Source organism: Oncorhynchus keta, chromosome 10 (assembly GCF_023373465.1).
Source record: "Oncorhynchus keta strain PuntledgeMale-10-30-2019 chromosome 10, Oket_V2, whole genome shotgun sequence".
NCBI classification, from domain to species: Eukaryota; Metazoa; Chordata; class Actinopteri; order Salmoniformes; family Salmonidae; genus Oncorhynchus; species Oncorhynchus keta.
The window spans coordinates 59,363,430-59,500,828 of record NC_068430.1 but is presented as its reverse complement, the minus strand read 5'-3'; the positions used below and the strand labels follow the sequence as shown (position 1 = coordinate 59,500,828).

The following is a 137,399-nucleotide window of genomic DNA, read 5'->3' as shown; positions in this document are numbered from 1 at the left end:
CACGCTATATCAAATAAAAAGTTTCAGATGCACAGGATAAAGGTGTAAACAGTACACTGAAATGGTTTCTTGCATAGTAGCTCAATTCAGGGCATTAATGTTGAGAAAAGTAGCTAAACATTTGTAGTTCTCAATGGCTAACATATTCTTTCAAAAACGGTGTGTTAGGACTATCAACACAACTCCCATTAGACAGAAGCACGCTACATGGCAAACCAATCCAAACTCATCTCCCGGCATGTCTAGCCCATCCATTATCATGGCTAGTGGGAAGGTTCCTGACTTTTCCATGGTTAAACAAACTGGGCTCTGATTTAATTATTATATTTATAGATGGAATAAAAGTTTATTAAAGCACATGAAAGTTCAAATGTTTCAGAACGCATTTTACATTCAAATCCCTCTCCTGTGAAGTAGTGATGTGTAACATACGCCTAGTTTCCTGAAACGAGTCACATACTGTAGACAGGTGTACCTTTCCAAATCATGTCCATTCAATTGAATTTACCATAGCTGGACTCCAATAAAGGTTGTAGAAACTTGATTATTTATGTCATGTCCTGACCTTAGTTCCTTTTTATGTCTCTATTTTAGTTTGGTCAGGGCGTGAGTTGGGCTGGGCATTCCGTTTTGTTCTGTGTGTTATATGTCTAGCTGTTTGGCCTGGTATGGTCCCCAATCAGAGGCAGCTGTCATTCATTGTCTCTGATTGAGAACCATACTTAGGCAGCCTGTTTTCCCACTATGGGTTGTGGGTAGTTATTTTCGGTTTAATGTTTTTGTTGCATCTTGCAGAACTGTTCATTTGTCGGTTTGTTGTTTTTGTTTGAGTATTCATCTTTATTAAAAATATTATGAATAAGTACCACGCTGCACTTTGGTTCTCTTCTCCTTCTGCCGATGACAATCATTACAATTTACATAAGTATGTGGACCCAAAGTATCAGTTTTTTAAAAATAAATGTTTCTAAAAAATGTTTTTGCTTTGTCATTATGGGGTATAGTGCGTAGATTGATGAGGGGGGGAAACAGTTAAGGTGTCTGACTTCGAATCAGTAGATTGAGGGTTCGTGTCCCTTCGTGTTTGATCGCTTCTCGGCCTTTTGGCTCAGATCAAGCTTGGTACCCAGGTGCCTCAAAGCCCGCTGAGTCAAAAGGTCGAAGTAGAAGGGCGGTAAAAAGGATTGTGATTTTCTAAATCAAGTCTCTCCTGTTTTTTGTGGTTTTCCCCTCCTTTTTTTGGTTTGTCTGTTTTTTCTGGAGGGAAGCGTCGATCTCCTTGCGGGGATGGCGTATTCTTCCTCAAATGGGTCAGTCCCTGGGATAGGGTTAGCGAATACCCTACGTTTTTCGTGGAATGTGAAGGATATGGATCCATTTGGACGGGAGGCATTTGGAAGAAACATCTTGATTGGGCTGCTGAAATTATCAGCGAAGGAAGTTTTCTGCCTTCAAGGAAACTCAATGGATGTTGCTTTTTTCTCAGAGGCCAAGCATGATGAGATACTGAAGAAAGTAAAGGCATTGGGAGATACGAGGCCAATGTGCCACTATGTGGTGAAGAGTTTAGCCAGGAATAACTTCCGGATTGTGACGGTAAACATGTATAACCCCTACGTCAGGGATGAAGATGTGAGGGACTTTCTGGGGGGATATATGGATAATGTCTCCTCAGGAGGGCCCCTCAAGGACTCATTAGGATTTTGGACGGGGAGGAGGGGGTTTCAGGCCCTCCTAAGAGAAGACCCCAATGGGCTAGGTGGGTACCTTCATCCCCCGGCAATGTTCTCCCTGGGGGCTGACAGGGGGACATTATACTATGCACGTCAGCCCCCGTTCTGCAGGCGCTGTATGGCCTATGGACACATCCTGGCCTCGTGCAGCAGTAGAAAGTGTAGATTCTGTGGATCTGGCGAGCACGAGGCCAAGGACTGTGACGAGCCGAAGGCCTGCCACGGGTGTGGCTCCACTCGGCACCTGTGGCGGGATTGCCCGGCTCGTCAGCGGTCATACGCGTCTGCAGCTGGAGGGGGAGCAGGAGCGGGGGATGGGGGAAGAAGAGGGGGGGAAGGAAGGTCCTTTCAGGATGGTAAAAAGAAAGAAGAGGAGAAAGGAAGGAAAGCAGGAAGAGAAGAAAAGGAAAATGAAGACAAGGAAGAACGAGAGAAAACAACGGTGGAGGGTATGGTGGGGGAGGGGGTGCCTGTGAAAGGACCTGTGGAGGGGGAGGGGGTGCCTGTGGCAGGACCTGTGGGAGGGGAGGGGGTGCTTGCGGCAGGACCTGTGGGGGGAGGGGATGCCTGTGGCAGGACCTATGGGGGGAGGGGTGCCTGTGGCAGGAGTTGTGGGGGGGGAGGGGGTGCCTGTGGCAGGACCGGTGGGGGGGGGGGTGACTGGGGCAGGACCTGGGGAGGGGGAGGAGGGGGGGAGGGAGTGGGGAGATAGTAGCTTAATGGTAGAAGAGTTGAGGGAGATGGTGGAGGGGCTAGCGGAGAAGAAGGGTGGTGTCTCCCCGCTACCTCCTACACCGAAAAAGGATAAGGAGAAAAAGAAAAGGAAGAAGGACCCGGTAGGCAGGGAGCAGGGGGGGGATGGGGAGGGAGGAGCCAAAAGGATGGGGTTGAGGAGAGTTAATTTGGCTTCACTTGGCTTTTTCTCCTCAGCCTCGGATCTGGTGATGGGGGGTGAGAGCCAGGTTTTGGATCCGGGCTGTTTGTCTGAGGGGGGATCCCAGCTCCTGTTTGAGGAGATGGGATCCCCTGTTCTCAGTCAGGCAGCCTACAGGGAGGGTGTTGGTGGAGAGCCCGGGATGCAGAGCACTCCAATACCTAACACCATGCCTGCATCCTGGGTTCAAGGGATTGGAGAGGACGGGGGGGCGTCAGGAGGAGAGGGGACGTCCCTGCCGGTGGAGATGGAACAGGGGAGCATCGGGTGAGTCTCCTGTTTTTTCTTTGGGTTTTGGGTTGAATTGTTATTATAATTAAATTAATATTTCTGTTTCTTTTTTTAGTTTAAATGTTAGAGGGTTAAGGGATTTTGTTAAAAGGAGGGCGGTATTTAGTTATTTAGAGGGGATGGGTTTTGATTTCTGTTTTTTACAGGAGGTTCACCTGAGGGATGGTGGGGATGTACGTAGATTTAGAAGGGAGTGGGATAAGGGGGAATCCTTTTGGGGCATAGGAGGGGTGCACTCAACAGGAGTAGGGATTGTGTGTGGGCATAGAGAGGTTAAAGTTGAAAACACTTTAGTTATAATGCAGGGTAGAGTATTGGGGATAGATGTAGTGTATAGAGAAGCTAGGTATAGGTTAATTGGGGTGTATGGGCCACAGGTGGCGGCAGACAGGAGGGAGATGGTGGACTGTCTGGCGCCCCTGTGTGTCACAAATAGGCACTTGGTGATAGGATGTGATTTTAATATAGATTTAGGGATAGGTGGTGATAGTAGTGCAGGTGCCATCACCGGGCTAATGGCTTGCCATGGTCTGGTTGATGGTGGCCTGCACACTACTCCGGCAATGGTCAGTCCTACATGGCGCAACTCCAGGGGGGTTGCGCGGAGGCTCGACTACGTTTTTCTATCCAGGTCTTTGGGTCAGTTGTCTGGGCGACTGGTGCCTGTTTTCTTCTCGGATCATGACGGGGTGTTCCTGCAGGTGGGGTCGCCAGTCTCCCTCTTCGGTAGGGGGTACTGGAAGTTAGATCGGGTTATACTGGAGGAGCAGGCTTTCGTTGACGCATTTTTTGGTTTCTTTCGAAGGCTTGACGGCCTCCGGTCTATGTGCGAGGGGGTGTTAGAGTGGTGGGATTTAGTTAAGGTGAGGATTAGGGCTTTTATAATAGGGTATTGTAAAAGGAAAAAGAGGGAGGAAAGGAGGGAGGTTGATCATCTCCAAAGGTTGATTGAACTTGAGTACGAGGCAGGCAACCTCGGCGGGTCGATTGACTGGGAGAGATCAGCGGCCCTAAAGGCGCAACTCAGGGAGCTTTCCTGGAGCGTGCGCATAGTGGCTTCCTAGAACATAATGAGACTTGTTCCGCTATGTTCTTTAAGTCGGTTAGGGCCAGGCAGAGTAGAAAGGTAATGCATGGCGTTAGAGAAGAAGATGGTAGTGTAGTAAGTAAACCAGAGGAGATGGTCAGGGTGACAACTGATCATTTCCGAGGTTTATTTAAGGAAAGGGAGATAGATGTAGAGCAGGGAAATGTGTTTTTAGAACACTTGTCCCGGCGGTTGCCGGAGGACATTAGAGACGTGATGGAGGCCCAGATCTCACTAGAAGAGGTTGAGAGTGCTCTTAGGAGGATGGGAAAAGGGAAGGTGCCAGGAATGGATGGGCTGCCGGCTGAGTTTTATCTCAAGTTTTGGGGTACACTTGGACCAGTGGTCCTCGAAGTCTTGAAGGCCATCCTTGAGACGGGGGTTCCGGGGGGATCAATGGCTGTCGGTGTGCTGTCACTTCTTTATAATAAGGGGGAAGTAACTGACCTTAGCAACTGGCGACCTTTGACCATGCTGTGCGTAGATTACAAGCTACTTGCAAAGGTCTTAGCAGATCGGTTGCGCACAGCCCTTCCCTACGTCGTTCATGAGGATCAGACGTGTGGGGTTGAGGGCCGCTCTATTAGATGGAACCTACAGTTGATCAGGGACTCCATCGCCTGGGTTGAAGATAGAGGGCTGCCTTTAATGGTAGCAGCGCTAGATCAGGCGAAAGCCCTTGATCGCGTGAATAGATCTTTTCTATTCAGGGTATTAGGTAGATTAGGTTTTGGGGAGAAGTACATAGGATGGATCCGTACTTTGTATGTCGGAGCGGGGTGCCGAGTAAGTGTAAATAGTCACTTAGGTGACGTTTTTGACCTCTCGTCTGGGGTCAGGCAGGGATGCCCACTCTCGGCTCTCCTTTTCGTTCTGTACATGGAGCCTCTGGGGGCTGCCATTAGGGCAGACACAGGGGTGGAGGGTTTGTTGATCCCTGGAAGCGGTGGGCTGCATGTTAAGATGACGCAGTACGCCGACGACACTTCCTTGCTGCTATGCAAGGACTCGTGCTTGACAAGGTCCCTTGCCATCATTGGGGATTTCACCCGAGCGTCGGGGGCAGTTCTGAATCACGCAAAGTCTTCCGTTAAGTTTTTCGGAAGATGGCGCGGTAGGACGGATGTGCCCGGGGGGTTCTCTCTGTGAGGGGGCCCTGAGGATTCTCGGGGTCCATTTTGAGACCTCCGGCTCAGCGACGCTGAACTGGAACATGAGTATCGCAGTGGTTCAGAGGAAGCTAGCAATGTGGAAGGCTAGGTCTTTGTCTTTTATAGGTAAGGTCCTGGTCCTAAAGGTGGATGTATTGCCATCTCTGTTGTACTTGGCGTACATCTACCCATTGCCGGCTTGTCTGAGAAGGTCTCTAGTGAGGCTCGTGTTTCAGTTTATGTGGGGTGGCAGGTACGAGTGGGTCGCCAGGGCGCGCATGCTCTGTCCCATCGGGGAGGGAGGTAGGGGGTACCACATCTCCCCTCAAGCTAGACGCCATTTTTGTTTCTTTCCTGTTGACGGAGCTTGCTCGTCCGGTTATACACCCGTCCGGTTACCTCCTGCGGGTGTTCTTCTCGTATCAGGCGAGAAGCGTAATGGTGTGGTCTAACGCGGGTCCTCGGGCGGAACAGCTGCCGTGGCACTTTGGCCATGCGGCCAAGTGGCTGCGTGCACACCCCGAGGTTGAAGTTGCCCGAGTAGGTTTAGATCACAGGCACCTGTACGAAGAGGTCAGGCAGGCAGGGAGTCCTGCGCCTGTAGCGGGCATCTCGGCAGGGGTCTGGGAGGGAGTGCAGGCGCGGGGCCTGGACAACAGTCTCAAGGACCTGAATTGGTTGGGCCTCCATAAGTGCTTGCCGGTACGTGCCATTATGTACCGGCATAGTTTGTCGCGATCCCCCACCTGTCCAAGATCCGCTTGTGGCAGGGAGGAGACTGTGCGCCATGCCTTCTGGGACTGTGCCTTTGCCGGACTAGTCTGGGCTAGGGCACGGGTGCTGCTAGGTTTGGTTAGGAGCGATTTTGTGTTGACGTGGGCTAGGTTAGAAAGAGGCGTAGGGAGAGCGAGGGGAACAAATAGGGACAGGTTTCTGCTCTGGCTTCTCATGAGCCTCTTTAAACGGGGGCTGTGGGAAGCCAGGCAGGAATTGGTAAAGACAGGGAAAGATTGGGGGGTGGAAGTGATAGTGAGGAGGGTGGAAGGGGATGTGAGGGGGAGGATGAAGAGGGAGGAGAGGAAGTGGGGGCAGCATGCGACACGGGAGAGGTGGAAGGGGGGTTTAGGGCTGGGAGTGTTAGAGGGAGATTTATAAGGGGATAGATTAGGGAAGGGAAGATAGGGAAGGGTTAGGTATTGGTTAGGTATGACGGGGAGGGACGATGCTCCCCTGAGGTTTGTTTTTGTTGGGTTTTTGTAAATATAATTATATAAGAATGAATGGAATTATGATTTTAGTAAAATAATGAATGGTATTGATGGTAAATAAATTATTTTTTGTTAAAAAAAATAATAAAAAAAATCTTTATGGGTGGGGATGGCCATGCGGTAAACACACGCTATATCAAATAAAAAAGTTTCAGATGCACAGGATAAAGGTGTAAACAGTACACTGAAATGGTTTCTTGCATAGTAGCTCAATTCAGGGCATTAATGTTGAGAAAAGTAGCTAAACATTTGTAGTTCTCAATGGCTAACATATTCTTTCAAAAACGGTGTGTTAGGACTATCAACACAACTCCCATTAGACAGAAGCACGCTACATGGCAAACCAATCCAAACTCATCTCCCGGCATGTCTAGCCCATCCATTATCATGGCTAGTGGGAAGGTTCCTGACTTTTCCATGGTTAAACAAACTGGGCTCTGATTTAATTATTATATTTATAGATGGAATAAAAGTTTATTAAAGCACATGAAAGTTCAAATGTTTCAGAACGCATTTTACATTCAAATCCCTCTCCTGTGAAGTAGTGATGTGTAACATACGCCTAGTTTCCTGAAACGAGTCACATACTGTAGACAGGTGTACCTTTCCAAATCATGTCCATTCAATTGAATTTACCATAGCTGGACTCCAATAAAGGTTGTAGAAACTTGATTATTTATGTCATGTCCTGACCTTAGTTCCTTTTTTATGTCTCTATTTTAGTTTGGTCAGGGCGTGAGTTGGGCTGGGCATTCCGTTTTGTTCTGTGTGTTATATGTCTAGCTGTTTGGCCTGGTATGGTCCCCAATCAGAGGCAGCTGTCATTCATTGTCTCTGATTGAGAACCATACTTAGGCAGCCTGTTTTCCCACTATGGGTTGTGGGTAGTTATTTTCGGTTTAATGTTTTTGTTGCATCTTGCAGAACTGTTCATTTGTCGGTTTGTTGTTTTTGTTTGAGTATTCATCTTTATTAAAAATATTATGAATAAGTACCACGCTGCACTTTGGTTCTCTTCTCCTTCTGCCGATGACAATCATTACAATTTACATAAGTATGTGGACCCAAAGTATCAGTTTTTTAAAAATAAATGTTTCTAAAAAATGTTTTTGCTTTGTCATTATGGGGTATAGTGCGTAGATTGATGAGGGGGGGAAACAGTTAAGGTGTCTGACTTCGAATCAGTAGATTGAGGGTTCGTGTCCCTTCGTGTTTGATCGCTTCTCGGCCTTTTGGCTCAGATCAAGCTTGGTACTGAGGTGCCCCAGAGCCTGCTGAGTCAAAAGGTCGAAGTAGAAGGGCGGTAAAAGGTTAGTAAATTCTAAAATGTTCTCTCAAGTTCTCTTTTTGTGGTTTTTCCCTCCTTTTTTTGGTTTGTCTTTTTCAGGAGGAGAGCGTCCATCTCCTTGCGGAGATGGCGCAAAAATCCACATATAGGCCGATCCCTGGGATTGGGCTTGCAAACACCTTAAGGTTCTCATGGAAAGAGAAGACGCAAGAGCCTTTTGGGCGGGAGATTTTTGGCAGGACCATACTGATTGGAATCCTGAAGCTAACAGTCAAGGACGTTTTTTGTCTGCAAGGGAACTCCTTGGAGGGAGTGTTTGATGTCACGTTGTACACGGAGAGTAAACACGATGAAATACTAAAGAAAGTAAAAGAAGTTGGAGTCTCGGGGCCGATGGCCCATTATGAAGTTAAAAGTCTGGCGAAGAACAATTTTAGGATCGTGACCGTCAACATATATAATCCCTATGTAAAGGATGATGAGGTGAGGGCCTTTCTGGGGAGATATATGGATAATGTCTCCTCAGGAAGGCTCATCAAGGACTCTCTGGGTTTTTGGACGGGGAGGAGGTGGTATCAGGCCCTCCTCAGAGAAGAGCCAAATGGATTGGGAGGGTACCTCCATCCCCCGGCAATGTTCACCCTGGGGGCTGACAGGGAGTGTGACGAGCCCAAGGCTTGCCACGGGTGTGGCTCAAGAGAACACCTGTGGCGTGATTGCCCGGCTCGTCACGGCTCTTACGCGTCTGCAGCTGGGGGGGAGCGGGGGATGGGGGAGGAAAGAAAGGACGAGTGCGGATTGTACGGATGGCACAAGGGAAAAGAAGAAGCAGGAAGAGGATGGGAAGAAGCAAGAGGCGAGAGGAAAGAGGCGGGAAGAAGAAAAGGGAAAAGAAGAGAAGAAAAAGAAGATGGAAAAACGTGAAGGAGGGGAGAAGGGGACTTTGGTGCGAGAAGGTGTGGAAGAGGGAACGGTGACGGAGACGGAGGGAGGGGAGGGGTTGGGAGGGGGAGATGGAGGGAGGGAGTGGGGGGACAGCCTGCCGGGCTTCCTCGAGGACGAGACGAGGGATTTGGTGAAGGAGTTAGCGGGGAAGGGACGTTGTGTCTCCCCGCTACCTCCTTCACCAAAGAAGAAAGGGATGAGGAGGGGGAGCTTGGCAGGAGGTGAGAGGGAGGGGGGGCTAAGAGAGTGGCGGGGGAGGTAAATTGGCCTCCCTGTTTGCCTCATCCTCTTATATTTTGGTGGATGAATCCAGTGAGGGGTCGGTGGGCTGTTCGCTAGAGGGATCCCAGCTCCTGTTGGAGGAGTTGGGGTCCCCTGCGTGCAGCTCCGAGGCAAACAGGGAGGGGGGGGTGGAGGGTGGGGGGACCAAATACACTTCCTGGGTCATGGGTTGGGGTGATGGAGGAGGACGGAGGGGCGTCAGGAGTGGAGAGGACGTCCCCGCCGGTGGAGATGGACCAGGGGAGCATCGGGTGTGTCTCCTGTCTTTTCTTTGGTTTTGGGTTTATTTGTTGAGGTTTTGTTGTAAATTTTTAAAAAATATTTCTGTAAAATTGTTTAGTTTAAATGTAAGGGGGTTGAGGGATTGTGTTAAAAGGAGGGCGGTGTTTCGTTTTTTAGAGGGTGTGGGGTTTGATTTTAGTTTTTTACAGGAGGTTCACCAGAGGGATGGTGGGGATGTACGTAGATTTAGAAGGGAGTGGGATAAGGGGGAATCCTTTTGGGGCATAGGAGGGGTGCACTCAACAGGAGTATGGATTTTGTGTGGGCATAGAGAGGTTAAAGTAGAGAACACTTTTGTTATAATGCAGAGTAGAGTATTGGGGATAGATGTTAAGTATAGAGAAGCTAGATATAGGTTAATTGGGGTGTATGGGCCACAGGTGGCGGCAGACAGGAGGGAGATGGTGGACTGTCTGGCGCCCCTGTGTGTTACAAACAGGCACTTGGTGATAGGAGGGGATTTTAATATAGATTTAGGGGTAGGTGGTGATAGCAGTGCGGGTGCCATCTCTGGGCTAATGGCTTGCCATGGTCTGGTTGATGGTGGCCTGCACACTACTCCGGTAATGGTCGGTCCTACATGGCGCAACTCCAGGGGGGTTGCGCGGAGGCTCGACTACATTTTTGTATCCAGGTCTTTGGGTCAGTTGTCTGGGCGGCTGTTGCCTGTTTTTTTCACGGATCACGACGGGGTGTTCCTGCAGGTAGGGTCGCCAGTTTGCCTCTTCGGTAGGGGGTACTGGAAGTTAGATCGGGATATACTGGAGGAGCAGGCTTTCGTTGACTAATTTTTTTGTTTCTTTCGGAGGCTTGACGGCCTCCGGTCCATGTGCGAGGGGGTGTTAGAGTGGTGGGATTTAGTTAAGTTGAGGATAAGGGCTTTTATAATAGGATATTGTAGAAGGAAAAAAAGGGAGGAAAGGAGGGAGGTGGATCGTATCCAAAGGTTAATCGAACTCGAGTACGAGGCAGGCAACCTCGGCGAATCAGTAGATTGAGGGTTCGTGTCCCTTCGTGTTTGATCGCTTCTCGGCCTCTTGGCTCAGATCAAGCTTGGTACCGAGGTGCCCCAGAGCTCGCTGAGTCAAAAGGTCGAAGTAGAAGGGCGGTAAAGGTTGTTTTGTTTTTCCCGTTTTTTTTTTTTGTGTTATTTTGTATTTCATTTCTTTTTTTTTGCTAAAATTGGATTCCTCTTTTTCCTGTTTTGGAGGATTTTCAAGAGCCAGGTGCGCTATCCTCCTTGCGGAGATGGCGCAGGAAAAGATGCCTCGGTCGGTTCCTGGGATTGGTTTAGCCAACACGATACGCTTCTCTTTGGAGGGAAAAAGGAAACATGCCCTGGGGGAGAGAAACATTCGGGAGGACCATACTAATGGGGTGCCTTAAACTAAAGGTATACGATGTTCTCTGCCTCCAGGGGAACCCGGTGGAGAAGGGATATGATGTGACTTTGCATGATGAAGAAAAACATAACGAGATAATGAAGAAGGTAAAGGAAGAGAAAGAAGAAGGTCCTCTGTGCCATTACACGGTGACCAGCCTGGCAAGAAACAACTTAAGGGTGGTCACCGTGAACATGTATAATCTGCACGTGAAGGATGAAGATGTGAGGGCCTTTCTGGGGAGATATATGGACAATGTCTCCTCAGCGAGGTACCTCAGGGACTCCCTGGGTTTTTGGAACGGGAAAAGAGGTTTCCAGGCGTTACTCAGGGAGTCCCCGAAGAGTGTGGATGGCTACCTCCATCCTCCGGCGATGTTCTCCCTGGGGGCTGACAGGGGAACCCTATACTATGCCCGTCAGCCTCCATTTTGCAGGCGTTGTATGGCCTATGGTCATATCCTGGCCTCGTGCTCTCCCGATTCACAGAAACGACACTTCATGGTGTTGCAGTTAAGGTGTCTGACTTCGAATCAGTAGATTGAGGGTTCGTGTCCCTTCGTGTTTGATCGCTTCTCGGCCTTCCGACTAAGATCAAGCTTGACACCGAGGTGTCCTAGAGCCCCTGAGCCAAGAGGTCGTCCCAGGAGAGCGGTACAACATTTTGGATTTTTCACTACTTTTTCTGGTTTTGGAAAAGTGTGGGAAACACGTGCGTCATCCTCCTTGCGGAGATGGCGCAAAACACATCATATAGGTCGGTCCCGGTGACCGGACTTGCAGACACGGTTAGGTTTTCGTGGAAAGAGAAGACAAAGGAGCCTTTTGGACGCGAGACGTTTGGTAGGACCATTTTGATGGGGATACTGAAGCTAAAGGTGAATGAAGTTTTTTGTCTACAAGGGAACTCTTTGGAGGGAGTTTCGACGTCGCTTTCTACACAGAGAGCAAACATGACGAGATTCTCAAGAAGGTAAAAGAAGCTGGAGCCACGGGGCCGATGGGCCTTTACGAAGTCAAGAGTTTGGCGAAAAACAATTTTATAATTGTGACGGTGAACATTTACAACCCATATGTAAAAGATGAAGAGGTGAGGGCCTTCCTGGGGAGATATATGGATAATGTCTCCTCAGGAAGGCACATCACGGACTCGTTGGGATTTTGGACGGGGAGGAGGGGGTTTCAGGCCCTCCTCAGAGAAGATCCAAAGGGGTTGGGAGGGTACCTCCATCCCCCGGCTATGTTCTCCCTGGGGGCTGACAGGGGACATTATATTATGCACGTCAGCCCCCGTTCTGCAGGCGCTGTATGGCCTATGGACACATCCTGGCCTCGTGCAGCAACAAGAAGTGTCGCTTTTGTGGGTCGGAAGAGCATGAGGCCAGGGAGTGTGACGAGCCCAAGGCTTGCCACGGGTGTGGCTCCCGAGAACACCTGTGGCGTGATTGCCTGGCTCGTCACAGGTCATACGCGTCTGCAGCTGGGGGAGCGGGGATGGGGGAGAAAAGAAAGGACGCGTGCGGATTGTACGGATGGCACAGGGGAAAGGACGGAGAAGGACGAAGAAGGAAGAAGGAAGAGGCGAAAAGAAAGAGGAGTGAAGATGGAAAGAAGGAAAAAGAAGGAGAGAAGAAAAAGAAGGCGGAAGAACAGGAAGGAGCAGAGAAGAGGGAGAGTGGGACAGTGGTGCGAGAAGGAGTGGAAGAGGGAGTGGTGACAGTGACGGGGACGGACGGAGGTGAGGGGGTGGGAGGGGAGATGGGGGAAAGGAGTGGGGGACAGCCTGCCAGGCTTCCTCGAGGTCGAAATTAGGGATTTGGTGGAGGATTTAGCGGGGATGGGACGTTGTGTCTCCCGCTACCTCCTTCACCAAAGAAGAAAGGATGAAGAGGGGAGCTTGGCAGGTTGTGAGAGGGAGGGGGTGTGGAGGGGGCTAAGAGAGTGGCGGGGGGGTAATTTGTCCTCCCGGTTTGCCTCAGCCCCTTGCATTTTAGTGGATGACTCCAGTGAGGGGTCGGTGGGCTGTTTGCTAGAGGGATCCCAACTCCTGTTTGAGGAGATGGGGTCCCCTACATGCAGCCCCGAGGCAAACAGGGAGGGGTGGGTGGGGAGGGAGGACCCAACACACTGCCTGGGTCATGGGTTGGGATGGAGGACGGGGGGGCGTCAGGAGATGAGAGGACGTCCCCGCCGGTGGAGATGGACCAGGGGAGCATCGGGTGAGTCTCCTGTTTTTTCTTTGGTTTTTGGGGTTTTATTTGTTGTTAATAATTAAATGAATAGTTTGGTTTCTTTTTTTAGTCTAAATGTTAGGGGGTTAAGGAATAATGTTAAAAGGAGGGCGTTTTTTTGTTATTTAGAGGGTGTGGGGTTTGATTTCTGTTTTTTACAGGAGGTTCACCTGAGGGATGGTGGGGATGTGTGTAGATTTAAGAGGGAGTGGGATAAGGGGGAATCTTTTTGGGGCATAGGAGGGGTGCACTCAACAGGAGTAGGGATTTTGTGTGGGCATAGAGAGGTTAAAATAGAGAACACTTTTGTAATAATGCAGGGTAGAGTTTTGGGGATAGATGTTAAGTTTAGAGAAGCTAGATATAGGTTAATTGGGGTGTATGGGCCACAGGTGGCGGCAGACAGGAGGAGATGGTGGACTGTCTGGCGCCCCTGTGTGTTACAAACAGGCACTTGGTGATAGGAGGAGACTTTAATATAGATTTAGGGGTAGGCGGTGATAGCAGTGCAGGTGCCATCTCTGGGCTAATGGCTTGCCATGGTCTGGTTGATGGTGGCCTGCACACTACTCCGGCAATGGTCGGTCCAAATGGCGCAACTCCAGGGGGGTTGCGCGGAGGCTCGACTACATTTTTGTATCCAGGTCTTTGGGTCAGTTGTCTGGGCGGCTGTTGCCTGTTTTCTTCACGGATCACGACGTGGGGTTGCCAGTCTGCCTCTTCGGTAGGGGGTACTGGAAGTTAGATCGGGATATACTGGAGGAGCAAGCTTTCGTTGAGGCATTTTTTTGTTTCTTTCGGAGGCTTGACGGCCTCCGGTCCATGTGCGAGGGGGTGTTAGAGTGGTGGGATTTAGTTAAGTTGAGGATAAGGGCTTTTATAAAAGGATATTGTAGAAGGAAAAAAAGGGAGGAAAGGAGGGAGGTGGATCGTATCCAAAGGTTAATCGAACTCGAGTACGAGGCAGGCAACCTCGGCGAATCAGTAGATTGAGGGTTCGTGTCCCTTCGTGTTTGATCGCTTCTCGGCCTCTTGGCTCAGATCAAGCTTGGTACCGAGGTGCCCCAGAGCTCGCTGAGTCAAAAGGTCGAAGTAGAAGGGCGGTAAAGGTTGTTTTGTTTTTCCCGTTTTTTTTTTGTGTTATTTTGTATTTCATTTCTTTTTTTGCTAAAATTGGATTCCTCTTTTTCCTGTTTTGGAGGATTTTCAAGAGCCAGGTGCGCTATCCTCCTTGCGGAGATGGCGCAGGAAAAGATGCCTCGGTCGGTTCCTGGGATTGGTTTAGCCAACACGATACGCTTCTCTTGGAGGGAAAAAGGAAACGTGCCCTGCGGAGAGAAACATTCGGGAGGACCATACTAATGGGGTGCCTTAAACTAAAGGTATACGATGTTCTCTGCCTCCAGGGGAACCCGTGGAGAAGGGATATGATGTGACTTTGCATGATGAAGAAAAACATAACGAGATAATGAAGAAGGTAAAGGAAGAGAAAGAAGAAGGTCCTCTGTGCCATTACACGGTGACCAGCCTGGCAAGAAACAACTTAAGGGTGGTCACCGTGAACATGTATAATCTGCACGTGAAGGATGAAGATGTGAGGGCCTTTCTGGGGAGATATATGGACAATGTCTCCTCAGCGAGGTACCTCAGGGACTCCCTGGGTTTTTGGAACGGGAAAAGAGGTTTCCAGGCGTTACTCAGGAGTCCCCCGAAGAGTGTGGATGGCTACCTCCATCCTCCGGCGATGTTCTCCTGGGGCTGACAGGGGAACCCTATACTATGCCCGTCAGCCTCCATTTTGCAGGCGTTGTATGGCCTATGGTCATATCCTGGCCTCGTGCTCTCCCGATTCACAGAAACGACACTTCATGGTGTTGCAGTTAAGGTGTCTGACTTCGAATCAGTAGATTGAGGGTTCGTGTCCCTTCGTGTTTGATCGCTTCTCGGCCTTCCGACTAAGATCAAGCTTGACACCGAGGTGTCCTAGAGCCCCTGAGCCAAGAGGTCGTCCCAGGAGAGCGGTACAACTTTGGATTTTTCACTACTTTTTTTTCTGGTTTTGGAAAAGTTTGGGAAACGCGTGCGTCATCCTCCTTGCGGAGATGGCGCAAAACAAATCCTATAGGTCGGTCCCAGTGACTGGACTTACAAATACGGTAAGGTTTACGTGGAAGGAGAAGATAAAGGAGCCCTATGGACGTGAGATGTTCGGTAGAACCATTTTGATGGGGATTCTAAAGCTGAAGGTAAATGAAGTGTTCTGCCTACAAGGGAACTCTTTGGAGGGAGCTTTCGAAGTGGCGTTCTATACAGAGAGCAAGCACGACGAAATTATCAAGAAGGTGAAAGAAGCGGGAGACACAGGGCCGATGGGACTGTATGAAGTCAAGAGTCTGGCGAGAAATAATTTTAGAATGGTGACAGTGAACATTTACAACCCATATGTAAAAGATGAAGAGGTGAGGGCCTTCCTGGGGAGATATATGGATAATGTCTCCTCAGGAAGGCACATCACGGACTCGTTGGGATTTTGGACGGGGAGGAGGGGGTTTCAGGCCCTCCTCAGAGAAGATCCAAAGGGGTTGGGAGGGTACCTCCATCCCCCGGCTATGTTCTCCGTGGGGGCTGACAGGGGGACATTATATTATGCACGTCAGCCCCCGTTCTGCAGGCGCTGTATGGCCTATGGACACATCCTGGCCTCGTGCAGCAACAAGAAGTGTCGCTTTTGTGGGTCGGAAGAGCATGAGGCCAGGGAGTGTGACGAGCCCAAGGCTTGCCACGGGTGTGGCTCCCGAGAACACCTGTGGCGTGATTGCCTGGCTCGTCACAGGTCATACGCGTCTGCAGCTGGGGGGGGGAGCGGGGGATGGGGGGAGAAAAGAAAGGACGCGTGCGGATTGTACGGATGGCACAGGGGAAAGGACGGAGAAGGACGAAGAAGGGAAGAAGGAAGAGGCGAAAAGAAAGAGGAGTGAAGATGGAAAGAAGGAAAAAGAAGGAGAGAAGAAAAAGAAGGCGGAAGAACAGGAAGGAGCAGAGAAGAGGGAGAGTGGGACAGTGGTGCGAGAAGGAGTGGAAGAGGGAGTGGTGACAGTGACGGGGACGGACGGAGGTGAGGGGTGGGAGGGGAGATGGGGGAAAGGAGTGGGGGACAGCCTGCCAGGCTTCCTCGAGGTCGAAATTAGGGATTTGGTGGAGGATTTAGCGGGGATGGGACGTTGTGTCTCCCCGCTACCTCCTTCACCAAAGAAGAAAGGGATGAAGAGGGGAGCTTGGCAGGTTGTGAGAGGGAGGGGGTGTGGAGGGGGGCTAAGAGAGTGGCGGGGGTAATTTGTCCTCCCGGTTTGCCTCAGCCCCTTGCATTTTAGTGGATGACTCCAGTGAGGGGTCGGTGGGCTGTTTGCTAGAGGGATCCCAACTCCTGTTTGAGGAGATGGGGTCCCCTACATGCAGCCCCGAGGCAAACAGGGAGGGGTGGGTGGGGAGGGAGGACCCAACACACTGCCTGGGTCATGGGTTGGGATGGAGGACGGGGGGGCGTCAGGAGATGAGAGGACGTCCCCGCCGGTGGAGATGGACCAGGGGAGCATCGGGTGAGTCTCCTGTTTTTTCTTTGGTTTTTGGGGTTTTATTTGTTGTTAATAATTAAATGAATAGTTTGGTTTCTTTTTTAGTCTAAATGTTAGGGGTTAAGGAATAATGTTAAAAGGAGGGCGTTTTTGTTATTTAGAGGGTGTGGGGTTTGATTTCTGTTTTTACAGGAGGTTCACCTGAGGGATGGTGGGGATGTGTGTAGATTTAAGAGGGAGTGGGATAAGGGGGAATCTTTTTGGGGCATAGGAGGGGTGCACTCAACAGGAGTAGGGATTTTGTGTGGGCATAGAGAGGTTAAAATAGAGAACACTTTTGTAATAATGCAGGGTAGAGTTTTGGGGATAGATGTTAAGTTTAGAGAAGCTAGATATAGGTTAATTGGGGTGTATGGGCCACAGGTGGCGGCAGACAGGAGGGAGATGGTGGACTGTCTGGCGCCCCTGTGTGTTACAAACAGGCACTTGGTGATAGGAGGAGACTTTAATATAGATTTAGGGGTAGGCGGTGATAGCAGTGCAGGTGCCATCTCTGGGCTAATGGCTTGCCATGGTCTGGTTGATGGTGGCCTGCACACTACTCCGGCAATGGTCGGTCCAAATGGCGCAACTCCAGGGGGGTTGCGCGGAGGCTCGACTACATTTTTGTATCCAGGTCTTTGGGTCAGTTGTCTGGGCGGCTGTTGCCTGTTTTCTTCACGGATCACGACGTGGGGTTGCCAGTCTGCCTCTTCGGTAGGGGGTACTGGAAGTTAGATCGGGATATACTGGAGGAGCAAGCTTTCGTTGAGGCATTTTTTTGTTTCTTTCGGAGGCTTGACGGCCTCCGGTCCATGTGCGAGGGGGTGTTAGAGTGGTGGGATTTAGTTAAGTTGAGGATAAGGGCTTTTATAATAGGATATTGTAGAAGGAAAAAAAGGGAGGAAAGGAGGGAGGTGGATCGTATCCAAAGGTTAATCGAACTCGAGTACGAGGCAGGCAACCTCGGCGAATCAGTAGATTGAGGGTTCGTGTCCCTTCGTGTTTGATCGCTTCTCGGCCTCTTGGCTCAGATCAAGCTTGGTACCGAGGTGCCCCAGAGCTCGCTGAGTCAAAAGGTCGAAGTAGAAGGGCGGTAAAGGTTGTTTTGTTTTTCCCGTTTTTTTTTTTGTGTTATTTTGTATTTCATTTCTTTTTTTGCTAAAATTGGATTCCTCTTTTTCCTGTTTTGGAGGATTTTCAAGAGCCAGGTGCGCTATCCTCCTTGCGGAGATGGCGCAGGAAAAGATGCCTCGGTCGGTTCCTGGGATTGGTTTAGCCAACACGATACGCTTCTCTTGGAGGGAAAAAGGAAACGTGCCCTGCGGGAGAGAAACATTCGGGAGGACCATACTAATGGGGTGCCTTAAACTAAAGGTATACGATGTTCTCTGCCTCCAGGGGAACCCGGTGGAGAAGGGATATGATGTGACTTTGCATGATGAAGAAAAACATAACGAGATAATGAAGAAGGTAAAGGAAGAGAAAGAAGAAGGTCCTCTGTGCCATTACACGGTGACCAGCCTGGCAAGAAACAACTTAAGGGTGGTCACCGTGAACATGTATAATCTGCACGTGAAGGATGAAGATGTGAGGGCCTTTCTGGGGAGATATATGGACAATGTCTCCTCAGCGAGGTACCTCAGGGACTCCCTGGGTTTTGGAACGGGAAAAGAGGTTTCCAGGCGTTACTCAGGAGTCCCCGAAGAGTGTGGATGGCTACCTCCATCCTCCGGCGATGTTCTCCTGGGGGCTGACAGGGGAACCCTATACTATGCCCGTCAGCCTCCATTTTGCAGGCGTTGTATGGCCTATGGTCATATCCTGGCCTCGTGCTCTCCCGATTCACAGAAACGACACTTCATGGTGTTGCAGTTAAGGTGTCTGACTTCGAATCAGTAGATTGAGGGTTCGTGTCCCTTCGTGTTTGATCGCTTCTCGGCCTTCCGACTAAGATCAAGCTTGACACCGAGGTGTCCTAGAGCCCCTGAGCCAAGAGGTCGTCCCAGGAGAGCGGTACAACATTTTGGATTTTTCACTACTTTTTCTGGTTTTGGAAAAGTGTGGGAAACACGTGCGTCATCCTCCTTGCGGAGATGGCGCAAAACACATCATATAGGTCGGTCCCGGTGACCGGACTTGCAGACATGGTTAGGTTTTCGTGGAAAGAGAAGACAAAGGAGCCTTTTGGACGCGAGACGTTTGGTAGGACCATTTTGATGGGGATTCTAAAGCTGAAGGTAAATGAAGTGTTCTGCCTACAAGGGAACTCTTTGGAGGGAGCTTTCGAAGTCGCGTTCTATACAGAGAGCAAGCACGACGAAATTATCAAGAAGGTGAAAGAAGCGGGAGACACAGGGCCGATGGGACTGTATGAAGTCAAGAGTCTGGCGAGAAATAATTTTAGAATGGTGACAGTGAACATGTACAACCCCTTTGTAAAGGATGAAGAGGTGAGGGCCTTCCTGGGGAGATACATGGATAATGTCTCCTCAGGAAGGCACCTCACGGACTCGTTGGGATTTTGGACGGGGAGGAGGGGGTTTCAGGCCCTCCTCAGAGAAGATCCAAAGGGATTGGGAGGGTACCTCCATCCCCCGGCTATGTTCTCCCTGGGGGCTGACAGGGGGACATTATATTATGCACGTCAGCCCCCGTTCTGCAGGCGCTGTATGGCCTATGGACACATCCTGGCCTCGTGCAGCAACAAGAAGTGTCGCTTTTGTGGGTCGGAAGAGCATGAGGCCAGGGAGTGTGACGAGCCCAAGGCTTGCCACGGGTGTGGCTCCCGAGAACACCTGTGGCGTGATTGCCTGGCTCGTCACAGGTCATACGCGTCTGCAGCTGGGGGGGGGAGCGGGGGATGGGGGGAGAAAAGAAAGGACGCGTGCGGATTGTACGGATGGCACAGGGGAAAGGACGGAGAAGGACGAAGAAGGGAAGAAGGAAGAGGCGAAAAGAAAGGAGTGAAGATGGAAAGAAGGAAAAAGAAGGAGAGAAGAAAAAGAAGGCGGAAGAACAGGAAGGAGCAGAGAAGAGGGAGAGTGGGACAGTGGTGCGAGAAGGAGTGGAAGAGGGAGTGGTGACAGTGACGGGGACGGACGGAGGTGAGGGGGTGGGAGGGGGAGATGGGGGAAAGGAGTGGGGGGACAGCCTGCCAGGCTTCCTCGAGGTCGAAATTAGGGATTTGGTGGAGGATTTAGCGGGGATGGGACGTTGTGTCTCCCCGCTACCTCCTTCACCAAAGAAGAAAGGGATGAAGAGGGGGAGCTTGGCAGGTTGTGAGAGGGAGGGGGGTGTGGAGGGGGGGGCTAAGAGAGTGGCGGGGGGTAATTTGTCCTCCCGGTTTGCCTCAGCCCCTTGCATTTTAGTGGATGACTCCAGTGAGGGGTCGGTGGGCTGTTTGCTAGAGGGATCCCAACTCCTGTTTGAGGAGATGGGGTCCCCTACATGCAGCCCCGAGGCAAACAGGGAGGGGTGGGTGGGGAGGGAGGACCCAACACACTGCCTGGGTCATGGGTTGGGATGGAGGACGGGGGGGCGTCAGGAGATGAGAGGACGTCCCCGCCGGTGGAGATGGACCAGGGGAGCATCGGGTGAGTCTCCTGTTTTTCTTTGGTTTTTGGGGTTTTTATTTGTTGTTAATAATTAAATGAATAGTTTGGTTTCTTTTTTTTAGTCTAAATGTTAGGGGTTAAGGAATAATGTTAAAAGGAGGGCGTTTTTTGTTATTTAGAGGGTGTGGGGTTTGATTTCTGTTTTTTACAGGAGGTTCACCTGAGGGATGGTGGGGATGTGTGTAGATTTAAGAGGGAGTGGGATAAGGGGGAATCTTTTTGGGGCATAGGAGGGGTGCACTCAACAGGAGTAGGGATTTTGTGTGGGCATAGAGAGGTTAAAATAGAGAACACTTTTGTAATAATGCAGGGTAGAGTTTTGGGGATAGATGTTAAGTTTAGAGAAGCTAGATATAGGTTAATTGGGGTGTATGGGCCACAGGTGGCGGCAGACAGGAGGGAGATGGTGGACTGTCTGGCGCCCCTGTGTGTTACAAACAGGCACTTGGTGATAGGAGGAGACTTTAATATAGATTTAGGGGTAGGCGGTGATAGCAGTGCAGGTGCCATCTCTGGGCTAATGGCTTGCCATGGTCTGGTTGATGGTGGCCTGCACACTACTCCGGCAATGGTCGGTCAAATGGCGCAACTCCAGGGGGTTGCGCGGAGGCTCGACTACATTTTTGTATCCAGGTCTTTGGGTCAGTTGTCTGGGCGGCTGTTGCCTGTTTTCTTCACGGATCACGACGTGGGGTTGCCAGTCTGCCTCTTCGGTAGGGGGTACTGGAAGTTAGATCGGGATATACTGGAGGAGCAAGCTTTCGTTGAGGCATTTTTTTGTTTCTTTCGGAGGCTTGACGGCCTCCGGTCCATGTGCGAGGGGGTGTTAGAGTTGTGGGATTTAGTTAAGGGGAGGATAAGGGCTTTTATAATAGGATATTGTAGAAGGAAAAAAAGGGAGGAAAGGAGGGAGGTGGATCGTATCCAAAGGTTAATTGAACTCGAGTACGAGGCAGGCAACCTCGGCGGGTCGATTGACTGGGAGAGATTCGCAGCCCTAAAGGCGCAGCTCAGGGAGCTGCAGGAGCAGACGGCTCGAGCTTTCCTGGAGCGTGCGCATAGTGGCTTTCTAGAACATAATGAGACTTGTTCCGCTATGTTCTTTAAGTCGGTTAGGGCCAGGCAGAGTAGGAAGGTAATGCATGGAGTTAGGGAAGAAAATGGTAGTATAGTAAGTAAACCAGAGGAAATGGTCAGGGTGACAACTGATCATTTCCAAGGTTTATTTAAGGAAAGGGAAATAGATGTAGAGCAGGGAAACGTGTTTTTAGAACACTTGTCCCGGCGGTTGCAAGAGGACATTAGAGACGTGATGGAGGCCCAGATCTCACTAGAAGAGGTTGAGAGCGCTCTTAGGAGGATGGGCAAAGGGAAGGTGCCTGGGATGGATGGGCTGCCGGCTGAGTTTTACCTCAAGTTTTGGGGTATACTTGGACCAGTGGTTCTCGAAGGCTTGAAGGCCATCCTTGAGACGGCGGTCCCGGGGGGATCAATGGCTGTTGGTGTGCTGTCACTTCTTTATAAGAAGGGGGAAGCAACTGACCTTGGCAACTGGCGGCCATTGACCATGCTGTGCGTAGATTACAAGATTCTTGCAAAGGTTTTAGCAGACCGGTTGCGCACAGCCCTTCCCTACGTCGTCCACGAGGATCAGACGTGCGGGGTAGAGGGCCGCTCTATAAGATGGAACCTACAGTTGATCAGGGATTCCATCGCTTGGGTTGAAGATAGAGGGCTGCCTTTAATGGTAGCAGCGCTAGATCAGGCGAAAGCTTTTGATCGCGTGAATAGATCTTTTCTATTCAGGGTGTTAGGTAGATTAGGATTTGGGGAGAAGTTTATAGGATGGATCCGTACTTTATATGTCGGAGCGGGGTGTCGAGTTAGTGTAAATAGTCACTTAGGTGACGTTTTTGACCTCTCGTCTGGGGTCAGGTAGGGATGCCCACTCTCGCCTCTCCTCTTCGTTCTGTACATGGAGTCTCTGGGGGCTGCCATTAGGGCAGACACAGGGGTGGAAGGCTTGTTGATCCCTGGAAGTGGTGGGCTGCGTGTTAAGATGACGCAGTACGCCGACGACACTTCCTTGCTGTTGTGCAAGGACTCGTGCCTGACAAGGTCCCTTGCCATCTTTGGGGATTTCACCCGAGCGTCGGGAGCAGTTCTGAACCATGCAAAGTCTTCCGTCAAGTTTTTTGGAAGATGGCGCGGTAGAACGGATGTGCCTGGGGGGTTATCTCTCTGTGAAGGGGCCCTGAGGATTCTCGGGGTTCATTTTGAGACCTCCGGCTCAGCGACGCTAAACTGGAACATGCGTATCGCAGTGGTACAGAGGAAGCTAGCAATGTGGAAGGCTAGGTATTTGTCTTTTATGGGCAAAGTCCTGGTCCTAAAGGTGGATGTGTTGCCGTCTCTTTTGTATTTGGCGTACATCTACCCATTGCCGGCTTGTCTGAGGAGGCCTCTAGTGAGGCTTGTGTTTCAGTTTATGTGGAGTGGCAGGTGCGAGTGGGTCGCCAGGGCACGCATGATCTGTCCCATCGGGAGGGAGGTAGGGGGGTACCACATCTCCCCCTCAAGCTGGACGCCATTTTTGTTTCTTTTTTGTTGACGGAGCTTGCTCGTCTGGTTATACACCCGTCCGGTTACCTCCTGCGGGTGTTCGTCTCGTATCAGGCGAGAAGCGTAATGGTGTGGTCTAACGTGGGTCCTCGGGCGAAACAGCTGCCGTGGCACTTTGGCCATGCGCGCACCCCGAGGTTGAAGTTGCCCGAGTAGGTTTAGACCACAGGCACCTGTACGAAGAGGTCAGGCAGGCAGGGAGTCCTGCGCCTGTAGCGGGCATCTCGTCAGTGGTCTGGGAGGGAGTGCAGGCGCGGGGCCTGGACAACAGGCTCAAGGACCTGAATTGGTTGCGCCTCCACAAGTGCTTGCCGGTACGTTCCATCTTGTACCGGCATAGTTTGTGCAATCCCCCACCTGTCCAAGATCCTCTTGTGGCAGGGAGGAGACTGTGCGCCATGCCTTCTGGGACTGTGCCTTTGCCGGACTAGTCTGGGCTAGGGCACGGGTGATGCTAGGTGTGGTTAGGAGTGATTTTGTTTTGTCATGGGCTAGGCTAGAGAGAGGCGTAGGGAGAGCAAAGGGAATGGATAGGGACAGGTTTCTGCTCTGGCTTCTCATGAGTCTCTTTAAAAAGGGACTGTGGGAAGCCAGGAAGAATTTAGTCAAGACAGGGAGAGATTGGGGGGTGGAAGGGATAGTGAGAAGGGTGGAAGGTGATTTGAGGGGGAGGATGAAGAGGGAGGAGAGGAAGTGGGGGAAGCATGCGGCACGGGAGAGGTGGAAAGGGGGTTTAGGGCTGGGAGTGTTAGTGAGTTTGGTAAGGGGATAGATTAGGGAAGGGGAGATAGGGAAAGGGTTAGGTATTGGTTAGGTATGACGGGGAGGGACGATGCTCCCCTGAGGTTTGTTTTTGTTTGATATTTTTGTAAATAGAATTAATTAAGAATGAATGAGAGATATGATTTTGTAAAGTGTGAATGGTATTGATTGTAAATAAATTATTTTATTTTTAACCTTGCAGAACTGTTCATTTGTCAGTTTGTTGTTTTTGTTCGAGTATTCATCTTTATTAAAAGTATTATGAATAAGTACCACGCTGCACTTTGGTTCTCTTCTCCTGCCGATGACAATCGTTACAATTTACATAAGTATGTGAACCCAAAGTATCAGTTTTTAAAAAATAAATGTTTCTAAAAAATGTTTTTGCTTTGTCATTATGGGGTATAGTGCGTAGATTGATGAGGGGGGGAAACAGTTAAGGTGTCTGACTTCGAATCAGTAGATTGAGGGTTCGTGTCCCTTTATGTTTGATCGCTTCTCTGCCTTCCGGCTAAGATCAGACTTGGTACTGCGGTGCCTTAGAGTTCGCCTAGCCGGAAGCCGAGGATCGGAGGGCGTACGGAGAATTTTTGCTTGTTTGGGTTATTTTTCCCTCACTTTTTGCAAAACAAAACTTATACAACGGTTTCTTTTCGAAGAGAGCCGGTTTTTTGTGTTTTTGGTTTTTCAAGATTAAGCCATTTACAAGAAGGAAATGGCAAGAATCCAGAACAGGACGATCCCCGGGATTGGGCAAGCAAATTCCATAAGGTTTACTTGCAAGGAGAAGGGCATGGAGCCAATTGGAAGGGAGAGCTTCGGGAGGACTGTCATGATGGGTATCTTGAAGCTCACGGTTAAGGACGTGCTTTGTCTCCAAGGGAACCAGATGGAGGGAGCATTTGATGTGACCCTCTACAAAGAGGAGAAACATGAGGAGATAATGAAAAAGGTTAAAGAAGTGGGAGGTGAAAAGCCACTGGTCCATTATACAGTCACCAGCCTGGCTAAGAACAATTTCAGGGTGGTGACTGTAAATATGTATAACCCGCATGTAAAGGACGAAGATGTGAGGGCCTTCCTGGGGAGGTATATGGAAAATATCTCCTCGGCAAGGCCCCTCAGGGACTCGCTCGGCTTTTGGAACGGGAGGAGGAGTTTCCAGGCTCTTCTCAAATAAGACCCCAAGGGCCTGGGGGGTTACCTCCATCCCCCCGCAATGTTCTCCCTGGGGGCTGACAGGGGGACGTTATATTATGCCCGTCAGCCTCCGTTCTGCAGGCGTTGTATGGCCTACGGGCATACCATGGTCTCGTGCGAAGACATCAGAAAGTGCAGGATCTGCGGGTCGGGTGAGCACGAGGCCAGGGGATGTGGCGAGCCAAAGGTGTGCCACGGGTGTGGCTCTTCAGCACACCTGTGGCGGGATTGCCCAGCTCGCCAGGGGTCATACGCGTCTGCAGCTGGAGGGGGAGCAGGTGCGGGGGATGGGGGAAGAAGACGGTCGGCTCAGGAGCAGAAGGATGGTCCAGACGGCAAAGGAAAAGAAGAGAAAGCGGAACAGAGAAAGAAGAAGGAAGAGGGAAAAAGATCAACAGGGGAAGGGGTGGTGGGGGAGGGGGTGCCTGTGGCAGGACCTGTGGGGGTGGAGGGGGTGCCTGCGGCAGGACCTGTGGGGGGGGGGTGCCTGTGGCAGGACCTGTGGGGGGGAGGAGGGGGTGCCTGCAGCAGGACCTGGGGAGGGGGAGGAGGGGAGGCGGGAGTGGGGGGACTGCACGTCAGATTTATTAGTGGAAGAGATGAGGGAATTGGCGGAGGAGCTGGGGGGTGTTGTCTCCCCGCTACATTTTTCACCTCTTACACCTCTTCCACCTCCTAGACAGGAAAATAAAAATAATTAAGGGAAGAGGGGGGCAGACGTGACAGACAAGGAGAGGGAGGGGGGTGTGGAGGGGGGGGTAAGAGAGTGATGGGGTTAAGAAGGATGTCCTTGTCCTCGCTGTTTGCGGAAGCCCCTCAGCACGGGGGGAGGGAGGATCCCTGGGAGTGGATCGGGGCGTTTTGGCTGGGGGCTCCCAAATCCTCTTTGAGGAGATGGGGTCCCCTAGCCTCAGTTTGGAGGATTATAGGGAGGAAGCTGGTGGGGAGCCCAGGGTGCAGGGTACTCTTAACCCTAACACCAATCCTGCATCCTGGGCTGGAGGAATGGATGAGGACGGGGGGACGTCGGACGAGGGGAAGGCGTCCCTGTCGGGTGTGACGGACCAGGGGAGCATCAGGGGCCTGTTGCACAAAAGTAGAATTAAGACATCCGGGATAAATGACTCAGCTGAGCTCAATGAAGCCAAAACATGTGCGTCCAGGCTTAATTGGTTGCACAAAGACCAAGCCAGGATGAGCAGACACGGATTCATTAAGCCAGGTGAAACCAATCCTGGATAGGTGCGCGCTCACGGCTCACTCAAATAGACCCCGCCACAGATCACAGATTAACTGATTTACCATGGCAACTAGAGCCGCGTACTTTTCCCCGTCGGAAGCACAAATCCTCATGGAGGCATACGAGGAGGTAAAAGATATAATTAAGAAGAAAGGCAACACCGCCACAGTGATAAAGCAAAGAGAAAAAGCGTGGCAAAGTATTGCAGACCGCCTGAATGCGTAAGTAGTGCACAATTACACACTCACCGCTCCGCTGAAACATCACAATTACAATTCAAATATTTAATTCACATCTCCAAAAACGCAGTTGTACTGTAATTATGAAACGGTTCAATTTTTAATTGAAATGCACTGCAGATATGAGTGAAATTGTGTAAAGTAAGTCCATCACACTGTATAAAGCTAAAATTATTATTAAAGCACATTATTATTTAACGTTACTACGCTCAGTACGGTTTAATCTTAGCCGTTGTACTCTGCTTCTTATGTTGTCCACCGTTTTTTTGTGTTTCTCCTGCTTTCATTAATGTAAAGCTGCTTTGACAGAATGAAACAATTGTGAAAAGTGCTATATAAATAAAATTTAATTGAATAAATAGATGAGCTATAATAATCACTTTAATTTATATAGCGCCTTTCAAAGGACCCAAGGTCGGTTGCTCACTGCACTGCAAAAATGTCTTTCTTACTTAGTATTTTTGTCTTGTTTTCAGTAAAAAAAAAATATCTAAAAAACATCTTGAATATTTTCTTGAGCAAAATTACCTAGGAAAATAAGCAAAAAAATCTGCCAGTGAAACGAGAACTTTTCTAAAATTAAGTGTTTATGGAAAAAGTAAACTTATTTCAAGAGAATTTTTATTATATTGACAGGTTTTTTATTTGCTTGTTTTAAGCACACATTTACTTAAAGTTTATATTTTTTGTCTAAACTATACTTATTTTGCTAGGTCATTTAGCAAATCAAGAAAATACATCTTTATTTAATTTTTTTTTTGTTGATATTTTTACTGAAAACAAGACAAAAATACCAAGTAATTTTTTGCAGTGTGACTCCATTAAACGTGTGTGTGTGTGTGTGTGTGTGTGTGTGTGTGTGTGTGTGTGTGTGTAGATTAAACATGAACGGGCCAAAACGGACATGGCAGCAGGTCAAAATCAAATACAAGAACATTCTGCAGAATGGTATGGTCCCTGACTAATATTTAACAAAGCACAAGCATATATTGTACCCAGAAGGTGCCTGCTCACACATTGTCTGTACTGTTTTAGCAGTGAAAAAGAATACCCACAGACAAGGCACGGGTGGGGTCTCACCAAAGGCTGACCTTACCCCAGCAGAGGACATGGCCTTGGAGCTAAATAAAGGCAGGCCCGTCTTAGAGGGGATCCCTGGGGGGAAAGAGACGAGCATAGGTTCCTCCCAAGATGCCACCCGCTTCATTCAAGGTATGTCCTTCCATCTCTACATGGGATACAACCACATTCATATTGAATCAATTTGGACTGTCTGACTTTGGTTTACCTATTGCCTTGCAGTGTCTGGCAGCACTGTGTTCCTGTTAGAGCCACCAGCACAAGCACCAGACGATGCTGATCCAGTGAGTACTCCATCAAAGGCATACTGTAGGCCTGGCATGTCTTGTCTACTAGCTTCAATATGAATCCGATTAAATGTGATAGGGTGAAGGCCCCAGTGCAGCAGCAACAGCACATGATGGAGACGATGATGATGAGGAGACCATCTCTCTGGATTCCAGAAGGCATGAGGTATCATGTTAAGACTGTGAAAGTACTATTTACTCTACAATGGTGAGGAGTCCTCATCAAAATCAAAAAATCTAATTTCTTTTACAGGACCCAGATGCTATACAGTGGGAAAACCAGCCTGGCAACATAGTGCGTATTAATAAAAGGACACCACATCCTGCCAAATTCCAGCTGCGCTAATTGTATTGTGTTCACAGAGCTCACAAGCTATCAGAAAGTTGTATGGCAACCACCTCCGGCGCCAAATAGAACTGGCAGACATAGACATTCATTACAAGAAGAAAAAGATGGAAAATCTTGCACTGGAGTCCGAAATAATAAAGAGGACAATTAGGAAACTGGACCTTGAAATAAAAAAACTTGAGGGAGGTGAGATATGCCTTCAATGTACACTGTATGCTAACTGTAACACAAATGTATTAATCATTATTTGTATTTCCTCCCCCAGCTCCAAGAAGATGACACAGCTCAAAATAAAAATTAGGTATATTCTCGTAAAGTCAAGTGAGCCATGACATATGAGCTCTTATTGTGAGCACACAGGACGGTGGCATCTATCTAAGGTTTTTTTTATTTTCCCAGCAATCAGTACAACCAAGTCATCGTTATAAGGCATCGCCCTCTTTTGCCCACCCCCCCCAGCACCAGGTGTGGCCACTAGCCTATATGAAGGCCCAAAATTGTGTGTTCCTTTCTGCTCTGACAATGGCATGCCCATTCGTGCGAGATGTGGTGGATGAAGAAGCACTTGTGCTGAGGAGAGCCTTCAGGCGAGAAAGGGTCTTCAGGGACCGGTTGGACCCACTGGCCTTCCCTGACGACCATCTATATGAAAGATACAGGTTTTCTGCAGATGGCATCAGGTATCTATGCAGACTACTGGGTCCCAGGATTAAGCACCGCACTGCACGGAGCCATGCACTGAGTGTGGAGCAAATGGTTTGTGTGGCCTTGCGCTTTTTGCTAGTGGAGCCTTCCTGTACTCAGTGGGGGATGCAGAACAGCTGAACAAGGCCACAATTTGCCGCACAATAAGGAGTGTGTGTCTGGCTATCAAAGCATTAGCAGATGTCTTCATCTCCTTCCTGGCCACAGAAGACTCTGTGACATCAAAGAGGAGTTCTATAGGATTGCAGGTAAGAGGATCTACAAATTACAGGACAACTGTTAACACATAGTAGGATACTCATTACTTTGTGTGACAGGTTTCCCCAATGTCATTGGTGCAGTGGACTGCACACACATAAGGATAAAAGCCCCCTCAGGTGCCCATGAGGCCGATTTTGTGAATAGGAAATCCTTTCACAGCATTAATGTTCAGGTGAACATAACTTTTTGATATTGTCCATTGACGAACACTCTGCATTGCCAGTGATGTGCATTGATTGGTGTAATATTCCTCATCTTATGATTTCAGATGGTCTGCAATGCTGACTGTGTGATCAGCAATGTTGTGGCAAAATGGCCTGGCTCAGTCCATGACTCCAGAATCTTTCGGGCCTCTGAAATCTATCAGTGCCTATCACAAGGTAAGCCACACAACCCCTATTTATAACCATCATGGCTGTGTCAAGAATATCACTGTGTTTATGAGGTAGTAATAATGAGATTTTGTGTTGACAGGTGAATTCTCTGGTGTGTTGCTGGGAGACAGGGGGTATGGCTGCCAGCCTTTTCTCCTGACACCTTTCACAGACCCCCAGGAAGCACAGCAGGCCTACAACCATGCCCATGCCAGGACCAGGGCCAGAGTTGAAATGACCTTTGGCCTCCTGAAGGCACGCTTTCACTGCCTTCACAAATTAAGGGTCAGCCCTGTTAGGGCATGTGATATTACTGTGGCTTGTGCTGTCCTCCACAATGTGGCCTGCCTGAGGAAGGAGAGGGCCCCCAGAGTGCCACCAGCCATGGACTGGGACAATCCGGCAATCTTCCCTGATGACGACAGTGGTCGGCTGCTGAGGGACCAATATGTGTTGAATTATTTTAGTTAGTATGTGTGCTTTCAATTTTGGTTAAATATGTCCTGCGGTGGCAGAGGAATTTGGGTTTTTTGGGTTCGTTTTTTTACGAATTTGGCCTCTTATGATGTTTGTGCGGTATACTGTGTGTAATACAAGGCTGCAGGGAGGCTACTGCATCCATTCATTTGTCTGTTCAGTTGATGTGTATGGATTTGTCCTGCATTTATTTTAGTGTGCAGACATGCAGGGTGTGTTATATACAGACCTTTGAATGTGTATGTATCATTTTGTATAATATGCTTGGATTCTGTGCTTTCCATCTTGTAGAGTCACTGTGACTTCAGTTTCGAAAGGAGCTGATGGTTTACCTGCTTTGTTTTGTCCTTATTCAATAAAGGAACATAATGTTACACATTGTGTTTTTATATTCATATGGAATGTGTATTTGTTTATATGACAGAGTACTAGGGCCACACTGAAGAAAAAGGATAAAGTCATACATTTATGAGGCTGGTTCTTTCTGCAGAAAAGCTACATATTGTTTTTACAGTTTTGATACTTATGACAATGTGATACTTAATATTCTGGCACATCAGCATGTCTTTGTTTATGAAACCATACTGAAGTACAATTTCACGAAATGCCCCGCATCTGTCATTTTAACAACTGTCCTCCTTTAAAACAACTGGTTACAATATTATGACTTGTCTTTTTTTTCCCTCTGTGGCCCTAATATTCTATCATTTTATATATAGTCTATGGGAAACTGTAAATTATCTAATGATAGCAACATCTAAAAATCATTTTTTTATCCAAAATCATTGAAATTAATGATCACAAACGTTTAAATAATGACAGTGGGTCTAGTTATATGTGATAATGTATAGTGAGCAGTGAAATAACTATTGGTTTCCATTTGTGGTGACTGCTGACTGACATTAGGGATGAGATTAAATAGATCCTGGAATTTAGCCTGGTCTGGAGCAGGCTAGCTCCACAGAATAAATCTCCATGGGAATTTATACCATAACATATCCTCCTGCCCCCTATCCATCTTTAGTGCAACCAGATTACGGATCAATTGAGCCAGGATCACCAAGATATCCTGGCTTAATCCCTTATCCTAGTTTTGTGCAACAGGCCCCAGGTGAGCCTCCTGTTGTTTGTGGTTGTTTTTTGTTTTATTTTTGAAAAAGGGAGATTTTTAGTTTTTTATTTTATAATAGAACATTGTTAATTTTGTTTAGTTTAAATGTAAGGGGTTTAGGGGACTTTGTTAAGAGGAGGGCGGTTTTTAGTTTTTTAGAAGGGGTGGGTTTTGACGTTTGTTTTTTGCAGGAGGTTCACCTGAGGGATGGAGGGGATGTCAAAAGGTTTAGGAGAGAGTGGGATAAGGGTTATTCGTTGTGGGGCATAGGAGGGGTGCACTCAACGGGGGTAGGGATATTGTTTGGAAATAGAGAGGTTGTTGTAGAGAGCACTTTTGTTGTAGTACAGGGGAGAGTTTTGGGTGTAGATATCACATATAGGGATATTAGATATAGGTTATTTGGGGTGTATGGGCCACAGGTGGCGGCAGACAGGAGGGAGATGGTGGACTGTCTGGCGCCCCTGTGTGTCACAAATAGGCACTTAGTGATAGGAGGTGATTTTAATATAGATTTGGGGATAGGGGGAGACAGTAGTGCAGGCGCCATCACCGGGCTAATGGCTTGCCATGGCCTGGTTGATGGTGGCCTGCACACTACTCCGGCAATGGTCGGTCCCACATGGCGCAACTCCAGGGGGGTTGCGCGGAGGCTCGACTATATTTTTGTATCTAGGTCTTTGGGTCGGTTGTCTGGGCGGCTGTTGCCTGTCTTCTTTTCGGACCATGACGGGGTGCTCCTGCAGGTGGGGTCGCCAGTCTGCCTCTTCGGTAGGGGGTACTGGAAACTAGATCGGGATTTACTGGATGAGCAGGTGTTTGTTAATGCTGTCACAGGGGTGTTTCGGAGGCTTGAAGGCCTCCGGCCCATGTGTGGGGGGGTGTTAGAGTGGTGGGATATAGTAAAGGTAAGGATTAGGGCCTTTATTATAGGATATGGTAAGAGGAAGAAAAGGGAGGAAAGGAGGGAGGTAGATCATATCCAAAGGTTGCTCGAACTTGAGTACGAGGCAGGCAACCTCGGCGGTTCGATTGACTGGGAGAGATCCACAGCCCTGAAGGCGCAGCTCAGGGAGCTGCAGGAGCTGAAGGCTCGAGCTTTCCTGGAGCGTGCACATAGTGGCTTTTTAGAACATAATGAGACTTGTTCCGCTATGTTCTTTAAGTCGGTTTGGGCAAGGCAGAGTAGGAAGGTAATGCATGGAGTTAGAAAAGAAGATGGTAGTGTAGTAAGTAAACCAGAGGAGATGGTCAGGGTGACAACTGATCATTTCCGAGGTTTATTTAAGGAAAGGGAAATAGATGTAGAGCAGGGAAATGTGTTTTTAGAACACTTGTCCTGGCGGCTGCCGGAGGACATTAGAGACGTGATGGAGGCCCAGATCTCACTAGAAGAGGTTGAGAGCGCTCTTAGGAGGATCGGAAAAGGGAAGGTGCCTGGGATGGATGGGCTGGGCTGCCGGCTGATTTTTACCTCAAGTTTTGGGGTATACTTGGACCAGTGGTTCTCGAAGTCTTGAAGGCCATCCTTGAGACGGGGGTCCCAGGGGGATCAATGGCTGTTGGTGTGCTGTCACTTCTGTATAAGAAGGGGGAAGCAACAGACCTTGGCAACTGGCGGCCATTGACCATGCTGTGTGTTGATTACAAGTTGCTTGCAAAGGTCCTGGCGGACCGGTTGCGCACAGCCCTTCCCTACGTCGTCCATGAGGACCAGACGTGCGGGGTAGAGGGCCGCTCTATTAGATGGAACCTTCAGTTGATCAGGGATTCCATCGCTTGGGTTGAAGATAGAGGTCTGCCTTTAATGGTGGCAGCGCTTGATCAGGCGAAAGCATTTGATCGCGTGAATAGATCGTTTCTATTCAGGGTGTTAGGTAGATTAGGATTGGGGGAGAAGTATATAGGATGGATCCGTACTTTATATGTCGGAGCGGGGTGTCGAGTTAGCGTAAACGGTCACTTGGGTGACGTTTTTGACCTCTCGTCTGGGGTCAGGCAGGGGTGTCCGCTCTCGGCACTCCTCTTTGTTCTGTACATGGAGCCTCTGGGGGCTGCTATTAGGGCAGACACAGGGGTGGAGGGCTTGTTGATCCCTGGAAGCGGTGGGCTGCGTGTTAAGATGACGCAGTACGCCGACGACACTTCCTTGCTGCTATGCAAGGACTCGTGCCTGACAAGGACCCTTGCCATCATTGGGGATTTCACCCGAGTGTCGGGGGCAGTTCTGAATCACGCAAAGTCTTCCGTTAAGTTTTTCGGGAGATGGCGCGGTAGGACGGATGTGCCCGGGGGTTTATCTCTCTGTGAAGGGGCCCTGAGGATTCTCGGGGTCCATTTTGAGACCTCCGGCTCAGCGACGCTGAACTGGAACATGGATATCGCAGTGGTACAGAAGAAGCTAGCAATGTGGAAGGCTAGGTCTTTGTCTTTTATAGGTAAGGTCCTGGTCCTAAAGGTGGATGTATTGCCATCTCTTTTGTATTTGGCATACATCTATCCATTGCCGGCTTGTCTGAGGAGGCCTCTGGTGAGGCTCGTGTTTTAGTTCATGTGGGGTGGCAGGTACGAGTGGGTCGTACCTGCCACGCATGCTCTGTCCCATCGGGGAGGGAGGTAGGGGGGTACCTAACATCCCCCTCAAGCTGGACACAATTTTTGTGTCCTTTGTGTTGACAGAACTGGCTCATCCGGTGATACACCTGTCCGGTTACCTCCTGGGGGTGTTCTTCTCGTACCAAGCGTAATGGTGTGGTCTAACACGGGTCCTCGGGCGCGGCCAAGTGGCTGCGTGCGCACCCCGAGGTTGAAGTTGCCCGAGTAGGTTTAGACCACAGGCACCTGTACGAAGAGGTCAGGCAGGCAGGGAGTCCTGCGCCTGTAGCGGGCATCTCGGAAGTGGTCTGGGAGGGAGTGCAGGCGCGGGGCCTGGACAACAGGCTCAGGGACCTGAATTGGTTGAGCCTCCACAAGTGTTTGCCGTTATGGTCCACCATGTACCGGCATAGCTTGGCGCGATCCCCCACCTGCCCAAGGTCTGCTTGAGGCGTGGAGGAGACTGTGCTCCATGTTTTTTGGGACTGTGCCTTTGCCGGAGTGGTATGGGCGAGGGCACGGGTGTTGTTAGTTTTGGTAAGGGGCGATTTTGTGGTAACATGGGCTAGGTTAGAGAGAGGTGTAGGGAGAGTGAGGGGAACAGATAGGGATAGATTTCTGCTCTGGCTTCTCATGAGCCTATTTAAACAGGGGCTGTGGGAAGCCAGGCAGAATTTGGTAAAGACAGGGAGAGATTGGGGGGTGGAAGGGATAGTTAGGAGGGTGGAAGGAGATTTAAGAGGTAGGATGAAGAGAGAGGAGAAGAAGTGGGGGAAACATGCGGCACGGGAGAGGGGGAAAGGGGGTTTAGGGCTAGGGGTGTTAGATTGAGATGTATAAGGGGATAGATTAGGAGCGGAGAGATAGGGAAAGGTAATGGTTAGGAATGACGAGTTTTTATTTTACCGTTCCTTTTGATTGTTAAGTTCAAGTACCATGGTTTAATTATTTGACTGAAAATTCTGAGTTTTGTATTATAAGTATGGTTTTTGAACGTAATAAATTATTTTTCTAAAAAAATATATATATATATTTATGGGTGGGGATGGCCATGTGGTAAACACACGCTATATCAAATAAAAAAGTTTCAGATGCACAGGATAAAGGTGTAAACAGTACACTGAAATGGTTTCTTGCATAGTAGCTCAATTCAGGGCATTAATGTTGAGAAAAGTAGCTAAACATTTGTAGTTCTCAATGGCTAACATATTCTTTCAAAAACGGTGTGTTAGGACTATCAACACAACTCCCATTAGACAGAAGCACGCTACATGGCAAACCAATCCAAACTCATCTCCCGGCATGTCTAGCCCATCCATTATCATGGCTAGTGGGAAGGTTCCTGACTTTTCCATGGTTAAACAAACTGGGCTCTGATTTAATTATTATATTTATAGATGGAATAAAAGTTTATTAAAGCACATGAAAGTTCAAATGTTTCAGAACGCATTTTACATTCAAATCCCTCTCCTGTGAAGTAGTGATGTGTAACATACGCCTAGTTTCCTGAAACGAGTCACATACTGTAGACAGGTGTACCTTTCCAAATCATGTCCATTCAATTGAATTTACCATAGCTGGACTCCAATAAAGGTTGTAGAAACTTGATTATTTATGTCATGTCCTGACCTTAGTTCCTTTTTTATGTCTCTATTTTAGTTTGGTCAGGGCGTGAGTTGGGGTGGGCATTCTGTTTTGTTCTGTGTGTTATATGTCTAGCTATTTGGCCTGGTATGGTCCCCAATCAGAGGCAGCTGTCATTCATTGTCTCTGATTGAGAACCATACTTAGGCAGCCTGTTTTCCCACTATGGGTTGTGGGTAGTTATTTTCGGTTTAATGTTTTTGTTGCACCTTGCAGAACTGTTCATTTGTCGGTTTGTTGTTTTTGTTTGAGTATTCATCTTTATTAAAAGTATTATGAATAAGTACCACGCTGCACTTTGGTTCTCTTCTCCTTCTGCCGATGACAATCGTTACAATTTACATAAGTATGTGGACCCAAAGTATCAGTTTTTAAAAAATAAATGTTTCTAAAAAATGTTTTTGCTTTGTCATTATGGGGTATAGTGCGTAGATTGATGAGGGGGGGAAACAGTTAAGGTGTCTGACTTCGAATCAGTAGATTGAGGGTTCGTGTCCCTTCGTGTTTGATCGCTTCTCGGCCTTTTGGCTAAGATCAAGCTTGACATCGAGGTGTCTTAGAGCTCGCTTAGCCAGAAGGTCGTCCCAGGAGAGCGGTAAAAACGGGTTTGTTGACATTGATCAAGAAGTTTGTGGTTTAGTCATCAATTTTTTTTTTCTTAGGCTTCCTTGGTGGAGAGCTTTTTGGTTGGAAAATGGAGCAGAGGAGGAATATACCATCGATTGGACTGGCAAATACCATTAGGTTTTCCTGGAACAACAAGGAGAAGGAACCGTGGGGACGAGATACCTTCGGAAGGAATATATTGATGGGCTACCTGAATTTGGCGGTAAAAGACGTGCTATGTCTTCAAGGGAATCCTATGTAGAAGGGTTTTGACGTTACGTTTCATTTGGAGGGAAAGCATGATGATGTGATGAAGAAGGTGAGAGCGGAGAAAGGAGAAGGACCCCTGTGCCATTACACGGTGGCCAGCCTGGCAAGAAACAACTTCAGGGTGGTCACCGTAAACATGTACAATCCGCATGTAAAGGATGAAGAGGTGAGGGCCTTTCTGGGGAGATATGTTGACAATGTCTCCTCAGCGAGGCACCTCAGGGACTCCCTGGGATTCTGGAACGGGAGGAGAGGTTTCCAGGTGCTTCTCAGGGAGTCCCCGAAGAGTGAGGATGGCTACCTCCATCCTCCAGCGATGTTCTCCCTGGGGGCTGACCGGGGGACATTGTATTATGCCCATCAGCCTCCGTTCTGCAGGCGTTGTATGGCCTACGGTCATATCCTGGCCCCGTGCAGCATGAGAAAATGCAGATACTGTGGGTCGGAAGAGCACGAGGCCAAGGAGTGTGACAAGCCCAAGGCTTGCCACGGGTGTGGCTCGAGAGCACAGCTGTGGCGTGATTGCCAGGCTCGTCACAGGTCATACGCGTCTGCAGCTGGGGGGGGGAGCGGGGGATGGGGGAGGGAAGAAAGGCTGCGTGTGGATTGTACGGATGGCACAGGGGAAAAGAAGGCACGGGAAGAGGATGGGAAGAAGGAAGAGACAAGAAGAAAAAGGCGGGAAGAAGGAAAGAGTGGAAAAGAAGAGGAGAAGAAGGCGGAAGAACGGGAAGGAGCGGAGAAGAGGGAGAGTGAGACAGTATTGAGAAAAGGAGGGAAAGAGGGAATGGTGACAGTGACGGGGACGGGGGGAGGGGTGGAAGTGGGAGGGGGGGGTGGGAGAGGGAGGGAGGGAGTGGGGGGACAGCCTGCCGGACTTCCTGGGGGATGAAACGAGGGGTTTGGTGGAGGAGGTAGCGGGGAAGGGACGTTGTGTCTCCCCGCTACCTCCTTCACCAAAGAAGAAAGGGATGAAGAGGTGGAGTTTGGCAGGAAGTGAGAGGGAGGGGTGTGTGGAGGGGGAGGGGGGGCTAAGAGAGTGGCGGGGGCGAGGGGAGGGTAAATTGTCCTCCCTGTTTGCCTCAGCCCCTTACATTTTAGTGGATGACTCCAGTGAGGGGTCGGTGGGCTGTTCGCTAGAGGGATCCCAGCTCCTGTTGGAGGAGATGGGATCCCCTGCATGCAGCCCCGAGGCAAACAGGGAGGGGGGGATGGAGGGTGGGGACCAAATACACTTCCTGGGTCATGGGTTGGGGTGATGGAGGAGGACGGGGGGGCGTCAGGAGTGGAGAGGACGTCCCCGCCGGTGGAGATGGACCAGGGGAGCATCGGGTGAGTCTCCTGTCTTTTCTTTGGTTTTGGGTTTATTTGTTGAGGGTTTGTTATAAATTGTTAAAATGAATATTTCAGTAAAATTGTTTAGTTTAAATGTAAGGGGTTTGAGGGATTGTGTTAAAAGGAGGGCGGTGTTTAGGTTTTTAGAGGGTGTGGGGTTTGATTTTTGTTTTTTACAGGAGGTTCACCTGAGGGATGGTGGGGATGTACGTAGATTTAGAGGGGAGTGGGATAAGGGGGAGTCTTTTTGGGGCATAGGAGGGGTGCACTCAACAGGAGTATGGATTTTGTGTGGGCATAGAGAGGTTAAAGTTGAGAACACTTGTTATAATGCAGGGTAGAGTATTGGGGATAGATGTAGTGTATAGAGAAGCTAGGTATAGGTTAATTGGGGTGTAAGGGCCACAGGTGGCGGCAGACAGGGGGGAGATGGTGGACTGTCTGGCGCCCCTGTGTGTTACAAACAGGCACTTGGTGATAGGAGGGGATTTTAATATTGATTTAGGTATAGGTGTTGATAGTAGTGCAGGTGCCATCACCGGGCTAATGGCTTGCCATGGTCTGGTTGATGGTGGCCTGCACACTAGTCCGGCAATGGTCAGTCCTACATGGCGCAACTCCAGGGGGGTTGCGCGGAGGCTCGACTACGTTTTTCTATCCAGGTCTTTGGGTCAGTTGTCTGGGCGACTGGTGCCTGTTTTCTTCTTGGATCACGACGGGGTGTTCCTGCAGGTAGGGTCGCCAGTCTGCCTCTTCGGTATTGGGTACTGGAAGTTAGATCGGGATATACTGGAGGAGCAGGCTTTCGTTGACTCATTTTTTTGTTTCTTTCGGAGGCTTGACGGCCTCCGGTCCATGTGCGAGGGGGTGTTAGAGTGGTGGGATTTAGTTAAGGTGAGGATAAGGGCTTTTATAATAGGATATTGTAGAAGGAAAAAAAGGGAGGAAAGGAGGGAGGTGGATCGTATCCAAAGGTTAATCGAACTCGAGTACGAGGCAGGCAAGCTTGGCGGGTCGATTTACTGGGAGAGATTCTCAGCCCTAAAGGCTCAGCTCAGGGAGCTGCAGGAGCAGAAGGCTCGAGCTTTCCTGGAGCGTGCGCATAGTGGCTTTCTAGAACATAATGAGACTTGTTCCGCTATGTTCTTTAAGTCGGTTAGGGCCAGGCAGAGTAGAAAGGTAATGCATGGCGTTAGAGAAGAAGATGGTAGTGTAGTAAGTAAACCAGAGGAGATGGTCAGGGTGACAACTGATCATTTCCGAGGTTTATTTAAGGAAAGGGAAATAGATGTAGAGCAGGGAAATTTGTTTTTAGAACACTTGTCCCGGCGGTTGCCAGAGGATATTAGAGACGTGATGGAGGCCCAGATCTCACTAGAAGAGGTTGAGAGCGCTCTTAGGAGGATGGGTAAAGGGAAGGTGCTTGGGATGGATGGGCTGCCGGCTGAGTTTTACCTCAAGTTTTGGGGTGGGGTATACTTGGTCCAGTGGTCCTCGAAGTCTTGAAGGCCATCCTTGAGACGGGGGTCCCGGGGGGATCAATGGCTGTTGGTGTGCTGTCACTTCTTTATAAGAAGGGGGAAGCAACTGACCTTGGCAACTGGCGGCCCTTGACCATGCTGTGTGTAGACTACAAGATTCTTGCAAAGGTTTTAGCAGACCGGTTGCGCACAGCCCTTCCCTACGTCGTCCATGAGGATCAGACGTGCGGGGTAGAGGGCCGCTCAATAAGATGGAACCTACAGTTGATCAGGGACTCCATCGCCTGGGTTGAAGATAGAGGGCTGCCTTTAATGGTAGCAGCGCTAGATCAGGCGAAAGCCTTTGACCTCGTGAATAGATCCTTTCTATTCAGGGTCTTAGGTAGATTAGGATTTGGGGAGAAGTTTATAGGATGGATCCGTACATTATATGTCGGAGCGGGGTGTCGAGTTAGTGTAAATAGTCACTTAGGTGATGTTTTTGACCTCTCGTCTGGGGTCAGGCAGGGATGCCCACTCTCGGCCCTCTTCGTACTGTACATGGAGCCTCTGGGGGCTGCCATTAGGGCAGACACAGGGGTGGAGGGCTTGTTGATCCCTGGAAGCGGTGGGCTGCGTGTTAAGATGACGCAGTACGCCTACGACACTTCCTTGCTTTTATGTAAGGACTCGTGCCTGACAAGGTCCCTTGCCATCATTGGGGATTTCACCCAAGCGTCGGGGGTTGTTCTGAACCATGCAAAGTCTTCCGTTAAGTTTTTCGGAAGATGGCGCGGTAGGAAGGATGTGCCCGGGGGGCTATCTCTCTGTGAGGGGGCCCTGAGAATTCTCGGGGTCCATTGGCTCAGCGACGCTGAACTGGAACATGGGTATTGCAGTGGTACAGAAGAAGCTAGCAATGTGGAAGGCTAGGTCTTTGTCCTTTATAGGTAAGGTCCTGGTCCTAAAGGTGGATGTATTGCCATCTCTTTTGTATTTGGCGTACATCTACCCATTGCCGGCTTGTCTGAGAGTCTCTAGTGAGGCTTGTGTTTCAGTTCATGTGGGGTGGCAGGTACGAGTGGGTCGCCAGGGCGCGCATGCTCTGTCCCATCGGGGAGGGTGGTAGGGGGGTACCACATCTCCCCCTCAAGCTGGACGCCATTTTTGTTTCTTTTTTGTTGACGGAGCTTGCTCGTCTGGTTATACACCCGTCCGGTTACCTCCTGCGGGTGTTCGTCTCGTATCAGGCGAGAAGCGTAATGGTGTGGTCTAACGTGGGTCCTCGGGCGAAACAGCTGCCGTGGCACTTTGGCCATGCGCGCACCCCGAGGTTGAAGTTGCCCGAGTAGGTTTAGACCACAGGCACCTGTACGAAGAGGTCAGGCAGGCAGGGAGTCCTGCGCCTGTAGCGGGCATCTCGTCAGTGGTCTGGGAGGGAGTGCAGGCGCGGGGCCTGGACAACAGGCTCAAGGACCTGAATTGGTTGCGCCTCCACAAGTGCTTGCCGGTACGTGCCATTATGTACCGGCATAGTTTGTCGCGATCCCCCACCTGTCCAAGATCCTCTTGTGGCAGGGAGGAGACTGTGCGCCATGCCTTCTGGGACTGTGCCTTTGCCGGACTAGTCTGGGCTAGGGCACGGGTGATGCTAGGTGTGGTTAGGAGTGATTTTGTTTTGTCATGGGCTAGGCTAGAGAGAGGCGTAGGGAGAGCAAAGGGAATGGATAGGGACAGGTTTCTGCTCTGGCTTCTCATGAGTCTCTTTAAAAAGGGACTGTGGGAAGCCAGGAAGAATTTAGTCAAGACAGGGAGAGATTGGGGGGTGGAAGGGATAGTGAGAAGGGTGGAAGGTGATTTGAGGGGGAGGATGAAGAGGGAGGAGAGGAAGTGGGGGAAGCATGCGGCACGGGAGAGGTGGAAAGGGGGTTTAGGGCTGGGAGTGTTAGAGTGAGTTTGGTAAGGGGATAGAGTAGGGAAGGGGAGATAGGGAAAGGGTTAGGTATTGGTTAGGTATGACGGGGAGGGACGATGCTCCCCTGAGGTTTGTTTTTGTTTGGTGTTTGGTGATTTGGTTTTGTAAATATAAGTAATTAAGAATGAATGAGAGATATGATTTTGTAAAGTGTGAATGGTATTGATTGTAAATAAATTATTTTAACCACGACTGTTTTCACATTTATTGTTTCGTATATTTGTAGTGTTCTCGGTATTAGTCTTTATTAAAGATGTTTAACCCTAACCACGCTGCGTTTTGGTCCGCCTCTCCTTCCCAGGAAGAAAGCCTTTACAAGCTGAAATAAATCACTATTATTATTCTGACGTTTCACATTCTTAAAATAGTGGTGATCCCAACTGGGAATTTTTACTAGGATTAAATGTCAGGAACTGAAAAACTGAGTTTAAATGTATTTGGCTAAGTATATGTAAACTTCTGACTTCAACTGTATATGGAGTACAGCGCCGCTGGGTTGTCATCTTTCGCAGACGGAGTGGCTCCCACCTTTGTTCACTTGTCTACCACATTTCTGCCTTTGCCCATATAAGGCACCGTAACTCTCAAACCCTCAGTCTCAGATACTCGCTCACCCGCTGGCCTAGTTTAATCTTTCCCCAGATAAGAAAAGACCTTGAGCAAGTACTTAGTTTCGACATTGGTGGATAACCAAAAACTGAAGTCACATGCACCATTATCAGTTTCTAGCGGCCATTTATCCATTAACAGAATAGCATATTTTTATTTCATTACTAGTTCTACATCGTGGAGCTACACCCCGTAGGGGAGCTCTGCTCCAAGTGGGTTACCCAGCTGCCTAGGCAGCGAATAGCCTGAGAGACAATTATACACACATCTGCTCTTTAAAAGATCAGTGTGGCTGCTCCGCTATGGTGGCTTTGGACCCGCAAAAACTGTTGTGTGTTTAGGTTTAAAGCACGCTAGGGGCTGCCTCACAGATCCTCTGGAAACAGCGATGGGCATTTCAGTGAGGTTTTCCTTCTAGAGGACGTCGTGTCTATGATAGCCTCCGGTTGAGGCGTCATATGACGACGGCGCTTCTGGTGAGGATGAGGATGTTGAGAAGTGTCTGGGTTTTTTGACGAAAGAATCCAGTCTACTGACCAAGACTGAAAAGACCCCCCTCCCTAGGGAGAATCTAATAGGCATGTGCACATTTGTCTTGTTCTAGTCTGGCTGCATGCTCATCTGGTCTTTCGCTGTGCTCGGGCTTTCATTTGTTGTGCCAACAATGCCTTTAGTTCTAACTCCATCAGTTCCACGTCTACGGGACTAACCTCACTAGCCGTAGCACCCTTTATCAGCCTCTGAGAATACTTCCTCCAACAAAACAGTACCGATCAACTCTGTTTACTGCTTTTGGATCGCTAGTTACCGCTGATGCTTTGCAATGAGCAGATTCACCTTTGTACATTTATCTAGCATATCCCAACTAGGGTTATCCACAAATTCTTCCAACTTTGTTAACTGTTTTTATTAGCCTGTGTGTTTCTGCACCTTTCAAGAATAATTTCACTGATTTTATAACCCCTCAAGGTGGATGTAGTGACAAACTACCAGAAAATTGTCTTCTGAAAATACAATTCTGGTCACAGTGGAATTTGAGTAGGTGACTAAGCAACTACCATACTCAAGGGACACAGTATCCCAGGTGAGTCCCCATTTCGTTACATTCTCCAGCAAAAGAAAACGTGTGAGACAGTTTGAGTGACGACAACCTAAAATAAACAGGTGGGACTTTAGGAGGTATTCTAAAATATACTCATGGGAGTGTCCACTGAAAGTTGTTAAGCAGCAACTGAGACCAAAGACACCCACCATGAGTGGCCAGTAAATTTGCCCAAGAGGCAAACAAAATTAAAACTCACACCATACTTAGATAGGAAACAAACTTAAAAGTTGGGCAAGACAAAATAAATGTTTTTCTAGAAATCAAATAGGGAGTGCCAACTAAAGGTGTTGACACACCATATCTCTCAAGACAACCAGAGCACTGGACCAGCCACTCTTAAATAGCACCCAGGCCAGCACAGGTGAAACACATTCCACCTAACGAGACAGCAACCAGCACAGGTGTAACACATACGGACTAACGAGGTGACACCAATCGGTGCACCATACATGCTAATGAGCTGTATGTGCTGAAGTACAACCTCAAAACATAAATGGAGAAACAAAAACCTCTAACAACTCCTATTTCTGATATAACTGACAAATATTATACTGTTTAAAAAATAAAAAATGAATACAATTTGTTTGGGGGGGGGTCAATTAGTATATCTGAGTTTAACCATAATATTTGTTCTGTCTTTTCTGGTGGATTAAACTATACCACACTTATGTAAATTATTTTTGGTAGCATTTCAATGTTGAAGATTAAAGAATACTTTGGTGCATTTTTCCCAGTTTTGATAATATATTACACTTAATCTTTCAGTTTTTATTTCAACTTTATTTAACCAGGTAGGCCAGTTGAGAACAAGCTCTCATTTACAACTGTGACCTGGCCAAGATAAAGCAAAGCAGTGCGACACAAACAACCAAACAGAGTTAGACATGGGATAAACAAACGTAGTCAATAACACAATAGAAAAATCGAGGTAGTGTGTGCAAATGTAGTAAGATTAGGGAGATAAGTTCATAAATAGGACATAGAGGCAAAATAATTACAATTTAGCATTAACACTGGAGTGATAGATGTGCAGATGATGTGCAAGTAGAGATACTGGGGTGCAAAAGAGCAAAAAGATAAATAACACTATGGGGATGAGATAGTTGGCTGTGCTATGAAGGAGGCTTTGTTGTGAAATAGGAAGCCGATTCTATATTCAATTTTGGATTGGAGATGCTTAATGTGAGTTTGGAAGGTAGAGTTTACAGTCTAACCAGACATCTGGGTATTTGTAGTTGTCCACATATTCAGAACCTTCCAGAGTAGTGATGCTAGTCGGGCGGGCGGGTGCGGTCAACATTCGGTTGAAGAGCATGCTTTTAGTTTTACTAGCATCTAAAAGCAGTTGGAGGCCATGGAAGGAGTGTTGTATGTCATTGAAGCTTGTTTGGAGCTTTGTTAACACAGTGTCAAAAGAAGGGCCAGATGTATACAGAATGGTGTCGTCTGCATAGGTGGATCAGAGAATCACCAGTTGCAAGAGCAACATCATTGATATATACAGAGAAAAGAGTCGGCCCTAGAATTGAACCCTGTGGCACCCCCATAGAGACTGCCAGAGGTCCGGACAACAGGCCCTCAGATTTGACATACTGAACTCTATCTGAGAGGTAGTAGGTGTACCAGGCAAGGCAGTGATTTGAGAAACCAAGGCTGTTAGAGTCTGCCGATAAGAATGCAGTGATTGACAGAGTCGAAAGTCTTGGCCAGGTTGATGAAGACGGCTGCACAGTACTGCCTTTTATCGATGGAGGTTATGAAATCATTTAGGACCTTGAGCGTGGCTGAGGTGCACCCATGACCAGCTCGGAAACCAGATTGCATAGTGTAAAAGGTACGGTGGGATTCAAAATGGTAGGTGATGTGTTTTTTTTAACTTGGCTTTCAAAGATTTTAGAAAGGCAGGATGGATATAGGTCTATATCATTTTGAGTCTAGAGAGTCTACACCTTTGAAGAGGGGGATGACCGCGGCAGCTTTCCAATCTTTGGGGATCTCAGTCGATAAGAATAGGCTAGTAAGAGGAGTTGCAACAATTTTGGCGGATCATTTTAGAAAGAGAGGGTCCAGATTGTCTAGCCCAGCTGATTTGTAGGGATACAGATTTTGCAGCTCTTTCAGAAGATCAGCTGTCTGGATTTGGGTGAAGGAGAAGTGGGGTTGGGAAAGTTGCTGCAGGGGGTGCAGAGCTATTGGCTGGGGTAGGGGTAGCCAGGTGGAAAGCATGGCCAGCCGTAGAAAAATGCTGATTGAAATTATCGATTATCGTAGATTTATCGGTGGTGACAGTGTTTCCTAGCCTCAGTGCAGTGGGCAGCTGGGAGGAGGTGCTCTTATTCTCCACGGACTTTACAGTGTCCCAAAGCTTTTTGGAATTAGTGCTACTGGATGCACATTTCTGTTTGAAAAAGCTAGCCTTAGCTTTCCTAACTGACTGTGTATATTGGTTCTTATTAACATCCCTGAAAAGTTGCATATTGTGGGGCTATTCAATGCTAATGCAGAACGCCACAGGATGTTTTTGTGCTGGTCAAGGGCAGTCAAGTCTGGGGTGAACCAAGGGCTATATCTATTCTTAGTTCCAAAACTGTTGAATGGGGCATGCTTATTTAAGATGGTGAGGAAAGCACTTTTAAAGAGCAACCAGGCATCCTCTACTGACGGGATGAGGTCATTATCCTTCCAGGATACCCGTGCCAGGTCTATTAGAAAGGCCTGTTCGTTGAAGTGTTTCAGGGAGCGTTTGACAGTGATGAGGGGTGGTTGTTTGACCGCGGACCCATTACGGACACAGGCAACGAGGCAGTGATCACTGAGATCCTGGTTGAAGACAGCAGAGGTGTATTTAGAGGGCAAGTTGGTCAGTGTGCCCATGGTTACGGATTTAGGGTTGTACCTGGTAGGTTCCTTAATAATCTGTGTGAGATTGAGGTTATCATCTGCACACCTATCACTCCAGTGTTTAATTGCTAAATTGTAACTATTTTGCCACTATGACCTATTTATTGCCTTACCTCATTTGCACACACTGTATATAGACTTTTTCTCTATTGTGTTATTGACTGTGTCAAGACGTTGGCCTGGGGAATAGTTTTATGACAGTCATAAATACCTCTTCCCCCCTTTTTCCTCTCTCTACCCTACTGAGGTTACGTTAACATAGAGATTCTGGGAACATCAGAATGTGGGGGGAAATGAACTATAGTCTGGTAATCCGAACAATTGAACATATGTGGTGGTACTTAACTTCTTGGATATAGGGGGCGCTATTTTAATTTTTGGATGAAAAACGTTCCCATTTTAAACAAGATATTTTGTCACGAAAAGATGCTCAACTATGCATATAATTGACAGCTTTGGAAAGAAAACACTCTGACGTTTCCAAAACTGCAAAGATATTGTCTGTGAGTGCCACAGAACTGATGTTACAGGCGAAACCCAGATAAAAATCCAATCAGGAAGTGCCGCATTTTTTGAAACCTCCTCATGCCAATGACTCCTTATATGGCTGTGAATGGGCCACGAATGAGCTTAGGCTTTCTGTCGCTTCCACAAGGTGTCAACAGCATTGTGACGTTTTTGTAGGCATATCATTGGAAGATTGACCATAAGAGACTACATCTACCAGGTGGTCGCTTGGTGACCTCCGTTGCAATTATTGCGTAATCTCCAGCTGCAGTATTTTTCCGTTCGCTTCTGATGAGAAACCAACTGTCACGACTGATATAATATCGAATAGATATGTGAAAAACACCTTGAGGATTGATTCTAAACAATGTTTGCCATGTTTCTGTCGATATTATGGAGCTAATTTGGAAAAATGTTTGGCGTTGTAGTGACTACATTTTCCGGTATTTTTCTTAGCCAAACGTGATGAACAAAACGGAGCTATTTCGCCAACACAAATAATATTTTTGGAAAAAATGAACATTTGCTATCTAACTGAGAGTCTTGTCATTGAAATCATCTGAAGTTCTTCAAATGTAAATTATTCTATTTGAATGCTTTTCTTGATTTTGTGAAAATGTTGCCTGCTGAATGCTAGGCTTAATGTTATGCTAGGCTATCAATACTCTTACACAAATGCTTGTGTAGCTTTGGTTGAATAGCATATTTTGAAAATCTGAGATGACAGTGTTGTTAACAAAAGGCTAAGTTTGTGTTTCAATATATTTATTTCATTTCATTTGTGATTTTCATGAATAGGAAACGTTGCGTTATGGTAATGTGCTTGAGGCTATGATTACGCTCCCGGATACGGGATTGCTCGTCGCTAGAGGTTAATGAATATGATGTCAGTTCGGTTGTCATCTGAGACATTCTCATCAATGATAAGATGACATAAAATCTACAGTGGAAAGTCTACACATCAGAGTTATCGGATTCACATGGAATTGTTGTTCCATTTAAATGTTTGAATATGAAATTATTTGTGATGGGATGAAATGTGATTTTAGCTTCTAAAATGTGAGATGTGGGTTTTCATAAGATATTGCTGCTCACTCAGTGGCCCGCCCACGTGAAGAGACAGAGGTTGTAAACTATGACACACACCCCTTTTCTCCCTTCCTATATAAAGCCTTGACGACAACATAACTTCCTGTTCCGAGGATATGAGGGAGATGGTCCTATGTCAGAATGGTTCAGATAATAACTACAGAATGAAGCCAACATCAGCGTGAGCTTTAGTTGCGAATGGTATGAATTTTTGAACTCCTATTCACTACAGAAGTGATACCTCCTAGCTGTTGAGTTAGCGACCACAGCTGCAAATGCAGGTTAGGAAGGAACAGACAGAGTATCCCGTCTATCACACAACAACGTTACTGCAACTTATCCAAGTGACCACCAGAGACATTCTTCAAAGGACAGAGGACTCGGTTTGGCAACACGGTCTTCCATCTACCAACCTACAAGCGCAGCTCAGAGTAAATATTTATTGCATTTTCCTTTTCCAAATGGGCGGTAATTTAGAATGCATAAGATACTGTATTTACGATAGCACAGCTTTTCCCTTGGTTCCTCAGTCTCCCGCTCTTTCACTCAAACCCAACCCCTTTTCCTTTGTCTAACAAGCTGTCATTTCTGTTCCGCCCGCTAGGGACGTTTTCCGTATTTTGTAATCAAGTTATGATTACTTGTGTGTATGTGAATTCTGTGTGATTAATTAGGTATTTAGTAAATAAATAATTAAACCCAATTTTGTATTGCTGATTCAAATTGTTAGCCAGGGTTCTTTTTTTAATTTTAATTTTAGCCCGTTTTCTCCCCAATTTCGTGGTATCCAATTGTTTAGTAGCTACTATCTTGTCTCATCGCTATAACTCCCGTATGGGCTCGGGAGAGACGAAGTTTGAAAGTCATGCGTCCTCCGATACACAACCCAACCAAGCCGCACTGCTTCTTAACACAGCGCGCATCCAACCCAGAAGCCAGCCGCACCAATGTGTCAGAGGAAACACTGTGCACCTGGCAACCTTGGTTAGCGCGCACTGCGCCCAGCCCGCTACAGGAGTCGCTGGTGCGCGATGAGACAAGGATATCCCTACCGGCCAACCCCTCCCTAACCCGGACAACGCTAGGCCAATTGTACGTCGCCCCGCGGACCTCCCGGTCGCGGCCGGTTACGACAGAGCCTGGGCGCGAATCCAGAGTCTCTGGTGGCACAGCTGGCGCTGCAGTACAGTGCCCTTAACCACTGCGCCACCAGGGAGGCCTAGCCAGGGTTCTTGCAGATAACCAAGAATTTACAACTTTCAGATTATGAGACTGAAGTAAAATGAAGATTAATGTTGACTGCTATTGATGTAAAATATTACTCGGTCTTTAAGAGTTTATTCGGAAGATAACATCTCTATAAATACACTGCTCAAAAAAATTAAGGGAACACGTAGTTCCGGAGTTCTAAATTGAGCAGCTGCTGAAAAATGAGCTCCTGTATATATTGAGATTTAAATGGTTTTTTAGAGTGAAGTACATCGAAAAAAATCAAGAGAAAACTGCAAGACTCAATAGAAGACAAAACAAGGAACAAACCAAAAAAAGACAGGCTTTTGAAAAAGTAACTATTTTTCATAAAATTGTACAGTTATCTTAGCTAGCTGAATTGCTAGCAGAATTGTTTACTTTTTGCTAAGCAGTTGCTAGGGACTCTCCTGGAAGAAGCTAGCTAGCTTACAAAGAATAACAACAAAAAATATCTAGTTAACAGAAGAAAGGAAGACAAAATAAGGACAAAAGAAGGACAGAAGAAAAAGGAAAAGAAAGAGGACAACAAAGTGAAACAGTCAGCACTTCTATTGCAACTTCGTATTTCGTCGTCCTAACGTAGTCTACACTGCTATCTGCCCAGCAGCTAGCCAGCTAGCAAACGTCCACCGTCTACCGAATAGCAGCACTGTAGAAACTATTACACTCAACTGAACGACTTGATTAGTGTAGTGTTAGCTAGCTACATAGTTGTCTTTGCTGTCTTCGTATCCAAGATAATTGTGTAGTTTAGAGCGTGTAGTCTTAGAGTGATTATCTTAATTTACCGAGGTTAGCTAGCCAGCTATTTGTCATCCTTAACGTAGGAGACACTGCTAGCTAGCCAACAGCTAGCCAAAGTCTACTGAATAGAACTTCCGCATTCAACAACCCGGTCGCATTCCGCTTCGCTCCACAGGTAGTATCACATTTTCATTTAATTTCATTACAGCACAACGGTTTGATTTGTTTGATCGTAGCTAGCTACATAGCTAGCTACATAGCCGTCTGTGTATCAAAGATAATTGTGTAGTCTAGAGCGATTTTCTAGGTTAGCTAGCCAGCTATTGTCGTTCTTTTAACGCAACGTAACGTAATCAACACTGCTAGCTAGCCAGCTAGCCCCGAATAGCAGCACTGTAGAAACTATTACACTCAACGGAACGACTTGATTAGTGTAGTGTCAACAACGCAGCCACTGCCAGCTAGCCTACAAAGTCAACAACGCAGCCACTGCCAGCTAGCCTACTTCAGCAGTACTGTATCATTTTAATCATTTTAGTCAATAAGATTCTTGCTACGTAAGCTTAACTTTCTGAACATTCGAGACGTGTAGTCCACTTGTCATTCCAATCTCCTTGCATTAGCGTAGCCTCTTCTGTAGCCTGTCAACTATGTGTCTGTCTATCCCTGTTCTCTCCTCTCTGCACAGACCATACAAACGCTCCACACCGCGTGCCCGCGGCCACCCTAATCTGGTGGTCCCAGCGCGCACGACCCACGTGGAGTTCCAGGTCTCCGGTAGCCTCTGGAACTGCCGATCTGCGGTCAACAAGGCAGAGTTCATCTCAGCCTATGCCTCCCTCCAGTCGCTCGACTTCTTGGCACTGACGGAAACATGGATCACTACTACTACTACTCCTACTGCTCTCTCTTCGTCCGCCCACGTGTTCTCGCACACCCCGAGAGCTTCTGGTCAGCGGGGTGGTGGCACCGGGATCCTCATCTCTCCCAAGTGGTCATTCTCTCTTTCTCCCCTTACCCATCTGTCTATCGCCTCCTTTGAATTTCATGCTGTCACAGTTACCAGCCCTTTCAAGCTTAACATCCTTATCATTTATCGCCCTCCAGGTCCCCTCGGAGAGTTCATCAATGAGCTTGATGCCTTGATAAGCTCCTTTCCTGAGGACGGCTCACCTCTCACAGTTCTGGGCGACTTTAACCTCCCCACGTCTACCTTTGACTCATTCCTCTCTGCCTCCTTCTTTCCACTCCTCTCCTCTTTTGACCTCACCCTCTCACCTTCCCCCCCTACTCACAAGGCAGGCAATACGCTCGACCTCATCTTTACTAGATGCTGTTCTTCCACTAACCTCATTACAACTCCCGTCCAAGTCTCCGACCACTACCTTGTATCCTTTTCCCTCTCGCTCTCATCCAACACTTCCCACACTGCCCCTACTCGGATGGTATCGCGCCGTCCCAACCTTCGCTCTCTCTCCCCCGCTACTCTCTCCTCTTCCATCCTATCATCTCTTCCCTCTGCTCAAACCTTCTCCAACCTATCTCCTGATTCTGCCTCCTCAACCCTCCTCTCCTCCCTTTCTGCATCCTTTGACTCTCTATGTCCCCTATCCTCCAGGCCGGCTCGGTCCTCCCCTCCCGCTCCGTGGCTCGACGACTCATTGCGAGCTCACAGAACAGGGCTCCGGGCAGCCGAGCGGAAATTGAGGAAAACTTGCCTCCCTGCGGACCTGGCATCCTTTCACTCCCTCCTCTCTACATTTTCCTCCTTTGTCTCTGCTGCTAAAGCCACTTTCTACCACTCTAAATTCCAAGCATCTGCCTCTAACCCTAGGAAGCTCTTTGCCACCTTCTCCTCCCTCCTGAATCCTCCTCCCCCCCCCCCTCCTCCCTCTCTGCAGATGACTTCGTCAACCATTTTGAAAAGAAGGTCGACGACATCCGATCCTCGTTTGCTAAGTCAAACGACACCGCTGGTTCTGCTCACACTGCCCTACCCTGTGCTCTGACCTCTTTCTCCCCTCTCTCTCCAGATGAAATCTCGCGTCTTGTGACGGCCGGCCGCCCAACAACCTGCCCGCTTGACCCTATCCCCTCCTCTCTTCTCCAGACCATTTCCGGAGACCTTCTCCAGACCATTTCCGGAGACCTTCTCCCTTACCTCACCTCGCTCATCAACTCATCCCTGACCGCTGGCTACGTCCCTTCCGTCTTCAAGAGAGCGAGAGTTGCACCCCTTCTGAAAAAACCTACACTCGATCCCTCCGATGTCAACAACTACAGACCAGTATCCCTTCTTTCTTTTCTCTCCAAAACTCTTGAACGTGCCGTCCTTGGCCAGCTCTCCCGCTATCTCTCTCAGAATGACCTTCTTGATCCAAATCAGTCAGGTTTCAAGACTAGTCATTCAACTGAGACTGCTCTTCTCTGTATCACGGAGGCGCTCCGCACTGCTAAAGCTAACTCTCTCTCCTCTGCTCTCATCCTTCTAGACCTATCGGCTGCCTTCGATACTGTGAACCATCAGATCCTCCTCTCCACCCTCTCCGAGTTGGGCATCTCCGGCGCGGCCCACGCTTGGATTGCGTCCTACCTGACAGGTCGCTCCTACCAGGTGGCGTGGCGAGAATCTGTCTCCTCACCACGCGCTCTCACCACTGGTGTCCCCCAGGGCTCTGTTCTAGGCCCTCTCCTATTCTCGCTATACACCAAGTCACTTGGCTCTGTCATAACCTCACATGGTCTCTCCTATCATTGCTATGCAGATGACACACAATTAATCTTCTCCTTTCCCCCTTCTGATGACCAGGTGGCGAATCGCATCTCTGCATGTCTGGCAGACATATCAGTGTGGATGACGGATCACCACCTCAAGCTGAATCTCGGCAAGACGGAGCTGCTCTTCCTCCTGGGGAAGGACTGCCCGTTCCATGATCTCGCCATCACGGTTGACAACTCCATTGTGTCCTCCTCCCAGAGCGCTAAGAACCTTGGCGTGATCCTGGACAACACCCTGTCGTTCTCAACTAACATCAAGGCGGTGGCCCGTTCCTGTAGGTTCATGCTCTACATTGTAGAGTCTACAACATCCGCAGAGTACGACCCTGCCTCACACAGGAAGCGGCGCAGGTCCTAATCCAGGCACTTGTCATCTCCCGTCTGGATTACTGCAACTCGCTGTTGGCTGGGCTCCCTGCCTGTGCCATTAAACCCCTACAACTCATCCAAAACGCCGCAGCCCGTCTGGTGTTCAACCTTCCCAAGTTCTCTCACGTCACCCCGCTCCTCCGCTCTCTCCACTGGCTTCCAGTTGAAGCTCGCATCCGCTACAAGACCATGGTGCTTGCCTACGGAGCTGTGAGGGGAACGGCACCTCAGTACCTCCAGGCTCTGATCAGGCCCTACACCCAAACAAGGGCACTGCGTTCATCCACCTCTGGCCTGCTCGCCTCCCTACCACTGAGGAAGTACAGTTCCCGCTCAGCCCAGTCAAAACTGTTCGCTGCTCTGGCCCCCCAATGGTGGAACAAACGCCCTCACGACGCCAGGGCAGCGGAGTCAATCACCACCTTCCGGAGACACCTGAAACCCCACCTCTTTAAGGAATACCTAGGATAGGATAGAGTAATCCTTCTCACCCCCCTTAAAAGATTTAGATGCACTATTGTAAAGTGGCTGTTCCACTGGATGTCATAAGGTGAATGCACCAATTTGTAAGTCGCTCTGGATAAGAGCGTCTGCTAAATGACTTAAATGTAAATGTAATGTAAACAACACAATGTAATTCCATGTCAATCACACTTCTGTGAAATCAAACTGTCCACTTAGGAAGCAACACTGATTGACAATACATTTCACATGCTGTTGTGCAATTGGAATAGACAGCAGGTGGAAATTATAGGCAATTAAGCAAGACACCCCAAATAAAGGAGTGGTTCTGCAGGTGGTGACCACAGATCACTTCTCAGTTCCTATGCTTCCTGGCTGATGTTTTGGTCACTTTTGTATGTTGGCGGTGCTTTCACTCTAGTGGTAGCATGAGACGGAGTCTACAACCCACACAAGTGGCTCAGGTAGTGCAGCTCATCCAGGATGGGTCATCAATGCGAGCTGTGGCAAGAAGGTTTGCTGTGTCTGTCAGCGTAGTGTCCAGAGCATGGAGGCGCTACCAGGAGACAGACCAGTACATCAGGAGATGTGGAGGAGGCCGTAGGAGGTCAACAACCCAGCAGCAAGATGGCTACCTCTGCCTTTGTGCAAGAGGAGCACTGCCAGAGCCCTGCAAAATGACCTCCAGCAGGCCACAAATGTGCATGTGTCTGCTCAAATGGTCAGAAACAGACTCAATGAGGGTGGTAATGAGGGCCTGACGTCCACAGGTGGGGGTTGTCCTTACAGCCCAACACCGTGCAGGATGTTTGGCATTTGCCAGAGAACACCAAGATTGGCAAATTCGCCACTGGCACCATGTGCTCTTCACAGATGAAAGCAGGTTCACACTGAGCACATGTGACAGACGTGACAGAGTCTGGAGACACCGTGGAGAACGTTCTGCTGCCTGCAACATCCTCCAGCATGACCGGTTTGGCGGTGGGTCAGTCATGGTGTGGGGTGGCATTTCTTTGGGGGGCCGCACAGCCCTCCATGTGCTCGCCAGAGGTAGCCTGACTGCCATTAGGTACCATATGCTGGTGCGGTTGGCCTTGGGTTCCTCCTAATGCAAGACAATGCTAGACCTCATGTTGTGACGGCCCTGAATTTTCTGAACCGTCTCAGTGCTTCTCCTTCCAATAGGGCACTTTCCCTTTAATTCCCTATTAAATAGCCAGCACCGGCTGCGCAAAAGTGGGGTTGTGATGGAGACCTGAATGAGGATGTGTTCAACCCTCAGTTCCGAAGCTTCTCTATTCCGTTTGTTTTGTTGCCGTTAAACGTGTGTTTTGTAGCCTAAGAAAGTTTGGCAGATTGGATTGTCTGACTGACCGACTGACTACAACCTTTTTGTATACGGTATTTCATTTGTTTTGATGTGAGGTATACTGTGATGATTTATGTAGTTAGTTGTAGTTGAGGATTTAGTAAGAGTTGATACGCTTTACGTTCTGTGGTAAAATTATTGTTATATTGATTGTATGTTTAATACTGGGTTTAGGCTACACTGAATGAACAGACAAACATTGCGTGACAGAAGTCATTTGAGTTCCCTGAACTCTACCAGGCAGGACTCTTTTTAGGCCCGAGGTACAGGACATTTCTGGAGGAACCAGAACTCATTGTGTTATATTATATGTGTGTGTAATCATTGATGTTGTTAATACAACCCACGCAAAATAATATAGTTGTTTTTTAAGTTCTTTCCAATGTTTTAAGGGTTTATGAAAAGTTTATTTCCATCCTGACTTTTACATAAGTCCTTTGTATTGGTGTAGACTTGATGGACCAGATGGGACTCATTCCCTCCCAAACCAAAATGAGAAACCAATGTTTTCTCTGGTTGGCACAACCTACCTGGAACCCCTATAAATAATAACCTCAAGTCAAAACCGTTACATAAAAAATGGCACCCTAGATGGGACAGCTCAACATTGAGAACTAACCAAAGCAAATCTTTTGTGTGGAATTAAAACAATGGATTCACCCCAAGATAATGTGCTCATCCATGTCAAACCTGTCAATGGGAATATACAGGGACATTCTGACCATCAAGCTGACAATACAAATCATAATGTGAATGAAGATAATGGAGTTGATTTGGGCCAGAGCCCTGGGAATCTGAATGCTCGGTCTGGACCACAGGCCACAGGAGGTCTAACCAGTTACTCACTTATTGACATGGATCTGTGTGGAAGTATTGAGCTAGCCCTCCCTCTGACACCCAACCTTCCTCCATTGTCTGGTTTATCTCCAGAGGTTGTAGTCTTACAACTTCAAGGTGATATCCTTGATATTCGTCGGACTCAACAACATCTCCAAACTCTTATCCACCATAAATTCAAATGTCTGAGGGAAGAGCAACAACAGAGTGCCATGGAATTCAGAAACTCACTGAGCACTCTAACCCACATGCTGACAGAGCTCAGTGAGAGTGGAAGACGGGAAATTACTGGTGCCATGGACAGGCAGTTTGACTACCAACGAAACCAACTCACTGCCACTCTCCAATGGCGCCTGCAACATCACCACACTGAGGTCCTCACGGACGTTAATTCTGTTTTTTCTCCCATGGTTAACACTGTAGGCCACTTGCAGACAGAACTCTCTAATTGTGTTAAAATGTTGGATGACGTGTCTGTGGACATGGCCTCCATTAGGTACAACTCCTTACACAGAGTTTCTCTGGTGTCCACTTCTGTTCAGACCACTGAGGGCCAAGCTGGTACCTCCGAACAGCCAAGAAAAGGACATGCTGCAGCCACCCCTTGCAGGATGCAATCCACCATGCATCCTTGTGTTCATTTTCATGGTCCGATAACTCCCTCCCCCTCTACTTCCTCAATCCCTCCTAGCTCGTTTGTTCATGGTGATATGAGTAGACGTCATGTGGGGGCGATGCCCATTAAATTGCAATTTCCCACCTTTGGGAAAAAAGATGACAGTCCTGACCCGCTAATGTATCTAGAAAGATGTCGTGACTTTCTTGCCCTCAATCCCCTGGCTGACGAAGAACTCCTTGCCACATTGAGGAATGTGTTGCATGGGACAGCTCGAGACTGGTGGGATGTGGCACATCTCACCACTACCTCCTGGGCTGACTTTGAGGCCAAGTTTTCCTCTGCATTTCTGTCTGAGGACTACACAGATGAGCTGGCAGACAGAGTCAGAAATCGAGTGCAAAGCGAGAAAGAGTATCTGTGACTTTGCATACGGTTACCACTCCCTGTGCAGAAGGTGGAAACCTGGCATTGAGGAGGAAGAGGTCATTAAATTGATCTTGAAGAACATCAACCCACTACTAGCCAGTCAACTCCGAGAACGAGTCACCACTGTCGATGGACTGGTTCGCTTGGGACAGCAGTTTGAAAAGGACAGAGAATGCCAACAGCAATATGACCAGAGAAAGAAACAGACACCCAAACAGTTACCCAAGACAGACCATCAACAACAGCCAGAGTCTCCAGCCAAGACCCCTCTCATGTTTTGTTGGAGATGTAGCCAAAAGGGACATTCTTCAGCTACATGTCCAAGACCGTATCAAATCAAGTAAACCCTTCCAGAAACCACAAATCACAACAGGCCAACACACCTAACTCTCTTCGCAGGAATGACCATCCTCCTCTGGGTGCTTTAACCAGAGCGGAAACCCCAAGAGTCACTGCCTACGCCCCCCCCCCATCGACATCCCCTTCCTTTCAGTTAATACCGCACCAACTGGTGTTACCCCTGTCCATAGGCCCATGGACAGGAAGAGCCATCTTGGATACCGGGTCATCCTACACACTGCTCAATGAGAAACTGTGGAAGGAGGTTAACGGTCCACAATACAACTTGAAGCCGTGGACAGAAGGTCCACTACATCTGGCTGATGGTGAGGCTAGACGACCAGTTGGATGGAGTGAGGTAGAGTTCCGCCTGTGTAACCGCTCCTATATGATTCCTTCTGTTATCCTACAAACCAGGAACCTTGCTTTTCCTGTAGTGTTGGGAATTGATTTCATGTACTTCAGTGGTGTCCAGATTGATATCGCACACAATTGCTACTGGTTTCCATACAATCCGAGCAAGAAGCATTTCTTCCAATCAGAAGCTACGAAGTTACATGATTGGGGATCAAATGGGGCAGTCTTCTCTGCCATTGCTCCGGTACCACTAACCCTTGATAATCCTTCTGACGATCTCCTTTTACAGGCTGTGCGAAGAGCTCAGCTGGAACAGCCAGAGGAGTTAAGGCTGTTGGAACAGCTGCAGAATAATGCTGATGTATGTACTTCAAAGCTAGGACGCACCGGGCTCCTGAAGCACAAAATATTCCTTACACAGGAAATGCCGATCAAGCAAAAGCCATATCGTTTGTCCCCAGCGACGCTAATCATCCAAAAGGGACTCATTAATGATATGTTAACACAAGATATAATAGAACGTTCCTCCTCTCCCTGGGCTGCTCCTATTGTCCTCATCCCAAAAAAGACTGGTGGTCTTAGATTTTGTGTGGACTATAGGAAGACCAACAATGTTTCCCAGACTGATGCCTATCCTCTTCCCACCATCCATGAGATCCTGGAGTCATTGTCTGGCGCTGTTGTGTTCACTACCCTTGACCTCAATAGTGGTTATTGGAAGTTTGAGATGGACCAGGAAAGCAAGGACAAGACTGCTTTTGTCTGTGCTGGGGGCTTGTTTTCCTTTAAGGTGATGCCCTTTGGATTAAAGAATAACCCTGCCACTTTCCAAAGACTCATGGAGATTGCGTTAGGTGAGCTCAAAGGGAAGATCTCTTTCGTCTACCTGGACGATATAATTATCTACTCTCAGAACAGAGAAAGACACTTTCAAGATCTTCAAGCAGTGTTGGACAAGCTAAGAGAAGCTGGTCTGACCTTGAATATGAAGAAGAGCAACTTCTGCCAAACCTCCCTGAAATTCCTTGGCCATATTGTGTCTTTCGACGGCATTCATGTGGATCCTGAAAAGACAACGGCTGTACAAGACTTCCCTGTGCCAACCACACTCAAGGCCCTTCAACGGTTCCTTGGTATGGCTGGATGGTACCATCGGTTTGTGTCAAACTTCTCCCAGGTGGCAGAACCCCTCAACGCGTTGAAGCGAAAAGGAGCGAAATTCCAATGGACGGCAGAGTGCCAGACCTCCTTTGAAACCCTGAAACGACATCTCGTCACACCTCCCATTTTAGGTCATCCCAACTTTGATTGCCCTTTTGTTGTTTACACTGATGCAAGTGATGTTGGACTTGGTGCTGTCCTAGTCCAACAGACTGGACTTGGCACTGAAGAAGTGCTAGCGTTCGCCAGTCGGACATTGAATGGAGCAGAACGGAACTACTCCACAACTGAGCAAGAGTGCCTTGCAGTTGTCTGGGCTTTGGAAAAGTGGAGGTACTACCTGGAGGGTAGACACTTCACTGTGGTCACTGACCATTCCTCCCTTGTGTGGGTGTTCAAGACCAACAAACCAACTACCAGACTCATAAGATGGGCTCTACGGTTGCAAGAGTTCACCTTTGCAGTGGAATACAGGAAAGGAAAATACAACACTGTTCCAGTGTCGGCCAACAGCTCCGCCCCCCGTAGCTCCTCACCCAAGCCTCTCCAGGTTCTCCTTTACCCAAATCCAGATAGCGGATGTTCTGAAAGAGCTGCAAAACCTGGACCCGTACAAATCAGCTGGGCTTGACAATCTGGACCCGTTATTTCTGAAACTATCTGCCGCCATTGTCGCAACCCCTATTACCAGCCTGTTCAACCTCTCTTTCATATCGTCTGAGATCCCCAAGGATTGGAAAGCTGCCGCAGTCATCCCCAGACACCCTGGACCCAAACTGTTATAGACCTATATCCATCCTGCCCTGCCTATCTAAGGTCTTCGAAAGCCAAGTCAACAAACAGGTCACTGACCATCTCGAATCCCACCGTACCTTCTCCGCTGTGCAATCTGGTTTCCGAGCCGGTCACGGGTGCACCTCAGCCACACTCAAGGTACTAAACAATATCATAACCGCCATCGATAAAAGACAGTACTGTGCAGCCGTCTTCATCGACCTCGCCAAGGCTTTCGACTCTGTCAATCACCATATTCTTATCGGCAGACTCAACAGCCTCGGTTTTTCGGATGACTGCCTTGCCTGGTTCACCAATTACTTTGCAGACAGAGTTCAGTGTGTCAAATCGGAGGGCATGCTGTCCGGTCCTCTGGCAGTCTCTATGGGGGTGCCACATGGTTCAATTCTCGGGCCGACTCTTTTCTCTGTATATATCAATGATGTTGCTCTTGCTGCGGGCGATTCCCTGATCCACCTCTATGCAGACGACACCATTCTATATACTTTCGGCCCGTCATTGGACACTGTGCTATCTAACCTCCAAACGAGCTTCAATGCCATACAGCACTCCTTCCGTGGCCTCCAACTGCTCTTAAACGCGAGTTAAACCAAATGCATGCTTTTCAACCGATCGCTGCCTGCACCCGCATGCCCGACTAGCATCACCACCCTGGATGGTTCCGACCTTGAATATGTGGACATCTATAAGTACCTAGGTGTCTGGCTAGACTGCAAACTCTCCTTCCAGACTCACATCAAACATCTCCAATCAAAAATCAAATCAAGAGTCAGCTTTCTATTCCGCAACAAAGCCTCCTTCACTCACGCTGCCAAGCTTACCCTAGTAAAACTGACTATCCTACCGATCCTCGACTTCGGCGATGTCATCTACAAAATGGCTTCCAACACTACTCAGCAAACTGGATGCAGTCTATCACAGTGCCATCCGTTTTGTCACTAAAGCACCTTATACCACCCACCACTGCGACTTGTATGCTCTAGTCGGCTGGCCCTCACTACATATTCGTCGCCAGACCCACTGGCTCCAGGTCATCTACAAGTCCATGCTAGGTAAAGCTCCGCCTTATCTCAGTTCACTGGTCACGATGGCAACACCCATCCGTAGCACGCGCTCCAGCAGGTGTATCTCACTGATCATCCCTAAAGCCAACACCTCATTTGGCCACCTTTCGTTCCAGTACTCTGCTGCCTGTGACTGGAACGAATTGCAAAAATCGCTGAAGTTGGAGACTTTTATCTCCCTCACCAACTTCAAACATCAGCTATCCGAGCAGCTAACCGATCGCTGCAGCTGTACATAGTCTATAGGTAAATAGCCCACCCATTTTCACCTACCTCATTCCCATACTGTTTTTATACTGTTTTATTTATTTATTTACTTTTCTGCTCTTTTGCACACCAATATCTCTACCTGTACATGACCATCTGATCATTTATCACTCCAGTGTTAATCTGCAAAATTGTATTATTCGCCTACCTCCTCATGCCTTTTGCACACATTGTATATAGACTGCCCATTTTTTCTACTGTGTTATTGACTTGTTAATTGTTTACTCCATGTGTAACTCTGTGTTGTCTGTTCACACTGCTATGCTTTATTTTGGCCAGGTCGCAGTTGCAAATGAGAACTTGTTCTCAACTAGCCTACCTGGTTAAATAAAGGTGAAATAAAAAAATAAAAATAATAATAATAAAAAGATGCCTTGTCCAGAGCTCCTGCTTGTGATAACGGTGGCCCTCATCTTACATGTGCTACTGTCCTGTCAAGCAGTCGAGACTCGCCCAAAACGGACTTTCCCATCTCTGATGAGGCCATATGGAAAGCCCAACAGGATGATCCAGAAGTACAGGCTTTGTACCAGACTATCCTGGAAGATGGAGAAAAGATGGTCAATCCTACCACAAAGCTGACCATCATTGAAGACAAAGTCTACCGAGTTGTACAACTACCTCACAGAACACTCTACCAAATGTACATACCTGAAACTCTACGCCTTCAACTGCTTCAACATTTCCATGAAGACCCATTAGCTGGTCATTTGGGCAGATTCAAAACCTACAAGCGGTTGCAAGCGTTACTGTACTGGCCACATCTGAGCATGGATGTGAAGTCACACATCCGAAACTGTCAGGATTGTCAAATGTACAAACCAGAAGGTAGAAAGCCTGCTGGCAAGTTGCAGCAAACGGTGGTTACCCGACCTTGGGAAATGTTAGGAGTGGATTTGATGGGTCCATTTCCTAGAAGCTCCAATCAGAATGTGTACATGCTTGTTTTTGTTGATTATTATTCAAAGTGGGTGGAACTCTTTTCCCTGCGTCAGGCCACAGCAAGGACCGTCTCTAACATCCTTACGAAAGTGATCCTGACTCGCTGGGGAGTGCCTGATTACATCCTGTCTGATCGAGGTTCCCAATTTGTCTCTGATCTCTTTGAGGAGACCTGCCAAAGATGTAACCTGAGACAGAAGTTGACCACGGCCTATCACCCACAGACCAATCTCACTGAGAGAGTAAATCGAACCTTGAAGACAATGATTGCTTCCTATGTAGGGACCCAGCACAAACACTGGGACAAGCACCTTCACGAGTTTCGATTTGCCCTGAATTCTGCTGTGCAAGAGTCCACTGGAGTCACACCTGCAGAGCTGAACCTAAGTCGTCCTCTCCGAGGACCCTTGGATATGGTGCTACAGCCCCAGCAGTTTACTCCAGACGCTGCTTGCTATGACCAGGTAGTCCATCTCCACATCTCCATGACTTGAGAGCTCTTGTCTCAAAGAACATGATCCAGGCTCGACTCAAGCAGAAGAGAAATTATGATAAGAACAGACGACATGCAGTTCCAGCTTCGTGATCAGGTGTGGCTTCGCTCTCATCCTTACTCGAAAGCTGAACAATTCTTCTCGGCCAAGCTCGCTCCTAAATGGCAAGGACCATATAGGATTGTGGAGCAGATGGGCCCTTTGAACTACCGAGTGGTGAAAGAGGACACAGGTGAAGATATGCGCATTGTCCATGTCTCACGCCTTAAGGCCTGTTACCCCTCGGCTGAGGAATTGGAGGCGATTGAGCGCCGCAAGGTCCTGGATATCTTTGAAGAGGAAAGTGAGGAGACTTTTCTCGGATTCCCAGACCCAGAAGTCTCACACCTTTAAGGCCTGTGACCCCTCAGCTGAGGAGCGTGAGCTCCAAAAAGTCATGAATATTTTTGCAGAGGAAAGCGATGAGGAGACCTTTCTCGGTGTCCCCGACCAAGATGTGCCTTCCAGGGCAATGGTCGGCTTTTTCCAGGGGAGGGGGTGTGTGACGGCCCTGAATTTTCTGAACCGTCTCAGTGCTTCTCCTTCCAATAGGGCGCTTTCCCTTTAATTCCCTATTAAATAGACAGCATCGGCTGCGCAAAAGTGGGGTTGTGATGGAGACGTGAATGAGGATGTGTTCAACCCTCAGTTCCGAATCTTCTCTATATGTGTGTGTAATCATTGATGTTGTTAATACAACCCACGCAAAATAATATAGTTGTTTTTGAAGTTCTTTCCAGTGTTTAAGGGTTTATGAAAAGTTTATTTCCATCCTGACTTTTACACAAGTCCTTTGTATTGGTGTAGACTTGACGGACCAGATGGGACTCATTCCCTCCCAAACCAAAAGGAGAAACCAATGTTTTCTCTGGTAGGCACAACCTACCTGGCACCCCTATAAATAATAACCTCAAGTCAAAACCGTTACAATGTGGCTGGAGTGTGTCAGCAGTTCCTGCAAGAGGAAGGCATTGATGCTATGGACTGGCCCACCCGTTCCCCAGAACTGAATCCAATTGAGCACATCTGGGACATCATGTCTTGCTCCATCCACCAACGCCACGTTGCACCACAGACTGTCCAGGAGTTGGCGGATGCTTTAGTCTAGGTTTGGGAGGAGATCCCTCAGGAGACCATCCGCCACCTCATCAGGAGCATGCCCAGGCATTGTAGGGAGGTCATACAGGCATGTGAAAGCCACACACACTACTGAGCCTAATTTTGACTTGTTTTAAGGACATTACATCAAAGTTGGATCAGCCTGTAGTGTGGTTTTCCACTTTAATTTTGAGTGTGACTCCAAATCCAGACCTCCATGGGTTGATAAATTTGATTTCCATTGATAATTTTTGTGTGATGTTGTTGTCAGCACATTCAACTATGTAAAGATAAAAAGTATTTAATAAGAATATTTAATTCAGATCTAGGATGTGTTATTTTAGTGTTCCCTTTATTATTTTGAGCAGTGTATTATTTCGTGGTGCCCGACTCTCTAGTTAATTACATTTACATGATTAGCTCAATCAGGTGATATTAATTACGGAGAAAGTATTTTATAGAATGGCATGTTTTATCAATTAATCCGGCATAGCCAAAGACACAACATTATTGGAGCCCCCCACGTAGAATCTAAAACAGAATTAGGCTTTCATTTTGATTCAGCCTGTTTAAAATTGAAAAACAGATGACATAATATACCAAGTTATTGTACACATTATTGGAGTGGTAGACAAGCATTATTGTGTGTGTGGGTGCTGAAGATTCCACCGCCTCCATGTTGTTCGCTGACGTTGCCAATGGGTAACGTAAGCGAATACATTTCTGGTGGAGGGCCGAGAAGCTACTTAAAGAAATCTGAGAAATAGAGCATTTGACCAAACGCAGGGCTATTTCTGCCTGGCGCGTTTCAGATGCGGGTAGGCCCGGTCATTATTAATTTCTTGAGTGAGAACAAAGGACCAGCCGATTGAAATTCAGGAGATAAGCTTGACCAGCGATATATATCTGTCTCTCTCACGAGTAGACCACGGCGCATTTCGTTGTTTGCCGCACGTTCCGGTTAAAACATTGTCAAAAAACGCCGAAAAGGGTTTGAACATAATTACGTTATAAGTAAAACCTTTCCCTTGCCAAGGGAATCATATGTGCTGCATTTTCAGGCACAAATAAGGGTTTAGCTTGCATGCTAAAGCTAACAAGGGAAAACACCCGTGGGTTCCTTGTGCCACGTTGAAATTGTTCCGCCCTGGGTAGTTGTTTGATTTCAGCGTGTGAAATCATTGACCACTGACATGTGCCCAGGATATTCGTTCATGAAGAATTATTCAGGTCACACTCAAGTTATTACTTATGATATCCAGACGGATATCAATGTCTTATCCAATTGAACTAATAAGTGTAAATCTGGCAATTTACATTCTGAAGTAGATATTTTAAATAATATCCAAATTGATGAGTTTTCTAAATAAGACATTGTAAACTTTTTCCAAACTAACCTAGAAGCAACTTCTCAGGTTAATTAAAGTTTAATTCCCAAATAGCCTATACAGGTCTGATTTATCCTTAAATTGATAAATCAGTAAAATTTGGTTTTAGCAAAACCATTCAGTAATCCAGTACTGACAGAGGCCCTGCTCCAGTGGGAATCCCATGTGGTTTCGGCCTTAGGGAGAAGTGCCACAGTATTGAATGTTCCCAACATTTGATCTACTGTTTACACTTATGATATCCAATCAATGGAGATTGTATGGATTATCGTCTCATTCAATTTAATAAATTAAATTGTTGAACTTAATGTTCTTCCAATCAAATTAAACACTTTTAAACTTCTCATATTAACCTAGATGAAGGAACTTCTCAGGTTAATTAAAGTTTAATACCCAGATAGTCTACCCAGGTAGGATTAATCATTGGCATTGATTAATTAATTCAATTTGCTTTTGCAAATTCATTCACGTCCAACTTCCACATTACTGGTACAGTACAGATAGTTCGGCAACATCTATAAATAGATTAAACTTGCTTTTGCAGCTTCCAATGAATTCCAAACCCAAACTTTGAAAAAAAAGGAATATTTTTCCTCTAAATGTTTCTAATAATGTGCAAGCTATCTAATGAGGTGGTCACCACTCCTCCGCTAATTAGTGAACCTCCACCCATAAAAGGATTGATCTCTGACCTCAGCAGCGATACCAACCCTAATTATGCCATTAGTGAAAAAACAGTTGAAATTGCGAACGCTCTCCAAAATCAACCATCAAACACAGTGACGGTTCTCCCCACTTTTGCACTGATGTATCGCCATAAAAATGTGGCCTCGGTCCAATACCACAGGGAACAGCTGAAACACGTGCCAGACATGGCTAACATGAGGGGACAGGTGGAGAGAACTGAGCAACTATTGACAAAAGCAGGAAATGAAAACATTCTGTTAGTCGAGGAACTTTGTTTGAAATCTGAACAATTTAAAAGTAATTGAGAATACTTATGACGATGAACGAGCACAAACTCTTCAACAAAATCGTTGTCTCGAGGAACAATTCGATTTAGCCAAAACTAAATATGAGATAGTCCACTGCAAACTAGATAAATCTGTTGAGTTATCTACAAATAGGAGCGCGCAATTTGATAACATGCAGGCAGTTTTGTTGAACGTTACTCAGAGTAACACGGTTCTACTCAAAATTCTGCAGACCAAAGACAATCAATTGATGAACACAATGACTAAGTTGGATGACAAATCAGCAGAACTCATTGAAGTTGCTGACCAAACGAATGATGAGAGAACTCGGGTGATGAAGATGGAAATCTCGATTTCTAAGCAAGCAGAAGAAATCTCATCACTGAATCTCTCGCTCCGTACTCAAGATCTCTATCTGCAAACCATGACAGATACGTTTGAGACTGAAAGGAGCAAGTGCGACACTCACGTGTCCAACATCAGTACTCTAAGCGCTCAAGTGGACTCTGCAATGCATCAGAATACCACCCTTAGGTACCATCTGGAGGAAATCCAGAATGGTCATGCTCCACTGCGTCTATCCATCCAAGCAACCGGAGCCTTGTACTCAAAGGAGGGAAGACGATAGGTTTCAGACATTGCCTCCATTAAGTGTCCCTCAGTCTTCTCCTCTTGGCCATTCGGCACTGAGTAATACGGCGCCTCTTGGCCAACAAAGCCAAAGCTTTGCTTCTCCTCTTGGCCTTTTGACCCCACTTTCCCCACAGGATGAAGCCAACCCTCTCCACCCGCTTGACGCGGAATACCTTGACGAACTCGTCAAGAATTTCCCCACTATTGAGCCCGTTCCAGGTCAGCCAAATGATACTGAGACGTTCCTAGCTGACATAGAGCACGCGTCGGATGGCTACCCGAACATCGAATAGACACGTGACAAGGTTCATTCGCCTACAACAGCAACACGTGCTAAATGACTACGCAAAACTTGCCACAGCTTTGAAATCAGAATTCAGTGGTTCTGCAACTTGCAAACACGATAGCTCACTGGCTAACACGGTCTGACAAGCTCGGAACGAACACCCACAAGCTTACTATTATAGGCTTCGTTCAGCTTACTTTGGCCTACTCACTGAAACAGGCATGGAAGGCCTGTTACCATTTAAACAAATGTTCCTGTCGAACATGTATCCCACCTTCATTACCTACTTGGGCCCTGCAGCCCACGTTGGCTTGCCTATTATACAACTCAGAGAGCTTGCAAGCACAGCTTTTGAGGCATCAAAAGCTTGCAACGCTAAGAGCCCTGACCAATCGGTTTTGAAGTTGGACCAGGAGCACTCATTCCAGTTAGAGGGTGCATTATCAGGTATTGGAGCGTTAAGAGATGACGCACAACAATAGTTTCTACCACGAAACCATGATTCCAATAACCTCCGCGGTCTAAATAACTGTAAAGTACGTCGCCATCAAAACGACTACCGCTACAATCGACCTGTTCACTACGTTCCTGCACTCAACCCACACAAAGTGTCAGAGCACAAGGGTACCAAAGGGTTGAAGGATGATCAAAACGTAGACCAATGTTCTCCAGAAGTTCCACTACATGAACTAAAGCGAGAAACATTTGAGAAAAGGGTCAAAGATAAGTCACAAGGACTAGACGGGGAATTACCGGACACCAGGTCCGCAGGAAGTAAATCTCTCCCGCTCTCACTCGAGACGCTGTCCAGGGCCCGTTTGATCAAGAAACAAGCCCACGGGCTTTGTCTATAGACTCTGATACAAAGGTTGTGAAGAAACAGGTCAAACGCTTCGTTAATTGTGGAAAACCACAATTGTGGAAAAGCACAATTAACGAAATGGAAAACCACACTACAGGCTGATCCAACTTTGATGTAATGTCCTTAAAACAAGTCAAAATGAGGCTCAGTAGTGTGTGTGGCCTCCATGTGCCTGTATGACCTCCCTACAACGCCTGGGCATGCTCCTGATGAGGTGGCGGATGGTCTCCTGAGGGATCTCCTCCCAGACCTGGACTAAAGCATCCGCCAACTCCTGGACAGTCTGTGGTGCAACGTGGCATTGGTGGATGAAGCGAGACATGATGTCCCAGATGTGCTCAATTGGATTCAGGTCTGGGGAACGGGCGGGCCAGTCCATAGCATCAATGCGTTCCTCTTGCAGGAACTGCTGACACACTCCAGCCACATGAGGTCTAGCATTGCCTTGCATTAGGAGGAACCCAGGGCCAACCGCACCAGCATATGGTCTCACAAGGGGTCTGAGGATCTCATCTCGGTACCTAATGGCAGTCAGGCTACCCCTGGCAAGCACATGGAGGGCTGTGCGGCCCCCCAAAGAAATGCCACCCCACACCATGACTGACCCACCGCCAAACCGGTCATGCTGGAGGATGTTGCCTGCAGCAGAACGTTCTCCACGGTGTCTCCAGACTCTACCACGTCTGTCACATGTGCTCAGTGTGAACCTGCTTTCATCTGTGAAGAGCACAGGTCGCCAGTGGCGAATTTGCCAATCTTGGTGTTCTCTTACAAATGCCAAACGTCCTGCACGGTGTTGGGCTGTAAGCACAACCCCCACCTGTGGACGTCGGGCCCTCATACCACCCTCATGGAGTCTGTTTATGACCGTTTGAGCAGACGCATGCACATTTGTGGCCTGCTGGAGGTCATTTTGCAGGGCACTAGCAGTGCTCATCCTGCTCCTGCTCCTGCACTAAGCTGACAGATACAGCAAACCTTCTTGCCACAGCTCGCATTGATGTTCCATCCTGGATGAGCTGCACTACCTGAGCCACTTGTGTGGGTTGTAGACTCCGTCTCATGCTACCACTAGAGTGAAAGCACCGCCAGCATTCAAAAGTGACCAAAACATCAGCCAGGAAGCATAGGAACTGAGAAGTGGTCTGTGGTCACCACCTGCAGAACCACTACTTTATTGGGGTGTCTTGCTAATTGCCTATAATTTCCACCTGTTGTCTATTCCATTTTCACAACAGCATGTGACATTTATTGTCAATCAGTGTTGCTTCCTAATTGGACAGTTTGATTTCACAGAAGTGTGATTGACTTGAAGTTACATTGTGTTGTTTAAGTGTTCCCTTTTATTTTTTTGAGCAGTGTATATTATTTCAGTAGGCCTTATAAGTTTTTGATGTAGTCATATCATTTCTCCTGATAGGGTCCACGTGATGAAGAGGACATTTATGTTAATCGAAAGAACTTCCTCTCTAACAATGTACAAGTAGTCTGAAATGCCACACTAGCCTTTACAAATTGTTGCCAAATGGCCCGGGAGCACACATGACTCCTTCATTGTATCAAATTCAACCCTGGGAATCAAGTTTGAGTTAGGACACATTCCTGATGGATGGCTATTAGGTAAAGAAATCAGAAATCACTAACCCTTTCTTTTCTTTACATGGTACCTGTGTAATTGTTTTGTGGTCCACATCACACTTAAAATAGTGTTGCTTCTTATGATATCAATTTACTACTTTGTATGTTTGGGATTTTAGGTGATAGTGGCTATGCACAAAAAACATGGCTCATGACACCAATCCTACACACTAACAATGATGCAGAAGATAACTACAACCATGCTCAGGTGAAAACGAGGAGTTTAGTAGAGAGATCTATCCAGATTCAGATGCATTGACTGCTCTTGGGGGAGTTATTTTATACAGCCCAGAAAAAAACATGCAAGATCATAACCTCAGCATGTATCTTGCACATCATATGCATACAAAACAAGATGCCACATCCCAATATACCTGACATTCCACCAGCTGCCACTGACCACAATGCCGCTGGTCGACGCAATGCTGGCCTACAAGCAAGACATTACCTCATTTGGAGTAGATTCACATGACAAAAAAGGTTTGTATGATATCGAAACATTTATTTCAGAATATTCCTTTTCAATTCTTCAATTCTTTTCCCATCCTCTCTTTTTGGTCTCTGCAGTGACCCCACAGTTGATGAGTTTCCCCAACAGCAACCTTTTCCTGGTTGTTATTTCCTCCACCATCACTTCAAGCTCTTGTTTACTGAAGTTATTATTGCGCTTTCCTTGGTTATCCATTTTTGGTTTTGATGTACAGTAGCTAACGTTAGTCTGATGGCTATAATGTGTGAAAAATGGTGTTGTTGTGGGTGTGTGTGTAAAGGCTTTGCGAGCCAACTAAAACCATTTTTATTCTCGAGACATTAAGCAAAAAAATAAATGTAATAAAATTTAAATATCAACACTTTATTATAGTGGGCCAAATCCTATCATCCCTGTCTTATAGGCTTATTTATTGGTTTCAAGCACGTCACTAGTGTCAAAGCCACATAAGAAGATATTTACGAAGTTCTTAAGAAAGATATTTATGAATTCCTAAGAACATTTTGAGGAATTGCATCTACGGAGTATCTTATGAACTTCTTATTTTTTTTCTTAAGCAGCTTAAGTTTTTTCGGAAGTAATGTTTCGTGAATTCTGCGCCAGGGCCTGTATTCACAAAGCATTGTACAGTGGGATTGCTGATCTAGGATCAGTTTAGCCTTTAGGTCATAATTAATACAATTATATGGAATGGACAGGTGGGGACCCGATCCTTGATCAACACTCCTACTCAGAGACACTTTGTTAATAGTGGTACATGACCTGCAACACCCAATTGTGTAGGGTTAGGGAAATTTGAGAATTGGGATACAATATATTACAAACAAAATATGTAATGGGTCTGCACTCAAAAAGATATCGCAAAGCTTACGTACATGTTTTCTTATTTTCACTGCATCAGGGATAGCGTACACCTGAACATGTATCCAAAAATTATGTTTGCCCATGTAATGATAACAACAGTTGAGGGGAAATGGTCACAGCAAGTATAATCAATTAAAAAGCGTTATATTATCAGATCATCTATTCAAAAATATTTGTGTGTTCTCAAGTCACATTCATGCCACTAGTATGCAGCGCTGTTAGGGAAGAATCGGGAAGAATTCTCTTCACAAACAGAAAACTCTTCATGCTTATCACATTTCATGGCTAGACATAAAGTAATTGATCACCAGAATCATAGATATATATTTTTAACCACTAACCTTTCAGAAAAAGCTTATGTGAGAAGCTGATCCAGCAAGTCATTGGAATAAGGCATAATGCTATTGTCATATATAATTTTCAAACATTGAAGTCACTTATTGATATCTTGCTAACATAATGAAATAAATATGAAATAGAGGAGACAATGGCCTGTGGTTAAACATGTTTTTTATTCCAGGTCATCAATGTACATTGTGTTACTTTTGTCCCACCCATCTCTGCTGTAACTTCTCCCACGCTAACACCCAATACTAACGAGCATGATACTTTAAAACTATGTTGTCATTTAGACCAGATGGGTTAAGAAAATGGCATATGTTTGGAACCTTAAACAAATAAATACATCTACAACCGGAAAAAACTTCTGGGTCTGTTTCCATTTATATCGCTCAACGACACTTTTTTGTTGATAACTCAGCGAAACATGGTCAGATTGGGATGTTTGTTTTCAGGGAGGTCCTCCTTCACATTAGGAACACGCTGACTTCATTATGTTAGTCTAGCTTCTGTGGTATCTGAGAAAATGGCCATGTTACTTTCGCCCCATCTTACCTTCATCCCGGCTCTCCCCTACTTTGATTTCCGTGTTATAATTTGTTATCAACTGTGTTAGGAAATATGATTTACGCATGTTCAGATGCCAAATTGAATAGAAATGAAAAACAGGCTGGCATGGTTGAGTGCTTTTCGGTCGAAATCAGTCATAACAGCGACCTCTTGTATGATAAAGAAACCACAAAGTCAATTGCACTAAAAAGTCAAAGAAATACTATTCATACACCAGTGCAGTGCAGAACATAATGTTTGAAACAGTGAACATGATCGGTTTAATGTTTCTTGGTTAATGTAACATCTCTTCAGATTTCATAACTCCCTTTTACCAAGGAATCATGAAGTCTTCTCATCCCTAAAATAAACTGTGAGATATGTTTTCGATAGCAATATAGCGATGTGCAATGTAGATGTTATTTTCTACTGAGATTGCAAAACAATTAGTATGTTGATGTAGTGCCCATTGTTTAGTAATATTTCAACCTTAAGTCGTATTTTTACTGTCAGTTGCTGGTTTCAAAAAGCGCCATAAAACAACCTTTATTTGTTCATCTTAAAAAATGAAATATAGGAACAAACAGTACAGATGGATAGCAAAAAAACTACAACATAGAGTCACAGAATAAGTTAAGAGGAAAAACAAAAAGAAATGGAGGAATTTATCCTTTTCTAATCCAAGATGACGTAGCAGTTGGACATGCGTTTTGTCTTGTCTTGTCCGTGTAAATAGTAATTTTCCTTGTAAAAGCCTTTCATGCATGTTAACATCAGAAGCTTCCTCCTAAAAACAATTTATTCACTGCTTTAGCACACTCCGCCAACCCTGGCTTAGGAAGGCAACAAAAAAAATCGGAAATGTACACCCCCAACTGCATTTTCTGACAAACTGCCAAAGGGGGCGTAGTTGCGATCTACTGCAGACAGTCTGCAGAGTTCTGTCATACTATCCAGGTCTATGCCCAAACAATTTGAGCTTCTACTTTTAAATATCCACCTTTCCAGAAACAAGTCTCTCATCGTTGCCACTTGTTATAGACCCCTCCTCAGCCACCAGCTGTGCCCTGGACACCATATGTGAATGAATTATCCCTCATCTATCTTTAGAGTTCCTACTGTTAGGTGACCTAAACTGGGATACGCTTTACACCCAGGCCGTCCTACAATCTAAGCTAGATGCCCTCAATCTAACACAAATGATCAAGGAACCTACCAAGTACAACCCTAAATCCACAACCAGGATCTTAGCGATCAATGCCTCATTGCCTGCATGCGTAATGGGTCCACGGTCAAACATCCACTCCTCATCACTGTCAAACGCTCCCTAAAACACTTCAGCGAGCAGGCCTTTCTAATCGACCTGGCCCGGGTATCCTGGAAGGATATTGACCTCATCCTCTCAGTAGAGGATGCCTGGTTGCTTTAAAAAGGGCTTTCCTAGCCATCTTAAATAAGCATGCCCTGTTCAAAAAATGCAAATCTAAGAACAGATATTGCCCTTGGTTCACCCCAGATTTGACTGTCCTTGACCAGCACAAAAACATTCTGTGGCATCCTGCATTAGCATCGAATAAACCCTGCAATATGCAACTTTTCAGGGAAGTCAGGAACCAATATACACAGTCAGTTAGGAAAGCTAAGGCTAGCGTTTTCAAACAGAAATGTGCATCCTATAGCACTAATTCCAAAAACTTTTGGGACACTGTAAAGTCCATGAAGAATAAGAGCACCTCCTCCCAAATGCCCACTGCACTGAGGCTAGGAAACACTGTCACCACCGATAAATCTACGATAATCAATCATTTTAATAAGCATTTTTCTGGCCATGCATTCCACCTGGCTACCCCTACCCCAGCCAACATTTCATCACCCCCTGCAGCAACTTGCCCAAGCCCCACCCCCCGCTTCTCCTTCACCCAAATCCAGACAGCTAATATTCTGAAAGAGCTGCGAAATCTGTATCCCTACAAATCAGCTGGGCTAGACAATCTGGACCCTCTCTTTCTAAAATTACCAGCCAAAATTGTTGCAACCCCTATTAGTAGCCTGTTCAACCTCTCTTTTGTATCATCTGAGATCCCCAAAGGTTGGAAAGGTGCCGTGGTCATCCCCCTCTTCAAAGGGGGAGACTCTCTAGACCCAAATTGTTATAGACCTATATCCATCCTGCCCTACCTTTCTAAAATCGTTGAAAGCCAAGTTAACAAACAGATTACCGGCCATTTCGAATCCCACCGTACCTTCTCCGCAATGCAATCTTGTTTCCGAGCTGGTCATGGGTGCACCTCAGCCACGCTCAAGGTCCTAAACAATATCATATCCACCATTGATAAAAATACAGTACTGTTGTGGGAGAAAGATAATAATACTTTACCACAAGAGAAAGATACACTTAGAGTGCATTTGCCATTCTGGTAAAATGCATTGTCTATTGTATAGGACAGGAGGCCAGAGTAAGGCCATGAGAGCATAGGACAGCTGGACATACCAAAGTCAGAGAGACATACAAAGGAGGGGGTCAGCCAAATGACCAACTGATGGACTATAGACATAGGACATATATTTTTAGGACATGAAGAGAAGAGACACATAGTCTACTAGTCCTAATAAGGACAGACATACCAAAGACCACACCAAGCTGAACTTAAGGGGCCCATAGGACAAGATGGGCATATATTATTTTTGGGACATGAAGAGGTCCTGTCACCATTATAACTTGACTGAAAGCAGATATGGGTGTTATTGGGCGTGAACAAGCAGGATGCACAGATTGGGATATAATGGTGGCAGATGGACTGAGGGAAGTAACTTCATTTGCATGTGGGATGGACTCATATGTTGTATGTGTATAAATCTGAGCCAGTGCTCTGGAAAAGTGTGTGTTCCGCGGACCATCTAGGCTTCTGATATGTTTCTATTAAAAGCCTAAATTTAATTCACAAGTTCTTGTAAGTGTTCAATTTTGTTACGATTCTCCACGACACTGTGCGGCCGTCTTCATCGACCTGGCCAAGGCTTTCGACTCTGTCAATAACCGCATACTTATCTGCAGACTCAATAGCCTTGGTTTCTCAAATCACTGCCTCGCCTGGTTCACCTCCTCCTTCTCAGATAGAGTTCAGTGTGTCAAATCAGAGGGGCTGTTGTCCGGACCTCTGGCAGTCTTTATGGGGGTGCCACAGGGTTAAATTCTCAGGCCGACTCTTTTGTCTGTATATATCAATGATATCGCTCTTGCTGATCCACCTCTATGCAGATGACACCATTCTGTATACATCTGGCCCTTCTTTGGACACTGTGTTAACAAACCTCCAAACGAGCTTCGATGCCATACAACACTCCTTCCGTGGCCTCCAACTGCTTTTAAATTCTAGTAAAACTAAATGCATGCTCTTCAACCGATTGTTGCCCGCACCCGCCCACCCGTCACTACTCTGGACGGTTCTGACTGAATTCTGAATATGTGGGCAACTACAAATACCTAGGTGTCTGGTTAGACTGTAAACTCTTCTTCCAGACCTATATTAAGCATCTCCAATCCAAAATTAAATCTAGAATCGGCTTCCTTTTTCGCAACAAAGCCTCCTTCACTCATGCTGCCAAACAGCGCTTGTTTTTTGTTGTACTGTATGTGTGTTTATAGTTTTGTTTAATGTTGTGTGAGTGTATGTAAGTTGTTTTGACTGAAACGTTGTTCCCTCTGCTGCTGTTTGATCAGGTTATCTCAATGAGAAAACACCTGTATAAATAAAGGTTAAAAAAAAACACTTTTTTTTTTAAAAGCATACCCTTGTAAAACTGACTATCCTACCGAATCTTGACTTCGGCGGTGTCATTTACAAAATAGCCTCAAACTCTACTCAGCAAACTGAATGTCGTCTATCAAAGTGCCATCTGTTTTGTCACCAAAGCCCCTTAAACTACCCACCACCCCACCTATTACCTCTCGTTGGCTGGCCCTCACTACATATTCGTCACTAAGCCACTGGCTCCAGGTCATCTATAAGTCTTTGTTAAGTAAAGCCCCGCCTTATCTCAGCTCACTGGTCACCATAGCAACACCCACCAGTGGCATGCGCTCCAGCAGGTATATTTCAATCGTCACCCCCATTGCCAACACTTCCTTTGGCCGCCTTTACCTCCAGTTCTCTGCTGCCAATGACGAACAAATTGCAAAAATCACTGAAGCTGGAGTCATATATCTCCCTCTGTAACTGGGTACAGGTACAATCTGTAAATAGCACACCCAACTGCCACATTCCCATATTATTACTTATCCTCTTGCTCTTTTGCACCCCAGTATCTCTACTTGCACATCATCATCTGCATCATCTACATCGTCATCTGCACACTCCAGTGTTAATGCTAAATTGTAATTATTTCGCCTCTATGGTCTATTTATTGCCTTACTCTTGTACATTTGCACACACTGTACATATATTTCTTTTGTGTTATTGACTGTAAGTTTGTTTAGGTGTAACTCTTTGTTGCTGTTTTTGTCCCACTGCTTTTCTTTATCTTGGCCAGGTCGCAGTTGTAAATGAGAACTTGTTTTCAACTGGCCTAACTGGTTAAATAAAGGTGAAATAAATACATTTAAAAAATATATATATAATAAATCAAATTAAATACAGAACGGAAGTTACTGGGATTTCAGATATACAATATCAAGCATTAAAGGTCAGGAGCAGTGAAAATAATGTTTTTCATGAAATTTGATGATATTTGAAAGAAACCAGATGATGACTAAAGTTTGAAAAAGGACTGTTGGCTTCTACATTGATAATGTTTGATCATAAAGTTACTGGTTCCCTCCCCCATGTCAAACACTTTGATTTATTATTAACGAGACAAGGTGACACCACCGTAACATCAATGGTAACATGATATTCTCTTTTTTTTAAAGTACCAACATCGGAGAAGATGTGTTTGCAAAGGGGTGTGGTTTATATAGCTAGATATTAACTCTACTGGTGCCCAAATTTGACTGTAGGGTGTCGGCAAATATAATTGAATGTTTACTTTATTCATCTATGGCAAAGATACATACAACCGCATCATTAGAGGCATGCCAAATTGGAGATATATACAAAAAATGACTTAATTGATGCAATTTTAATGTTGTTTATGTGGCTTTGTGTGTCACCAAATTTGCTTGAGATTATTTTACTGCAACACTGCTCAGAATGATTGTTCAGGACTAAAATAACATTTTGAAGATAAATACACAACACAGAAGACGAGAGGTCAATACAGTACTAGACGATGAGAGAGTACTAACGATCAATAGGGAATTATCAATGCAAGTAGTTCATTTTCAGTTCAACATCTGTTTAGAATCTGTGGAATGTCAGTCATCGGTCTGTACATTGGGTCTGGAGCAGGATACTTGTTATTTGGCCATTGGCCCAGTTGTACTGCAAGGACTTCTGATTGGTCAACCACAGGCTAGGGTGGGGGGGGTTATAAATTACATCCTGTTGCTTTGTTCTGTGGAGAAAAACTGAAGACAGGAAAGACTGAACGTCTACTTCTCAGCATAACATCTATGATTTGTCCTTCTCTCCCTGATTTGCTTTGGGTTCTGTGTTATTTAAGAATAACATCAACTGTTAACAGGACCTTAAAGCAGTCTCATAAAGAATGCCATAGGACTGTTGTAATAACACTAAACAGAGATTGTGTTGTAACGTTTTTTCATTCACCCTAAAAAGGTGAAGTCTTACAAAAGTGTTTCTATGTAGCTGTCTGAAAAATAATATGGGTAGACAATTACAATAATTGGAAGACAAAGACAAATAGAAAGACAAAGATGATCACTCAGTACCTCATTTAATTAACTTTTGAAACCATTGGTTATTTCTTTTTTTTTTACATACATTGGCTTTGTTGAATACTTGATTCTGATCAGTCAAATGTGAGTGGATGTGTTTTAGATAACAGATTGTTAGACTCAGAGGCGTCATGCCCTCAGATTGAAAAATATATATATAAATAATACAACAAAAAAAATGTTTCTTTTTTTGTTGTTGTTTCTCTGTAATACTACCAGCCACCTAGCAATTTTATGAAGTTGGCTTTAGCTAGCCCAGATAGTTATGAGATTGGGAACCTAACCAATTCGGGCTATCAATCAAGTTAGAATAGCTAGCTTGTCTAACTATCTTAGCTAGCATGCCTCCTGGCAAGGTTGGCAGACATTACAAAAGCAAGCAGCAGCGTAGCCTAGTGGTTAGAGCGTTGGACTAGTAACCGAAAGGTTGCAAGTTCAAATCCCTGAGCTGACAAGGAACGAATCTGTCGTTCTGCCCCTGAACAAGGCAGCAAACCCCCTAATAAATTAGACTCACATTCCTTTCAAACTTTTACCCAGATTTATGCAGAGAAGGATATTTAGTTTCTTTAAAAAAAATAACCACCAGTCAGGAGGATACTCAAGAGGTATGCTTAGATATGCAATTAATAATTAAGCATAATGATTATGGCTTTGGTTTGCAGGAAAAAGCTGTTTCAGGTGTTTGAAAATACAACATTCTTCAACTTGTCAAATTCTGCCCCCCCCCCCCACGTACTTTGTGCCACTCAGATTTTTGGGGTGCCTGCATGACGCCTCTAGTTACAGTGATGGAATGACAAGTGGCAACACCTGTCAAACACTCCCCCATGTTTGTTTGACCTTGTTTCCAAAACAAAGTTAGGGCTAGATTCAATCCGTATCGCAGACGATCTGGATTCAATCCATGTTAAAGCTTGATTGAAATTTAAAGGCGATGTCGCCGTGTACGTGGAGGCTGCATTCACGGTAAGCGCTGCATATGTCGGCTCAATCAGAAATGACCTTTACATTTTAACGCAGATCTTCTGTGATATATCCACAACATGGATTGAATCCAGGCCTTAGACAAAACTGGATGAATGATTGTTAATCAGTTGGCAAGTAAAGATACCTGCCAGGCAAAAATGTCTGTTCAACATACGGTTTGGTACAAGATAAATGTGTGTTTAAATGAGAGAAAAATGAATGAATGAATTAGAAAATTGAACCAACTAGACATGTTGATGTATGTTGAGTACTGAAGAAACTATGTTGACTCAATCAAATTCTGCCTGGAGGGTAGCAACTTCAGATGATGGCAAGTATCCATGGCCAGTAGACATTGTACAGGTATGAACAGAACAGACTATTTGGTTGCGCAGTTCTATGAAAATAAACCACTTTGGGGGGATTCTTGGCGCACTACACCCCCCATCACTTACTTGTTCTTTTTCATTTTGAAAACATACTTTTGTCATAAATGTATTACCGGTCACCACATAGATTTGGAATGTCTGAATAAATTCATGCTTTTTACATTACTATATAAATATTGAATAACCTGGACATATTACAAAAACTACAATGTAGACAACTGTACCAAAGTTAATCTAAAACACACACACACACGCACAACAATATCACATTGATAGCCAAATCATTTTCTAATCAATTCTATTGCCAAAAGAACATCAGGGTTGTGTTCATTCAGCACCAAACTGAAGAAAGCCGACTGAAACTTGGAGGGACTACCTGCACTGGTCCAATAAAAAACAATAGTTTGTTTTCCGTTGCATAGCGGTGTTTCCTCATGTACACGACCCAGCTCAAAGTTGTGTCAGGGGCAGTGTGTATGTCAGCAAGAATGGCATGGACATAAAAATGAAGGTAGACAAAAAAGCAGAAAAAGACATTTCCACAAAGTGGGTCTCATTTATCAAAAACAAATTTGTGTTTAGGCTAATAATGTATATCGTTTCACGAACATTTCAGTTTGCAGATTTTTTTTAACGCTCAGTTAGTTTTTTTGGTGCACACAAATACCCCCTTACAGAAAAAACATGATTTCACATGTAGATAGATATGTGACATTTCTCATGTGAAAATGTGTGTTTTTGGAACACGTCACATGATCACATTTTCACATGTGATCACATGAAAACGTGTTTTTAGAACACTTCAGGTGACCCACATGTGGTTTTTCCGCAATGGCCTTTTCAGAGAACTAGAACTCGTTAATAAATGACAACACTTAAGTTCCTAACTACTGACATGTATGCATCATGTATGCATTCGGACAGTAACAATTCAAATATGTATTTAATAAAATAAACTTGTCATCTCATAATCAACTAATTATTCACTTTCTGTTTTTCAATGATTCTTGTCCTTGACTCACATTCTCCCTTAAAATAGATTAAGGTATTTATGCATGTTTGATAAGCATGGGTTTTACAAATTAGTTTTCTAAACAACAAATACACAACATTTCTGTCCATGTGAAGATTGAGGCCCACTGACTGCTTTTCTGATTGGCATGTTGCATACTAAACATATTCTTAGGAAATAAAAGATGGCATTCAATTCAATCCAATACAATGTGCATTATAGAGCAGTGCAGCTGACAATGCACCGTTTAAAGGCAACGTCCCAGTCATTTGCGGAGAGCATGGTAAACGCTGCCGATGTCGACTAAAGAGTTGCTCTATAACACACCTTATATTGAATCCCGGCCAAAGTCGATACAATAACAAAAACAAAGTGCACATTGAAAATGGTACAATAAACTGTATCACAGTACTAAAAAGTGTATTTCAACTAAAAATAATAGTTGGATTAAATGCTTTTTTTTTTAATGGTATGGTTATTTTGGACAATTCACCATGGATATAGAAACATGTTGATTGGCAGGAATGGCCACTTAATGGTATCTTTAGGGGATACAACGTCAAGTCGTGACTTTTAGTTATAGTTCCCCTTTAATGCCTTGTATGGCTCCTGAGTTCCATGCGTTTGGATATATTTTAAGAGGAAAAGCTGCAAGTAAGAGTATAATATGTTTTGGTCAATGTACAAGAATAATAAGAAAAAAACATACATAACATATCAGTACGACTAACTTTATAAAAGCCCTATGACTACATGTTCTATAGCACCAGAACGGTATAAAAAATGTCAAGTGATCATTTGAGAATAATTTCTTAAAGGCACTTAAACATCATGCATTAATGGCTGAAGAACGTGTTTGTATAACAAATTGACTTGACCATGGTTCTTGCCATTTCACGTGATAAGCATGGGAGAAAAAAAAAGTTGAACATAAAATTTGGGTGGTACAACACCATTTGACCCTCTGAAATATATCCTCTTGAATGTTGTGCCTTACATTACTCTCAGTGAATGCGCCTAATATGTTTTACAGTATACTTGTAACCTATATTTTTCACTTCCAAAATATCACACTGTCGATGAAACAGATTCTCATCGCATTTCTGAAACTTGCTCTATATCACTGAGATTTGTCTCTGTAATAAAAAGTGTTTACACTCATTATTATCAATACCGTGTACTTATTTGCGCAAATCAATCAATTTTCACAATCACAATTCATTATTCCTAAAACTTCAAGTGTAATACGGGAATTAACAAACGGGATTATATTCATAACATATTAAGTACTGTATCCCCTGAGACATTGCCATGTACCACCAGATGACAATCAATCAGTCAACGTTTAGAGAACTGTATGTTCTATCACAATAGCAATGTTGTTTCCTTGATTCCAGTTTAGAGCTAATTTGCATTGGTCAAGGTCATTATTAGTTCACAAATGTGTAAATGCAGCATTTCAGGCATGCAGCAGCTCAGATTGAGGCATCCGGATCCTTTCTTTGCATCTGAAGAGATCCAGTGAGAATTGGTGACACTTAATCACAGGCATTTCCATACAAACAAACTGTGTGCGAGAAACAAAAGTAATATTAGTAATCGTTATTTTTGAATCTCATAATTTTATATTACATTCCTTTTATTCGGTTCAATCGGCATAACAGAGTAAATAGTTAAGCCATCCATTTTAGTGTGTAATATTGGTTCCCTGAAGGAGGGGAATGGAAAATGGGTACCTATTGAACACTACCCAGATAGTTCTACTAGTATAGCCCTGTCCTCATTGCTCGTTATGGAGTCTAAACTTATTGTGCCACATCTTTATATCTCTTGGGAAACCTTTTGTTACATCTGACATCTTGGGATATCTCATACTTAAAGTTGTCTCATTCTCCTCCCTCAGGGAACCATGGTTACATACATATAATTATTTGTCTTTTACTTACCTGCAGTCATTGCCGCCTGCACTGATCACATATTTGTCATCGTAGGAGAAACGAATATTTGTCACATGAGCCGAGTGGCCGAAGTAGCGCTTGTGTTTGGCCTATGAAAAGATAGATGCTTAAATAGTTAAATTATTATAAGTAGAATAATTAGTATTTCAACTGAAGAAAATATACACGTTCACATTCTCAAGCCTAAGAATATGGGTGTACATTCGTAGTCACGAGGAAAATGCTCACAAATTTTTCTATGCATGGAAAGTCAAATAGCTTGACGAGGCCAAAGTCATCCCCGGTGACTACATTGAGGCCGGCATGAGAGACGCAAGCACAATTGACGTCAGCCTTTTCAGCATTTCGCGGCCACACCCCCAGCACCTCATCTCCTAGTACACTGTTAAAGCAAGCAGAAAGAATGGTTGTTTACTTTAAAAACGTAACGTTAATTGAAAAAAAATATATGGCATAATATTGGGGGTGGTCTGTACATGTTGAATACTGGCATTATATATTTATTATAATGATCGAAGTTGAGTCATCAAATGGAATCATGTGTATCATCAGTGTACTTAACTGATAATGACTTTGGGCACAAATCAATATAATACATATCAGACCCAGAACCAAAACTCATGTGCGCTGGTCAGCTAAACGTTAACGGTCCGTCATGACAGACTAATAAAATACAGCAGTAGAAAATGTTACATTTTAGAGTGTCAAGCTGCTAGCAAGAAACCCGTACCCGGCTCCACGAGGGGGCAAAAGGGGGCTTAGCCCCCTCAGTTGAAATTTGCGCCCCATCAGTTTAATTTTGATGTCCCTATATAAAAAATAGCAAAACAGTTCAAATGATTTGAGTGAGAGGCTGCCGCAAAATCTGTATCTCCACTGCGCTGCGTCAGCACAATGAACAGAGAACGCTGCAGTGGGTGTAGGCGGGCTTTAGAAAGCCACTGGGGAACAGGGTTTCCGTTAGCTGGTAAATGCTGTCTTTTTGGCCGACAAAATAATTGAAAAGCCGATAAATACAATTGTAGCCAGCCAAGTTGGCCGGGGATGCCCTGCTAATGAGGAGAGAGAGAGAAAGGAGGCCTTTTTCATTTAAATTAATTCAACAACATTTAGAGATTATGCCTATAGTGAAAAGCCTACAAAAGCAAGGCTCCAGACTGCGGCCATAGGTCTCATTGGACAGTAGGCGACAACTGCAAAGTTTTTTGGGACATTAAATGTACTGTTAGATTAATAGATGGCTACTATGAGTGGTATTATCTTTAGAGTTTGTTATCTAACTCATGTGTTTTGAGTTTACATACTCAGGTGGTGAATTGGCCCCAAATAAATTAGGCTATGATATTAGAGTACATTAAGATGCATGCAAACTCATTTTTACTGAACCCCCCAAAAATGTGAAAATTCAGGAACACTATTTTAACAGTAACAATAGCATAATTGTCTACCCAAAATGCATGACAATTACTGGATTAGGTTGCACATTAAAATATTTTGAATAAAAAAAATCACAAAATTATGAAATAACGAATTTTTTCAATACCATCTCAGTAGTCTATTACATTATTTTTTGTAAATCACTGAGTATTACTTTAAAAGATGATAGGCGTACTAATGCGTTTTGCCTGAAAATAAATTGGTGCGACCAAATCATGGGCTGGTGTCACCAACCAGTGCCACCAGGAGAAATGTTCGTCTGGAGCCCTGCTACAAGTGTTTTAAGATGTAATTTTGGAACATTCATTTATAAATGTTTTCATATTTAAATATTTATAAACGTTTTATTATTGTTATTATTGTAGGCCTATCTATTAATCCAAACCAGTTATTTTTTATATTCAAAATGTGTTTTGTTTAATTTTGTTAAAATAAGTTTGATCTGTCTTTTTAATTGTGTGCTCTGTATTTAGTTGAAGATTATAAGTAGGCCTATCATAAAATAAATATCATTAGCCTATTTCTGTCATTTGTTGGGTACGTTAGACACTAGCCTTTCTTGGTAATTGCTGCAGTATAGCCTGTTCAAAATTTTGTGAAGGTTTAAATCAGTTCACAAGTGTTGTTTTTTTCATTCTGTTAAGCCGCAATATAATATCCTGCTCGTTTTCCCCTAGAAACAATGGCTTGAATTACTTTTGATATTACTCTTATAAAGATTAGAAACTTTTGCAAAGGTTTGGTGTGGCTATTAGCCTAATATACTGCAGGCATATGGTCTTTAAATGACCGACAGCTGAACTGGGGTGTGGATGAATGTTTTAGGCCTACCTGAGTTTCTGCTATAATCAAACAATATAATGCTTATCCTCAAACAATGTTCGAATTAGAAAATGTACGAATTAGCCTCCTTCTGTAAGCCTATATCTGTATAGCAGACAATAATAAGAAATTAATGTCTGTGTCGTAGCATGCCGCCTCCCCCACTCTGATTCTCTTTGTGTAATTTTTACCCCCTTTTTCTCCCCAATTTCGTGATATCAATTATGATCTTGTCTCTTCAATGCAACTCCTCAACAGGCTTGGGAGAGGCGAAGGTCTCGTCATGCGTCCCATGAAACATGACCGCCCCCCAAGCCGTGCTTCTTAACACCCGCTCCCTTAACCCGGAAGCCAGCTACACCCATGTATTGGAGGAAATACCGTCAGCTGACGATCGTGGTCAGCCTGCAGGCACCCGGCCCGCCACAAGGAGTCGCTAGAGCACGATGAGCCAAGTAAAGCCCCCCCGGCCAAACCCTCCCCTAACACGGACAACGCTGGGCCAATTGTGCAACGCCCTAAGGAACTCCCGGTCACAGCCGGTTGTGACCTTGCCTGGGATCAAACCCCTTAGACCGCTGTGCCACTGGAGAGCCATTCTCTTTTTTAATACTTACGCCAATTGGCCGATGCATGCAATGCCCTGATGTATTTAGTGCTCAAATCTCTGACAGCTGAACCATGAGGTGGACAATTTTTGTTTTAGGAAAGTAAAAAACAATCAAACAAAAGGCTATAACAATAGGCTCTATTTTTCGAAACACAATGAAGTGTTTTTGTAATTAGTTATAGGCTGTTTTTAAGGACACTGTGGCTCTTCAGAAAAGGTAAGAAAACAATGTTGCTGGTTGTTTTTTTATCAAATCTTGTTTTAGTTTGTAGGGTGCTATACATGGGGCTGATAGAGCGCAGCAGATATTTTCACATCAACCTGTCACTTCTTAGTCAAAAGCATTTGAACTTAAATGTATTGTTGTATAGTGTAATATAAGCAGAATTCAATATAATTTCAATGCAAGAACCTAAAAAAAATGGTGCTCCATCGCCGATTTCAACTGCCCCCGTAGTCATTTTATCCTAACGCCGGTCTGAAGAACACCTTTTTAGTTCCCTGAACATTGTGTAAAAGTTATTTTTCAAATCACCAAATGAGAACCTTTAGGGAATGTTGTGGGACCGTTCTGTGCAAGCTGTTTTAGAACATAAATATGAACATATTACAACTGTAATTTACCTGTTTTAGATCATGAAGCATCTTACCTTGTCCAGGTGGCCCAGGTGATCCTTTCAATAACAGATTGCTCAGCTACCATCTTTCCTGATGGAACCTCATGGACCTGCCGACTGTACGTACCTGTGGATACCTGTAATGACATCCCACGCAATTCAGCTACTGTGAGGTGAAGAGGGGTTGTAACAATGGATAACGTATTAACACAGGTTAATGTAATAACTTTCAGTAATATAACTTTTTCATAATAATAATCAAATTAAACCAGTTAAAAGGGGCAATCTGGGATTGACACATCCATTTTTAGACTTTAAAAATGAACGACGTTCAGCCATTGATTCTTGAAGAATATAAATGGCTCATGAGCTTAGTTCAGCAGTCTTAGTCCAACACAACCCAAAATATAAGCTTGTTTCACTCCACTGTTGGTAAATAATGTCATTGTAATGAAACACAGTAAAGGCTTTAGCTATCGTTTTGATCTCATAAATGGCCCATCCTTGCATCCATAGCTCCGTCTATGAATTTGAGTGGTTACATTTCTCAAGCCCCATCCTTCCGCTGTTTACTTAGAAAGTGGCGGGTTACTGCTTTATTGTTGTTTGAAACGCAGATTGCCTCTTTAATAATAACTTGCCAGATAACATAATAAAGCTGTTGAACAGATAACGTAATAGCTTCGGGTGAGTAAAACATTTATTACCACATAATTCAATTAACTCCATGTTAGAATATATATAATATATAATATAATATATAATAATATAATAATGTTATATAATAATGTTAGGTACAATACATTCTGAAAGTATTCAGACCCATTGACTTTTCCCACATTTTGTGACGTTACAGCCTTATTCTAAAATAGATTAACTCGTTTTTCTCTTCCAATCTACACACAATAACCCATAAATGACAAAGCAAAAACAGGTTTTTAGAAATGTTTGCTAATTTATATAAAAAAATAAAAAATTGAGACCCTTTACTCAGTACTTTGAGAGTACTTTGTTGAAGCACCTTTGGCAGCGATTACAGCCTCGGGTCTTCTTGGGTATGATGCTGCAAGCTTGGCACACCTGTATTTGGAGAGATTCTCCCATTCTTATCTGCAGATCCTCTCAAGCTCTGTCAGGTTGGATAGGGAGCGTCGCTGCACAACTGTTTTCAGGTCTCTCCAGAGATGTTTAATTGGGTTGAAGTCCGGGCTCTGACTGGGCCACTTAAGGACATTCAGAGACTTGTCCTGAAGCCAATGCTGCGTTGTCTTGGCTGTGTGCTTATGGTCGTTGTCCTGTTGGATTGTGAACCTTTGCCCCAGTCTGAGGTCCTAATCACTCTGGCAGGTTTTCATCAAAGATCTCTCTGTACTTTGCTCCGTTCATCTTTGCCTCGATCCTGACTAGTCTCCCCGTCCCTGAGCTGATGCTGCCACCCCCATGTTTCACCGTAGGGATGGTGCCAGGGCTCCTCCAGATGTGACACTTGGCATTCAGGCCAAAAAGTTCAATCTTGGTTTCATCAGACCAGAGAATCTTGTTTCACAGAGTCTGGAAGTCCTTTAGGTGACTTTTGGCAAACTCCAAGTGAGCTGTCATGTGCATTTTACTGAGAATTGACTTACATCTGGCCACTCAACCATAAAGGCCTGATTGGTGGAGTGCTGAAGAGATAGTTGTCACATCTCCACAGAGGAACTCTGGAGCTCTGTCAGATTGACCATTGGGTTCTTGGTCACCTCTCTGACCAAGGCTCTTCTCCCGATTGCTCAGTTTGTCTGGGCGGCCAGCTCTAGGAAGGACCTGGGGCCTCCCAAGTGGCGCAGCGGCCATGACAGGGAGACCCACGAGGCAGCGCACAATTGGCCCAGCATCTTCCGGGTTAGGGGAGGGTTTGACCGGCTGGGATTTCCTTGTCCTATCGCGCTCTAGCGACTCCTTGTGGCAGGCTGGAAGCCCGCAATCGGACTTCGGTTGCCAGTTGGAACGGTGTTTTGCTTCCAGGTTAAGCGAGCAGTGTGTCAAGAAGCAGTGCGGGTTGACAGGGTAGTGTTTCGGAGGACGCATGGCTCTCGACCTTCGCCTCTCTCTCTCTCTCTCTCTCTCGCTCTCTCTCGAGTCCGTAGGGGAGGTGCTGTGATGGAACAAGAATGTAACTACCAATTGGTAAAAAAATAAATATCCTATTGCCCCAGCGCAATGATTGGGGCATTGCCCTGTGTAGGGTGCTGTCTTTCGGATGGGACGTTAAACTGGTGTCCCTAAGAGTATGGGTGTTAACCCCGGTGTCCTGGATAAATTCCCAATCTGGCCTTCATACCATCATGGCCAACTGATCATCCCCAGTTTACAGTTTGCTCATTCATCCCCCCTCATCTCCCTGAAACTATTCCCCAGGTCGTTGCTGTAAATGAGAATCAACTTACCTGGTAAAAATAAGGGTAAGATAAAAAATGTGGTACCATTCCCCCGACCTGCCCCTCGACACAATACTCGGAGCTCTATGGACAATTCCTTTGAACTCATGGCTTGGTTTTCGCTCTGACATGCTCTGTCAACTGTGGGACATTATATAGACAGGGGTGTGCCTTTCAAAATCATGTCAAATCAATTGAATTTACCACAGGTGGACTCCAATTAAGTTGTAGAAACATCTCAAGGATGATCAATGGAAACAGGATGCAACCGAGCTCAATTTTGAGTCTCATAGCAAAGGGCCTGAATACTTATGTAAATAAGGTATTGTTTTTTTATTTGCAAATAGATTTGCATAATTTCTAAACCTGTTTTCGCTTTGTCATTATGAGGTATTGGGTGTAGATGGCTGAGGATTTAAAAAAAAAACATTTTTAGAATAAGGCTGTAACGTAACAAAATGTGGAAAAAGTCAAGGGTTCTGAATACTTTCCAAAGGCAATGTACACCTTTATTTAACCAGGTAGACCAGTTGAGAACAAGTTCTCATTTACAACTGCGACCTGGCCAAGATAAAGCAAAGCAGTGCGACAAAAACAACAAAACAGAGTTACACATGGGATAAACAAACGTACAGTCAATAACACAATAGAAAATCTGTATACAGTGTGTGTAAATGTAGCAAGGAGGTAAGGCAATAAATAGGCCATAGTGGCAAAGTAATTACAATTTAGCAATTAACACTGGAGTGATAGATGTGCAGATGAGGATGTGCAAGTAGAAATATTGGTGTGCAAAAGAGCAGAAAAAACAATGATGGGGATGAGGTAGGTAGTAGGTTGCATGGGCTATTTACAGATGGGCTGTGTACAGCTGCAGAGGTCGGTAAGCTGCTCTGACAGCTGATGCTTGAAGTTAGTGAGGGAGATAAAAGTCTCCAACTTCAGTGATTTTTTAAATGAGTTCCAGTCATTGGCAGCAGAGAACTGGAAGGAAAGGCGACCAAAGAAGGTGTTGGCTATGGGGATGACCAGTGAAATATACCTGCTGTAGCGCGTGCTACGGGTGGGTGTTGCTATGGTGACCAGTGAGCTGAGATAAGGCAGAACTTTCCCTAGCAAAGACTTATAGATGACCTGGAGCCATTGGGTTTGGCGGCAGATATGTAGCGAGAACCAGCCAACGAGAGCATACAGGTCGCAGTGGTGGGTAATATATGGGGCTTTGGTGACGAACAGATGGCACTGTGATAGACTGCATCCAATTTGCTGAGTAGAGTGTTGGAGGCTATTTTGTAAATGACATTGCCGAAGTCAAGGATAGGCAGGATAATCAGTTTTACGAGGGCATGAATGAAGGAGGCTTTATTGTGAAATAGGAAGCCGATTCTAGATGTACTTTTGGATTGGAGATGCTTAATACAAGTCTGGAAGGAGAGTTTACAGAGAAACCAATTCTGTTGAGTCTGCCGATAAGAATGGGGTGATTGACAGAGTCTAAAGCCTTGGCCAGGTCGATGAAGACAGCTGCACAGTACCGTTTTTTATCGATGGTGGTTATGATGTCATTTAAGACCTTGAGCGTGGCTGAGGTACACCCGTGACCAGCTCGGGAACCAGATTGCATAGCGGAGAAGGTACGATGGAATTCAAAATGGTTGTTAACTTGGCTTTCGAGGACCTTGGAAAGGCAGGGTAGGGTAGATATAGGTCTGTAGCAGTTTGTGTCTAGAGTGTCTCCCCCTTTGAAGAGGGGGATGGCCGTGGCAGCTTTCCAATCTTTAGGAATCTCAGACGATACAAAACAAATGTTGAACAGACTAGTAATAGTAATTTTCCACCTCTTAGTTTACAACAACTAATGTGATGGGTCGCAGTGCACAGAAACATAGATTGAGGAGTGCTCTTTCCATTTGATCAATTATGTCTCTTTTTTTCTCTGCAAATATTTAAGCATGAAAATATTATCCCGTCTTACCTCGATGTACTTGCTGTCAGCCGAAAAGTCCATCTGGATGACAAATCCAGCAATGTCCTTGCAGTAGCCAATACGGTTGAGTGAAGGACCCAGAGTAAGGTCGTAGAAGTCCACCGCGTTGTCCACAGAGCCCACTGCTAGCAGACGGTTGTCCGGGCTGAATCTTTATAACAAAGAATGACCTGATTAATCCCATACTTTATGGGCCAGTTTCCCGGACATAGATTAAGCCTAGTCCTGGGCAAAAAAGCAAGCTCAATGGAGAAAAAAATCAACAAATGTGCATAAAGAGTGGGAGATTAAAGAATGGGACTCCAAATAAAAAGGCAAACAATGGAGCAAATGCATTCATTGACATTTTCAAATGCAATAAGTACTTGCGTTCTATGATACAGTGCCTTCAGAAAGTATTCACACCCTTTGACTTTTTCCACATTTTGTTGTTACATCCCAAATTTAAAATTAATTCAATTTAGATTTTTTTTGTCACTGATCTACACACAAAACCCCATAATGTCAAAGTGGAATTATATTTTTTAGAGATTTGTACAAATTAATAGAAAACTAAAAGCTGAAATGTCTTCAGTCACTAAGTATTCAACCCCTTTGTTGTGGCAAAGCCTAAATAACTTCAGGAGTAAAAATGTTCTGAACAAGTCAGACAATAAGTTGCATGGGCTCACTCTGTGTTCAATAATGGTGTTTAATATGTTTTTTTTATGTCTACCCCATCTCTGTACCCCACACATAAAATTATTTGTAAGGTTAAGCATTGAATTTCATGCACAGAATCAAAAGCAAAGATCAGGGAGGTTTTCCATTGCCGTATGAAGAAGGGCATGTATTGGTAGACGGGTTAAAAAAAAGCAGACATTGAATGTACCTTTGCATGGTGAAGTTATTAATTACACTTTGGATGCTGTATCAAAACAACTAGTCAGGGGGCTCTAGAGGATGATGACGTGACAGGTGGCAGCATGGTAGGCACACTTTGTCCTATGAATTAATAACAAAAATTGAGGATTAGCTGATAACTACAAAGCAAAGCATTCTGGATAATATAGGGAATCTGGAACTATTTATTTATCAGTATTCTGATATGCTTGAAAAAGGAACAGATACATCGAAACGAACAAGGGAAGACCTTCCCTCGAGTCCTGCGAGCGAAACAGGAGGAAAGCCGTCATCTAAAATTCCAAACTTAACATTGGAGGGGGACGCATCCAAAGAACACCATACCTACTGTGAAGCATGGGGGTGGAAACATTATGCTTTGGGGCTGTTTTTCTGCAAAGGGACCAGGACGACTAATCCGTGTAAAGGGAAGAATGAATGGGGCCATGGATCGTGAGATTTTGAGTGAAAATCTCCTTCCATCAGCAAGGGCATTGAAGATGAAACATGGCTGGGTCTTTCAGCATGACAATGATCCCAAACACACCGCCCGGGCAATAAAGGAATGGCTTCGTAAGAAGCATTTCAGGGTCCTGGAGTGGCCCAGCCAGTCTCCAGATCTCAACCCCATAGAAAATCTTTGGAGGGAATTGAAAGTCCGTGTTGCCCAGCAACAGCCCCAAAACATCACTGCTCTAGAGGAGATCTGCATGGAGGAATCGGCCAAAATACCAGCAACAGTGTGTGAAAACCTTGTGAAGACTTAGAGAAAACGTTTGACCTCTGTCATTGGAAACAAAGGGTATATAACAAAGTATTGAGATACACTTTTGTTATTGACCAAATACTTATTTTCCACCATAATTTGCAAATAAATTCATTAAAAATCCTACAATGTGATTTTCTGGATTTTTTTTCTAATTTTGTCTGTCATAGTTGATGTGTACCTATGATGAAAATTACAGGCCTCTCTCATCTTTTTAAGTGGGAGAACTTGCACAATTGGTGGCTGACTAAATACTTTTTTGCCCCACTGTATATGGCAAGACTTGAAAATAACCAATATTATACAATCTAGGTTTACAAAGCTCATAGAGACTTACCCAGAAAGACTCACGGCTGTAATCACTGCCAAAAGTGATTCTAACATGTATTGACTTGAGGGGGTTGAATACTTATCTAATCAAAATATATACTGCTCAAAAAAATAAATGGAACACCTCTTGCTCCTACCTGGCACGCAGGCGTCCCATCTAGAGCTCTGGAAATGCAAATGCGCTACGCTAAATGCTAATAGTATTAGTTAAAACTCAAACGTTCATTAAAATACACATGCAGGGTATTGAATTAAAGCTACACTCGTTGTGAATCCAGGCAACAAGTCAGATTTTTAAAATGCTTTTCGGCGAAAGCATGAGAAGCTATTATCTGATAGCATGTAACACCCCAAAAGACCCGCAGGGGACGTAAACAAAATAATTAGCATAGTCGTCGCTACACAAACCGCACAAATAAAATATAAAACATTCCTTACCTAAATCGGTCCATATATAGCCTAGATATCGATCTATGAAGACTGTGTGATAAACGGAAAAAAATAGCGTTTCATAACGTAACGTCATTTTTTAAAATTCAAAAAGTCGACGATAAACTTTCACAAAACACTTCAAAATACTTTTGTAATGCAACTTTAGGTATTAGTACACGTTAATAAGCGATAAAATTCATCAGGAGGCGATGTCAATTCTATAGGTGTCTAAAAAATTCTAAAAAATGTCTGGAGAGAGCTCGACCAAAACATCCGGTCGGAGACCGGAGGGAATCGGTTCCCTTGATTCAGTTTGACCAAGAATCAAAGCTGAATCAAATGACAAGACTCTAGACAACGTGTGGAAGCTGTAGGCACTGCAACATCGGCCTCATTTAATTCAGTTCACTTTGAACAATTCCTGGAAGTAGCGCAAGGATATTTATTTCCATTTTCAGTGATCAGATTTTCCTGCACTTTTCGATGAAACGCACGTTATGTTATAGTCACAGCCGTGATTTAACCAGTTTTATAAATGTCTTAGTATTTTCTATCCACACATACTAATCATATGCATATACTATATTCCTGGCCTGAGTAGCAGGGCGCTGAAATGTTGCGCGATTTTTAACAGAATGTTCGAAAAAGTAGAGGGTCGACTTAACAGGTTAAACAACACAATGTAACTCCAAGTCAATCACACTTCTGTGAAATCAAACTGTCCACTTAGGAAGCAATACTGATTGACAATACATTACACATGATGTTGTGCAAATGGAATAGACAACAGGTGGAAATTATAGACAATTAGCAAGACACCCCCCAATAAAGGAGTGGTTCTGCAGGTGGTGACCACAGACCACTTCTCAGTTCCTATGCTTCCTGGCTGATGTTTTGGTCACTTTTGAATGCTGGCGGTGCTTTCACTTTAGTGGTAGCATGAGACGGAGTCTACAACCCACACAAGTGGCTCAGGTAGTGCAGCTCATCCAGGATGGCACATCAATGTGAGCTGTGGCAAGAAGGTTTGCTGTGTCTGTCAACGTAGTGTCCAGAGCATGGAGGCGCTACCAGGAGACATGCCAGTACATCAGGAGATGTGGAGGAGGCCGTAGGAGGGCAACAACCCAGCAGCAGGACCCCTACCTCCGCCTTTGTGCAAGGAGGAACACTGCCAGAACCCTGCAAAATGACCTCCAGCAGGCCACAAATGTGCATGTGTCTGCTCAAACGGTCAGAAACAGACTCCATGAGGGTGGTATGAGGGCCCGACGTCCACAGGTGGGGGTTGTGCTTACAGCCCAACACCGTGCAGGAAGTATGGCATTTGCCAGAGAACACCAAGATTGGTAAATTCGCCACTGGCGCCCTGTGCTCTTCACAGATGAAAGCAGGTTCACACTGAGCACATGTGACAGACGTGACAGAGTCTGGAGACGCCGTGGAGAACGTTCTGCTGCCTGCAACATCCTCCAGCATGACCGGTTTGGCGGTGGGGTGGCATTTCTTTGGTGGCATTTCTTTTGGGGGCCGCACAGCCCTCCATGTGCTCGCCAGAGGTAGCCTGACTGCCATTAGGTACCGAGATGAGATCCCCAGACCCCTTGTGAGACCATATTCTGGTGCGGTTGGCCCTGGGTTCCTCCTAATGCAAGACAATGCTCGACCTCATGTGGCTGGAGTGTGTCAGCAGTTCCTGCAAGAGGAAGGCATTGATGCTATGGACTGGCCCGCCCGTTCCCCAGACCTGAATCCAATTGAGCACATCTGGGACATCATGTCTCGCTCCATCCACCAACAGACTGCACCACAGACTGTCCAGGAGTTGGCGGATGCTTTAGTCCAGTTCTGGGAGGAGATCCCTCAGGACACCATCCGCCACCTCATCAGGAGCATGCACTGTAGGGAGGTCTACAGGCACGTGGAGGCCACACACACTACTGAGCCTCATTTTGACTTGTTTTAAGGACATTACATCGAAGTTGGATCAGCCTGTAGTGTGGTTTTCAACTTTAATTTTGAGTGTGACTCCAAATCCAGACCTTCATGGGTTGATAAATTTGATTTCCATTGATAATTTTGGTGTGATTTTGTTGTCAGCACATTCAACTATGTAAAGAAAAAAAGTATTTAATAAGAATATTTCATTCATTCAAATCTAGCATGTGTTATTTTAGTGTTCCCTTTATTTTTTTGAGCAGTGTATTCGTGTTTTATTTTCCATACATTTTTCTTCCACTGAATCTAGAGTATTTTGTGTAAATCGTTGACCAAAACATTACAATGAAATCCATTTTAATCCCACTTTGTAAGAAAATGTGGAAAAAGTCCAGGGGTGTGAATACTTTCTGAAGGCACTGTATTCATTAGGTTGCACCTCAGTCACGCCATGCCATTGTTATGAACATTCTCAAGCCGCCCTCTACCGGTGGCGCCATAGGGGTACATAGGCCCTATATTGGTGAAAACCCAGTCATTCTGGAGGGAGGCTAACTACTGTTGTCTAAATTACACTATAGTGCCTGGAAATACAATGACATTGCTAAAGAAGTCAAATATTTAGTAGGAAACAACTATGCCAGCGTCATCATGTGGTCAAATTTACTTTAGACAGTTGTCAATGTTGTCATTAGTTCGCAAGGTTTGTCAAAAATAACTAGCAATGCTAATGTTAGCTTGCTAAAATCCGGTGGCCTCCCATCTATTTTAGCTAGCTAGCTAACATTTTACTCTATCTAAAGTCAATCAGGTGACATCAAAATGATGACAAAAGTTTTTCCTACTAATTATTTGCTTCCTGTTGAATTTAGTTGTATTTCCAGGCCACTGTAATGCACTTTTGATGAAATCTTAATCTGTGCTCATTGACGATGCATTGAGTAGAATGCTCAGTCGGGCATCAGTACAAAAGGAATGTTCAAAACAATATTGTGACGAAACATGCAACCCGTGAATATCTGTAGTATTCAAGGTTTGACATTTTTAAGCGAAACATAATGTTTTCATAATACAATTTGCCTCATATAAATGGAACTAAACTGGTGACCAGACAATTACCAACAACAGAGTGGCTAGAGAACCAAACTATGGCTTCAGCACAACCTTAACCTGCAACTTTCCAAACTCCATCCCCACAATATTTTGACAAATTGATCAATACTATTATGGTTCAATTTTATTTAAAAACAATGAGTGTACAAAACTCTGCTCTTTCCACGACCAGGTGAATCCAGGTGAAAGCTATGATCCCTTACTGATGACACTTGTTAAATCCACTTCAAATCACTGTAGATGAAGGGGAGGGGACAGGTCAAAGTCAGATTTTTAAGCCTTGAGATAATTGAGACATGGATTGTGTATGTGTGCGATTCAGAGGGTGAATGGGAAAGACAAAATATTTAAGTGCCTTTCAACGGGGGATGGTAGTTGCCAGGCACCCTGGTTTGAATGTGTCAAGAACTGCAATGCTGCTGGGTTTTTCACGCTCAACATTTCAAATCAAATTTTTTTAAATTGTCACATGCACCGAATACAAGTGTAGGTAGACCTTACTGTGAAATACTTACTTACAGGCCCTTAAACAACAATGCAGTTCAAGGACTACAATTAAGAAAATATTGACTAAATAAACTAAAATAAAAAATGACTTTGCATAGATAATAAACAGCAAGTATCAGCAGTGTAAAATCAAAAGGGGGGGGTGTCAATGTAAATAGTCCGGGTGGCCATTTGATTAATTGTTCAGCAGTCTTATGGCTTGGGGATAGACCGAGACTTTTGGACCTAGACTTGGTGCTCCGGTACCGCTTGCCGTGCGGTAGCAGAGAGAACAGTCTATGACTTGGGGGACTGGAGTCTTTGACAAGTTTCTCGTGTGTATCAAGAATGTTCCACCACCCAAAGGACATCCAGCCAACTTGACAACTGTGGTAAGCGTTAGACTCAACATGGGCCAGCATCCCTGTGGAACGCTTTTGAAACCTTGTATAGTCCATACTGTTCTAATGGCAAAATGGAGCAACTCAATATTAGGAAGCCGTTCCTGATGTTTTGTACACTCAGTGTACATTTCCGGTCTTGTCATAGTTTATTTTTGTTTCGATCCAGATTTTTTTAAAGAATAAAATTACTCAAATACAACCCATCTCCTCAACCACCTTGAAATATAAGGGTCCTAGGTTGGGCTCACCGAATGTCTTGGATGGCCACACTCCGATCTCTCTTCTTGCCCCACACTGTTAAGGAGTTGACCAGGAGGATGATAAACTCTCCGTTCTCCATGCCTATGGACACCATCTCTCCATTGGGGCTGTAGGCTGTGCATTTGGCTGGGTGGCCTAAGCTGACTTTGTTTAGAAGTTTCTAGGAGTGAAAGAACAAAAAGACAGTAACAGTACCAAGGAGCAGGGCCATGCATAGTCTTTTCTGCTCAAAAAAAAAAGAAAAATCAGAGCAAACTTGTTACAGTGCCTCCTAAAGACACGATTGTCATAATTGATTATGATTTATCTTCAATGCTCTCAAATAATAACCTTATAATATAGCCTAATATTAATAATGTTCTTACTCATGATGTATGGCAGGCTGGCTAGTGGCTTGTGTGGATATTTTAGCATATGGTGGTTACAGTAGCTAGAGTCTAGACTATCTGTGTTCAATGCTTTATTTGTAAATCGGGAGGTGGGAGACCTGGGCAGCTCTGTGGTACCAGATAATCTTTTGAATAATAAAGCATTGCATGCGTATCATCATATTTGCGTGGTGGCATAGAGTAATGTAGAGGCGCTTAAATAAGTTGCAAAAATGGGGACCATTATTAGTAGCCTAAGATCTGGGGGAAAAAATCCCTTTTCTAAACGCATTTCATGCAATTCTACGTCATTTTACATGACTGGAGACTTTGGAAAAATATTTTCTAATACCACACAAATGATCTAAATGACAGCCTTTGACACTGACAAACTGAGAATCTGAGATCAATAAAAATCCATCAATAGCCTACAGTGCAGGGCAGACCAACGGACGGGGGTAGGGGTGTGGGGGTGGCGAACTTGACGAGGGGCAGTGGATTCAGAACAACAATGGCAAACACAGGGTTAACATTACTCCCCACACCAACACACCGCTGCATCAAACATGCATTTCAGGCCTAAAAGGCAAAAACGGTTCTCCATCCGTCTCACTCACCTTATCTGCCAGGTCCCATATGCGGATGGTGCCGTCATCGCTGGCAGAAATGAACATGTCTTTTGAGGGGTGAGTAGCTAGTCCCCAGATTCGCCCCTGTGTGTGTCCGTTGATCATGGTGTTGGAGGCGGCATTCTTTTCGCCCACCTCAATGATCTCACCATCTTTAGTTCCCACAAGGATTTTACCCTGGATTAAAAAGGTGGAATTAAAAAAAGAAACGTGGGGTTATTCCTTGAATGAACGTGGTATTATAGTATTTCTCAATTTACAGTACAATCAATCATGATAATACCTACAGATACTCAGTATAAACTATATTAAAGAGAATAGTAATGTTAAAGTGCATATAATAAATGTATGCTAGCATGTTCCAGGATAAAATTAAGAAAGTGTACATATTTTACTGTGCACAATGTTTTAGTAAAATTCCTTCCCAAAGCACATTAGGGAAACAAAAGCAACTCTTCTTCAGAATTGCTTCAGAATTGCCCCTACTTCATTGCTACATTTCCACCCAGCCAATTAGAAGTCAAGATTAAGCTATTACCATCTAATATCTATCCAATCCTCTCTACGGGACAAATCCTAATGAAATCGAATTTTCAATTAGTCTCCCGTTGACATTGCATGACAAAGTGAAAATTAGACAAGTAGAAGATAGGATTCACCCCTATATGAGTGTCTATAGTCAGATTATAGGGATCCAGTTCAGCAATCAAGTATCACAAAGCAGACATTGATAGTTCGTAGAAGTGGGAAGAACACAGGACCCTACCTTCCCCCGGCACACGGACCGAACATTCTCCACTGTCTGCCCAGTCTCCAGCTGGAACGCCCTACAGCGCTTCATCTCCTGGTCCCACAATTTAACTGCTCCGCCCTCCTTAGTCCTGTTAAGAACACACACAAATCAAAACAAATTTACTGTGTGTGAGTTTATGTCATGTACTGTATGCTATATGTTGTGTTATGTTCTTCCTGTTGTCATGTTGTTGTTCACTTGTCACTCAAGGATTAATACAATTAATAATTGCCTCTTTGGGTGGAGTAAAGTACAGTATGTTGAATAGAATTAACTTGAAGGGAAGAATCAAATATCGGAAAAAATGGAGCTACAGTCTGAAGCCATATGGGCCAGAGTTTTGGAAACAAATGGTGGCTGAAACCAATGGCTGTTGGTTGTATGAATAGATAAGAAACAATATCAGAAATAAATAAAACATCGAACAAAAATGGATAAGTTCTGATACGGTGGCGACGTGTGTCTGAGCAAGTGTGATGTTGTTAATGTTTGTCGAGTTTTATGTACGTTTTTTTCTTTAGTCGTCTTTTGCTGTTTTGACTGTTGTGCAATAAGTCCTTCCCTAGTCATGTCGAGTCTGGTGGATCTATGCATGTCTAAATGTGTTTAAAAAAGGAATTCATTTGAATAGAACGACCACACGCACACACAGCTTAAAAAAAAAACATATGTTACTGTTTTCCTTTTACATTGCATCACACTTCATGATCACACGACTTCTTGCTTTATGCATCGTTTGAGATCATGTTTTTAGATGAGTGAAGAATAGCAAATGAACCTGATCTCCTTTATTTGTCTATGCATCATCAATCGCTGCACTGCACTTTTTTAACAATCAATTTAACTTTAAACAATACAGTGTAAAAAATCGAATGTTTTATTTTATATCCTGTACCAGGTAACCCATGTCTCGCTCACATGTTATGTAAACTGTGAAGCAAGAATCAAGAAAGTCAAAAGTCAGAGTACTCACGGCCTCTCCTTCCCTCCAGTCACGATGAGGCCATCCCTAAGTGTGGTGTACATGGTGAAAACAGGCCCCGTATGTGCTTTGGCCACCACCCGTACCAGAAAGTGCTCTCGCCACACATACACATCACCATTTATGGCACCGGTAAAGGTGAGGTTATTCTGTCAGAACAATGACAAAACTCTCATTAAAAGGTACAGTCTTTGAGCAGAAAAAAACCATCACTTATTTTGGTATACAGCTGAGGAGCGGAGCTAAGGAGATGTAACTCCTCTCAAATACAAAGACAGCGCTTTTGAAGCAAAGAAATATAGTCCATGACATCCACAAGACATGGCAGACCTTCAATAATATTCATGGGTTGCACCTCCGTCACTCTGTCGCGTCATGCCATTATTATGACCGTTCTAAAGAGACACCCGCTATAGTGGTGCCCAAAAGTGGACTGATGCCCAGTCATTCTGAATGGGGACTAATGACGCTTCATCTAAATTACACAATAGTGGCCTGGAAATATGACGATGTTGCTAAAGTAGGCAAATATTTTGTAGGAAACAACTTTGCCGTCCTTATGATGTCATCAAATGTACTTTAGCACAAACCTGTTTTTACGATTTCTGGTATATCAAAGTAAATCAAACCCAGCAAGGTTTTGGACCCATTATGTAGTTTTTACCTGAATTGGAATACTATTGGAAATGAATGTGGAATCTGGGAGTAATATGTCCAGTGCATTCGGAAAGTATTCAGACCCCTTGACTTTTAACACATTTTGTGGAGAATGTGCAAAACTGTCATCAAGGCAACTTAAAATAATCTCAAATATAAAATATATTTTGATTTGTTTAACACTTTGTTGGTTACTACATGATTTCATATGTGTTATTTCATAGTTTTGATGTCTTCACTATTATTCTACTATTATTAGTACGACCCTGCCTCACACAGGAAGCGGCGCAGGTCCTAATCCAGGCACTTGTCATCTCCCGTCTGGATTACTGCAACTCGCTGTTGGCTGGGCTCCCTGCCTGTGCCATTAAACCCCTACAACTCATCCAGAACGCCGCAGCCCGTCTGGTGTTCAACCTTCCCAAGTTCTCTCACGTCACCCCGCTCCTCCGCTCTCTCCACTGGCTTCCAGTTGAAGCTCGCATCCGCTACAAGACCATGGTGCTTGCCTACGGAGCTGTGAGGGGAACGGCACCTCAGTACCTCCAGGCTCTGATCAGTCCCTACACCCAAACAAGGGCACTGCGTTCATCCACCTCTGGCCTGCTCGCCTCCCTACCACTGAGGAAGTACAGTTCCCGCTCAGCCCAGTCAAAACTGTTCGCTGCTCTGGCTCCCCAATGGTGGAACACACTCCCTCACGACGCCAGGACAGCGGAGTCAATCACCACATTCCGGAGACACCTGAAACCCCACCTCTTTAAGGAATACCTAGGATAGGATAAAGTAATCCTTCTCACCCCCCTTAAAAGATTTAGATGCACTATTGTAAAGTGGCTGTTCCACTGGATGTCATAAGGTGAATGCACCAATTTGTAAGTCGCTCTGGATAAGAGCGTCTGCTAAATGACTTAAATGTAAATGTAAAATTCTACAATGTAGAAAATAGTAAAATAAAGAAAACCCTGGACTTGTGACTGGTAATGTACGTGTTCGTCAGAGATTTTGATGTGTTTTTAAGCAATTGATCTGCTGACTATAAACGTTTATACTAAGTTCACCAATCCGAGGTAAAAAAGGATGTGTAATTCCCACCAATTCGATGTGGTCAAAAAGTGAGCTTGTGTAATGTAGTAACACATACTATCCACATCAAGGAAAGGAAAGTAGTGTCATAAAAATTAATATTATCATCATCATATATTAATATGGCAAAATAATTACATATTTTAATTTAGGATGATAGTATATGAAGCAAAATATATATATATATTTTTTACAATAATCACATTTCACTCGTATAACCAGTTAGAGTTTTTAAAAAATGCTCTTGTGCACAATTGAACCGAGCACTCTTGAAAGACTTCCCATAGTGACTGTGCAGCAGCTGTTCATTCGCCGTCCCTGTATTTAGAGAGATGGCAATGCCATTATAGCTAGCAAAGTTAGGCAAAAATAGCTAGGAATGCTAACATTACTTAACAAAAATCCGGTGCTCTCCCCTCAATGTTAGCTAGATAGCTGAAGTTATACTGTATCTGGCGACATCACAATGATGACAAAATGATTTTCCTAGTAATTATTTGCCTCTTTTTGAAATGTCACTGTGTTTCCAAGCCACTATAATGCACTTTAGACTACATCTTCATCATTGAGAATGCATTGAGTAGAACCTTCAGTCAGGCAACAGTCCTCAAGAGAACGTTCAAAACAATAATTGTTCATTTTCTTCACCATAATTCTATAATCAATATATTAGCCATGTGCAAATAGAAAGGTGGTACTCACAGCACCGAAAGCCACAGACAACATGGTCTGCATCCTGCCGTCTTCCACTGCACCGATCACTCCTTTCTTGTACATGAGGGAACCTCCCACTAGGGTCCAGAACTTGATATGCTTGATTCCCACTGACACAAACTGGGTGTCCGAGTCAGGCCTGAACTCCACCACAAAGATCCTGTCGGCATGGCGGCCCTTACTGGTCACTTTGGTGCCTATGGAATAGAAAAACATGGATTAAAGTTGTCAGACCCAATAGAGGTTAATTCATCCCATCCATCCATCCATCTATTCATCTTTTTTTTAAATGAAATAGAGTTGCCTTGTTACCTTCCTGCCAGCGCCAGACGGTGATGGTGTGCTCAGGCTCCACCCCTACCGACAGCAGCAGCTTGCCCGTGGCACTGAAGTTGACGTAGCCCACCCCCTTTGCGTGCGAACACCGTAATACAGACAGCGTCTGTTTGCTCATTGCGTCCCACACGTGGATGGAGGGGGCGAGGCCTGCAGGCAAAAAGCAGTCCCGCAGCTTTACAATGACCTTGAGTACTCAAAGCACCACGCCTCAAGAGGTCACATCTCAGTCACAACACAGGGTTTGAGGGTCAAGGAGGAGGATGGGAAGGGTGGACATGTTGAGGACAATCCAGTCGTACAAGGTTACTTTATAACGGGTCACGTCTAATTCACTAAGGGTCGGTCCTGGTCTGGCATCTACATGCATAAACTGGTACTAGTACAAGGGGCAATATTGGTAAGTGACTTACCATATACAGTACAGTACAAGAACCATGAGTGGCTTGCTTAACTACTTCGGCATGCTCACAAGAAGGGCTAAGCAAGGATTCATTCATAGTAAGACTTCATTCATCAATTAATAATCACTGACACTGGCAGGTTGACAAGCTACAATACAGTACTCAAGTCAATACTCACCACCAATTTCCAAATCTACACAAAAAGCAGTAAATTATACCACAGAGTTTTGAAAAAAGATTAGAATTTTTCTTCTGCAAGTAAAAAACATCAACTATAAATAAAACATTTTGGGATGGGTTATGCTTTCAATGGACATGCCACGTTTGTGTAAGTTGCACTGAAATAAACAGGATGATGTTCATTAGGGCAAGCAAAAGAAAGTGCTTTAAAACATTTGGAAATTACGTTTTTTCACTGAAACAATGTCAGACCCTCTCTGTTTCAGTGCGTTTTCTTCCATTTGGTGCTTAATGAACATGACCCGGAATTGAAACCAAAGTAAATAAGACATGAAGAATAAATGCCACCATCTTACCTGGCAGGTCGGTGACATCACCTGTTATGGAGTGGACAATGGTGAAATGAGGAAGCGTCAAAAGTAACAAGAGCAATGGGTAAGGATGACATTTGGCATGAAAGTGACCACTTCAAATGCTCTGCGTGGCACAGATGTAAAAAAAAAAAAATATGCAACAGTCATGTGACAGCATTATTGTGCATCAAGAATCGATTGAAACACACATTCAATCCTGGGCTCTCAAGGACACAGCTAAAGGTTTTGAACTTATTGTAAACTGAGAAGTATTGAAAACTGCTTGACATTAGCGCCCCTTATTTGCATATCAATATATACAGTTGAAGTGAGAAGTTTACATACACTTAGGTTGGAGTCATTAAAACTCGTTATTCAACCACTCCACAGATTTCTTGTTAACAAACTATAGTTTTGATAAGTGGATTAGGACATCTACTTTGTGCATGACAAGTCATTTTTCCAACAATTGTTTACAGACAGATTATTTAACTTATAATTCACTATATCACAATTCCAGTGGGTTAGAAGTTTACATACACTAAGTTGACGGTGCCTTTAAACAGCTTGGAAAATTCCAGAAAATGATGTCATGGCTTTAGAAGCTTCTGATAGGCTAATTTCCAAAATTTGAGTCAATTGGAGCCCTACCTTCAAACTTAGTGCCTCTTTGCTTGACATTATGGGAAAATCAAAAGAAATCAGCCAAAATAATTGTAGACCTCCACAAGTCTGGTTCATCCTTGGGAGCAATTTCCAAATGCCCGAATGTAGCACGTTCATCTGTACAAACAATAGTACGCAAGTATATACAAGGAGGAGGAGGAGAAGGAGACGCGTTCTGTCTCCCAGAGATGAACGCACTTTGGTGCGAAAAGTGATAATCAATTCCAGAACAACAGCAAAGGACGTTGTGAAGATGCTGGAGGAAACAGGTACAAAAGTATCTATGTCCACAGTAAAACAAGTCCTATATCGACATAACCTGAAAGACCATTCAGCAAGGAAGAAGCAACTGCTCCAAAACCGCCATAAAAAAAGCCAGACTATGGTTTGCAACTGCACATGGGGACAAAGATCGTACTTTTCTGAGAAATGTCCTCTGGTCTGATGAAACAAAAATAGAACTGTTTAGCCATAATGACCATTGTTATGATTGGAGGAAAAAGGGGGAGGCTTGCAAGCCGAAGAACACCATCCCAACCGTGAAGCACGGGGGTGGCAGCATCCTGTTGTGGGGGTGCTTTGCTGATGCACTTCACAAAATAGATGGCATCATGAGGTAGGAAAATTATGTAGATATATTGAAGCAACATCTCAAGACATCAGTCAGGAATTTAAAGCTTGGTCGCAAATGGGTCTTCCAAATGGACAATGACCCCAAGCATACTTCCAAAGTTGTGGCAAATTGGCTTAAGGACAACATAGTCAAGGTATTGGAGTGGCCATCACAAAGCCCTGACCTCAATCCCATAGAAAACTTGTGGACAGAACTGAAAAAGTGTGTGCGAGCAAGAAGACCGACAAAACTGACTCAGTTACACCAGCTCTGTCAGGAGGAATGAGCCAAAATTCATCCAACTTATTGTGGGAAGTTTGTGGAAGGCTACCCAAAATGTTTGACCCAGGTTAAACAATTTATGTGATGAAGGAAATAAAAGCTGAAATAAATCATTCTCTCTACTATTATTCTGACATTTCACATTCTTAAAATAAAGTGGTGATCCTAACTGACCTAAGACATGGACTTTTTACTAGGATTAAATGTCAGGAAAAGTGAAAAACTGAGTTTAAATGTAGTTGGCTAAGGTGTATGTAAACTTCTGACTTCAACTGTATATATATTTTTATTTTTTATTTAATCTTTACTTAACTCGGCATGTCAGTTAAGAACAAATTCTTATTTACAATGATTGCCTACTCCGGCCAAACCCTAACCCGGACAACGCTGGGCCAATTGTCCGTCGCCCTTTGGGACTCACAATCACGGCCGGTTGTGATACAGCCTGGAATCGAACCAGGGTCTGTAGTAACACACTAGCACTGAAATGCAGTGCCTTAGACCGCTGCACCACTCAGGAGCCCAAAACAGGGTGCTTAGTATGTCCTCTGAAGAGCAAGAGTAAAAACACAATTGAAGACTCACACTAAATGCCAATTAAAAGCCCTTTGAGCAAAATTTGCATTCACTCTTTGACCCAAAGTATCTTCCACATAAATCTGATACAATGTAGCAAAAAAAGAAAGAACTGTGCTCACAAAACAACACCAGTGCCGATAAAACAAAGCCAAACCGTATGTGGATGGGTTCAGTGAAAGTAATGAGAATAGAGTGGGTTCCCACTTACCAATCTGTCCTGTGGCAATGATGTTTAGATACTTTGGGTGTTGATTGACAGTGAGACACAGAATGTCATCTGTGTGCTCGAGGTAAAAGCTCTGAGTCCCTGTGAGGAGAGATACAGTATGGAACTTTAATATCAGTCCCAGCACATTTCAAGAGTTTTTCTATACTTTTAAATGACTTATTTCCCCCCTATTTATATACAGTTACGTGCAGAAAAAAGGTTGTCATAAAATAAAATATGTATATACAGCCTTACAGGTTGTGACAATTATCACTAGAATAGTCAATAGTTCAGCAAACAGTTAGTTGTGTCCACATTCTGAATATGAGTGTTATACCTTTTCGTTTTTAGAGGGTCCTGGGTTTGTATAGCCCATGACTTATTTATATATACATATATATTAAGTGTTCACATTTGTGTGATAGCATAGCACAATAGCATTAAGAAATATAGTCATAACGAATACAGGCGTCCTGTTAGGATGCCTATAAGAAGCACCAGACCCCAATACCCTTTTCACACTATCATGCCAACATGAACCAAAGTGTGCTGCACATTTTCCTTTCCAGCACAGTTTGAGGAGCACTGACTCTGGATAAGAGCATCTGCTAAATTACAAAAATGTAAACTATGGTGAAGGTGTAACCAGGCCAGCACAGTATAGCTTGGGTTGGCTCAGGTCAGTAGTGTGTTCAGTGTACCTGTGCTCATACACGCAGGGACGGACTGGGACCAGAAATCTGCCATGGCATTTCTAACAGGCCGGCCCCCATACCAACCCATTTTTGCCTTGAGGCCCCAATTATTAGCCAAATACTGATAAGTCTGCGTGAAACCCCCAATAAGACAGGCCAAACTGGGCTAAAGATGGACCAGCCCATCTGGCATTTGCCATAACTGCCCTATGGCCAGTCCATCTCTTCATACACACCAGCAGAGAGGTTCTGGATGACCACTGCTGCGGCAGTGTGGAAGATGATGTCGGCGCCATCGTTGAGGTAATGCAGGTTGTTTCGACAATCAAAACCCCGATATCCAAACACATGTTCCAAGGCCAGCTCCTGAAAAGCACACCCAAATGAGAAAAAGCAACAGGAACTTTATTTTTTCCCCCGAACATAAATATTTAAAATGCTAAATACTGGACAAGCTGATGTTTCCCATCAAATGTTTTGTATGAACATTATAGACCTGACACAGCCATTCCTTTGGCAACATCTCTCGGCCCACCAGACCCTGCCTGGCTATTTAACTATGCAACCTCCCCTTTTAAAAATGGATCCATCTCACAAACCTCAACAAGTTTTTTCTTCTTGGTTAAGTTGTTCTTCAGCAGTTTCTCTGGTAAGGGGGCAGCTCTACTGACAGGAGGCCTGCACAGAAGAAATTATAACATGGCGAATTGACATGATTCATATGAGCCATTCCAGAGGCTTTTAGAGTGCCTAATTGCACAGTACTTTGCTGTACATGTCTTACCTGACTTCACTCTCGCCATTATAGACCTACTGTGTCTTTATGATGTGCTGTTCTGTGTTTTTACTGATTTGAAGTTTGTTTGTGTTTGTAGCACTTTGTGTTTTTGAAAAGTGTTACAAATAAAATGTATTATGATTATTATTGTGATTATTATTATTATTAGAGCAGAGTAGTATGGAAGGTCCAGAAACAACTAGCCACAGGATGTAGATCTGAAAGGATTTTCAGAGGCATAGATAACTTGAATGGTAGTAGCTCTGCCTTGCCTCCCGATAGGTGGAATTACGACAAATGTTCTCCTAATATTACGGGGCGACCTAACTTTTCTGCGCACATAATGATAACCAGATTACAATAAACCAACTTGTCTGCGTTATGTTTCATGACAAGAGCATTACTTCATGGGACAGATGTCATATTTTGATTATCTACTCAGATAATCTGATTATTTTCTGGCTGCTACAAATACGTTATCAAAACCTTCTTACAAAAGCAGTATACAAACTGACCATGCCATTCTAAAATACGTCATTCATTATTGTTGGCCATACGGTACCTTTCCTCCACGAGCACTTCTTTCTCTCGCTGGTGAGGCTTTGTGCCAACCATGGCCCGGATGCTGACAGCATAGATCTTGGTGATGTAATCGGTACCCTTCTCTCGTGCAACATCACTGTCATACCCTACAGAGAGAAAACATCATGTCAATTCCTTGTGCCTGAACAATACAACCATGTATAACCACATACATACAATCATAAACCAGAGACAACCACAACCAAACTGTATTTAGCCAGCTACATTCCAAACATACCATGTGAGCGCAAGACCAAGTGAGCGCAAGACGTGTGATTGCAAGCACAAGACCAAGCCAAACTACGGTGATTAAGCAAGACAGCGGGAAGGATCACTGGTATAGACCAACAATCATCTAACAGCTTGTACACAAAGCTCATCCTTCAAAAACTGGAAAATATCTTACAGAACAGTACATATCCCTTTCTCCCAAAATGCTGTCATAGCAGCCTCAGCCTGACTAGGGGAAGGAGACTTCTTCAAAAGAGGCTCAGGATGAACCGATACAGTCATTAGGCTATGCAATGGGTAATCTAATTGGACTCTTGACTAGTTTATAGAAGTGTACAGTAAATATGTGTTGCACTTTCATATGCATTTTATAGTGTTTATTCTGTGTTTTTATGTACATGTATATGTCTTTTTAAGCACATGACCAAATAAATTCCCCCCCTGGTGGGATAATAAAGTTGATCTAATCCATCTGTTATGATCTCCACCCGGCACAGCCAGAAGAGGAATGGCCACCACTCATAGCCTGGTTCCTCTCTAGTTTTTCCTAGCCACCGTGCTTCTACACCTGCATTGCTTGCTGTTTGGGGTTTTAGGCTGGGTTTCTGTACAGCACTTTGAGATATCAGCTGATGTAAGAAAGGCTTTATAAATAAATTTGACTTGAATCCAGGGGTCTCCAACAGGTCGATCGCAAGCTACCAATTGGATTTCACAAAATTGGGGAGAAAAAGGGGGTAAAAAAATAAATAAATAAAAGAAAAAAAGAATATGTAGAATCACAGGAAATTTCCTTTAAAACGGCAACCTTTTCTCTCAGCTGCGTGGCAAAATGTGTAGAATAGCAGAAAATTAGCAATAAAACTGCATTTTTTTTTACCTCAGCTCCATGGAGAGATTTGTATAATTGCAGGAAATTGGCTTAACATTTTTTTAATGTTTCTCTACACCACCAAGATGGGGGCCTCTAAATATATTCAAAAAATGTATCTGCGCCGACTGCGCCCCCTGCTATACCCCCTGCCACACCCCTGCTACACCCCCTGCCACACCCACCACCTAAGACCCCTTTTAATCCCGAAAAAAAACGATACCTCCATCCTCCTCCGCATCGTCGTCAGACTCCTCGCTATCCACCGCCTTGCTCTCCTTATGTCCCGACGACTCGCGGCCCCAAATCATGAGCGCAGAGTCAGCGCCCCCCACCGACAGCAGCATGGTGTCATCATTGGACCATCGGACGTTAGTCACATTGGCACTGTGCCCCACATACTTCTTAAACTTGGCAAACTGGCCCTGAAACAAAGGAGTGGTTTGTTTCAGTGCAGTCAACTCCTGGGTCGTGTTCATTAGGCACGAAAGTGAAGAAAAATTCTCAACAGAATGAAACTGGGAGGTACTACGTAGAATTTTGTCCCATAGCAAACGCTTGTTTTTGTTCTCCGTTTCAAAACATTTGCTACAGTGTGCTCTAATGAACAGAACCCTGCTAATGTAATGGCATTGAGATTGTTGAGAATGTGTGCAATACAATATAGCATTGCATTTCTACGTCAGACTTGTATTCACTCACCTTGGAAGGATAACCAAACAGCTTTAGGAAGCCAAAGTCATCCCCAGTGGCCAGCAATTTCCGGTCTTTGGTGAGAGAGGCAGCATTTACAAAGCTGAGTGTGGGCCAGACCCCCTCGCAGGTGGGTCCCAACACTGAGGTCCAGGTGGCCCATTCCACCTTTTCAAACTGGAAACATGCAACACAGACAGACACAAACAGGCATGCACGCACGATGCTTCTGAAAAAGGGTTTTACATGTACATATAATCTTTCACCACTGACACATCTGTGCGAAAGACGCTATATCATTTTGATGCGTGGTTTCCTCAATAGGAGCCCATGACAAAATCAAGGAACTTATCATGTGTTTTCACCTCCGCAATATTGATAGTTTGTTTCCTTCCTCTTGGGGCTTCGAAGAATAGTTGTTCTTTGGTACCAGTGTTGACTTGTAGCAATTTCCCTGTATTCAGGATTAAAAACAATAAGATCTCTTGAAAAAAGTATAAATATTACTCTTGGGGCTGAATCATAAGAGAAATGTGCATGTAAGGGAAGAAGGGTGGACAGCAACAAATTAGATTGCAACTAGAATCATCAATGACTAAATGATTAAAGGCCCAATCTGTAATTTGTCTGAATTTGCTGCTATAAACTATACAAGAACATATGCAACAGTGTGCACAGTGGGTATTTATTTATACGACCTCCCAAGCCAAGTGTATAGGCAGTTCTATTCCTTTCACTTACCACGGGTATCCCAGTCAATGTGGGTGATGTAGCTGGAAGCTCCTTTACAGATGCCCACTCTCTTGCTGGTCAGCACATTGTAAATGTCCACAAAAGTGTCATGAGAAGCCACCGCAAGGTATTTTCCAGCATCTGCAGGGGGGAGAGTGCAGAGTGAAAACTGTAGTGTTAACCGACCTTGGTCACATACAACTTTGTTTGCAAAAACAACAGGCCCAAGAATATTTAGTCAATAAATGACCACATCCTGGAATTACCTTGGCAGAACCTGATATCCGAGATGATCTCTTTGCGGTGATGGAAGGTCACCATGTCCTCCAAGGTGTCGGCATTCACCACCAGGAAACTGCCGTCGTTCAGACCCACGGCTAAGGCTTTCCCATCAGGAGAAAAGGCACAGCATCTACCACCTCAAATCAAATAAAAACATAGCTATGATCCTGATTTCAGCCACAGAAACCGATTTTAAACATGCATGGAGGTAGAAAGAAAAATTGCAGATACTCTCATAATGCTGTATTCTGGGAGGATTATTTTGAGGATACTTGCTTTTATATTTAATTTAGGGGGGGACAGTGGTTGTCTTTTTAAATGCTGCATTTTGAGTACATTGAAATGTATCATTGTAAAGCCCTATTATTTTAAATGTCATGCATTGCAGATCTTTTGACCTAACGAAGATCCTTGTGGATTGAAATGTTTTCAATGGAGGTGGTAATTGGGAGGATATTCAGTGTGTGGGCCTTTATGTTCTTTTCAAGTATTCTTCATGAGCCCAGCACCTAATTTTTTAAAATATTTTATAAAGTTTTAATTGAAAAACAATTACTGGTACATCTGTAATACATATATACAGTAGAAGCGTTTGTGGTCATACGCACATTATGACCACAGACGTTTCTATATATGTATTACAGATGTACCAGTAATTGTTTTTCAATTAAACCTTTATAAAATATTTAACAAGACAAAATTATAGCAGGTACCTTTTTTAAGTTTGCGGACAGCTACCATGCGATGGTTGGAGGAGAGTTCCCAGATTCGGAGCGTTTTGTCATCACTTACAGTGGCACATATGGGAAGCAGAGGGTGAGCAGCCAAACCCCACACCTCACCCTCCATGTGACCCTAAACACACACACACGCGTAATAGTCAAACCATTTGTTAGGATTTTTAAGACAGTGAAAATCTGTGTAAATTCTGATCTTATGTCTAGCTGTTACATCCACCCCCTCTGCGCACCTGAACCAACAAGGTCATTGGCCCGCTCTTGTCAATTTCCAAAATCTCTCCATTTTTGGTCCCCACAAGGATGTGTCCATGTCCAAGGGTGATGGCCCGGATAGATGGGTTGTCCTCCAGCAGCAATCCTAAGAAAAGAAGCAGGAGTTGACGCCAAAGAGCAAACATAAATTCCAAAATAGCAGCAAGCAAATGGCAACAATTACCATGATTTGTACTGATGGCAGTTGTTGCTGCCTATGGCATTCATTCATTCATTCATGTTTTGAATACATTTATAATTTATTCATTAATTCACAATCATAGTATTTCTCAATATTGGTACATTACTGCTTGAATTTAGTTTACCTGGGGAATAGTTTTTGTGTTGAGATACTGTACATGACTTACATTTTAAAATATAATAGTCTATTAATAGCCTGCTTTTGGATGTGGAGTGAACAAATCGAAGAAGAAGACAGCTTACCTTTAGATGAAGCAGACAGCGAAGACCTTTTGATGGCGTAGGTCTTCAGGCACCTCTCAAACATGTCATCCCATAGCTCCACCACTCCATCCTTGCCCCCAGTCACGAAGCCCTGCGAGAGAATGAGGGGACTCTGTCACCGGGGGGGAATAATCGCCCACAAGCCCAATCACCTCCTTCACTAATTTAGATCCCAGTTGTGTTCTGCTTCAGTTTCCAAGGTAACCATTAAGGAACATGTATTCTATATTCTACCTGGGTCTACAGGTAAACGACAGGTCAAGATCATGCATAGATGAGCAAAGAAGCGTAGGCATGTGGTATGCTGATGGATTACTGAGCTGCCAAGTAAAGATATCCTGTTAATTAATCCAGAGAATTATAGTATTGGGTCTGGTTTCCTAGATACTGATTAAGCCTAGTTCTGGACAAAAAAATATAAATTATTTTTCGTCCAGGATTAGGCTTAATCTGTGTCCGGGAAACCGGCCCATAAAGTGAGGCAATTAGTACTAGTCAAAAGTGATTACTGCTACGCGACGGTTGGGGACAGCGGGTACCTTATCAAGAGAGCACATGGAGAACACTGGACCGTCGTGGGCCTTGATGGTCTTCATGAGGGTGGTCTCTCTCCAGATGTATACGTCCCCAGTGGTGGAACCTGAGAAAACCAGGTCCTCTGAGCGCCCGTAGCAGACGGACATCATGGTCTCCAGCTTCCCGAGGTTTCCAAAGATACCCCTTTTGAATGTGAGGCCTCCACCTTGGGTCCAACACATGCAGTCTTTCATACAAAGCTATTTCTTCAAGCGTTCAGAGTCGAAGGTTGATTTTGTGTGTCTTTTTTTTAGACAATGGAACGACAACAAAAACAGTACTGTTGCCACACTTCTAATAGTTTGCGTGGTGTTCATGTAGATAATATGTTAGAGGGCAACAAAGCAATTCATGGTTGAATTGCTTCACTGAACAGTTGCATTGTCAAACCAATATTAACTATCACAATTCTCACATGGACGTTGCAGAATAAGGACCATTTATCATGTCATTTCTTAAATACATTTCTGTTGTGTACAATAAAGTGCCTGAAAAACATGAGCTGGCACACACCCAGACAATAGTTAGTGTGGGGGTGCTGACTAATGGCGAATAAACGATAAACTATCAAAATAAAGAAAGTGGCACACTCCATGTATAATCTCCCAGCAATTGAATGGGTATTTACCAGCGTTTCGGCATCACTGTGCCTTCCTCCTGATGAAGTGATGTCGAAACGCTGGTAAATACCCATTCAAATGCTGGGAGATTTTACATGGAGTGTGCCACTTTCTTTATTTTGATAGTTTATCGTAAAATAAAGTGCCACCAGGTTTTCTGTGAACCCCAGGAAAAACAACTGTTGCTAAATTAAACGATATTGGGAATGGAAATAATCGTGGGGAATACCTGTGTGTTGCCAGAATTTGATATGCTTAATTCCCACGGTGACAAGCTTGTCCATACGGAAGGGGTTGCATTTCACCACAAAAAGCTTATCTTTGTGGCCCCTAGGGAATGGAAAGCAGAACCCACACACATCAGTCTGTTTTCTTCTCCATCGATGTTTGCATTTTGCTCATGTTTCATTGAATATCTACACCGTTTTTCAATCGATCATCCTTTTTAGTCATATTCATTACATCTTGATTTATGTGTTTACTCCATAGGGATACTTGAACATTAAGTTGTGGATGGAGGTAAACAACCCTGAATGGGAATGTCCTGCTTTACTGAATGCATACTGTACCTTGCTTTTGCCAGTTTCTCGCCTTTCTTCCAGTCCCACAACACGATGGAATGACCTTCGTCAATGCCCACAGAAACAAGACTCTTCCCATCCACTGCGGGCCAAAAGGAAGAGAGCCATTTTGTTATGCCCTCTTTGTTATCCCATCCACTCATGCGTGCATACAGCCGCATTCAGTAAAGGTCAGCAGCTTTCAGATATCCAGAAACATAGACATCATTTCATTTGTGTCGTCAGCTATTGGAGCAATCAAGAAATCCGGTTATGCTCTTGTTCCACGTCGTCTTTATCACAGTCGAGTTGCACAGCTTATCAGATCTCGCAATGCCTGTAGAAGTGTTTAACCCTTTACACCTGTGAGAATTGGCCTATGTGGATAGGGTTATATTTGAAATGTTTCTTACAGACGAAATATGAAAAGCATATGCATAACCAGGGTAGCAACTGAAAGGGAAAAGTTTGGAAATAATGGGAAAATTATTAGACCAAAAGGTGAGTACACAAGTTCACCTGCCACTAGCCTGAATCCAAACTATTTATTTTAATGTCGTATAGAGCTGGTCTTCTTTACTAAACAATCTTTGTTAAGAGCTGTCATTTTATTGAGAGGAGCTGCAGGTTGATTATCATTTTACTTTTGTTCCCCGTTATGTGAGTGATCCTGTACTGAATTTGGTTGATCGGAAATTGAGACTTGAGCTGTTTTGAATTCAAGATCACTCACATAAGAGGATAAAACAGAAAGAAATTCTGATAAAACTGCAGTTCCTCACAATAAAATGACAGCTCTTAATAAAGATTGTTGAAAAAAGACCAGCTCTATACGTCATTAAAACAAATAGTGGAGCTTTGCCAGCCAAGCCACGAAGAACACCGCTGCTGCAATCTCCTCCTTCAATGTTGATTTGTATATGCACTTTACATGTACTACACTATTCACAGCATTTATTGATGACGAAATCTGAAAATACTCTGGATACATTCGGTAACATTTACTGCAAACTATCACGGATTACAAAGGGAAACCCAGCCACAAGCTGCCCAGAGACACGAGCCTACCAGACGAGCTAATTGCCTTCTATGCTCGCTTCGAGTCAAGCAACACTGAACTGTGCATGAGACCACCAGCTGTTAAGGATGACTGAGTGATCACGCTCTTCATAGCACATGTGAGTAAGTCCTTTAAACAGGTCAACATTCACAAGGCTGCAGGGCCTTACGGATTATCAGGACACGTACTCAGAGCATGTGCTGACCAACTGGCAAGTGTCTGCACTGACATTTTCAAGCTCTCCCTGACTGAGTCTGTAACGCCTACATGTTTCAAGCAGTCTCTGTGCCCAAGAACGCCAAGGCAACCTGTCTAAATGACTACCGCCCTGTAGCACTGCAGCCATGAAGTGCTTTCAAAGGCTAGTCATGGCTCACATCAACACTGTCATCCCAGAAACCCTAGACCCATTACAACTCGCATACCGCCCCAACAGATCCACAAATAATGCAATCTCTATTGCACTCCACACTGCCTTTTCCCACCTGGACAAAAGGAACACCTATGTGAGAATTCTGTTCGTCGACTAGAGTGCAGCATTCAACACCATAGTGCACTCATAGCTCATCACTAAGCTAAGGACCCTGGGACTAAACACCTCCCTCTGCAACTGGATCTTGGACTTCCTGACGGGCCGCCTGACATGCTGATCCTCAACATGGGGGCCCCTCAGGGGTTCCCCTCAGTAAGCATTTCACGGCAAGAGCTACACCTGTTTTATTCGGCATGTGACAAATACTGTACAATTTGATTCCAGGAAAATGTGAGGTTGGTGCAACATAAGACAAAAAAAATACTAGGGTGAGTGAGAGGACTAAGTGGTGTCTCCAAGTGACCACACACCTCCAAAGTGTTCACAATTCCTAAGCAATTTCAATGCACTTTTATGACTCAAATAAGAATCTTCAACTATAAGGTTGAAGATAGCTCTCCTAGCTGTGCAGTTGAGGTAAAAGAGCAAACACACTTGTAGCGGCTTCGTTCGGAACACAACCCTGCATCCCAGCCATGACAAAATGACTGCTGTTGTTTACACAATAGAAGAAACGGTCCATTATAAATCGGAATCTGGGTCAGGCGGGCATGATTTGAAAGCTTGTTCTATTGTCAACATGACTAGCTAAGTTAGGAAATACGATCTCAAAGTGTTAGGGTTTCACAAGGCAATTCAGCGAAGCAGATCATCATTTTGGTGCACATAGAAAGGAGTCATGATTGCATTCAGGTGTGTGTGCCACAAGAAACAAACATAGGCTCATTCTGTTCAGAACAACCCAGCATATAACAACATGACATCTTGTAACTGTACATTAAACATAGTGATCATAAACGTTGTCACTGTGTGCAAAAGTTGCCCAATTATCAGGAGGGATGTGGGGCAACTCCTTGTCGTGTACGGTGCTCGAGTTCAGAACAGCTGTCAGTCAAACCCCATACAGCGCTGTGAAGTGCAGAGCCAGAGCTCTGGTGTCATGTTACGCATGTTACTGTACAGCCCTTACGTTCCAATTCACGTTCCATTTTCAACCTGTATATGGGTACAAGTGTAAAGGGCTATATAAAGCTATATAAAGAGGACCTGTCATATTGCTGTCTACCTTTAAGTCTACCAAAGATAGAGCAGACAAGTGTGCATTTAGATTCTTGGTTAACAATAAGCTGTCAACCAAAGCCATTACCACTCAAGTGATTAGCCAATGTTGCATCACTTACTGCGCCGTGCCTTCCGCTGTGCCAAACGTAATCTTTATTAAACATCAGTCAACTGTGAATCTACTGCTTGTCATCTCTGTTTTAACCAGAACCTAGGAGTGAACACATGTAAAGTAAACCGAAGGAAAATACAGTCAAACGTGCTGTAGCTCTCCCCAACATCGAGCATAAGAACAGGCCTACCTGTGAACTCCAGTGCACACACCCCTCTTTGGTGATGGCCCTTCAGCAAGGACAAGCACTTCAGTGTCTGGATGTCCCACACATGGATGGCTGGGTCCCTGCCAACCTGAGCATGAGGACAAATTCAACTTTCAACTGCAAAATGCATAGTGGGTGCTAAATACAGCACATAACTAAGATGCTAAAATAGTAGAGTTGGTATAGAGCTTCCAATTTCACTACAGTACCAGTCAAACGTTTGGACCTACTCTTTCAAGGGTTTTTCTTCATTTGGACTATTTTCTACATTGTAGAATAATACTGAGGACATCAACACTATGAAATAACACATATGGAATCATGTAGTGACCAAAAAGTGATAAACAAATCAAAATACATTTTACATTTGAGATTCTTGATGACAACTTTGCACACTCTTGGCATTGAGTAGGTGTGTCCAAACCTTTGACTGGAACTGTAAATACTCTTAAATATGCCAATTTAAGAAGACAGGGTAAAGAAAAAACGGTTACACTAACTTCTGTTGCCCCGATAAGTGTAATAGTTACACAGGAACTCCTATGTAGCTATGACTAGGTTACCTGGGGTGGTAGGTAGCCTAGTGGTTAGAGCGTTGGGCCAGTAACCGAAAGGTTGCTGCATCAAATCCCTGAGCTGATAAGGTAAAAAATCTGTCATTCTACCCCTGAAGCAGGCAGTCATTGAAAATAATAATTTGTTCTTAACTGTCTTGCCTAGTTACATATGCAATTACATGGTGATGGATTGCAGCAGCATATTCTATTACTCAAACGTGAGAGAGACAGAAAAAGTAGAGTAAATAAACAGAAATGAATATATGGTTGTGGATCTACCTGTCCAGTGGCAACGAAGTCCTTCAGCGGATGGACGGTGAGGCTGAGGATGTCGTCGTCATGACCCAGGTAGAAACGCTGTGCGTGCTGCTGACGGTTATAGACCACAGCCACGGCTGCTACGTGATACACCACCTCTCCTGCCTGGGTGTAGAATAGGTTGTTTCTGCAGTCACAACCTCTGTACCTGTGCAATGAGGAATTGACAGAAAAATCTATAGTTACATAATTTTATACACTTTGGTGATTACTGGTAAATTAAAAGTAGCGTGGCCTCGACCTGTCCTGATAGTCAAAACAAGGCTATTGGATACTTTATGGTACTTCGAAGCACAACATACTCTGGCGGAAATACTTTAAGCACGTGTAGAATTTAATAAATACCTGCCGCTTGGCAAAATCACTTTTGGAATAAACACTGCAAGTATATGAAGTGGCCTGACAGTACATACATTTACAGTCACCCTTGAGGTGCCTTACCCGTGAACAAACTGCAAACGCAGCCCCTCGTCTGGTGCTTTCTGTCGTTTCAGTGAGCCCACTAGCTTCTTCCTCAGCTGTGGGAGGTCTTCTTTGTAAACCTAGGAGACAGTTTAAGATAAGATCATATGTTATTATGTTACCCCTTCAAATGAATGGATTTGGCTATTTCTGCACACTTGTTGCTTACAGGTGTATTAAATCGAGCACACGTCCATGCAATCTCCATAGACAAACATTGGCAGTAAAATGGCCTTACGGAAGAGCTCAGTAACTTTCACCGTGGCACTGTCATAGGATTCCGCCTTTCCAACAGGTCAGTTTGTCAAATTTCTGCCCTGCTAGAGCTGCCCCGGTCAGCTATAAGTATTGTTATTGTGAAGTGAAAAGATCTATGAGCAACAACAACTCAGCCACAAAGTGGTAGGCCACACAAGCTTACAAAACAGGACCGCCGAGTGCGTAGCACAAAAAATAGTTTGTTTGCAACACTTACTACCGAGTTCCAACCTGCTTCTGGAAGCAACGTTACCACAATAATTTTCTGTTGGGAACTCATGAAATGGGTTTCTGTGGCCAAGCAGTCGAACACAAGCCTAAGATCACTATGTGCAATGCCAAGCGTCTGCTAGGGTGGTGTAAAGCTCACCGCCATTGGACTCTGGAGCAGTAGAAACGCGTTCGCTGCAGTGATTAATCTCATTTCACCATCTGGCAGTCCGACAGACTAATCTGGGTTTGGCGGATGCCAGAAGAACACTACCTGCCTGAATGTATAGTGCCAACTGTAAAGTTTGGTGGAGGGGGAATAATGGTCTGGGGCCTTTTTTCATGGTTTGGGCTATGCCGCTTAGTTCCAATTAAGGAAAATCTTAACGCTACAGCATACAATGATATTCTAGACGATTCTGTGCTTCCAACTTAGCAACCGTTTGGGGAAGGCCCTTTCCTGTGTAAAGAGGGACAATGTTTGCACAATGTGAGATGTCCATACAGAAATGGTTAATTGAGATCAGTGTGGAAGAACTTGACTGGCCTGCATAGAGCCCTGACCTCAACCCCATTTAACACTTTTGGAATTAATTGAAATGCCGATTGCGAGCCACGCTTAATCGTCCAACATCAGTGCCAGATCTCACTAATGCTCTTGTGGCTGAATGGAAGCAAGTCTTCACAGCAATGTCCCAACATTTAGTGGAAAACCTTCCCAGAAGAGTGGAGGCTGGTATAGCAACAAAGGGGGACCAACTCCATATTAATGCTAATGAGTTTGGAATGAGATGTTCGACGAGCAGGTGTCCACATACTTTTGGTAATGTACTGTATAATACTTTGCAAGACAGTGAGCAATCCCAGTAGCAATTGTGCATTGGCTTATTCCACAAAATATTTTACTCCACCTGTCGTTCATAGCTGATCTGGGCCTCCAGTTCAATGTCTGAGTCAAGCTCCGGAACGTCAGACACGTCCGAGTCGGATTCTCCACTGTTTGAATCAGCGTATCCCTCTGGAGATGCAAACACAAACAGAGGATAGATGACCTCTGACCTTTATGGAGACCATTCAATAGATATAGATAAATAAATAGATAGATCAAACCAACAAGTCTTCACCCAGACTTGACATTTACACTTACATTCGTTCATACCATTCACACAGAAGATAAACAGACAGAAGACTATGACAGCACATTAACCAGGTGACCAGGTGATAAATGAATGACTCAAATGTAAATGTAGGGTTAAGGTCTTGGGGTTCATTTGTAATCCAGCAATTGTCACCTTGAAGGAGGGGTTCCAGAACACCGTTCATCACCCCCTCTGGAAGAAACTTCCACTGGAACAAGGCGTGGTCCGCCCCTCCAGTGCTCAACACCCACTGGAGATCATGGGACCAGCGCACGTTTGTCACATGGGCAGAATGGCCGATGTACTTCTTGAATTTAGCCGCTGTTTCACAAAGACCACAGAAGAATATGCATTTAAGGAAACCAAGTGGGAGATAACATATATTAAAACATACAGTATATTAGAAGCTGAGCTGGGACATTTTCTTATAAGATATGTCTTGATATGATGGCCATAACATTGCCTGGTAAAGGTAGTGTTGCGGCTGTCAATGAAGTATATTTTTTCTGATGACTGAATTCCATCATTGTAGATTATCATGGTGACCTATGTAGGGGGAAAACTGTAACACTTTATTATCTATAGTCCACCTGTAGATTCTAGACAGACTACCTACAGACTAGCAGTAACATTTCAACTATCTACTAACCCAACCCTTATCCCAACCCTAAACTTAACCCTTACCCTAACCCTTATTCTCAACCTAACCCTAACCTTAGCAAGCAGTTGCTTATTAACATATAGTTTGTTGATAGATGCTCTACAGATGTTGATACTATCACAAAACAAAGTGTGACCAAAGAAACTAAGAATATCTACTGTATATTTGCTACAGGCACTGAATGCATGAGAGAAAGGCTTGTAAGAAAACACATATATAGCCAGACCTTTCTTAAGACACGGGAACCTGAAAAGCTTGACGAGGCCAAAGTCATCCCCAGTCACCAGCACGGCACTGCTGTAGTTGGCGTCCACGGAATTTATGTCTGTGACATTGGCATACTTGGGCCAAATCCCGTTGACCTCGGGCCCGATGATGCCAGTCCAGGTCATCCAATGGATTCCCTTGGTCTCCTCTTTGCTAAGGAGCTTCCCCGCTATGGAGATGGGGGAGAAGAGCATAGAGACATGTCACTGTCAACCATAAGTCAACTGGTTACATTTCTCCAATCCCTTCCATCAACTGTTTACCAAAAGAGTAGCGGGGTGCTCTCTTTGTGGTTGATTGAACTGAAGATTGCACCTTTAAGGGGAAGTGTACTGTACCCCATTAGTGTATTCATGTATTTTTTATATATTTAATTAAAATGATAGTGAGAGGTTATGTCAAAGAGCAGTAGGCCAGAATCAAGCCTATGTCAACACGGTAGACGTTAGACCAGTCAGGCCACCCTATTATAGGATTCAAGAGTGTTTTTTACCTGGCATTCTGTAGAAGAGCCTCTCCCCTGCCCCGTCATTGGTCTGCAGGTAGCGGCTGTCCACCGACCAGTCCAGGTGGGTGATGAAAGAGGTGGATCGGTTGCACTCACCCACCTTCTTGTAGCGCTGCGCAACAGCATAGATGTCTACCAGGCTGTCGTTGGAGCCAACCGCCAGGTAAGAGCCGTCCGGCGAGAACTTCAGCTCGTGGATGACCTCCTTCCTGTCTTTGATGTGAACCACCTCCGTCATGTCCCTGGGGACACAGAGGAGAGAAAAGACAACTCATTATTTTACAGTCCTGTTTATTTTACAGCTAATGTTTGTCTGGTGTTAATTGAGATATTATGTGGGTGACCAGGGGTACTTGCTTTTTTTTTTACATTACAAATTCAAAACATTTCAAAGTAGGTACCAAAATGGTTTATCATTGTTACAATACATCCCACAAAAAAACTCAAATGTGATTATATTGTTACATAGTTGTTGTGTGATTACAGTTCTATCGTTCATTCTTAAAAAAAATAGATAAATAGCAGACTGTAAAATACAGCATAGTAAAAAAAAAAGTCAAATACAGCATAACTGAAAGAATTGTTTTATTGTGTTTGAAAACGTAAGCCTGTTCTGGTAACTAACCTGACGCGGAGCACAGTGAAGGAGCCGTCCTTCATGCCCAGGGCAAGCTGAGAGCCGTCATTGATGAAGGAAACGCTGCGCACGGCTTCCTCCATGTTACAGCGGGCAATAAGAGTGTGGTCGGATAAACTCCAGAGCCTGCAACAGAGACACAGAGCAACAAGGTGAAGGGTCAAACATGGAAAGTGGTGGAATAAGGGGACAAGCAGTGAAAAATGATCCAGCAGTGGAATGAGAGGAAGGGACAACAGTGGAATTAGTAAAGTATAAAAGGTGACAACAGTGGAATTAACAGACAACAGTGGAAAAGTAAGAGACAAAAGTTGAATAAACCAGACAACAGTGGAATAACCCGGACAACAGTGGAATAAGTGAGATGGCCCTCTGTAGAAGAGAACGAGTTCCTTTTGACAATATTTAAGAGGCAAGGAAAATATTATGGGTAACGCATTGCTTACTGTTATGATATGGGAGGGTAACCGGTCAAGCTTCAGCCTAGTTTTAACTGTCAAGACACATTAATGTGTCTGCCACCTGCACGTCCCTAAAATGCATTTCAAAATCTATGCAGACATCCGAATACCCCTGTTTGTCTTTTTCTAGGATAGACCGCTCATGCCGTGTCCTGGGATGATATGTTTTTTTGAGGGGACAGATTAAAGGTGTTTTGGAATAACACTTACCTTACTGATCGGTCGTCACTGCCGGTTACGGCCACCGGCTGCTTGGGGTGAGGGTCGAGGGCCCAGAGTTCGCCCTCACTGTGACCCTGCATGAGGAGCAGCGGCTTGTCCCGGTCTCGCACCATCACCTCAAAGATTTCACTGTCCTGGGTGCCCATCAGGACTCGGTCGGCCTTCCAGCACACGCTACGGATAGACAAGCCTAGGAAAATAGGAATGGAAGAGACAGAAAAAAGACACTCAGTTCTCCCTTATAAAAGGAGGCCTTCTGACCTTAATGGTAATTCCTGGATAAAATAAAGGTTAAATAAAAAATAAATACTATTTTTGCAGCTCACAACTATTGCAGTGGGAATTAGAGATACGGGGATAATTAAGTGGCCATGATGGAATGAGGCCATTTTGGGCATTTAGCCAGGACACCAGGTCAATCGTGATTTATCTAAATGATCAGTGACGAAAAATCTCTGCACTGAACAAAGTTCCTTGTGATTTTTCACATCCCAGTCTGTTAACAGATGCTACGATACCAGTTGGTACGTGCGTCTGTCCACAGGAGATTACTGACCCACCAACACCATGTCCAGCAGCATCCAGGGACCGACCAAGCTCAACGCTGCTTAGCTTCTAAGGCAAGTCAGCAGTGGGTTGCAGGATAGCAATGCTGACTAGATAGGAACTCTACCCTACCCTTTGCCTTAGATAAAGCTAAGACCCTAATCCTTCCCTTAATCTAAACCAATTGGCTACACCTCCCATGTGTTACCCCTTTAGTTCCAACTAACCCGTATTGGCTGGTGTTACTTTTATTTGAAGATGGACCAGAACAGAATAAATGGAATGACATCGAACACATGGAATTAGAAATGTTTGATACCGTTCAATTCATTCCATTCCAGCCATTACTATGAGCTGTCCTCCCTTCACCAGCCACCAGTGCAACTCACCATAACCCATAACAAATCCCTATCCTTCTCAACTTTGTAACTTTTGTCCGCATTTCACTGCACAGTAATGTGTTACATACTGAATTTAAAATGGATTAAAATTGAGATTTGACACAATACCCCATATCGTCAAAGTGGAATTATGTTTTCCCAATTTTTAGGAATTTTTATTTTTTTAAATCAAAGCTGAAATATCTTGAGTCAATAAGTTTTCAACCCCTTTGTTATGGCAAGCCTAAATAAGTTCAGGACTAAAAATGTGTTTAACAAGTCACATAATTATTTTGCATGGACTCCTCCTCTCCGTACCCCACACAGAGATAATTGTAAGGTTCCTCAGTCGAACAGTGAATTTCAAACACAGATTCAAGCACAAAGACCAGGGAGGTTTTCTGACGCCTCTCAAAGAAGAGCACCTATTGGTAGATGGGTAAAAATACAATAGATAGAGGCATCCTTCCTAAATCAGTAACCAGAGCGGAAGGAAACCGCTCAGGAATTTCACCATGAGGCCAATGGTGACTTTAAAACAGAGTTTAATGGCTGTGATAGGAGAACACTGAGGATGAATCAACAACACTGTAGTTACTCCACAATACTAACGTAATTGACAGAGTGAAAAGAACAAACATATATCCTATTTGCAAACAAGGCACTAAAGTAATACTGCAAAAAAAGGTGGCAAAGCAATGAACTTTTTGTCCTGAATACAAAGTGTTATGTTTGGGGCAAATCCAATACAAAATATTACTGAGTGCCACACTCTCCATATTTTCAAGCATAGTGGTAGCTGCATCATGTCATGGGTATGCTTGTAATCGTTAAGGAGGGATGTTTTCAGGATTTTAAAAAACGAACGGAAAAGAGCTAAGCACAGGCAAAATCCTAGAGCAAAACTGGGTTGCTGCTTTCCACCAGACACTGGGAGATGCACCTTTCAGCAGGACAATAACCTAAAACCCAAGGCCAAATCTACACTGGAGTTGCTTACCAAGAAGACAATGAATGTTCCAGAGTGGCCGAGTTACAGTTTTGACCTAAATCTGCTTTAAAATCTATGGAAAGACCTGAAAATGGTCTTTGTGTTTAGTTAGTCCGCCAGATCAGAGGCAGTTGAGATGACAAGACGTTATATTGATAGGTGTGTGAACTGGACCATAATTCTGTCCTGCCTGAACATGTAACGAGTACCCTTTTGGTGTCCGAGAAAATGTATGGGAGTAAAAAGTACACATTTTCTTTAGAAAGACAAGTACTTTACATTTAGGTGTGGCATATCAGGGTGATTACTTATGCAGTCCAGACATGTTTGTTTTTGTATCTTGAATTTATTATACACACTCGTTTACTTTGAAAATGTGGGGTAGGTTGTGTATGTTAAGGGGGGAGGCTCTTGGGCCCGACAACCTACTTTTGTATCCTTGCTCAGTCTCTCGGAGGTCGATCTTAGTGATGGGTTTGAAGTCCACGTCCCACAGTCTCACGCAGCCGTCCCTCCCGCCTGTAGCGAACCCTTCCTCACAGGCGTGCATGCTGAAAATCCCTGCCTGTGGAGAAGTTACAGGAAAAACAAGATCTAAAATGTCACCAAGTCAGAAATCTAACAAAGTGCAAATGAAATCGACTGATGGGCAAAGATACATCAAAATGTATCTTGTTACAAAATACACTGAACAACAATATAAACGTGACATGCAGCAATTTCAAAGAATTTACTGAGTTGCAGTTCATATAGGGAAATCAGTCAATTGAAATTAAATTCATTATGCTCTCTGTGTGCATTGAAATTTCCATCAATAAAATGCAATTGTGTTCGTTGTATGTAGCTTATGCCTGTCCATACCATAACCCCACCATGGGGCACTGTTCACAACGTTGACATTAGCAAATGGCAAATTCTCTAAAATGAGGTTGGAAGCGGCTTATGGTAGAGAAATTAACATTCAATTCTCTGGCAAAAGCTCTGGTGAACATTCCTGCAGTCAGCATGCCAATTGTGGCATTGTGTTGTGTGACAACACTGCACATTTTAGAGTGGCCTTTTACTGTCACCAGCACAAGGTGCAAATGTGTAATGATCATGCTGTTTAATCAGCTTATTAATATGCCACACCTATCAAGTGGATGGATTATTTTGGTAAAGGCGCACTGCTCACTAACAGGGATGTAACCAAATTTGTGCACAACATTTTTGATAAATAAGCTTTTTGTGCATATGAAACATTTCTGGGATCTTTTATTTCAGCTCATGAAACATGGGACCAACACTTCACTTGTTGCGTTTATATTTTTGTTCAGTGTACAAAATGCCATAAAGACTCATGTATAAAATACTAGTGTCAAAACATTTATTTCATTCAAATTCATGTAATATGTATTTTAAAATACAGAAAATACATTTGCAAGTAGCCTCCTTAAATTAGTTATGAAACAACCTGGTTAACATGCAATGTTCACAACTTGGTTAACACACTATCTTTGTGCCCCGCTATTACTCCAAAATTGTGTAATGATATTGTGGCAATAACATAGTGTTCACTTTGAAAGTCAGGTTCACTTCCCCCTTTTGGACCAAATTCACTGCATTATCCTCATGCTGGAAGTGCATCCTTGTGCTTCAACTTGCTTTCAAGATACTCACCAACCAACACCTCTCACATGATGGTTCCATAAGGGCCTCGGATACCAATCGAGAACATTTGGGGCGATATGGGGCCACAAAATTATAGAAAAAAAATATATTGAGTATGTTGAAAATACAAAATCATTCTCTGACTGATTTTGTTAAACATTACATAGTGATTTCTTTCAGGCCTTTCAAAAACAAAATATTTACAGTACCAGTCAAAAGTTTGGACACAGCTACTCATTCAAGGGTTTTCTTTATTTGTACTATTTTCTGAAATACACACATGGAATAATGTAGTAACCAAGAAAGTGTTAAACAAATCAGAATATATGATATATTTGAGATTCTTCAAAGTAGCCACCCTTTACCTTGATGACAGCTTTGCACACTCTTGGCATTCTCCAGGTTCCACCTGGAGAATGGAACCTGGAGGTAGTCACCAGGAATGCATTTCAACTAACAGGTGTGCCTTGTTAAAAGTTCATTTGTGGAATATCTTTCCTTTTTAATGTATTTGAGCCAATCAGTTGTGTTGTGACAAGGTAGGGTTGGTATACAGAAAATATTTGGTAAAAGACCAAGTCCATATTATGGCAAGAACAGCTCAAATAAGCAAAGAGAAATGACAGTCCATCATTACTTTGAGACATGAAGATCAGTCAATACGGAAAATGTGCATTCGCCAAAATCATCAAGCACTATGATGAAACTGGCTCTCATGAGGACTGTCACAGGAAAGGAAGACCCAGAGTTACCTTTTCTGCAGAGGATAAGTTCATTAGTTACCAACCTCAGAAATTGCAGCCCAAATAAATGCTTCACAGAGCTCAAGTAACAGACACATCTCAACACCAACTGTTCAGAGGAGACTGTGTGAATCAGGTCTTCATGGTCAATTTGCTGCAAAGAAACCACCACTAAAGGATACAAATAATAATAAGAGACTTGCTTGGGCCAAGAAACACGTGCAATGGACATTAAACCAGTGGAAATCTGTTCTTTGGTCTGATGAATACAAATTTGAGATTTTTGGTTCCAACCGCCATGTCCTTGTGAGATGCAGAGTAGGTGAACAGATGATCTCAGCATGTGTGATTCCCACCGTGAAGCATGGAGGAGGAAGTGTTATCGTGTGATGTTGCTTTGCTGGTGACACTGTCTTTGATGTATTTAGAATTCTAGGCACACTTAACCAGCATGGCTACCACAGCATTCTGCAGCGATAAGCCATCCCATCTGGTTTGCGTTTATTGGGACTATCATTTGTTTTTGAACAGGACCTCCAGGCTGTGTAAGGGCTATTTGACCAAGAAGGAGAGTGATAGAGTGCTGCATCAGATGACCTGGCCTCCACAATCACCCGACCTCAACCCAATTGAGATGGTTTGGGATGAGTTGGACCGCAGAGTGAAGGAAAAACAGCCAACAAGTGCTCCGCAAGTGGGAACTCCTTCAAGACAATTGGAAAAGCATGAAGCTGGTTGAGAGAATGCCAAGAGTGTGCAAAGATGTCATCAAGGAAAATGGTGGGTACTTTGAAGAATCTTTTTGATTTGTTGAACACTTTTTTGGTTACTACATGATTCCATATGTGTTATTTAATAGTTTTGATGTTTTGATCTACAATGGAGAATATAGTACAAATAAAGAAAAACCCTTGAATGAGTAGATGTGTCCAAACTTTTGACTGGTACTGTACATGAACACTCAAATATTTGAAAAACATGTTTGAAATACTTGTATCAGAAATACTGGCCATCTCTGGGTATTGAAATGATTCCTCACCACACAAGTGTAGTTTGCCAAACTAACTCAACTACACTTCCCTTCGACCTCCTCTTCTCCACACCAACCCCACTAAGCTGATAGACATAATTTGTATGACCCTAGACTGTTTTTACACTACGATAGATTAGAGAGGTATCGAAAAATTTCCTGTGGCTGGACAATTTCCTGTATTCTCACGCCTCGTTCACCACCTCCGGAGGTTGCGGGGATCACTTGCCCGCGAATCACCCTCCTCCAAGCAGTCAGAATGATCTCTTCAAGCTAAATGCTTCTACAGTAAAAATCTTAATAGCAGAGCAATGTTTTTGAAACAGCTGAAATGTACTAACATATTTTAGTATGTGAATACTCTGTGCATAGTTGTGTGGAACCCATGGAATTGTGGCTATTCTACCAAAACAACCCATATGTTTTCAAATAGAGCCCATCTGCTCAATTTTGGCAGGAGGTGTTTTAGAAACCATAGAATCTGCTCTTTCAGAATCAAAACGTCTGACCTGCATGAACGTCTGTAGGATCATTTGAAAAAGTCGCTTTTTGGTAAGCTCCGTTCCCTTATTTATTAATTACACATGCTGCACTGCTCATCAGTCTCTTCAGTCACAAGACAATTAATAATATTGTCACCCATCAGACTATTGCCATTTTAATCATGCCTTTAGGCTACATCTATTAGATTTGTGAAATGAGTTTCAATATAGGTCAGGTGTGGTTTGGATGGGCCATTCTCAGATAGGCAGCTAACTGTCGGGTGAAGGTAGGGCTTCTACACCTGCATGGCTTGCTGTTTGGGGTTTTAGGCTGGGTTTCTGTACAGCACTTTGAGATATCAGCTGATGTACGAAGGGCTATATAAATACATTTGATTTGATTTGATTTAGGGCAGGGGGGAAGAAATGACATGTTCTCCTAAAACTGCTTATAACAAAAACTTGTGATATTGAAATTCTAGCAACGTCAGTTTGTTAAATAGACATATTTAGCAAAAGCTAAGGACGGAGGGTTTTAAATTCACATGCTCAATGGCAAGTGGCTCCTGGAATATTTACAGTGAATTTGAGCTGCAATACCTCTGCTTCAACTCCTTTCTGTCTGAATAGGCCCCTAGTCACAAGCACCGATGTGACCAACTGGATGACTACCATGGGTTGTCTGTGCGCCTCACAAATGTATATGCATTGGCATTAAAGCTAAACAAAACATCATTTGCTTGAGTTTACTGGTCGCAAGGCATGTGCATGTGGATGGAAAAACAATACTATACAGTGTGATAATTCACTTGACCATAAATCCTCATTTTGTTAGTGAGGCTGCATTCCACTCACTCCATGGGCTGCTTGGACTGTGCGAGCCAGGTTCAGCCCCTTCCAGACATAGATGTCCCCATTCAGCGCTCCAGAGTATGTCACTTCTTCCTTTGCCGTGGCCAGGCACAGAATGGTCTGCAGGTCCCCGGTCTTCCCAAAGATCCCCCGCTTGGGTGTCAAGGCATTCCCACACAAGGTCCAGAACTGAGCAAAGAGAAAGCTCACTTTTTAGATGGCTCTGACAATAATGTTTATGTTAAACATCAGCACTGGTAATGCTTTATTTTACCCGGTATTTTAGCTCGCTGTTAACCAGGTAGTTTATTATTAGGTAATTACTTAATTGCATTGTAATTACACTTGACACAAACTTCACCATCTTCCATTTGGTACCAGATAGTTATCAATTGTGTTGAATTCTTTGAGGTATGTACCAGAAAGTATCTATTGTTACCCCATAGTTTCATAGTTAAAATCTTGTAAACACCAGGTAAGTATAAACTTAAAATGGGCTGTTAAATGAAGCATTACCATAGTTACACCGATTATGTGGCTAGACTCGGGCCTCACCTTTATATGCTTCACCCCACAGCTTACTAGCCTGTGAAGTTGGAATGGATCCCAGGCAATATCAAAGATCTGAAACAGCAGCAAACGCGGTTATTATGACCTGTGACATTAAGGAACACACCAGTGACACGGCAGAGCTACATTTTCTGTCTGCTTCATAGCACTGACATACATTAAAGTGACATTAACTCCTTAGTATCGACAGTGTAGATAATTGAAATAAAAATATATACCATACCCTGTCTGAGTGTCCAGTTGCTGTAGCCAGGACTCTGCCTTTTCTCCAGTCCCAGACACACACTGTGTTTTTGGCATCCAGCCCAACAGAGGCTAATCGCTACACAAGGGGACAATAGAAAACCAATTAGTGGCAAATCAAACCTGCTTAAGTTGATCCACTTTCTATGTTTAGGGTCACACCCATTCTGAAAAATGGCGGTCCAAAGGACGCATTTTACACAGCACTGTAAAACCATTATGCAACATTCTTCAAACATTTGCACAAGCTACTTTGCCATCTTACAGTGTCATTATAGTTCCTGCACCCATGAGTGCGTAGACAGGTCTTATTACATAGTTACATGTAGGTATAGGGATTACACATGTTATTACAGGTGTACTACAGCTGTGACACATAGGTGTAATGTTTTACTGATCAGCAGTTACTGTAATCCCATTTTGGTTATAAAGTAACTACTGTACATGGCATTAATAAAAACGTAACGGTAAGGTTGTCAAAACCCTTGAATTTTCCCCTAGGTACAGATCTAGGATCAGCTTGCCCTCCCCGAATCCTAAACTCATTAGTGAGGAAAACTATAAACTGACCCAAGATCAGCGTCGATAGGAAACTTCACCCTACACCAAGAAGCACAACTCCAAGTACTCAATCTAAGCTAAAAATCCAAGGAGACCAGCTCAAAGGTGTTCCTCACCTGTCCGTCTATATCAAACGCCAGACACGCCACCCCATGTGTGTGCACATCTCGCAGGATGGACACAGTCTGCAAAGCGTATGTGTCCCAAACACAGATGTAAGGATCCTTCCCAACTTGTCCCGTGGCCACTTGAACTTTGTCAGGATGCATAGCAAGACTGTGTGGGTTGACCGGAGACAAATAACCATTATAAGCAGTAACTTACTAAAAAAATTTAATCAAATCAGATGTTAATTGTCACATGCGCCGAATACAAACTTACCGTGAAATGCTTACTTACAAGCCCTTAACCAACAATGCAGTTTAAGAAATAGAGTTAAGAAAATATTTCCTAAATAAACTAAAGTCAAAGAATATCAAATAAAAAGAAACACAATAAAATAACAATAACAAGGCTATATACTGAATCAATGTGCGAGGGTTCAAGTTAGTCGAGGTCATTTGTACATTTAGGTAAGGGTAAAGTGACTATGCGTAGATCAGGGGTGTCAAAGTCAAATGGACGGAGGGCCAAATAAAAAATTTAGCTACAAGCCGAGGGCCGGACTGTTCGAATGTTCATTGAAAAATTTTTAAATGACGCATATAGTCTAGTGAACCTAATTGAACCTACTGAAAACCTAACAAATATATTCCAATATGATCAGATAAATAAAGCAATATTTTCTTATGGCTCTGTCAGTAATCTTTAATTTTCAACAGACACAAAAGACAAATTTCCTTTATATAAAAATCCCCATAACATGAACATTAAATGAAAGAAACCGGTATTCAAGGCACCATCAGTAGCCTATATTTTCTATTTTAGCAAAAGTGGGCTAAATTTACTTCAAAGAAAAAAACAATAATAGCAATTTTCTATCATCCACTCAACTGAAATATTTTTAAAATATAATTGGATTGAAATACAATAAAATAAAGTGCAAAAATCTATTAATCAAAAACAACACTTTGTTTAAGGAGAAGTAACATGCAGTGAAAACAAATATTAAACTTTAACTTTTAAACTTGAACTGAGTAAAAACTCTAAATATGTGATTGCACAGTAATGTTCACTTGTTTGAGGTTGAGGGTGATACTTGGTGGTGTCCCATCTTTTCCACAAGTTCATCAATGTTCTGATGGGCTGATTTAGCGATCTCTTCTGCCAAAATAAAACTGGCCTTGACAGCAGCCTGGCCTTGTGATTTGGCTTTTTTGAACAGAGCCTGTCGAGATTTGAGGCCTCGTTTTAATTCCTCTGCCTTTTGTAGCCTTTGTTCCATGTCCATATTCTTGTTTTTGTCCGCGTGTTTCGTTTCATAATGTCGTCTCAGATTATACTCTTTCAGTACCGCCACACTTTCTCCACACAGAAGACACACAGGTTTTCCAGCTACCTCCGTGAACAAATACTCCGACTCCCACCTTGTTTGAAACCCCGGTTCTCAGTGTCCACCTTCCGTTTTGCCATTTTTGATGGGTATCTGAAAGTTAATTTTACTGTGATGCTGACAACTGCTGTGCCAATAAATATTGAAATGAAGCAGCCTACTGCTCGGTGCGTCACCGTTGCATTGTGGGAAATGTAGTATTGGTGCGTGTAAAAGATCTGCGGGCTGCCGGCTTGCTGCGGTCTGCGGGCCGGTTCTAATAATAAATCAAGATCATCCCAGGGGCCGTAAAAAACCTTCTCGCGGGCCGGATGTGGCCCGCGGGCCTTGACTCTGACATATGTGGCGTAGATAATAAACAGCGAGTAGCAGCGGGGAGGGGGGGGGGTGGTCTATGTAAATAGTCCAGGTGGGGGTAGAAGCTGTTAAGGAACCTTTTGGTCCTAGACTTGGTGCTCCAGTACAACTTATATGAAAACATACTGATAATAATAAACATTGGTTAACATGTATTTTCTATGCCTTTAAAGATGGAATCTGCAGTAAGGAAAACAGCACTGCTGTGCGCCCCACTGCCGTTGTTCTAGTTTTTTATTGTGTTGACGAAGCGGTGGTGTGAAGTGTTCTATCACGTGTGCAAAGGCGTCCGAGGGGGAAAAAAACAGGGTTTGTGGTTTTCAGTAACTTCTTTGTTGTTGTAATATCGCTAATGGACGTGGCGGTTTCACCATTAAGGATTCCAGTTTTAATTTCCAAGTCGACATCACATAAAATGTATCCACCATTTTATTTCCAATTGTAATCCAGATAATATCCATGTAATACCTTGACAATGTGATTATTGGCTCATTCTGTGTAAAAACAATGACCAAGATGTTTTGAATTTAATCCATAGAAAGGTCCTTTGGGGAAGGATATTATTTATATTTGCCATTGTGTACAAAAGGGTCACTGAGATATAATTTTAAAAGTTGAGGTATTTGTACAATGTTGGACTTGAAGGCCTCATTTATTCAGTATTACTTTTAGTTTGTTGCAAGTTTTGGTGTCATTTGAAGCTTTACTGTGCATTGACATAAGTAGTGTTAAGATTTGGATAAAAAAACATTTTCAGCTTAGGATAAGACACCTTTGCATCTAAATCTGCACTGGTGTTGTTGCATTTACTTATTTTTGGCAGTTGTGCAAAGTGTTTGGCCCTTCTAACTCCTTTTAACCACAGCCCGGTGTCCAGCTGTAGAATAGGGAGAGGGTGGGTTGATCCCAGAGGCAATCGATGAGTCACATAAAGTCAAGCATTGTGCCCACGAGCACGAGTAAACTGGCCATGTGGTGGCTGACACACGTGCACGTAATCCTCAAACCATTGGTTAGGATTTACTCCGGCATAATTGGAAATGCAGAAGATGTTGTAAGTGACTACAAAGCAAAAGGAAAATCAGTGCTTTAATTCTCAATGTTGACATCATCAGCAATCTCCACATCCCCAGTGTCAGCAGTTTTTTTTCTCCTCTGTCTGCTTGCATCAGGCATTGTCACGCACTAGATAGAGCTGAACTAGCGGATTGCAGTGACTCTCATCGGCCCTTGTGCGGACTGGCACATGCTCCCTCCAATTATTCTCCTCAAAGCAAGCCCCAAGGTTGCATGTCATCCTCACGGACAGTGAGTGACTGTGTTCCCTGTAAAGGGCAATACATGAAGATAAACGTGATTTTCAATGCTTTTGCCCATCATCTCGTGAATTTCCCATGAATCCCTAGATGCTGTCCCAGTCAAAACTTGCATTGCAACTTCTTTAACATGTCAAGTGGTCAAGTCAACCATACTTCAGTATTGTTCCATGCCTACTACTGGTTTCCCAGTTTAGATGGTCTTTACAATGCTCCTTATGAAAGTCCATCTATCAGCAGACTGGTGGCGTTTTGCTGATGGGAAAAAAAAATCCCAGAATGTAGCTTGAACTCCACAAGCCAATATAACTCACCTCTGAGGGAATAATATAATAATAATAATAATAATAATAATATATGCCATTTAGCAGACGCTTTTATCCAAAGCGACTTACAGTCATGTGTGCATACATTCTACGTATGGGTGGTCCCGGGAATCGAACCCACTACCCTGGCGTTACAAGCGCCATGCTCTACCAACTGAGCTACAGAAGAACCGTGGGAAAAGTGAATACAGTATGTTTTCCTAATTTCATAGTTATATTTTCACCAGGCCTTTAAAAAAATATATATAATTGGTTTGCAGTTCATCACATAAGATCACAGAAAATCCTGCAGCCCTTCCTGCTCATGGTTGGTGATTCCCCCTCCGGTGATTCCCTCCCTACATTAGCATATAGTCCATTGGTATGGGGAAATTCTGCTAATTCTGGTGCATATGTCAAGGCTTATGCTTATCCGTTTCTTATCCACGTCAATTGAAATGCTTATCAATTTTCGTGTAGGCTACATGTAACATAATTTGAGGCAGCTGTCCAAAGTTTACAAGCATATAAGGCTACCTCTTTATGCGAAGTGTTATAGAACAAATAGCTATTATAATGGTCTTCATTATAATTCTACAGGTATAGGCTATATCAATATGAATTAAAGTAAAGTTTTAAAGTACAGTTTTAAAAAATGACTGCATGCAGTAACTAGCAATGGGCCTTGTTAGCGCATTTAATCACACATTCCATTGAGCATGAATAGATGAATGCTGAAGTAAATCAAATTAACTAGGAAGTCTGCAAATACTACACAGACAAGCCACTGTATGTTAGTAACGTGTACATGACACAAGGTCTGGAAATGCAACCATTCAACAGCTATGAATTAATGAAGCGAAAACAGGCAATCCTCAGGACAAGTTGTTTTCTGATTGGATGACTAATACCTCACTGGCCCAATCATGAGGCTCAATTTCCCTCACATGGTGATGTCAATTGATTAACTTGAAAATACCATTTTCTATTTCAGCATTCCCAGACACCAATGCTAGCAAGTAGTAAGAATAAACACGAACATATTGGGTAAGGCGCACAAACGAGCATAGGAAGTTCAATGGCAATGGTCTTGAGTTTGCTGTGTCAACTATGTTAGGCTGGGAGAATCCCCCTCTCCTTGCCTCCGTCTCAAAACCCATTGGACGAAAAGGTCAGAGGGGAGGGACCTCTGGCTTTCTCATCCAATGGGTTTTGAGAAGGAGAGGAGGAGAGATGAGTGAGGATGCGAGGAGTATGCAATTGAGATCTTCCCATAAACCGTTAAAGTAATGTCCCTCTGAAGTCAGTGGAGAAATTGGTGCATGTACCGTCTTTATAATGATTGGGGAACCACTGGTTTATGGACATACTTTTAAGTTCTAATAGTCTGTCGATAAACTCCTCTGTTCAAAATAAATCTTAACACCCATCTATGCAAGTGCAAATCCAGAGGTTCAAATGTTGCCTTTCAGTAGTCTAAAGGTCTGTGGATTAGGGCCTTACATGTTTGATGAAGAGGCTGATAAAGAGGTCACTAGGCCTTTGCAGACACTTTGCTTGGTTTTGGGGTGCTTGGCACTTTCTCATTCAAACGAAATGATAACTAACATCTGGTTCGTATTCATTAGGCACCAAACAGCAGAAAACAAATTGAAACAAGGGAGGTCTACATGAATAAGAAATGCTTGTTTTGCTTTATTTTTCAATGATTTACACTAAAACGAACAGCAATCAACTGCAACTTTGTTGATACACAACAGCTTGCTGAAGTTACAGTTAGTGCTAGACGGGTTTATGGTTAGGGCTAGATCTGATGATATGGCCTGTCTGGCATTATAACTTACAGTAATTGAATGAGAGCTAACATGATTGTGAGGCTACTGTAGCAGAGGTGATTTGTAATTCTGTTTTTTGATGAGGTAGGCCTACAGCCCTGCCCACGAGCAGATGGGAATATCCTGTTGGTCTAATGGTTAAGATGCTGATTTCTTGAGTGAGATGGCCTCAGAATGAATCCGACCAGCTACATATGTGCCTAACTTGGAACGGTCTCTCGTGGAGAAGGTCAAAGGGGAGTAAATATAGTAGAGGTTATTTGGAATCTCCCTCTCACGATAAGGTAGTTCTGTCTGCAAATTAAAACCAGTGTCGCCCTTGGTCCAAGTGGGAATTTCCTGTTTTCCTAAAGATGTTGGTTTACCAAGTGAGACAATTTTTATTTATTTATTTTACCTTTATTTAACTAGGCAAGTCAGTTAAGAACTAATTCTTATTTTCAATGACGGCCTAGGAACAGTGGGTTTAACGGCCTGTTCAGGGGCAGAACGACAGATATGTACCTGGTCAGCTCAGGGATTTGAACATGCAACCTTTCGGTTACTAGTCCAACGCACTAATCACTAGGCTACCCTGCCACCCCACAACAGTGGTACATTCGTACATTCATATGCTCGACCAAATACACTACTAGTGCTGTTGTTAAAATGACACAAAGTAGCTTCAAAATGAACTTCTGGAGGGTCAACAGATGACAAACGCAATGCAGAAGGTAAAAGAATCAGACGCTTGTGATGTAGCATGGAGAACGCAACGCGATGCAAAGTTACTTGCCGGATGCCGTTTGTAACGCCTGGACTTCTTGTGGAACGCAAATCGCAGTCAGTGTGACCCTATCATGACCCTGGCGTAACTTGACCGAGAAGTAATATTCCCTGTGAGTGGTTCAGTAATAGCATGGTTTCCAAACCCTCTCCTTGGGCACTGGACTATCAGATGTTTCACATATTTATTGTAGCCCTGAACTGGCACATCTGATTAAATTAGTAAACTAATCATCTAATCAAGGCCTTGACAAATTGAACCAGGTGTGCCAGTTTAGGGCGACAACAAATACCAATATGCGAAACGTCTGGTGGTCCCAGAGGAGAGTGTTGGGAAGTACTGCTGTATAGGGAGAGTAACTTTGAGGTAACTTACCTGATAATGTCATCATTGTGTCCCAAAAAGAACTTCTGAGTGTGTTCTCTGGTGTTGTAAACCACGCCAACCCCAGCGACAAAATATACAATCTCCTTCCCGGCAGTGTAATACAAATTGTTGCGACACTGATGCCCCCTGTATCCATGAATCCATTCCAACCTCAGTTGGCAACGTGGAGCAGTCTTGTCTGCCATGCTTTGTCAGACTATTAAACAATTGTATTTGGCTCAACTGCAATTCAACCTCAATCTCAGATTAACTCTATTCCAAAAATGCAGCAACATGAACACAGAGTAAAATCTTAGAGGCTGGTCAAGAGGGTATGGCCACTAGTGTGTCACACTAATGAGATATCCCTTCTCCCTTGTCTGTTCCCAATCCCCTTTTCTCTACATTCCAGTATCATGGATTATACTTGTTACATTCAGATGGCCTCGTGAATTATGCTGCCTCTTCCAATTGCCTTCTATTTAGCATTTTATATTCTACATAAAACCGCGGTGAAATCGGTGAACTATATGACATACATTGATATGAAAGAGCCATTATACTGTATAGCTTTTTAGCAATTCAAGGCATAAAATATAACCCTGACTAACCCCGACTACTCTAATCCTATGTCATCTCATTCAGCTATTGCAGCTCAATAGTCCTCAATTTTGGCACACAAAACGCAAGAGTGGAAATGCATGTCAAAGTGCTATACTGTTCTAAACGGTTGGGTGCGATATCAGGCGAAAATATACATATCTGACAGAACGATATTTCGTTCTGGTTTCAATCATAAAGCCGTGGCAAACCTCTTGACGATTTCGATTGACATCGACCGTGAAGTCTTTGCCTTGTAGTTATTCCAGTTGAAATCAACGGATTACAACGCTGATATACACACCGTCGATTGCCATGCAAAGCAGAATAATTGTATCAGCTCCAATACGCTCGGCGAGTTTCCGTCATTTATTCGCATCCCAAATGATGTTCAACACTAGGTGAGCGGGAATTGATGGGAATTAGAAACCGGTCCATATAGAAAGAACGCACAAATGAAGATGAGGAAGGGTACAACACACGGACTCGTTTTTTCCGAGGATGATATCCTTGGACTAAACGACTCTGACGTATGCAGGATCCTCTTCACGAGCGTTCCCGACGCAATTTTTTTTGAGAATAGGGGCTCTCGTTGTCTTTACGCCTGCGGTGGTGCTTGGTTACCACGACGCTTCGTAGGCAATCTCCCATTTTAGCAATGGATTTTGGAGCTTGAAGTTCTCTAGTGTCGTCAAAACCATTACTATTATGGAACTGGCCTCTCCAAACAACGACTACGACCAGCCACCAACAAAGCTCGAGCTCTGTCCTTGGTACCTGATAGATAGAGTAATGTTTCGGGTGTGCTCGAGCGCTGTCCTTGGTAGATGATAGGGTCACAGAGTTTCTAAACACAGAGGCGCAACATTGCAATACTTCCGGGAGAGCTTGCCTAACAGACCAGAGCGCGGTTTGGGCTTTGAGAAGTCAATGATTAGTTGTTAATTTTCTTGAAATCTAAAGGCTCAACCTAGATTCGAGAAAATATTTTAAGTACTTGAACATGTTTATTACTCCAACCTTGTGAATCCAGGCTGTATCACATCCAGCCGTGATCGGGAGTCCTATAGGGCGACGCACAAATGGCACAGCGTCACCCGGGTTTGGCCGGGGTAGGCCGTCATTGTAAATAACAATTTGTTCTTAACTGACTTGCCTAGTTAAATAAATAAAATATAATAAAAAGTGACAAATTGACACGTTTTACTTTTCATCAAAAACAACTTTATATTGAAGGAGTGCCTTTGATTTTACGGCCTGCACAAGTCCAGTTCGGCATGAGACGACCTTAGACCGGATGAAGTGTTTCTACGCATGAGCTTAGCTAGCCAACGTCACCATGACATCACAGATAGAACAATGGGTTAGTTAAAACAAATATTTGATGACATTGCCTTCGAGTGTGTTTGGATATTTCAATTGGAGAACCAGTTTTAGCCTACAATGTACTGTCTTGATAGGGTGATCTGTCAGATGTAGGCTGCTAGGCTACACCAGTCACTAGTTACCATAGCCACAAAGTCATAAAAAAGTATTTGAAGATGGTCATACCATGGATCATTTAGCTATTTGATTTTAAATTTTAGATATAAAAATATATATTTACTTGATAAAATATTGAATTTGGCTTTTACTACTATAGCCCATAGTAAGCATTGAATAACACATTCAGAAATGGCAAGACAGGCAGTCAAAATCATATAGAATAA

The 137,399-nt window shown here is 44.4% G+C and overlaps 1 protein-coding gene and 1 pseudogene across 2 annotated transcripts; one reads left to right on the top strand and one right to left on the bottom strand.

Moving 5' to 3' along the window:
* The first annotated feature begins 28,061 nt into the window (after nt 1–28,061).
* On the top strand, nt 28,062–30,678 carry LOC127932272 (putative nuclease HARBI1; annotated as a pseudogene).
* A 45,478-nt stretch (nt 30,679–76,156) lies between these two features.
* LOC118389075 (echinoderm microtubule-associated protein-like 6) lies at nt 76,157–136,276 on the bottom strand. Of its 2 annotated transcripts, XM_052527406.1 has the most exons (43): nt 135,100–136,276; nt 128,770–128,929; nt 128,073–128,171; nt 127,835–127,903; nt 127,283–127,468; nt 122,952–123,087; nt 120,594–120,795; nt 119,911–120,048; nt 119,271–119,527; nt 118,737–118,946; nt 118,003–118,170; nt 117,622–117,728; nt 116,222–116,322; nt 115,742–115,928; nt 114,888–114,993; nt 111,941–112,034; nt 111,601–111,701; nt 110,715–110,917; nt 110,155–110,266; nt 109,689–109,816; nt 109,432–109,573; nt 108,703–108,855; nt 108,446–108,577; nt 108,070–108,158; nt 107,714–107,881; nt 107,235–107,436; nt 105,890–106,016; nt 105,149–105,227; nt 104,786–104,915; nt 103,855–103,953; nt 101,510–101,530; nt 101,152–101,166; nt 100,546–100,719; nt 100,222–100,430; nt 97,768–97,925; nt 96,768–96,882; nt 95,990–96,178; nt 94,992–95,164; nt 88,381–88,543; nt 84,022–84,125; nt 80,731–80,884; nt 80,491–80,591; nt 76,157–80,111 (listed from the first exon to the last, which is right to left on the bottom strand). In XM_052527406.1, the coding sequence occupies exons 1-43, from the start codon at nt 135,294–135,296 to the stop codon at nt 80,087–80,089; spliced, it is 5,883 nt and encodes a 1,960-aa protein (XP_052383366.1). In that variant the 5' UTR covers nt 135,297–136,276; the 3' UTR covers nt 76,157–80,086. The 2 variants fall into 2 exon arrangements, with proteins under 2 accessions (XP_052383366.1, XP_035634693.1); XM_035778800.2 differs by lacking the exon at nt 101,152–101,166.
* Between the last annotated feature and the right edge of the window lie 1,123 nt (nt 136,277–137,399).

Bases quoted from the DNA above. Each gene is read 5' to 3' on its own strand.
- LOC118389075 (XM_052527406.1), bottom strand. From the start codon at position 135,296: ATGGCAGACAAGACTGCTCCACGTTGCCAACTGAGGTTGGAATGGATT. The intron at 107,437-107,713 runs GTGAGTGAATAC...CCTTTGTTTCAG, and splicing joins TGTTTGGTTATCCTTCCAAG to GGCCAGTTTGCCAAGTTTAA. The intron at 97,926-100,221 runs GTGAGTACCACC...TTGTTCTGACAG, and splicing joins TGTCTGTGGCTTTCGGTGCT to AATAACCTCACCTTTACCGG.